This window comes from Pleuronectes platessa, chromosome 16 (assembly GCF_947347685.1).
Source record: "Pleuronectes platessa chromosome 16, fPlePla1.1, whole genome shotgun sequence".
Classification (NCBI taxonomy): domain Eukaryota; kingdom Metazoa; phylum Chordata; class Actinopteri; order Pleuronectiformes; family Pleuronectidae; genus Pleuronectes; species Pleuronectes platessa.
Window position 1 is genome coordinate 7,007,649 of NC_070641.1, and position 107,714 is coordinate 7,115,362.

General features: G+C 40.2%; 7 protein-coding genes across 11 annotated transcripts in view; 4 read left to right on the forward strand and 3 right to left on the reverse strand.

Annotated features, from left to right (window-relative positions):
• elac2 (elaC ribonuclease Z 2) overlaps positions 1–4,399 on the reverse strand; it is a 13,269-nt gene extending 8,870 nt beyond the window's left edge. The window contains exons 1-9 of the mRNA XM_053444256.1: positions 3,900–4,399; positions 2,917–2,967; positions 2,752–2,822; positions 1,664–1,728; positions 1,515–1,572; positions 1,363–1,431; positions 1,134–1,256; positions 127–182; positions 1–40 (exon numbers count right to left, since the gene is read on the reverse strand). The exon at positions 1–40 is cut by the window's left edge and continues 19 nt beyond it. Coding sequence (XP_053300231.1) covers positions 1–40; positions 127–182; positions 1,134–1,256; positions 1,363–1,431; positions 1,515–1,572; positions 1,664–1,728; positions 2,752–2,822; positions 2,917–2,967; positions 3,900–4,240 — 874 coding nt within the window. The 5' untranslated portion in view covers positions 4,241–4,399. The remainder of the gene's footprint in view (positions 41–126; positions 183–1,133; positions 1,257–1,362; positions 1,432–1,514; positions 1,573–1,663; positions 1,729–2,751; positions 2,823–2,916; positions 2,968–3,899) is intronic.
• A 1,955-nt stretch (positions 4,400–6,354) lies between these two features.
• On the reverse strand, positions 6,355–20,214 carry map2k4a (mitogen-activated protein kinase kinase 4a). 3 transcript variants are annotated; one of them, XM_053443802.1, is made up of 13 exons: positions 19,776–20,214; positions 18,474–18,509; positions 17,561–17,593; positions 14,954–15,056; positions 14,677–14,851; positions 14,156–14,275; positions 13,936–14,055; positions 13,789–13,840; positions 13,567–13,694; positions 7,921–7,998; positions 7,564–7,712; positions 7,304–7,349; positions 6,355–7,095 (listed from the first exon to the last, which is right to left on the reverse strand). In XM_053443802.1, the coding sequence occupies exons 1-13, from the start codon at positions 19,921–19,923 to the stop codon at positions 6,982–6,984; spliced, it is 1,302 nt and encodes a 433-aa protein (XP_053299777.1). In that variant the 5' UTR covers positions 19,924–20,214; the 3' UTR covers positions 6,355–6,981. The 3 variants fall into 3 exon arrangements, with proteins under 3 accessions (XP_053299777.1, XP_053299778.1, XP_053299779.1); XM_053443803.1 differs by lacking the exon at positions 17,561–17,593; XM_053443804.1 differs by lacking the exons at positions 18,474–18,509; positions 19,776–20,214 and adding an exon at positions 16,174–16,234 and having other exon boundaries at positions 16,367–18,465.
• Positions 20,215–21,877: 1,663 nt separating this feature from the next.
• On the forward strand, positions 21,878–23,757 carry tmem220 (transmembrane protein 220). The gene is made up of 6 exons (XM_053443460.1): positions 21,878–22,060; positions 22,164–22,193; positions 22,266–22,326; positions 22,596–22,719; positions 23,120–23,179; positions 23,272–23,757. Exons 1-6 carry the CDS (start codon positions 21,908–21,910, stop codon positions 23,402–23,404), a joined length of 561 nt encoding a protein of 186 aa, XP_053299435.1. The 5' UTR covers positions 21,878–21,907; the 3' UTR covers positions 23,405–23,757.
• Positions 23,758–25,480: 1,723 nt separating this feature from the next.
• Positions 25,481–28,921, forward strand: LOC128458433 (protein SCO1 homolog, mitochondrial). Of its 3 annotated transcripts, XM_053443259.1 has the most exons (8): positions 25,484–25,701; positions 26,447–26,569; positions 27,067–27,157; positions 27,432–27,629; positions 27,718–27,810; positions 28,149–28,264; positions 28,399–28,580; positions 28,662–28,921. In XM_053443259.1, the coding sequence occupies exons 1-7, from the start codon at positions 25,555–25,557 to the stop codon at positions 28,531–28,533; spliced, it is 903 nt and encodes a 300-aa protein (XP_053299234.1). In that variant the 5' UTR covers positions 25,484–25,554; the 3' UTR covers positions 28,534–28,580; positions 28,662–28,921. The 3 variants fall into 3 exon arrangements, with proteins under 3 accessions (XP_053299235.1, XP_053299234.1, XP_053299233.1); XM_053443260.1 differs by having other exon boundaries at positions 25,481–25,701; positions 26,450–26,569; positions 28,399–28,921; XM_053443258.1 differs by having other exon boundaries at positions 28,399–28,921.
• A 5,411-nt stretch (positions 28,922–34,332) lies between these two features.
• On the forward strand, positions 34,333–50,606 carry LOC128458382 (myosin-4). Its single transcript, XM_053443205.1, has 38 exons — positions 34,333–34,536; positions 34,614–34,757; positions 34,891–35,047; positions 35,556–35,583; positions 35,670–35,784; positions 35,895–35,987; positions 36,208–36,271; positions 36,370–36,468; positions 36,607–36,710; positions 37,652–37,790; positions 37,909–38,027; positions 38,151–38,300; positions 38,381–38,551; positions 39,324–39,630; positions 39,722–39,795; positions 40,271–40,358; positions 40,442–40,559; positions 40,649–40,772; positions 41,686–41,822; positions 42,275–42,530; positions 43,255–43,497; positions 43,579–43,755; positions 43,856–44,001; positions 45,163–45,253; positions 45,352–45,741; positions 45,826–45,952; positions 46,040–46,158; positions 46,555–46,751; positions 46,831–47,014; positions 47,102–47,267; positions 47,354–47,478; positions 47,563–47,871; positions 47,956–48,159; positions 49,578–49,703; positions 49,809–49,979; positions 50,057–50,161; positions 50,273–50,368; positions 50,451–50,606. The coding sequence occupies exons 1-38, from the start codon at positions 34,336–34,338 to the stop codon at positions 50,604–50,606; spliced, it is 5,820 nt and encodes a 1,939-aa protein (XP_053299180.1). The 5' UTR covers positions 34,333–34,335.
• A 2,845-nt stretch (positions 50,607–53,451) lies between these two features.
• LOC128458384 (myosin heavy chain, fast skeletal muscle-like) lies at positions 53,452–67,563 on the forward strand. The gene is made up of 38 exons (XM_053443206.1): positions 53,452–53,655; positions 54,552–54,695; positions 54,780–54,936; positions 55,376–55,403; positions 55,511–55,625; positions 55,716–55,808; positions 55,898–55,961; positions 56,051–56,149; positions 56,233–56,336; positions 56,426–56,564; positions 56,648–56,766; positions 57,161–57,310; positions 57,408–57,578; positions 57,662–57,968; positions 58,098–58,186; positions 58,425–58,512; positions 58,617–58,734; positions 58,824–58,947; positions 59,078–59,214; positions 59,297–59,552; positions 59,640–59,882; positions 60,472–60,648; positions 60,729–60,874; positions 60,956–61,046; positions 61,134–61,523; positions 61,630–61,756; positions 61,836–61,954; positions 62,040–62,236; positions 63,083–63,266; positions 63,349–63,514; positions 63,596–63,720; positions 63,990–64,298; positions 65,466–65,669; positions 65,754–65,879; positions 65,964–66,134; positions 66,971–67,075; positions 67,216–67,311; positions 67,402–67,563. Exons 1-38 carry the CDS (start codon positions 53,452–53,454, stop codon positions 67,561–67,563), a joined length of 5,844 nt encoding a protein of 1,947 aa, XP_053299181.1.
• Positions 67,564–68,529: 966 nt separating this feature from the next.
• Positions 68,530–90,215, reverse strand: LOC128458385 (myosin-4-like). The gene is made up of 39 exons (XM_053443207.1): positions 90,012–90,215; positions 89,505–89,648; positions 88,157–88,313; positions 88,045–88,072; positions 87,653–87,761; positions 87,480–87,572; positions 87,330–87,393; positions 87,154–87,252; positions 86,307–86,410; positions 86,084–86,222; positions 85,842–85,960; positions 84,654–84,803; positions 84,403–84,573; positions 84,019–84,325; positions 83,683–83,759; positions 83,264–83,351; positions 83,069–83,186; positions 82,861–82,984; positions 82,636–82,772; positions 81,379–81,634; positions 81,049–81,291; positions 80,793–80,969; positions 80,563–80,708; positions 80,391–80,481; positions 79,911–80,300; positions 79,700–79,826; positions 79,490–79,608; positions 79,207–79,403; positions 78,939–79,122; positions 77,891–78,056; positions 77,680–77,804; positions 77,303–77,611; positions 71,686–71,889; positions 70,741–70,866; positions 70,488–70,658; positions 70,288–70,392; positions 70,087–70,182; positions 69,858–69,989; positions 68,530–68,565 (listed from the first exon to the last, which is right to left on the reverse strand). Exons 1-39 carry the CDS (start codon positions 90,213–90,215, stop codon positions 68,530–68,532), a joined length of 5,832 nt encoding a protein of 1,943 aa, XP_053299182.1.
• Between the last annotated feature and the right edge of the window lie 17,499 nt (positions 90,216–107,714).

Here is a 107,714-nt window from a genome sequence, read left to right on the forward strand (position 1 = left end):
GGGCCTGAGGGACCAAGAAGCTTCCTCTCTTTGGGTGAAGCTGTAAAATGAAAAGAATGTTGTGACACAAAGTTCCTCGATCTGTACATCGCACTCACAATGAGGTTAATAATTATAGTTTCCCACCTTACATATAAAGGCAACCACCAAAGACGTGTCTCTATTCGTTGTACGTCTTTCACCTACAAGATATTAGAAACAAATAATGTTTTCACTGCATTTTTAATCAAACATCAGTTTGACGTTTTCTCTCAAGTGGCAATACCTTCAACACATGAAGTCAGTACGAGGGATGGCTCATTTATTTTTAGGAATTGTCGTTGTATATTTATCTGGAACAATCCACATGAATAAATGTAATGCACAAGAGTTCCCACAGTTTATGGTCTTTGTAGAATTAATGAAGTTAGATATCACATTGTATCTTTGCTTGAAATGTCCGTCCCTGGTCAGTACAAATTTTCAACACTGGTACAAAGAATCCGATTCGTTCCAGGAAAAAGAAACACAAACTACATCACACCTGTCTCTGACTGATGGACCACACAAAGGATCTCAGCACAAGTTGAGTGAAACACTGGCACCGTAAAGCTGACCTTTTGGTTATTTACCTGTCATCAAGTAACAACTTTTTCTTTTTTGGCATTTGTGTAAAATTAGGTCAAATGAAAGGTGAAATGGGAACACACCTGATAGTCAGAAATGTGATGTGTGCAGTCAGAGAGACATTGACCTTTGCCGTTCTTGAGATATCATGTTGATAAGAATGGGACGGACAACCTGAAAACATAATGCCTCCAGCCACCGGCTTGTTACTGGCGTGGAGATATAAAAACATGTATTGTGAGAACACAGCGATCTTTGACCATAAAAACATAATCAAATCATCTTTGAGACCATGAGAATGTTTCTATTAAAGTTGAAGAGGTTCCTGAAATATTGCTTCCAGGGCACACAGACTGAAAATGTATTCTGCGCAGGAGTAAAAACACAGTTGTCCAAAATGTTTTAAATTGCCGTGGAACATTCCTATAGTGGAAACACACCAAAGGATTACAACCTTCAGTTTGTCAAATGTCTAACTTCCTAGAGACCCTCAGGAGGCCTCCAGGTTTAACAGACAGCTGACTCACCTGGACTGCGTGGACCACCGCCACGGCTGTTAGAGTCCATGTCGTCTTTCTTTGGAGAGGCAGGACTCCGAGGGGGGCTGCTCGACCTGGGGGACAGCCTTCTGCCAGGCCCCCTCGACTGAGCTAAACAGTGAAGATCGAAAAAGAGTCAGGAACGCTTTCTGAAACCGAGGTTGAAAATCAAAAAGCAGAAAAGATTCTCAAGTACAAGAAGAACATGTAAACTCACCAAAAACTGGCACTTGATAAACGGTCATTGTATCGTCTGAGTGCGCCTCGTCAGTGTACGGTCGAACGGCTGCAAGAACCCGACACAGTCAATAATCAAAGTGATTTCAAAATTTTATATTAATCTCATTCAGTTCAGCAAAGTCAACGTACACAGCTTGATGTCCTCCAGTGGTCCTGAGAACGACTTGATGGCATTCACATAGTTCTCCTGTGATTAAAAACAAAAAGGAGAGACGGCAGATGTGTTACATTCCAAACTCCTGCAGGTTTTGTTCATAAAGTACAATTGCGTTTCTCACCAGCTGTGGAGGTCCAGAGAGGACACACTCAGGGACACCGGTGTCCTTCAGAGTCAAGATCATCCCTGCAGAAAAGACAGCCGACACCGAAAAGTGCTCAGTTTAACAAATACCTAGTTCTTAAATCTCTAGCTTCAGCCCTACTAGCAAAAGTAACCCATCCATTTTTTTTATTATAACTGTTTAAAACATTCTTTGTTAGACTTTTTGTTTGCTATAATGCAAATCTGCTTTTGTATGCGATAAAGTCTCAATTTTAATTTAAGTAATTTTCATTCGTTTGGAGGATTTGCTCGACATCTAAACTGATGTTTTTTATTTAATTTATTAAATATCTTCTAAGGTTGGACTTTTCATTTGTAGTAACTGTTTTTTTAGCCACCTGGGGGCAGCAGAAACAAGCTGTGAACACAATCCCCACATGAGTTGATGAATCTCCAGTGTTTACAAGTCACATGAGTCATGGTTGTGTCCAACATTTGTCCTCTTTCAGCATTTTTTTTGGTGGAATATCAGACTATTTAGCTGCTAAATGTTCCCCAGCTGCTCTGCACCTGTGTCTGTCTCAAGTTTGCCTAAATCTGTGAGAGCAGTTGTGGTGAACCCGACTGCGGCACCTCTCCTGTGTGGGGATTTTGCTACAGGCTCATTTAAATCGTAAACAAATGATGGTACAAATTGTGAGAGGACTTACGCTGGATATTAACTGAACCCCCAAAAACCTGCTATATATATATTTGATATACAATCGTTTTTGTCCCTTAATTATTGCAATGCAACATATAGCTTTATCCACTGATAGTATTCATAAACATTGGGCTCCTGAACAAGCGTGTCTATATTCTGTGTATTCCCATAATATCCTCTTGTTATAATTCAATGTGTGGACTCGATCACTAGTTCAATCTGGTGCTACACTGCTTTGACATGCAGCAGCTGGTGTTCAGGTTTGGTTTTAGTATAACATTTTCTAAATCTTTTGTCTTAATCCTACTCAAGACAGAGTGTGTACAAACACCATCATTGTCAATAATATGGATATTTTGTCATTTCAACTGCATTATTATCAGACGATAGATGTTACTGACCCGATAAACCTCCAACGTTCTTCCAGCTCAGTTTGGTCAGGAAGATGTTGTCGAGACGAGCAGCTCTCAGTCTGTCAGATGAAAACACATCCATGTTCAGCTTCAGTGTCTTTGTCAATATACACCTTTAACACCGATTATACTGTGACAGAAAAAGTGACTTACTTGTGTTCCTGCATGAGTCTCTGTGTTCCTTCCCCACAGTTGAACAGGTACCTGCAGCAGAGAAGGGGGGTAAGAAGAAAAGGTTCATATACAACTGTGGATAATATCTTTGCTGTGTTTTGTCTGGGCTTTAGAGGCTGCAGGACCTTTTCAGGTTTAGCAATATCATAATGTCCTTAATGTTATTCCTCATCATAAAGGTGAGATCTACTTCAGGTCAACATTTTGAGATCATCAGCAGATATTTAAGTAATAGTTTTTTTTACAGGCTAGTTTTTGAAACACATTAGTGTCAATTTGATGTTCATTTCAGACCAGTTGTGTTTTTATTAGATGCAAAAAGTACAAGCTCTTTTCCAGATCCACAATTATCAGTGAGTTCTCCTAAAAAAGCAGTATTATGAATGATTATAACAGTTAACGTTGCATTGCAACATAAGTTGGTTTATAATGTCATCAATTCAGAAAGTTTGGTAGTTTTGAGACGTTGAGATTTCATTACCTATGTATGTTTTATTGTAGAATAATTGTCTGTTATTTTTATTGTTGATATAGATTATTATTTGTGACAATTAATTGAACTATTGTAGTTGGTTGAGGTGAAGCTAGTTTATCATTATTTAAATATAACTGGAGCTAATGACTTTATTCCTATATTAACGGGTTAATCTACCGTTTATTTTCTTGAACAATACATTATGATCTTCTTGCGAGAAATTTATGAAAGCAAAGTTATGAGAAGACTTTTCTGGTAGTTTCTTTTCGTTTTCTTTTCTTTAAGTGTAGAATGTGTATATGTTTTGAAAATTTGAATTTTTAAATGAACTGAAGGGTGGGTAGTGGAGTGGAAAGCACAACTTTCTCCTAGAGTAATTAAGTACAGTGAAATATAAAGTGTCCTGAAATGCAAAACACGTTTAACTACATGTGGGTGGTGGTGATACTAATCTGGATTGTTATTGACATGCATCTGAAGCCAGTACCTGTTGTACTCGGAGAAGACATAAACGGACGCAGGGGTGTCTCTGCTCCCAGCACCGACCACCTGCACGTAGACGGTTGACGGTCCGTGAACGTCCCCTCGCTTGCTCCTGTTCTCCCGGGTTTTCAGTCTCCTCAGCGGCTCCTTCTGCTTCCCTTTCTTCGGACCCAGCTGCTGCCTCGTGTCCGGGTTATTATGGTCCCCATAATTGCTGCCGCTGTTAGTCGCCATTGCTCGGAGATACTGTGAAAGAGTTGGAGAATAACGACGAGCAGCTGGGAGAACTCTGCCTTTCACAAACTCAACCGTCAAACACCTCAGGCTCAAACGAACCGTATTCATAATAAGAAACAACCTCGGTATTTAAAATAACCTTCAGCGCCGACACGTTAAAGCCTCAGTTAAAGTCTGGAAGCGCATCTCTACTCGCTGCTTTAGGTGTTAGTGACATAAGAGACGTTCAATGGACCTTTCCTCGTTCACTGACACATGTGAGTCCATTTCCGGCATCTAAAGATGACGTCAAACGCGTCTTATCGCTGATTGGTGTAGGGGATTGTTTAGCAATATGTACAGACCAATCATAAAGGCTGTTGGGGGGAGGACTATGAAGGACAAAAAAATGACACAAGAATAAATAAATAATAGTTTGTGATGAAAGGGGCTATTTTTGTATGTCCACCTATTTCTGTATAAATAGTTAAATGTAAATACACTTAGAAACCATTTAATTACATACTGAATTATTTCTGCATTTGATTATTAATGTATTAGTTTATTTTATTCATTATTTATTTGTTGTCCTTCATAGGGCTTGGAACTCTTCAATATAAACAAACAACTACAATATAAGACACCTAAAAAGATAATTAGACAATTTCTGAAGCAGTTTTAAAATATTGATTATTGATCAAATTAACTCAAACATTACTCACATGGAATTATGACAGAGTATGATTATGTCATAGCATGAACAGCTAAGTTTAATGCTGTTACTTGCCCTTAAAATAAGCATATTATTATAAGTAATAGATATTTTATTATATTCTTTATGTTAAATAAATAATTTTATTATCATTATTATTCTTTAAATACACGATGTTACATAGGGTTATCATTGGCCCTCATCTACACAATTAACGGACCTATGTGAAGACAAAAAATAATCAAGTTAATGATCATATTTAATATCATAAATGATCTGAAATGTTTGCAGTGGAAACTTTAAAGCCTTGGTAGGTAAGCTACAATAAATCGTTGTACATAGTAGAAAGCACACCACAACCACATGAACAATCTGACTTGCATATAGGTCATTTACTGTTGTTTGTTTATGGATAGTAGAGCTGCAACGATTAATCGATTGCACGGTCAAAGAATTATAAATTCATCTGCGACTGGACATTTACTGTTTTAAAGATGATTCCATGTTTTGCTAAAGTTGTTTTCTTCTTGTGTAAAAGGGAAATATAACAGTTGACCATAATATAATCATGTTTATTTACCCTTTGATTGATCATGAATGTAACCTTGACCAGACTGTTTCCTGTACTACTAAATGAATCTTTGCCTGATTGCTTTAACAAGGCATTGTTGTATTCATGTGATCAGAAGATCCCAACCTTTGACTTTGTAACAAACCCCAACTAGAGTGGGAGGGGTTAGCCAAATGTGTAAAGAAAAAGAACTGTTTCCCATCTTGGGGGCATATTACAAACTAACCTTTGTGGTATGCACCCAGCTCGAGCATTAAAGGTAACAATACTATATGCGAATTGTGGCTCTCTCTCCTCCTTGTTAAGGTGGGAATGTAGAAATTGCCATGACAATTTTCATATAGGATATTTAAGAGAATCTCTTTGGATTTTGCACCGTCACTTTGGGTCTTTTGGAATTTATACAGGCATTTTTCCCAGTATGTTTGTACATTTTATAGACTAAGACATAGGTTAATCAAGAAAATAATCAACTGATCGTTATTAGAGTAGATAATTTCGATAGCAAAATTCGTTTTGTTGCAGCCCTATTTAACATGTTTCTGACTAAATAATACAAAGGTAGTTTTTTTTTAAATTATTTAAGAATGAAAGTCCCAGTTTGCAAGTTTTGTTCTAAATGTGTTCAAATGTTCACTTTTGAATCTACATATGGTAATTATGTTTGAGAAGCCATATAGATTTAAGTTTATTTATATTTCCTTTGTTTACTGTGTTTTGAATAAAATTTACCTGATTGAGAACTATTCCTGAAATTCTAAAGTTAACCATTTGAAACCAGGAGAGTGGAGGCTGTGGCCAAACCCTAGTCAAAGATTATAGATGTTAGCAAACTGGATACACACACACATCTGGTTCCAGGTGTTCAAAACTTGCACCTAGACTTCAAGTCAGAGTCACCATACAAAACATATTTTTGTAAACCTTATTCGGAGAAAAAGAAGAAGACTCAAACACACCTTTCCCTTCCCCTCTCTTTATTCCTATATCAGCATATCGTTTGTTGCACAGTGAGCACTGACTGTTATACAGGTCTAACATGATTCTGACCACCGACACGTTCACCTTTTTAAACTGCTTTACACCCAGAGAAGCAAAGTTCCATTAAGATACCAAACACGATGCTTTCATTCACGTACATGGAAGAAGTGGGACAATTCACAAAGAGCATGATTCCAGTATGTTGAAGAATCTCCACATCAGAAACTCCACATGATTTTGGTTTCCATAAATACAAGTTCCAGGCAGTTTTGTTTTTTTGTTACTACTAATCACCAAGATGCATCCATGATTGACTGATTGATTCAGCTGCTATTATACTTACACTGCGCGTCAGTGCTTGTGAACAAGAGAGAAACAGAGGTGTGTTAACGTTTATATATTATACAGACATGACTGAAATTTCCACCACTTTTGCTGCAAGTGGTGTTTATTTATCTTTTAGGCTTTACAATTCTCTTAACACTGCAATAAGGGACCAAGCAAATTTACATGAGGAATTGTTTTGTCTACTTTGTTATCTTTTCTTTTTTTCAATGTCTTTATTGTTGCAGACTGGTGCATGTTTATTCATATATTTGTGTGTTTTTAGTCCATATACATGGGGGAGCTGGGAGATGTTGGCATCTGATCCATGAGCCTGCAGACGTAACTGGCAACATCGACCGTGCGCTCCTCGTACATCTGAATGAACGCGTCTCTCTGGAAAGCAAAAATGTCAATTTATTTATTATATTAAAACAAGTTTCTGTGCAAATTTCAAAAATCATTATTATTCTTTGCTACTGTAACATAGAAGCAAGATCTAGCACAATCATTTATTTGGTGATTCTTAAAAGGTTGAACCATTCATTTGGTATTTTCTAAGAGAGAGGGTTGTAGACGTCATGAGGACTCGACATGAACTCACCAGTAGCTCTTTGTACTTTGGCCTTTTTGACTCATCCTTAGTAAGGCTTGAGAAAAATGATAAAAAATAAGAACGGTTTAAAACATTGGAGAATGCAGTTGACTCATGTGAGACCAGGCAAGAAATTTGTACAGAACAAAACATTGAAAGCAGAATCAATTCCCCGATACAGTATTAGAACATCACAGAAAATCTCAAACGGTGCATTTCCATTGGCACTATGGCATAATGCAGCAGGATAAATTCCAGTCTTTGCTCACCACAAGTTGACAAAGGCGATGAACGTGGGCGAGAAGCGCCTTTCCTCCGAGTTGCTGAGCTGTGGAGGGTCTCCTCTCACCACCTGGGTCAACTGGTCAAACACACTGTTCCACTTTGGGTAAGGAAACCGTCCTGTGGCCAGCTCGTACTGAAAACCATTTTATACAGAGAATATCAGTTCTGTTGAATTCTAAATCATCCAAAACTTGGATATTGTTAAATATTCAATATTTACACGTATAGTAAAAAAAAATCGTGCAGTGTGAAATTTAGTTATGGGTAAATAAATTGTAGACAATTAAAATAATTTTCCACACTTTTTTAGAGATCTATGGACATCAGAGCAATTTACTCACCAGTGTGATTCCCAAGCTCCAAACATCTGAGCGCACGTCGTAGCCTTGCCTGGAGGCGCTCGGGTCTATTCTCTCTGGCTGAAAAAGAAAATCCGGTTCAAAATGTGTTTCCAGAAACAGTATTAAACAGCCTAACCTGATTTGAAACAGAGGCACAATGAAAGCTGTTGTGCATTCTGACAACTTTGTGCTTTGTGGTGACTGGGATACAGTTTGTAATGGAGGAAATATGAAGTAATAGGAACACAGGTAAGTGATACCTGCATGTATGTAAAGTCCTTTATAAATAAAATTGCATTGCCATATGAATCCACATTTAAATTAAATAGATCCAGATTTTGCACCCAACTTATAAATAGTTATAAATATCAGCCCCTTAAACATGCCAGCATTCTTCATCAAGATCCAAATAAATGAAAAGGTTCCAACTCATGCTGTTAAAGAAAGCCACGGAAACATATTTAAGTCGGCCCCTGATCCAGATCTGCAACGAAATGAGTTCCTCCCGACTCATATCACATTCTTCCACCACGTTTTTGTTGTACTCGGTACAACATTTTTTGCATAATCCTGTTAACTAATAAATTAACGAACATGGGGGAAAACATAACCGCAGAGGCAACTATTAGACCATTTCGATCATTTGGGTGGATTCTTGTTAGTTTTGCAAACCACCAGATGTCACTGTGTCTCTTCAGTCTAACTCCCCTGAGCTTCAAATCTTGTTCAGGACACCCATCACAAAGGAACTCAGACATATGAGAAGGGAATGTAACTGTAACAAAAAAAAAAGAGGTATTTGTGTTAACCTGTTTTCCTACACTCTGAGATCATCAGAGGAAAACAGGTGTTCATGAATGCGACAAACTCTCCCACCCCTCCGGAAAATACCGAGGCAGCTCATCACCTCTGGGCATGTTTACACCTGCACGAAGAGATGCATCAGCTCCGGAGCTCACAAATCTCTCTGCACGCTTCCTTATTCCTGCCTCTCAGGACTCCAAGCGCTTTACACGTCTGCCAATTCTGTTCATGTACAACCTCCTCGTCAGTTGCTCTGAATTCAAAGAGCAGACTTGGTAATGAAGTGTCTCCAGGAGGCTGCAGAAATCTGCTGCCTCTCCTGCTGCTGTGCTCTGCAGAGGAGCGAGCACCTCTCTAGCCCATTCACAGGCCTGAAGTAGATGCTGACGTCACTAAGCAGCACAATGGGACAGTCTGTGCTGCAGCAACGATGAGATGTTTTTGGTAGAGCAGAGGACGAGACTGCAGAGAGTCTGTTCGCATCTGCCAAGACTGGAAGTGTTGGAAGACACTCAGCTTATAAACTGTCTCCAATGTAAACAGCATTAGTAGGGAAGTGATCAGACAACAATGTTAACGTTCATAGCTTCCACCTTTGGATCTTTTTAACCACTTTACAAAATATGTAACTAGAAAATCATCTCTGAGCTCTGGAAACTGTATATTAGTGTCTAACCTCATTTTTTCAGTTTTCATAGAGAAAATAATGAATAAAAAAAAAAAAGAGACCTATTTCCACCGAACTTGGTTGAGGGATGGGGCAAGAGCTAGGGTAGTATGCATTAAATATTTGTGAGGATCCAGTTAAAAGGGGCTGATTCAAAGAGCTGACACACTTTACTGTATGTTGCAAGATTTTCATCTGGAAATACAGTTTGGATCTTGATGTAAAAACAAGAAAATTATGACGCATTTATGTTTAGGCGATCTATGAGATTGGTGCAGTATTCGATACTGATCCCGATCTGGTGGAAGAAAATGTTGAATCCCCGACTGGTTGAACTTGGTGGAGGTAAGAGCTCCACTCAGTGTCATTACAGTTTCAGTGGCAACATGACAGAGGTCTGAGACTAATTACCAAATCTGTGAAATCTCATTTATAGTTTTGTTTATTCAAACCACAAAATTCTGTATTTGCAGGTTTACATGGGTTAAATTTGAATTAAAAAACTGTAAGTTAGACCACAATGTACTACATTATCTTTAATATATCCTATATAAAACTGTTGTTTATCTATATCTGTAGTTTTCGTATGGAAGGGTATTGCATTCACTTTAGTTTTTCAATAGGGTTTTAGGGAATTAATGAGATTCATATTCCAAAATAAGGTCATAAATAGCATAGAGAGCGTTGAAGCAAACATATCCCATCTGTGTAGTTTGAGGTTGAGACACTGGGAGATACTTGAGTCTTTAAGTAAAATTGAACTTGTAATCTAACGAAGCTCTGAATAACAGCAGCGACCGTATACTGTGGATGAGAACAACAAGGACTATATACTACAGTAGCTAATTCTATAAAGGTTCACAACCTAACAATATTTTCATTGTAATGTTAGAATCTTGGTTTATGTATATATAAATAAAAAGATTTGCAACAACATTGTCAGCGTTACTGCACAGTGCTTTGGAAATTAAACTTAGTGCAACTACATGTACAAGTACAAATGTAAATGCTCGACAAACCAGCCACAGACATGCAAGACTATCATCATCTAGAAAGTAACTAGAATGGCACTCAGTAGATAGTAGACCTTCACCAACTGTATCCATAAATGCAATCAATGTGCAACAAATTTCACAAACTCATAAAAATCTGTCCGATATCAAAATATGTCCCATCTCACAATGTTAAAGAAATAGATTAAAAAGTCCTGGATCTGCCTCTTTGTCTGCACCAAACTTTAATGGGTTCTCTCTTGGCCCATGGAAATAAGTTTCCAGCGGCGTGGTGATCAAACACCTGGCGAGCGTGCCGGCTGGAAACAAGAAACTGGAGCTGAGATTCCTGCAGCCTGAGTTCACGGCCACGGGAAGCTGCCGGGGGACTTCTTTTAAATGAGAGTCATGAATGAAGTGCCCTGCCTCGGCCTTTCAGACAGCGGGAGCATGCATGATGGTGGTGGTGGTGGTGGTGGTGTGCTGCCGGGTCCTGATAGTGACAGTCTAACCAAATTTAGCATGGAAACTGCTGTGGAGTCACTGGGGGAGGCAGCGAGGGAGGGAGGGAGGAGGTACCCCAACAGCTGACGTAACCCAGAGGCAGAAAATATCCTCAAGTAATGTCGTCACAATGAGATCATCTCTGTGCTTTGCCAAAGATCTGGAGCTCTTCAGTTATTTTGAGGTCGCAGTTATGTTGTAGAAATACCACACACGCGCACACACATAGTGGCTGTTCACTAAAAACATGGGTGTGGTCTAATCTATCTGATTGGTAACTGGTCAATTTTAATAAGCTTCTAGAGTGTCACTCAATAGAGCTCATACCTCCGCCAAGGTCCAACATTCCCCTCATGAAACCACATTTAAATCCATTATATCCATATCTTTATTTTGATCTGGACCAAACTGCACACACTCATCAATATCTGTCCCCTCAACGTGTCTGCTTTTTTATTAGGGTCCATTAATTATGCACTGGGAATTGTGTGAAAATGTCAAAAAAAAGTCCTATCCCACAATGTTAAAGAAAATCTTGATCAGTCCCAACATTTTACGACTTCTTGCTTGATCCATGTCCCTTCCTTGGACCAAGTATCAAGGAAATCTGTTCTGTGGTTTTACATGATCCTGCTGACCAACAAACCCACCGACCAACAGACAGGGGTGTAAACATGGAGGTAAAACTGCTTCACATGCAGCTTCTGAAATGTGAGTTTGCTGCTTTTCACTATATCACTAGCAGAATGTCTGTTTTAAACCTGCCTGTTTAGAACGAGACGTTTTTTCTTTATGAAAGCAAAAAACAAATTCAGGTGTTAGTTCTAAGTTCGGTGAAGCTCGACTCAGTACACAGAACCGCGAGCTGGAGATTCGTTGTTGCCGTTGTTGTGAGCAACAATGTCACTTATGCTGTAACGTCCCAGCGTCACTGCTACAAAGCACCGGTCGCCTTTTTATTAAAAATGTATCAATATTGACTGTATCCCGTGTCCGAATCGCATCAAATCAGACACTGCACTTTCTTAGGAAGTCTGAAGCAGACATACATCAAGAGTTGTCACCATCAGGTTCACATGTCCTGGGGAGCAAGACTCAGCCTGTGGTGTGACTGCAGCAGGATTTTCTTGCTTTGGGCTTGGACATGAAAAGTCTGTGTTGTATTCCGGGGCCTTTGAGAAAGAAACTGTGATTCATTAAGTACAAATAAAACGACTTGTTGAGTCAGTCATCGTGGTTTTGGAGCTTGACACACTTCAGGGACTAAAACTCAGCTCATCTTTAGCTACTTTCTGAACTTAAGTCTGAACAGTTTCTTGACATTTTACAGAGGGGCCGTTTGTGAGAACACAAATTTCAGTGTCAGTTGCCCGGAATGCCATCCCCCTAGTAAAATGTCTGAGGGAGTCCATGTGAGAATACAGCATGAAAAATGTCACAGCAGGCTAGTGGGCGTATTGATGACTATTGAAACACACGACAGACAGGAAATTGGAAGAATACAAATAGCTCAGGGTGAAAAAGAGGAGCCATACAGATAAAGATTTCAATTTCTGAATGTTCTTTAGTTATAATGAACACATCTGACCCGCACACATCTCCTACTGGGTTCATATGAATTCACATCTTAATAACCAACAACTCTGTTCTGTACTGCTCTTCATTTTTTAAATTTGTCTCTTGTCAATGCCACAACTTTAAAGAAGTGAAGTAGAAAATTCCCCCTTTAATCAATAATGAAAGTCTTTCACCTGTGCTTGGGGACATTGTCATAATTTCCCAGTTAGAAGTATTGTTTATTTTGTTCCTACACAAAACCGGTCAGTCTATGTAAAATAATGTTTAATGTTGATAAGAGTATAGCTGCTCCAAAGCACTAACAGCCCAAGATTTCTGGCTCTGAGATTTCAAGACCTCTGCACACTAATCACAAAAAAGAAACACTTCCTGTTGTACATTACAACTTTCTGCTGAACCCTTTAAGGTCCTACATGACTCGATACCAGGTCTTAGTCACAACCAGGCCATTCAGTTTTGTTTCAATATACTCAGCAACACCCACTGCAGCTGTCCTGATTCATCATGAATCATTTCTTCAGTACATCACAAAGATTTAACTGATTTCTTGTGTCAGCAGACCAGTCAGAAACCTGCACTGAATAACAAGAAACAAAAGGTAGAGATGTAATCTAAGACTCTGTGAAGCGCAATGGGGACATTTACAGTCTTCTATTTTGATACCGTGCAGGTTTGTGCTTGGTTGATAAAACCAAACAACAACCAAAATTACCGCCCTGTGGTTGTCTGCCACCACGAACCAGTGCAGCTTTAGTGTAAATCATTTTTTTAAGACTCATATGATATCACTGTGACCTTTGACAATGATATCTACTTAGTTCATCTTTGGGAGTCCAAGTGACAACTGGTCAAACTTTGAAGAAATTATGGTGGCCTTGAGATGTCATGTTCAAGAGGGCAACAACATGTTTAATGAGGCCTTTGTGACTTTTGCCTTTGACCAAAATCGAATCAGCTCACCCGTGACTCCAACTGAGCGTTTGTACCTAATTTGAGTAAATTGATTGAGCACAAAACAAAACATCTTCGGGATGCGACTGAGCTCCACCACTGAGTTTGAAAACAGTGCAAACCAATCACACCACACTCAGTGCTACTTACTGCCATGTATGGTCTGCACCCCGCGTCTCTGGTTTTGGCGATGGAGTCCACCAGCTGACCACTGATGCCGAAGTCACACAGCTTTATGTTGCCGTTCCTGTCCAGGAGGATGTTTGACGGCTTAATGTCTGGAGGAGAAGAAGAAATGCTTGGTTAACGGAAAAAAAAGAAGCCATCAGTCAAAAATATTCAAGATTGGAAAAGGCCCTGGTGTTATCTTACCTCTGTGTATTATTTTCAAGTTTTCTTTTAAGTGGTTAAGCGCTTTCACAGTCTACAAAAATACCAAAACATCTCTTTAGTATGGGCAGCAGATAATCAGGCTTCTTCATGTATAATAAGACAAATGTTCTATGAGGATTAACTTACAGCTAATGTTATTTTTCCTAATATTTCTTCCGGAATCACGTCGTCTAATGAGCAATATACAAACTTGTAAAATTTGTCTAACGAGGTAGCCATAAGTTCCATACAAATCCAACAGTCACCCTGAAACATAAGAAATGCAGTCATCAGGTTTATGAACCCGTGAAATAGTAAAACACTTTGGAATATAGCAACCCAATGTTGAATTGTGCTTTGACCTCACCTCTCTGAACAGAGCACCGTAAAACTGCACGATGTAAGGACAATCACTACTTCTCATGACCACGTCCAAGTCCATCAGCAGCTGCTTCTGCTCCTTCTCATCAACCGTTGAACGAATTCGCTGTGATTGAACAAACAACACAAAGTTATAATCACACTGTCAAACGGTCAAAAGGTGCAGGTACTGGAGCCCGACAGATTTTCAGAAAATATCGCCTGCCATGACTCTTTTCACACACACGTCAGTGTCTCCGTTTATGTTTGTTGATATGAAAACTTTCAGTTTAAGAGAATATACAGCGCAGAAAAGGTTTTACTCTTTACTCTCAATTTCTGTATTTTATTATGTAGTTTTAGGGCCATCTTGAAGGAAAACTATTCTGAGATTCTCAGACTAAAGTCTGAATTTAATGCAAATTAGAAAAACTCAGCAAGGAAAACCTCTGCCCGCAGATACCTCCATATCTGGGTCTCTGTTACCATGTCTTGCCCTCGTCTGAACAATCAGAGGTAAATGATCACCTTGACGGCCATAATCTGGTTACTCGGCTTGTGCACCATCTTGTTGACAGAGCCGTAAGCCCCTCGGCCAATCTCGCCCAAATCTTTCAGGTCCTCTGCAGTGAAATCCCAGTGCTGCTCCGGCGAAATCTTCAATTTTCCTGATGACTCGATGCTGTGTGTTCTCAGCCTTTCTCTAAGAAAACCATGGTGGATAATAGATAAAGGAGAAAAATGTATGTTATACAGATGGATGTCTTCTTTGGGGAAATGCACATAAGCGTTGAGGTTCACTCACATGTGCGGGTTTTGGAAAGGCGGCCCCGCTGTGTTCAGCGTGAACCTGGTCGTGGGTTTGATCGGCGGGTTGGCAAAGTTCAACTTCAGGGCTTTGCGTTTACCTGACCATTGGAATAAAAGTCACAGGGTCAGATTTTAAACCCAAGCAACAAAATGCTGAGAATTGAGCAAAGATCACAAGCAAACTCATCCCACATGAAATTTCTGAGCGAGCGGTGAGTGAGTACAACACAAACAATAAAATGAAGTAAAAGGAGGAACTAGGAGATGAGTACATTTATCCACATGTCCCCAAATCCGTGGACATCATGCTCTTCATAGAACAATTGGAGAGGAACTGACAACTTCTGCATCATTTTACAGAATGTAGTAAAACTCACAAGAGTCCTGAATACATACATCCAATGAGAAGACCCTAACTAACTATCAGTATATGCCAATAAATACTGTCTTTGTATCCTAATATATGTAACTGCTCTGGGCCCTAAAGCTTTATTATTTTGTTGATTTCCCATCATCACCATTAACAGTCACTGTTCTGCTGCTGCAAATACTCAAGAGCACCATATGTGGATTAATCCATAAATAGTCCCTAGCAAATGCACTATTTCTCTCAGTTTGAGGAATGCTAGCTTAAAACTACAGTGCCCAGCTTTTAAAAAAACACCAAACCTTATTTAATGAAACTACATGTTAGTGAGCTGTTATGAAAGATTTGCACCTCTAATGACAAATAATAGGTTTTCATCTGAAAACTGGCCTTTTTTTGATAGAATAGAATGTCCTGTCTCTGTAGGGCCACCCTCCTGATAAAGACCAGTCTGCTCTGATTGGCTAGCCAGCCTACTGTTGTGATTGGTCAACTGCTCCCATCATGTGGAGAAAACGTTGTTCCCTGCACTCGCTTTACCTGGCTTTGTAAGGGGGGGCCAAACTGGCCAATAGGAATGCATTATGCATGCGTCACGTTACAGATGATGCAGAAGTATGGTACGGACTACTAACAAGATCTTAATGCAGGACCTAACACTCCAGCCGGAACAGAGTGTAAATTGTGTGGTAAAATCTCTGAGAAACTTATCTCACTGCACACATCGCCCAGCACTAACCTGCACTGGTGTCGACTGTTCAGCTGCAGACAAATACATTCAACTCCAAAGCGCTGACTGTATAAACACCCACAACATTTTCTTAACACTTCCTTGCAGTACTACCTACATGTGAATCCTTCAATTGATGCAGAAACAGAAATGCAGCATGCTGCTAAAATCCCAGACACCTACATTCACAAACACAAACCACCACAGGTCAACAGAAAACAGGGGGGAGAATGAATACACTGATATGGATTATGTATACATATATAACTCAGTGAAGACATGCTTCTCAAGGCCAACTGCTTTGATTTCACCTTGAATTGTAGGACAGCGTTTTCCCCGCTCGCTCCACCCAAAATACCACAAGAATGCGTGTTTGAATTCCAGTCGGCTTCAGTGGAAAACATCAGTTGAAATGACAACTTTTGAGTGTGTGTACCTTGTCTCGACAAGCAAGTGCTATGCTCAAAGTGCACCCATGCCAAAAAGAAAAAGACACACCAGTTGAAAAAATGTATAAAACTGTTATGTGACCACACTACAGGCACTACTTCTGCTTGTTAGTGACACACTGGAAACCAGTGAGGTAGAGCTTCCATTTCAGTCTCTTCTTGTCTTTAGTAAGGAGAGATTTTTGATCACACCGATGAGTTAACATCAGTTGGGAGGATATTGAGCCAAAGTATCAATGGAAGCTCTGATTTTAGGCTTGTGCCGATGAGAACAAATACTCTTTACCTTAAGTTGCTAGAAAGACAAACAATTGCCTTTTATGCAGCAGAGTTTCTTAAGTGTGTATTTAAGTCAAACTTATATATATTAAACTGAGAGACAAGCTGCTGCTTTATTAGTCTTCATTACTTGGCACGTATATTAAATATTGACTAATTAGCAACCGGCACAAGCCTTCTTGAACCAATGGTAAGTCTTGACGTGGGCCCAGTTCAGGCCTGGTGGTAACATCCGTCCTGAGAGATTCAATCACCAGTGGTCAGCTCTAAGCTCGTCTGTTCACAAAAGACATTAAAATGTGTCCTGAATAAATGCCGTCCACCTTTATTTACAGTTTGTAGTATTTTCCCAGTGTGAGTATACAGATGTGTCTGTTTTCAACGTGTTGTGTGTGTGTGCCGGTACGAGAGAAACAGCTCTTCTATGATAGCGTGTGAGTGTTTGAATGGTGTGTGATAGCATATAACAGCACTGTATGAATGGCTGATTGTGGATTGCAGTGTACGACCTTTTGAGTGGTTGATAAGACTGGAAAAGCGCTATATGAAGACCATTTACTGTCTGACTGATCAGATCTCAAGGTGCATCGAGGACGCATTCAGGTGCATTTACACCTGAACTTGTGAACGGAACCCTCAGGACAGATGTTAATTCCGGGTCAGAGCAGGGTCTTGGATTAGTTGAGAACAGCAGGACAGGCTCCCCCATACCAGACTGTCAGTCGGAAACAAAGGGATGAGAACTGTTGATGCTGAAGCAAAAGAGGTTTGGCTTACTTGGGGGAGCTCCAGACAGGTTTATCTGAAAGCCTAGAGGTGAGAAGACAGCTTTTATTTTCTCACATTTCACCTTCAGCTTGTCTCCTCTTCCTCAAAAAACTGCTTTATTAGTAGATTTCCAAGATTAAATGTGGTTTCCCTTGGGTAAAAAAATAAAAGATTCAAAAAATAAACTTCCTTGAATTAAAAAAAAAGTCCATTGGTAAGACAGGAATCCTCCAGCATCAGACACGAGGGATAATCGCAGAAATTGGCCTTGCTTTGCTTAGTTGTGAAACATACTGGAGCATCATGTTGCAGGTTTAATGCATCATCTGGAGGGTAATGCATTAGCATGCAATGAAACAGCTACAAGCACTTCAGGATGGGGAATTATGTCATGTGCCAGTCAATGTGACGGCAAATGAAATACAATGACCTGTTGATATGATTTTTTTTATAAATTCGAATTATCATCGTGAAATGGTTTTGAAATGGAAGCAAATAACAGTTCAATTAACAGTTGAGTTTTTGAAATCATGGGACAGCTCACCGTTATTCAGCACCATGTCAGCAGTAAGGAATCATGAGTTAGCAGCATTATGGTAAAAGATTACATATGATCAGGAGAAGATGAATGAAAACAGGATTATAGAACAGGGATAAATGACAGAAGCCTGGTAAGTTACGCTTAAATAAATCACTTAAATAGTATTTAAGAGTCACTTTTTAATTAATGTCTATGGGGTCAATGAAAAATCAAGAAAATTGTACAATCTGATAAGAGAAATTTGAGTTGGTCTAGTATTAAATTCACTGACCGTCAAAATATGATGATTGCTTCATTCTTCACCATATAAATAAGCTTTAATTGGACTTAAAACGAAAGTGCTACTGCTACTCTACCAAGTCAAATGAAGTGTGTAGCTACCTGTTTCACTCTGACATCTCCAGCAGGTGTTGGACTCTGAAAGGTAAAATGAGACAGTGTTTGTACAAAAATATCAGCATCGCAATGAGCATTTGGTTTAGTGGCATAGTGAATGAAGGTTCCTGTTGACAAGGGGCTCGGCCTCAGGTTTCACTCCATATACGTCATGCTGCAACACTACATACACACACTACTTTAAAATAAGGGTTCAAGAATGTCTGGAGACCCACCAAACTTAAAAATAAAAAAACAATTGAATGTAGTTCAACACATTTCCAACCACATAACTAATTGTGGTGCAACACAAGGACAAATCAATGCACACAAGAAAAAGTGACGGCAGATGAGAAAAAATAACGGCAAGTATGAAAACATATGGTTCGTCCAAGCAGCAACAATTCTATCTGTTAGAAGTTAATATGGTTGTATTTGCCAAATTGCTGTAAGGTGTTTGGATTTTTTGTTGTGTTTTGCAGTTGAGTACTAGTATGTGCTATTGTTGTTGTTGTGTTTTCCTTGTTACCATTTTGTTTTTTGATTTGCTGTTATGTTTTGTATTTATTGTAGTTTTCTGTGAATTGTTGTTGATTTTCCCCATTTTCCTTAGTAATTTGCACCTCAGGTCCACCGTGTATAATGTGTCATGAGCTCTAATGATTTTTCAATTGTGAAGGTGTTTTGATGACTTACAAATTCTAACCTGATCATCGTTCTCGATCACATGAAATTCGCTGATTAATGTCGAGGACGAATAGATGCAGAAGGCGAATTGAGATCAAATTTGGGAATAAGAGACGTCATCAATGTCAAGGTAGCTGCAGCTCAAATGAATACTGACACACTGATTACATTTGTGCCGAATATAAATAATTGATGTAATTTATCATATTTAGGATTTAAAAAATATATTTTTACAATTCACTTATGTTACATTTTTAACTGAAGATGAGACTTAAAATGACCGGTTTTTAGAGCGAAGTTTGGTGAGATTCTCCCCCAGACACGACAGAACAGAATGTAAACGGGCTACAAATATCAAAATGGCAACGAGGACATTGGATTAATTTGACAGATTAATTTGTGGAGGAAAAATAATCATTTTTACATTTGGAAATTAACAGTCAGTATTTCGCCATTAGGGGAGAGACACTGGTCTGTTCCCCGGGGAGTGTTTCCAGTTCTGGGAGTAGCCTGAGCCTCCCACGGCTAACCGTGCTAACGGTAACCTTCACTGCAGCGGAGCGTGAGCTCCCTCCCTCCCGGCTCCAGGCTCCGGCTTCCCGCAGCGTCCCCTCCACTCACCCTGCATGCTGCTCATCGTGGTGATGTGCTGGGACTGCTGGTGCTGGTGCTGGGCCCCGGATCCTCCGTTGTTGCTGCCGTTGTGGCCGCTCGGTGTCGTTGAGTTGTTGGGACCGGGAGTCGCCATTGTTGTGTGTTTGAATTCCATCAGCAGCGCCGGGGCTGCAATGCAGAGAGACGGAGAGCAAGTTCACCCTCCCAGCCACAGCACGTACTGCCCCGCTCACGATCTGTTCACACCGCGGGACGAGCGGCCAGCGACCGTACGATGTTTCACACCGCGTTCACTTGCGGAGGGATTTATAAAAGCTGAGCTAACAGCTACCTGCGTGGTAACGTCAACAAAACAAACATCCAGATAGGCTAAGCTAACTAGAGGCTAGTCAAGAGGATTCACGAGCCGCAATCAGCTGACCCACTGACATGTCAACACCCACAGCTGCACTAAGCACACCGGATACTGTCAGAGTAAAACCGGAACATGCTCAATTCTATTAATTACTAAATCAATTAAACTCAACAAAAATAAATTTATCAAACTGAAAAATAAATTTAAAACGACATGATAAAATTGCATGATATATAACACTAGTTTCAATTGATTAAGTAATTTTTAAGCAAAAATGTGAAGAAAAGAAGCTAGCAAATTAGACATCTTTGTCATTTTGACAGCTACTGAGAAAACAAAATTAGTGTGAATATTTAACTTGAGCTTCAGGGAAAAACATTCTTCACAGTTTTACATATTGTCAGAACCAACCATCAAAGAAAACAGCTGTCAGACCAACTGACCATTAAGATAATTTATGGCTGCAGCCTGAGTGTAGTCGTGTGATGGAGTAAGACTAATGCTCAATAAGCAGACAATAAGACATTTGATATAATACAACTTTATAAATCAAACAATCTTATAAACCTAAACAACAAATGTCTTACAACTGTATGATATAATGTCTCTCTCTGAGACATGGTCCCAACATGAATGGAGCAACAGTTAGAATATCTGATCTCTATTGAATTTGCTTAATATCAGACACACGTTTAACCCACAGTTTTTTGGGGCAGTTGCCTACTTCCACCTTGTGATGGGCCATTTTTTTTTCTTTTTAACTTTATTGCCTTTATTTAGCGGCTTAGTAACAAGACAACAATCACACCAGCAGGCAACTTGGATCCTTAAGGCGTATTAACCCAAATGGAGACTTTGAGAGAAACTTGTTTTGAGGGACTCTATAAATCCTGTGACTGACCCCAAATAAAATCAATATTATAATTTGTCCTTAGCTCCATAAAGCTTTGCTCTTTCTCAGTATATCTTATAGTATTTTGAATTAAAGGTTTCTGAATATGTGTACCGTTAATAAACAGTAACAATTTTTTAAAAAAGGCACCAAACTACATCAGGGTCCTCCAGAAAACATTTAACGTTTGCACACAATATTTGCCATGCTCATTAATATATTTTAATTTTGATGATGCACATTCCAAAACAAATGTGGAATTAATCAAATCAATGCAAACTACTTCCACCACTTCCACCAGTGGTCCAAAGGCTCAGGAAGTGTGTAGGTTTTGTCTTTCACATCCTGCTCATCTTATTGAAAATAAAATAAAATCAAAGATACATTAGAGAGGCATTATACCAAGTATGATTAACAAAGCGAACAAAACACATCCAGTGGGTGTTTTGTTTTGTAAAGTGGAGTGGGAAGTAGTATTTTGTCATTATTGTTGGCCTGTTCCCCTCTCAGGGAATGTGTGCTCGTTTTGTTGTACGGGGTAGCTAGGAGGTTAACAGCCAATCTTTGAGTGTATTAAATTAAATCACCTGTATTTCGTATTCTAAACACATTACTAGATATTAAGGTCGAAGAATGCCTTTATTTTAAAAAGCGTTATAACCACATGACTGTATTGTGGAATGCAGTTATGCAACACAAATGTAATATATACAAATAAAAAAGAATCCACCACAGTGTGTGGGATTGAATCATATGCCGTGGCGTGTGTGTTTGTGTATGTATGTATGTGTTTGTGTGCACCCTGGCTTTAGTGTACTTCATATCAAACACAGTCTCTCTCGCTTTCTGCAAACTGTACAGGCTGCAGTGCGTCTGCTTTGCTACATCTGTATGTCCCGCATGCCCGGGCGGGGACATGCAATCTCGGAGGAAACCATGGGAGAAGTTTGTAAAGCCGAGTACACGGGGACATGGCGTTTTCTGATTTGGAAAATTTGCAATGTCTCCATGTCTGTATTCTTCGCTCTTGCCACATATGTTCAGGTGAGGGTGTTTATTTATTTCCCACCGCCTGTCCCCTGATCACTCACCACGCGTCTTTACAACTCGTGATCGATAACCAAACATTGACCCGTGTTGTCCTCAGATCAATGATCCGGACGCTGGTTTGTGGATGGTAAGATCAAACCCACCCCTCATGTTGTGATCTGTTCCATGTGAGGGGTCATTGACAGAGTTTGTGTTGCAGGTGGGGTATGGAGTTCCTGCAGCTCTCTGTGCATTGATTGGCTTCAAACCCCATTTGACAGGTACAGAGACAAGTTCACATCTGTACTAGTTTCTTTACTGTCCTTAAAGAGACGCATCATCTGCTGAGAAGGAAAATGAAACGCTACTTGAATGATCCACTCGCATTCTGACAGTGTCTCTGTTTTCCACGTTTCACAAACAGTTGAACTCTGATTGGGTGCAGCTTTCCAGTACTTAAAGCGCTATCTAGTGGCTGTGCAATGTCTGTACATACCTGCAGAGAAAAATCCATTGCACGTGTGTTTTTAAATGTTTGTTTTCCTCGCAGAGACTTTGCCCTGGAGGCGTGTTGCAGATCTCCACGTGATGATATCTAGTGCTGTGATTGCCACGTTAGGATGGAATCTTTATAAAGGGAGGATCACACACATCTTCCATCAGGAAGAGGGCAGGTATGACTTTGTTCCACTGATGCTCAGATAATATACACACATATACCTTACACCAATGCAAACGTTTTGTACAGGATACAAATGTACCTTCATTATATAGTTTATGCTGTTTTCTTAATGCACTGTTCATACGTAGGGATAATTTATATTAGAATACAAATCAATTGCTCGTACTTATTTTTGTCGTTCTACTTCTCTGTCATTATTACATTTTTATGTGGAGACTTCTCAGTGTAACACTTAAAACTGTAATATTTTATAAATTAAATGTTACAATGTTACAAATGTTACCAGCGCAGTCACTGTTAATGAATTATATGAATGGTAGTACAGATACCAGTTTGAAAGCAGAACTGATACAAGTTGCACACTATATAATTATTTTTTAAATCTCCTTTAGAGAAATTTCTGGTCTGTCATTGACGGTTGTTTGGCTTCTCCTGTGCCGCCACTCTGGAAGGTAACGTTATTGGAACAGAGGATTTATTTCAAATCTTTCGATAAATTCTATTGTGTCTGAGAGATTGATGCCTTTGCAATGTTCTCTGTCAGGGCTCCGGTCGGGATGCTCCGAGTCTCCACTGCCGTTGCCATCACAGTCTTCCCCTTCGTGGCCTGGACTTACTACTACGTCAATAAAGAGCTGAGATCCAACTGGCCGTCACATTGTAAAACTGCTATTTAAACATCAACTTCCTGCCAATGTCTTCATTGATTAAGGTTCATTTCCTGATGTTGTTTTGACTGAAAATGTGCAATCATGCTGCCAACATAGTAAAGTAAGTTTCTAGTTTCATTAATGACAAACAAATTTACTTTTTCATCTAATGTTTACCTTCAAGCTGTATTGCATCAATATTACAAACTCTGTGTTACAGATCAAGTTAATGTTTAATTTTGGTCTCATAAAGATTAGACTAAATGGATGTGATTGATTTTCACATTTACTCCGATATGTCTCTTTCAAATGAAGTGCACTGTGTAAATAATGGACAATGAAATAATAAAAAAGTTAATCAAGTTGACCTTGAACATAAATATTTGAAAGATATTTTTCTTTTTTTCTTTCTATATACACTCCTGATCAAAATCTTAAGACCAGTTAAAAAAATTGCATGAATTTGCATTTTGCACTGTTTAAGTAGAGTTTCAAAATGCAAAAAGGAGAAATGGGAACAAGAGCCCAAAAGTTGTGAGCAGGCAATTTACTGAAAACAACAATTTAACTGAAGTAGGCTGTTCATCAGCTGATCAAAAGTTTAAGACCACAGCTAAAAAAAAAAAAAACCCTCCTAAAACAGAAATTAAAGTGTCAAAAACTGACTCAGTAATGAGTAGCTCCACCATTATTGTTGATCACTTCAAAAATTCGTTTTGGCATGCTTGATGCAAGTGTTTCCAAAAGGCTAGTGCGAATGTTGCGCCAAGTGGTGAAGATGGCTTCACGAAGGGCATCCACTGTCTGGAACTGAAGTCCATTTTTGTAAACTTCCCTTGCCATCCATCCCCAAATGTTGTCATTTGGATTAAGATCAGGTGAACACGCAGGATGGTCCAAAAGAGTGATGTTATTCTCCTGGAAAAAAGTCTTGGTCAGACGGGCATTGTGAATTGGAGCGTTGTCCTGCTGAAAAACCCAGTCGTTACCACACAGACGAGGGCCCTCAGTCATGAGGGATGACCGCTGCAACATCTCCACATAGCCAGCTGCTGTTTTACGCCCCTGCACAACCTGGAGCTCCATTGTTCCATTGAAGGAAAAAGCACCCCAGATCATGATGGCGCCCCCTCCACTGTGCCGCGTAGAAAACATCTCAGGTGGCATCTCCTTGTCATGCCAGTAACGTTGGAAGCCATCAGGACCATCAAGGTTACATTTTTTCTCGTCAGAGAATAAAACTTTCTTCCACCTTTGAATGTCCCATGTTTGGTGCTCCCTTGCAAAGTCTAAACGGGCAATTTTGTGGCGTTGAAGGAGACGTGGCCTTTGAAGACGTTTCTTGTTTTTGAAGCCCTTCCTTCGCAGATGCCGTCTGATGGTTATTGGGCTGCAGTCAGCACCAGTAATGGCCTTCATTTGGGACGAGGATCGTCCCGTGTCTTGACGGACAGCCATTCGGATCCTCCGGCTCAGCGCCGGTGAGATTTTTTTGGGTCTACCACTTGATTTGTTCACCCTGAGGATCTTTTAAGAAATGCAAAATGACTGTCTTACTGCGTCCAACCTCAGCAGCGATGGCACGTTGTGAGAGGCCTTGTTTATGCAGTTCAACAATCCTACCACGTTCAAAGACGGTGAGCTTTTTTGCCTTTGCCATCAAGAGATCTTCACAGTGTGATTACTTGACAGGAAATGACATGGAATCCAAATTTTTGCACAGATTTTGGCTTTTAAAGCCTCTGGTCTTAAACTTTTGATCAGCTGATGAACAGCCTATTTGAGTTAAATTGTTGTTTTCAATAAATTGCCTGCTCACAACTTTTGGTCTCTTGTTCCCATTTCTTCTTTTTGCATTTTTAAGCTCTACTTAGAACCTTCCTAAGATCCAACAGTCTGGTCTTAAGATTTTGATCAGGAGTTTATCTATCTTTTATGAGTTTACATTCCAGCCTTAAGGGGCAGCAGAGCACAGCGCGGCTGACAGGATCATAGAAGAAGACTCGTTAATGCACACTGGTCTGAGATCAGACCTCTGAGTTTTTCATGGATCATATTCATCCATCAGGAGTGTGGATAACTGACCAGAGAACAGCGGTTGAATGGACCGTGTTTTCCCTCACTCATCACGTTGTGTAAACTAGTAGCCGCTTCCTTGTTTCAGTGAAGGTTCAAACATGGCGCAGTGTGTGTTATACCACAGGTTGTTTCACAGTAACACCAAAGTCCTGCAGACATGTTCCTTCAGACTCACCCACAGCGTTTCACGGAGAGAGAGCGGACTCGAACACTCGCTGTCACCGCGGAGAGAGCAGCGCTGCCCGGTAGGTCACAGCTAGCTCCCTCTACCACCTGCTACACCAAACTCCATTCACAAATCAGCTCATTTAACGTACTAGTGAGGCTGCAGCTACGCTTCTGGGCTCACGCGACACTTTAACCTTTCATAATAGAAGTTTAGTTTCATTGTTTTAAGCAAACTGAGTGTTGAAATGTTAGGAAATATGACTTAACAGTTCTCCTTGTACCAAAGCTAAACACCCTCTGAGAGTAGTATGGCTATAATAACATACCAAACTCCATATTGAAAATGGTCAATTTATCATGTCAGTGAATGTCACATTGTTAATTATTTTAAGTTCAAAGGTCCCAAGTGAACGTTTTGTTTTTTAAACTCTTCTTCATGAGCAAAGAAAAACAAACGCCAAAAACTCAGCACATTTTATACATTTCAGATAGATCCATAAAGTTTTATACCTCCACACTGCTCGCACAATGCAACAGTATTGAACCTCTGTTAAATTGCTGTTGCTGATCATTATATTGTTATAATCATTGATATAGTTTTACAGTTCCTTTTACAAGTACGAGCAACCACTAGTTTAAATTCTAAATAATTCAGTGGAGGTCTCAAGTTACCCATCAGTCTTTACATGAAACGACACCACCTTGAATTGGTGAATGTTTGGCCTGATGTCAAGCTCTTGTGGAGATATACAAGCTTTGATATTGTGATTCATGGCCTGACCTCTAACCACAGTTCTTTATTTTCTTGTATTTCCTCATCAGCAGGTGAACGTGAGTCACTGGCTCTCCTGCAGAACGACACAGCGGCTGAATGCACACTTCACAAGAGCATTTTCCTCTCTGCCTCCTCCACCCCCAGGAGCGGCTAAGCCAAAGTCGTCTGGAGTAAGTGACTCAAGTTTAGTTAAAGCTTATAAATTCATACAGATTTGACAGCTCTTTGTTTATTCTAGCCTAATTAACTATCAAGTAGTGAGTTTATTTAGAAGGTTCGGATTGTGAATAAGTTTGGAAACGTTCTTAAATTTAAACGCTGCAATTATACGGGGCGTTGGTGTCTTTGTGTGTTAGTGTTTGAATCATTTATTCATCAGCACATAGTCATAATTGAGTACCTTGATATATAGCAGTTATACAATTGCTCAAGCTCTCTGTCTGACTACAGTCATAATATTTATACTTAAGTCCCTCATGTTAAATAAACCGATCATGATTCCAATACAACTGGCATCAAAGTTTGTTTAGATGATTGAATCTGCGAGCTCATTATTTAAACATTTCAGGCTGTCTGGGAGAAAAATACGATATTGATTTAAAACTTGGAATTACGTACAAATAGACTCAAGGAGTGTGTTTTTTCTCTTTGTCTTATCTTTGTAAAGCCTGTGACATGGAAATCTTTAGCAATAACATTTGCTATCGGCGGCGCCCTGCTGGGAGGGATGAAATATTTCAAAAAGGAGAAGGAAGAATGTGAGTATCTTAATCTACCTTCAGACATGCACTGAAGTCTTGATATTTCCTGAAATTTTCCGGACCAGTTGTAAATTAGAACACAAATGTACAAATCAGTTATGCCGGACATTTTCTGAAACTTTTCCTGCCAGCTTCGTGGTAAATTGTGTGGTTATTGTCAGAGTGAGCCAATGTGAGAAAACAGCAGGAAAATGTCCAGAAGATTCACGATGAGCGGATGACTGTGTTGATGAAGTTTTTAACTTTTTTATTTAATTGTGTAACTCTGCAGTGATTGAAAAAGAGAGGCACAGATCGATAGGAAAAGCGGCACTGGGTGGTCCCTTCTCGCTCACTGACCACAACAATAAGCCCGCCAAGAGTGAGGACTTCCTGGGCCAGTGGGTCCTACTCTACTTTGGGTTTACTCACTGCCCGGACATCTGCCCGGATGAAATTGAGAAAATGATCGAAGTTGTGGATGAAATAGGTAATAGAAGCAGATTTCATCACGGACTGTTTAGAAACAGCAGGAACTTAATTTACCAAACATCCTGTTTGTGCTTGGCTTCCCACAGATAATATAAAGTCTCTTCCAAACCTTACACCTATCCTCATCACCATTGATCCCGAGAGAGACACAGTAGAGGCCATGGCTACGTATGTGAAAGGTAAAAAAAAAACTAAAACATGAAATCCTGCACCTTATTGATATAAACAGTGTTTCCTTTCCGGTTTAATATTAGCACTGGGAGCAGGCAGACCTTTTCTGAATTGATAACTGATTAAATTTCAGTGGTCAAAGGTAAAGGTCACTGTGATGTCATATGAAAAATAAAGCCTGATAAGGATTGTTGGACTTTAGGAAGATATCAGTTGCAAAAACATCAACTGTATTAAACATTTTAGGTCTGTAAACACCACTATTCCGTTATTTAGGAGTTTTCTGGATATTAAAATAAAATTTGTCCTCAATAATAAATAACTTTTGTGTATTCGTACGTTTCAGAGTTTTCTCCAAAGCTGATTGGCCTGACGGGGACAACAGATGAAGTTGAGCAGGTTTCCAGAGCTTACAGAGTGTATTACAGTCAGGGACCAAAGGACGAGGACAACGATTACATAGTGAGTTCAAAACTGTCTCTCCTGTGACTCTCGAGACATGTCTTAATAATGGAAGGATAACGTAGGATGATGCATTCAGGATTTTGTCCATTAAGATAAGTATCTGTCTAACATCCACCTCTTGTTCTCCTTAGGTTGATCACACCATCATCATGTACCTCGTGGGGCCAGACGGAGAGTTTGCAGAGTATTTTGGGCAGAACAAGAGAAGTGTGGAGATCTCCAGCTCGATAGCGGCGTACATGAGAAAGTACAAGAAGGAGAAGTGACCTGCAGCCTGTTAAAGCCAATCACAGACTGACAATACTGTCCTCAGGTGGTTCTGTGTAATCTGGTCAACCTAATTCATCGTTATTTATTTTGGATACGCTATTATATTAAGTTAATTTGTCCGCAGAAACATTCCTTGCAATGGATGAAGACAGACCTGAGGCCTGCTGCTGTCCTTATCTTCTACATTATTGTCAATAATGCACTTCACACTCCGGCTCATTCAAAAGACTGCACTTCCTTGTTGAAAAAAATTATATATGAACGCTTGAGCTCCAGCTTCTCAATATCTCTGATTTCTGATGCCAACAAGAAGGAAATACCTGGAGACAGATGTAAGAAATGAAACAGTTGTTGTGAAAAGTCAAAATACAATTTTTTTTTGAGGATTTGTTTTATTTGTTCTTTACAGGAATTAAGTGTTTGAATGTGAACTAAATACAAACATTTGTTCTCCCTAAGTCCAAATGATATGATAAATCCTGCATCAGTTTTTAGACCTTGTTCATTACTGGCATCAACAAGTGGATCAGGTGATCTGATCATAAGTGGACAGTTCGAAGAACAGGCTTTTCTAGTTTATTGTTGATATATTGATCTGTGTATGTGTTGAACCGGAAAGGACAAGAATAAGGACAGAAATACATAACTAGACAGGGGATATTTAGCAATAATGTTCAGCCGAGAGGACTGATAAGTTTATGTTTACACTTCTTACAGGGCACTTCATACCCACCTTGTTTGGCCAGGACCTTCAGACTTTTCAGTTTAGTCCAAACCAGAATGAAAGGTGTGAAATGTGCCTCAGAACATGGTCCAGACCAACGGACCAAAATTGAGTCTGACCCGAAGAGGTGGTCGGGTTCCAGTTCTAACTGGACTGGGGTTTTGGTTCCTTTGCAGTGTGAAAAAAATTTCTGGGGATAGTTATGATAGTTGGGACGGCATTAAACCCTGGAAGAAGAATAAGAAGCAGAAGTGTGGAGCCCTGAACCTGAAGTTGGTGATGCCGGTGGTAAAACCATAATTGCAGTGGCAACAAAATGAACCGGTTCATTCATTTTCTCAATTCAAATGGAAAGACGACCACCTGCTGAGCTAACACACTGACATCAAATGCCCCCCCAACTTCTACAAACCAATCAATGTTATGTATAAGTAGACGCTGCCCACATAGGTGATAAGGACATAACGTACATATGTCATACTCAATTATTTACTGCGCTCCCTGATTTACAATGGGAAACCAAAAGTAATTAGAACGAAGTTAAACACTGTCACAAAGACGTGAAGCTTGGTTTAGATTTTCAGTTAGAAAATGTCACAATTGTGACAAAAAATTATTTATGGAATTCATAGGAATCCAATAATTATGTCACAAATTACTAAATTTGCTATTATCTTGTCATTCATATTTTTTTTATGTATATCATTGATCTTAAACACTATCGGTCTTCACATCTTTCTCCATTTTAACAGTTGCTACATTCTTATCCCATAAATATGACTCCATCAAGTTTGTATGGACAGAGGTCAACATGATGAATAATTTCTTTCAGATAGAATTTCACTACAGATTGATTATGTCATTTAAAGCCTCACATTTGCTGAAAGATCCTAATGATTTCCAGTGATAGTCTCATTTGACAGCCCTCCCTTTGCTCATATATTTCATAAATTTCACGGGCAGGGAGGAGGTACAAAGTTCACATTCAGCATAAGAACATTCATTCAGACCTGAACTCAACCATCAGCCAGTGCTGCTTTATTAATATCGTCTGTGGCCGCACACCTGTCGTGTTCCTCCTTTAGAAATGGGATTAGAAAAGCAAACACAGCAGTTGTTTGGCTCTCCGCAGCCAGACACCACACTCATTCCTGGAGGAGACAGGCCTTCCACTTCACATGCAGTGCTCAGAATGGAACAAATTGATTTCTGGATTGAGAAGTTATTTAAAATCCTCTTCAGTGCCACCCTGAGCCTCAATTTCCCTAAAACCGACTGAAAGGATTTTTGAATTCCTGGCTTTTATTAGTGATTGTTTCTATGGTGGATAAAAAAAAACTCAACTGATATATTTTAAACATAGAAAAGCTTCCAAATTCAATTACTTCTTGACTTAGTTATCATATAAAGGTCAAATAACATCCATTTCACCACCTACACAGTTCCCAAATTAAATGCCATTTGATTTGGTCGGGCATTAATAATGATAATACATTTTATTTCTATTGCACCTTTCAAAACAGTTACAAGGTGCTTTACGGGTTATTAGAAATGGAAGGAAAACAATAGGAAATAGTTAACAGTTATATTGAAAGCAATTTAGCGAGTGTCAGATGGCCGATTTAATTTTGAATAGATAAAGTAGCTTTTTTAAGCGCATCAATCTACCCTTAATATCTCCTAATGACATTGAATTTACAAAAGTATTCACACTCCTAATGCAGCAGCACAAGTCAAACTGCTTGGCACACCTTCAGAGTTTCCACGGAGTCTTGAATAGTTCAAATTCTAATCTTCTGAATTTCAGGCCTTAAAGTCTTAAATATGTTAAAATATCCCAATCTAGGACTCAAAGATGTTTAGTTAGGAATTAATTGTATTAATGTTCATTTACCACTACTCTTGAAATGTTTTGGCAGCATTAATAGCTTTTAAGGACAGATATTAAGTCCCTTTTATTAAACTACAAACAAAACCATCATGGGAACTGATAACTGATCATTTACAAATGCTCAGAATTGATCTCCATACACTCATCTGTGGGAAAGACTGTACCTACTGTCTCTGTCTATAGAGAGAGATAACATTGTGTTTCCAGGGTCATTCTCTACTTCACCTTGCCTTCAATTATGGGGAAGTGTAAGACATTCTGATTCTCTGATATTCCTTCATATCTGCTGTTCTTGAAATAGGTTTTAAATTTCATTCATTATGGTCTTGATAAGTCTAATCCTGCAGAAGCCTTGACCCGGATGAGGGCAGTTTGTCTGCTTCCTCCCCTTTAAACTCTGGTGAACTAGATGGGAAGCAATTCAGCTGCCATCATCATCTCTCTCCACAAATGTATTAGTTATATTAACTTGTATACTTTTGCTTTTCGTCCATCCCTGGGTTCTGACCACTGTTAGAATGGTATCAGCCCGGTGAAGAGCAGAACCTGGTGTTGACCCCGACAGTGTTTGGATTTCTGCCCTAAGGGTTTTTCCTTTTCTCTCTCGTCAGATCAGAGTATAGTTTTCTTTGTCCTTTCTGAGTCCTTCAAGTCAGTTTGGGAGCCTCCGAGCGAGACGCCATGTGTCTTATCACCTGAAGCAGCCTCCATCTTCCATCACTCTACCACCTGATTGATGGAGAGCTGCTGAGATGGGGTCCCCAAGTTTATCCTGAAGAACTTGGATGTTTACTTGTAAACCTAAACTGCAACAACAAAGACAGCAAAGAACCAAACTGCATTTGAATTGACAGTGATTGATGTGTTCAGGCCCCTCGACTCTTTGGAGACCTCCTGCAAGCGGCTCACTCCTGCTCAGATCAGATCGATATAAATGCTCTTAACTTTCTTAGCTGCGGAGTCGTTTGGCCGTAGAAACGACAGATCAGTGAGGGAGCCGTGTCTGGGTGCTGATTCTCCAGAAAAGCTGCTGATGAGAGAAAATGACTCAAGGGTAGCATATATTTTTTTTTTTTTTTAGATTAATCATCTTTGTGAGTCGAACACAACATATCACCAGTTGTTTCTCTGACTTTTTGTAAATTTTTTACTGCGTGTGGTTTGCAGTAGCGTTGCTGTGAACCAGGTCCTTGTCTCTCCCGTTGACCCTCTAATCCTGTACAGATGCACCCGTCGTCAGATCTATTTTCCATCCGGGTGATGCGTGGGTCTCTCCCCGGCACACCCAGCTGATGGGGATTTTCTCCCTGCATTATCTCTTTCTTGTCCTGTGACCTCCTCCGTTCACATCCTCTGGCCTCCACATGCACATTTGCTTCTGTGTCGCGACGTGACAGAGGGGTCGGCGAACTTTTAGTCCCCCTCGCTGGTCAGCCTGCCCGGACCATGCTTGTCTACCCAGAGCCAATTATAATTGCAGCTGTTGCCAGACCTTCAAGTGACTTTAAGAGGCTATTAAATCAGCAATTAGTCTGTCTGTGATACACTGCCAGCCGGAACGCTCATTTCATACAGCTCTGTTTGCCCGTAGAACACCATATTGTTTCCCGTTGAGGGGAATGAATGGCAGAAGGGAAGATCCGAGCTTGATCTAGAAATGTGTGTGTTGAAAATAAGGTAATCTTTAGTGCACTAAAGTAAATGATGCTTACATTTGTTCAGTTGGTTGAGGCTGCTTTCAAATGTGCAACAACAAACCCTGAGGCTGTGCAACAAGAAAGTGTAACAAAGGGTAAATCTAAAACTAAAATATTTATTCTGGGATTTGAGTTTGAGTTTTATTTTAATACCCTATTGCACTGGAGTAATCTGAATTTAATTAATGTTGTTATGCACAGTATGTTGGGATGTTTAGGGGGCTGAGATTCATGAGTGTGTGCAATTGGTAAAACAAAAACAACAAAAAGGGATCTAGTGAATTTAAACGTGGTTTCATGAGGGGATTGTTGGGCCTTAGTGGAGACATGGGTATTGTATTACCTCATTGGACATTTGGCATTTATTCTATTCTATTTGATTGTTTCAGCAAGTCTCAAAATCAGTTTACATGTTTGGACATTCTATTGATGGGATTCTGTGACGTTATGTCTTCATCTAACTGGGACAACTGTTCCAGTAAATTTGTCACATATAATCAAAACATCTAAAATCAAAGTGATCAAAAGATCAAATGAAAGAACAAAAGGTGACACAAAATGCAGATAAGCCCAAAGAGCCAGGTACATTCGAATGTATGTCACATTTGATAAACAAACAGTAAACATCAAATAGAAAGATTTACGAGCAAATACAAAAAGCATCAAACAGATAAGGCTGCAACGAAGGCTCCATATGAAAGATATGTTAAAATCAAACGTCTGTTTCGTGGACACTTACAATGATATAGAATATAAATCAAAAACATAACTACAACATGTGTTTGATGACGAATGCCACATGAAACCTCTCGAATAAAAGTGGGCTAACAAAGGCCGGCCTCCATCTGGAATGTGCTAAATGTTGCCCGTCACCCTCCGGCTGCTCCCAACACAAACCCAAACAGTCGTGTGTGCTATCAGCTCGGCTATCCAGACAGCCAATGTCAGAATTTCAACGATGGCCTAACGATCGTAATCTTCCCTGATCCCAGAAAATGAGGCCCGCCGTGTCGGGACCGTAAGCCCCCTAAGCTGCCGTCCTTAGCATTCATTGCTTTTTAATGGACAGTCTGAAGGATAACAATTGAAACCGTTTAAAAGTGACACAATACATCTATACATAGAAGGTTTGAAATACAAAATGGACATACTTGACTTTTCCAAGGTGGTGTGGAAGCCATCTCCAAATATAGGAGGAGAAGCAGCGACGGGAAAGGGCCGACCAACGCTTATAAAAAGCTGTCAACGTCTTGTTAGGGTGAGGGATGTCTGTGGTATACTGTCGGAACAATTAGAGAGGGTAGAGTGGGGAGGCTAAATCAAAGGCTCTGAAATACTTGTTGAACCTTGTGGGATACAAGCATCGCAAGGTTTCTTCTTTGGTCTGAAGCACCCAGGTAAGTTTAGTGCGACCAATTCTTTTGGATCTTGACCAATTATCTGTTTATTAAGTTTTCACTACATTCCTTCAACGCAGCCGGACAAAATGAGTGATGCTGAGATGCAAATATTTGGGGTGGCGGCACCATACCTCCGAAAACCAGAACGGGAGAGGATCGCAGCTCAAAACATGCCGTTTGACGCCAAGACAGCCGTCTTTGTGCCTGACCCGAAAAAGGAGTACGTGAAGGGAAAGATCAGAAGTCAAGACGGCTCTGACATCACTGTGGAGACTCAATATGGAAAGGTGAGTGATTTTAGAAGAATTACAACATGTTATCGTGTATTTCTGCTCATCACTGCACCTTGGAATCCATAATGCAGATGGTCAAAGTGCACCTGGACGACATTCGGCCCATGAACCCTCCGAAATTTGACAAGATCGAGGACTTGGCCCTGTTGACTCATCTCCATGAACCGGCCGTGCTGTTTAACCTCAAGGAGCGCTACGCTGCCTGGATGATCTATGTAAGAACAAACAATCAATATGACTTCTTTTTCTAAAACCATTTAAAAACAAACCAAAGCGTCTTTCATCTTGACATCTTATAATTTTAAAGCAAATTTGTCAGTGTTTTTTCCTTGTCCTGTTTCTTCACAGACTTATTCTGGACTCTTCTGTGTGACGGTGAACCCCTACAAGTGGCTTCCAGTCTACAACCCCGAGGTGGTGGCCGGCTACCGTGGGAAGAAACGCCAGGAGGCCCCGCCACACATTTTCTCCATCTCTGACAACGCTTACCAGTACATGCTCACAGGTCAGTCTCATTATTATAAGACATAATATATCTGACTCACTTCAGCCGGGTCTGTATTCTGAACAAATTTGAATTATTGATTGTTATAAGGGAGTCATTTTGTACTACTGATGAACTTTGTTTGAATCCAACCTAAAAGGCCCTGAATCATCACAGTTCTCAGTTACCTTCTTAGAATCTGTAAATCTGTCTTACATGAACACACTATATCCTGCTTACTTTATATATATAGTATATACAAAACATACTAAATAATACAAATACAAATAATACATTCTATCATCTACATGCAATAATCTATTACATATTTATATATTTTATATTTTGTTATAAATTTTGGTTACTATTTGATTTGGATTTTTTTATAGAGTAAAATAAATGAAGAACTTATTGTCTTTATTTTTTGACAGTAGCCTAAAACAGTTAAAATAATTAAAGGTTTAATTGAAATGTTACATCCTTAAATACGGTTGAATCAATGTCAACCAAATGTCTTTCCTCTCCTCAGATCGAGACAACCAGTCCATCCTGATCACGTGAGTTCGACTTTATGTGATTTCTCACATGTATATTTCATGACTTGGATTTCCATTTTTCATTTTGAGTCCTGTTCTTTGTTCAGTGGAGAATCTGGTGCCGGGAAGACGGTCAACACAAAACGCGTCATACAGTATTTTGCAACAATTGCATCATATGGAGAATCAAGCAAGAAAGAGCAAGTTGCTGGCAAAATGAAGGTTCTGTATTTTTTATCTTATTATTTAATAACAGACAATCAGAAACAAAGGGAAGTAGTGTATATTTTGCAAATTAACTTTTTTAAGTTATTCTTGAATTTCTTTCTCAGGGGAATCTGGAAGATCAAATCATCCAGGCGAACCCTCTGCTAGAAGCTTTCGGGAATGCCAAGACTGTGAGAAATGACAACTCCTCAAGATTTGTGAGTTTAAATTGGTTTCGTACTGAAGCAGAAAGTGGCCATTTATGCTCATTATCATTCTTACTATTCATTTTGTTATCCTGTTTTAATTTGTCATCAGGAAAAAACAAGCTTTCTATACAGATTTTTGACTTTGAGATAACCATGTTCTTGGCTGTTGTAGCCATAAGACATACCATAATTTGTGTGTCAGAATTTAATAATAATTATATTTTTCCAGGGAAAATTCATTCGCATCCACTTTGGAACAAAGGGGAAACTGGCATCAGCCGACATTGAAACTTGTAAGTTTTCAAACATATTCCACACACTGTATACAGCAGTGCTGCTATTCTACATTCTGCAATATATTTTATCACCTGATATTTGTATTTATCTTTAGACCTTTTGGAAAAATCCAGGGTGACGTTTCAGCTTCTGGCAGAGAGAAGTTATCACATCTTCTATCAGATCATGTCAAACAAGAAACCTGAATTAATTGGTGAATATACTCGGAACTTGTTGAGAACTTGTTGATGATTATTAGAACAATAAAAGTGGAAATGATCCAGCACTCATACAGTTGCTGCAGCTGCTGACTTTGAACAGAAATATCGATGATGTCTGTGTGTGATTTCAGACATGCTACTGATAACCACCAATCCATACGACTTTCCATTCATCAGCCAGGGTGAAATCACTGTGCCGAGCATCAATGACCCTGAGGAGCTGATGGCCACAGATGTGAGTCAATGGGAATCACACTGTGGATAGAAATACTTAATCAGGACTAGGAATTAAGTATTATATATTAGGTTGAAAGCAGGAAATGATTATTATTCTGGTGTGATTTATATCATCTAATGAAAATGTATGTAGAATCATATAGAACAAAAAATTGATGCAGCACAAAGAAATATTTTGTTTAAATTATTTTAAATATTTATTATCATGATTTTTTAGGAATCATTTGACAAATTTAATTTTTCAAACTGAAATTCTTCTTGGTCTTCAAACAATCACAAAAAAACAACAATCTGCGGGAAAAAAATGTAATGGCCAAGATTAATTTAAATGTTAGGTTATAACATAAGAAAGAACGAAGAAGAAGGAAATGCACAAAATTATTTAAGATTCCAGACTCCTTCACTCCTACCTTCTTTGCAAATGGTTCCACAAACCATCAGACCAAAACTTTGTCCAATCAAAAGAGGTGATCTCAGTCCAGATTAAACTGGTTTGGTTTGTTTACTGTGTAAAAACACCTTCTTTTTTTTAGATAATTCAGACTTTCAGACCAATTACAGGAAATTGAGACATCATTCAAAAAAAAAGAAGAAGAAGACGTGGAAGCAGCGTGCAGGATTGCTTTCAGTCTTCACCTCAGATGATTTAATTTTTAGAACACTATGGTTTTCATTTTGATGGTAGCAGCATCACAATGATATTACAGTGGCACAACATAGGTGATGACAACAGGACGTATGTATGTCAAACGTGTAGCTTTATTCTGCTCCCTAGATTATAATGTAAAACAAACCAGATCAAATATAAACAATGTAACAAAGACATGAAGCTTGGTTCAGACTTTCAGCTGTGAAAAAGCATTAACTTGCATTGTGAGCACTAACCTCCAGACTCACGGTACTCATGACAATAGTTCAACATCTGCGTCTGTTCCACAGAGAGCCATTGACATCTTGGGCTTTAACATGGAGGAAAAGTTAGGAATCTATAAACTGACCGGTGCCGTGATGCACAACGGGAACATGAAGTTCAAGCAGAAGCAGCGAGAGGAGCAGGCTGAGCCCGATGGCACTGAGGGTGACCACACTGAGCTCTTACAGCAACCTGACATTTAACATAGCTGCATTCTCTATATCATTTTTTTCTATTCTAAAGCCCTGTAGTGACCTCTCCCTGTATGACATATGTCCCATAGTGGCAGATAAGGTTGCCTACCTCATGGGTCTGAACTCTGCTGATTTGCTGAAAGCGCTGTGTTACCCTCGAGTCAAGGTCGGGAATGAGTATGTGACCAAGGGGCAGACTCCTCAGCAGGTATTTTGTTTTATTTGTTTGGTTCTACATCTGAAAACGTGTGTAAACTGTATCTCATTGTCTGATGTCTGATATAAAAAAAGTTAATTCAGAGATTAACAGAGAGGATATTTTGGATTACAGGTGAACAATGCCATGGGAGCTCTGTCTAAGGCCGTGTATGAGAAACTCTTTCTGTGGATGGTCACAAGGATCAACCAGCAGCTGGACACCAAACTACCAAGACAGCATTTCATCGGCGTCCTGGACATCGCAGGGTTCGAGATATTCGAGGTACACTGGATTCACACCTCCATTGATCTTTCTGAAATCACCTGTTCATTTATTCAGTGATGTCCTGTTGTTTAATTCAGATGAACAGTCTGGAGCAGCTGTGCATCAACTTCACCAACGAGAAGCTGCAACAGTTTTTCAACCACCACATGTTTGTGCTGGAACAAGAGGAATACAAAAAGGAAGGGATCGCGTGGGAGTTCATCGACTTTGGAATGGACCTGGCAGCCTGTATTGAGCTCATTGAGAAGGTGCATCCCCCTAAATATGAATATAACTAGACTGGGACTCAGTAGAGCGTCCGGCAAGGTCCAAAAGGTCCCTGAAATTCAGTCAAGCTGCACAGAATGTCACATACTTAAAAGATATCAGATATCAGATGTCAGATTTGTTTTTCATCCATGAATTATTCTCTGAGAAATTAAGGAAAATGTTGAAAAACAACCTGCCTTTCAATGTTTGAGCAAAATCCTATCTGCTTCATGATTCTGACCCAGACCCCGTTCTTCTAACAATTTTTTTGGTAATTAGTACAACAAATTTTGAGGATTTTTTCCTACTATCAAACCAACCAACAAACGCCTTCTTGGCGGAGGTACATTTATATTAAAGGTCCAGTGTGTAAGAATACATCACAATATAAAATAATCCTAGTGATGTTTTCACAAGGCTGTTTCATCTAAATAGTACTAGTTGTCGTTTTCTTTATCCCAGAATGGGCCCTTTATATATATATATTTATTTATATATATATATTCTGTATATTAACATCTGGAGCGGGTCCTCTCTACAGAGGTAGCCATGTTTTTGACAGTCAACAAACTAGACAAACTAAACAGCTTTTAAGTTTTTAAGACAACTGAAGGCTCCCACAGGTTCTCTTTCATGTTTAAAAGGGGAGGGGGAGGTAAGGGGTATTCAGTTGCAACATGCAACTTCACCACTAGGCGTCACTAAATTCTACACACTGAACCTTTAAGTAGGTGCATTTGTACCAATACTAAACAGCTCTCTGTCCTGCAGCCGATGGGGATTTTCTCTATTCTTGAAGAGGAGTGCATGTTTCCAAAGGCGACAGACAGCTCCTTCCAGAACAAGCTGTACGACCAGCACCTGGGGAAGAACAGCATCCTTCAGAAGCCCAGGCCTTCCAAAGGAAAGGCAGAGGCCCATTTCTCACTGATGCACTACGCCGGCACTGTAGACTACAACATCAGCGGCTGGCTGGAGAAAAACAAAGACCCGCTCAATGACACAGTGGTGCAGCTTTACCAAAAGGCTTCCCTCAAACTGCTCTCACAGCTTTTTGCCACATATTCATCTGCTGACGGTCAGTTCATATTTAATGACAAACATCAGGTTTAACATCGATATTTAAACTTTATTATATAAGTTAAAGTCTTTCTGTAATGTTTCTGTAGGTGCTGCGGATGGAACTAAGAAAAGTTTCAAGAGAAAGGGCTCTTCTTTCCAGACAGTGTCTGCTGTGTTCAGGGTAATACTCAATAATCACTATAGAAGGAGTTACACTGATAATATGCATGTTTGGTGGGGGTGGCTCTGATGTATTGAAGACAAGGACTAAGCTAAAGATTTTGTAAAGTCAGAATTACCCCCAAAATTGATTCTTTCATTTATGTCATTTATGTGTAATTTATTTTTGTTAATGTTTTTTTTAATTTTTTATAAACAGTCAGCCCTGAGTTTTTTTCCTACTTTTCCAGAAACAATTGTAATAATCACATAAGAAGATTGTAATGTATATATTTTTTTGGTATAGATCTTTTCCAATTTATCCAAATCATGCCAAAGATATATTTGTATTCACCATGTGCAACTTTAAACTATTAAACGTAAACTACAGACAAGAGATTAGATCCATCTTCAGCAAAAAGTTTGTCAAGAAAGTGACTAAGCATGCTCCCCAAAAGTGTCCTGTGAGGATAACATGACCTGTCAATCTCCTGCAGGAAAATCTGAACAAACTGATGGCGAACCTCAGGTCGACTCATCCACACTTTGTGAGATGCATCATCCCAAATGAGACCAAGATACCAGGTAAAAGAGAAAAAGGGAAAGAAAATCTTCATAAAACTTCTCAGTGTGAAGTTACCCTGAGAGGAAATGCTTTCTTCATGCAGGGTCGATGGATCACCACTTGGTCCTGCACCAGCTGCGGTGTAACGGCGTGCTGGAAGGTATCCGCATCTGCAGGAAGGGGTTCCCCAGCAGGATCCTCTATGGAGATTTCAGGCAGAGGTAACACAGCTCACCGTGTGTCTGCAGAGAACAAACGGCAGACCGCTCTCAGGTGTGGAGCTGAACTTGTCGATCTGACTGTGTGACAGATACAGGATCCTGAACGCCAGCGCCATCCCTGAGGGTCAGTTCATGGACAGCAAGAAGGCGTCAGAGAAACTGCTCTCTTCCATTGACGTGGACCACGCCCAGTACAGATTTGGATACACAAAGGTTTTTTATCATTTTATCTTTGGCAATGCTTTATTTTACAGTTTCCTAGAAAGACTATCAAATGTTTTATCATGCCTCTTTCGTGACTTTGAGCTGCCATTCGTTATAGATTCGCTCAGTAATCTGTAAATATTCATCCAATTCATGTTTATTCTGCAAGATGGATCCAATGTTTTCAACTGCAAGGGGAAATCCTTAGTGTTTATGTATTAACCTGAAGATAAATGTATAAAACACCCTCACTCTATAAAACTTCAGCATCTTATCAGTTACACTTGCAAACATATTTCTCCTTAATCTTCACATACTTTTGTCTTTTTTCTACCTTCTTCACCAATTTTCTCTATAGACTGGAAATAAAAAATGGATGACCTGTCAGCAACTCAAAAGTGAAGCCAAAGCACCCCTGGTGGCTGGTTACAATATGTAAACTGCGCCTCCTCCATGTTAGCAGATGGGACGTGGCCCAAACTAAAAAAATCTGAGTAAAATATGATTTCTGTTATTTCATTCTATAAAATCCGACTTAAATGTCATGATTGACAGCTGAGGCTGAGCCTGGATTGACTGCTCAATCTGCTATGATATCATCAGAGCAAGATAGCAGCGTTCGTATCCAGGGTATTTTGGCTTCATTTCTGTACAGTAGGAGTAAGTGGAGTTGTGTCGTACATCCTTATTTACAGTCTATAGTTTTTTTCCTAAGAATTCTTATATAAGTACAATGGGCATTAAATCCCTCCAACAGCTGATAAACTGAATTGTATCAGTTTGACCTTTAGTGAAGCCTTTTTAGTTTCTCTAAAGTACTTTTAACCCAAATAATGGCAGAATTTCACTTCTGAGCACAGTCTCCAGTGTCTTTCTGCCCCAGGGAAGTCCAGATGCACTGAGATGTGATCCTTCTTCACAGGTGTTTTTCAAAGCCGGCCTTCTGGGTCTTCTGGAGGAGATGAGGGACGAACGCCTGGCCGTTCTGATGACTCGGATCCAGGCCGTGTCCAGAGGTTACGTCACTAGGCTGCGGCTCAAAGAGATGATGAAGAAAAGGTCTTTGACAATTTTTTTTCTTTTTAACTATAAAGAAATAAACTGGGTTTATTAATTATAAGAAAAATTATAGGTAAATAAATTTAGGGAGGTTACAGGAGAAATGTTGGTGGATTTGGAGAATGTGGTAAATGTATACTTGATCGATAGCAGAAGAAAATATGCTTCTTTTTTTATGTACCTGTCACATTATATTTTAAAATGTGGCCAATATTAGACTCCAATGTTTTTCTCTGCAGTAAATATTCTCAAGGAGACACATCTTGAAATCCTTTCAGATTTTTATCCACATCTAACTAATCCACAGAAAAGTGTTTTCTTTCTTTTCCTGATCTTACCTCTCTGAAAGTAAAAAATTAAACGGTGACATTGTCGGCAGTCAAAATATCCCGCCATGGCTGAAATCAACCTTAGAAAGTTCATGAAGTTATTCATATTTTTTATCTCTACAGAGAGTCCATTTTCATCATCCAGTACAACATCCGATCATTCATGAATGTGAAGAACTGGCCTTGGATGAGACTCTTCTTCAAGATTAAGCCGCTGCTTCGATGTGCAGAGGCGGAGAAGGAGATGCAGATCATGAAAGAGGAATTTGCACGACTCAAAGAGGAGCTTGTAAAGTCCGAGGCCAGGAGGAAGGAGCTGGAGGAGAAGATGGTCATGCTCCTCCAGGAGAAAAATGACCTTTATTTTCAAATCCAGGCCGTATGTAAACTACTGAGGAGAACATAACGTCCTGTTTGTGTCGATTTATTACTCTCAGATTAACAGATCAGCAGGAAAAAACTCCTTTTAAGAATTCAGAAGCTTGAACGTCATTGATAAGGTTAGAGATTAACAGATTTAACCAAAATATAAATGATGTTTTTAATAGTACAACATACTAGGAAAAAAAATTATGAATTAAGCTTATTGGTCTAATAATTTGTGTTTCTGCATTACTGTATCAAAGACAGTATATAAATATGGACGACATGACTACTACCTAAAAGTGAAGCTAAAGCATCTCCATCGCGCCCTGGTGGCTTACTGCAGTACATTTAAATGTATGAGTTAAAATAAGTCGATATTCGATGATATAAAACAAGACTTAAATGTCATGATGACAGCAGAGACTTCCTCATGACTGGTAAAGTGCATGTATCAGTGGGACTTTCAAACCCTGGCTCTATGTATTTGACATTATATATTGACATTGAAATTAATTCATCCCAAAAAAAGAGTATAAATATAAAATTAGCAAAGAAACAATTTGAAATAAATCCCAGATTTATACAATATATACAAAATAATAGAAAGTATGAAGAAAAGAATGTAGTGACTGCAAATCGAATAAACAACAATTATTTTACATGTCAGGTGTAAAAATGCATACGAATTGACACTGTCCTGCACTGTAATGATGAGCCATTGTGTCCCTGCACTTTAGGAGAGGGACAACCTGTGTGATGCTGAGGAGCGCTGTGAAGGCTTGATAAAGAGCAAGATCCACCTGGAGGCCAAAGCGAAGGAGTTCTCCGAGAGGATGGAGGAGGAGGAGGAGATCAACGCCGAAATCACTTCAAAGAAGAGGAAGCTGGAGGACGAGTGCTTGGAGCTCAAAAGAGACATAGACGACCTGGAACTCTCCATCGCCAAAGTGGAGAAGGAGAAGTACGCCACCGAAAACAAGGTGCGCAGTGTCAAGTCTATTTAAGGTGTTGATGTCGAGTGTGTTAACACGCTAACTCAAATAAAACAATTCTATCCACAGGTGAAGAATTTGGTGGAGGAGTTGATCACGCTGGAGGAAAATCTCTTGAAATCATCAAAAGAGATGAAAGCTCTGCAGGAGGTGCATCAGCAGACGCTGGATGACCTCCAGGCTGAGGAGGACAAAGCAAACACTCTGGTGAAGACAAAGATCAAGCTGGAGCAGCAGGTCGATGATGTGAGTGTTGAATGGATAAAGTGATCCTATAGTGACTGACTCCGCAGTTTGCACCATGTACCTGGTTTGATTTCCTGGTTGACGTGAGCGTCTCTTGCAGCTGGAGGGCTCTTTGGAGCAGGAGAAGAAGCTGCGTGCAGATTTGGAGAGATGCCGAAGAAAACTGGAGGGAGATCTGAAGCTGTCCCAGGAAACCATCATGGACCTGGAGAACGACCGACAGGAGATGGAAGAGAGGCTGAAAAAGTATTTTTGATTTTGTGAATTCAGGGACATGAAACACAAAGTGGATATGCTCACAAATGTTAATCAATAAGACTAATGATAATGAAGGAGGTTGTTTGTTTTCACTGTGCTTATTTATCTGACTTCTATGAGCTTTTTGATTGAATCCCTCAATTGTCCAATCAGAGCTTCGCAATCTTTACTATGTTTAAACAGTGTGCATGTGGATCTATTCCCTACACATCAGTATTTAGCTTTTTTAACAGTTTCAAGGACTGTACTCTTTTCCAATACATTTAAGCGTGTAACATGTAGGATGAAGTCATTCTTTCTTAACAAAGTTACAGTTTCAGTGATGAAAACAACAATAAATTAAGTGTTGAACGTTTTAAGAAAGAACTGAACAGCAGTGACAGATGTAATACATCTCGTGTCAGCAGGTTAAGTTATAGTCAGAATTCAAGAGCTTGGACTGCGAGAGCACGATAGCCTTGACCACCAATCACCAGAAAGGTTCAAAGTTTGGGCCTTTAAGTTCACTGAAGTTGCCCTGAGGTGGAAAAAACAACAGCTAAAACACAATGGCTGTAACTTCTCATGGTAAACCTACTATCGACAGGAATGCTGCTGATATTTTTTTAAATTATAGGAAAAAAAATCGAAATGGTGACAAAAGTGTGTTCATGATTTGCCCTTGTGATTTGCACTTTATGGTCACTGTAGTAAAAGCTTTAAAAGTCAACAATAACATTTTCAAATGAGGAGGAGAACAATACAGGCTTAAATATGTGTTATATGATCTCATATAGAAAAAAATGTAATGTGTAATTTCAAGGCTGAGCATCTTGTTGTTGTCTGACCATTTTAGCTGGAGGCGTAACAGGTTAGCTAAAAAAAAACTGTCCCATTCACACTGAGCACATCCACTGTGTGAAGATTGGTCAGTTATCAAACTCATAATAATTCAAAACATTTCCTGATCAAACTTCTTTTCAGGTAAAATAAATAAATCTGCTGTTTTCTCCTGCTGCTGAAAACCCCATGCTACTGTGAATTTTATGATAAATCTGACTCCATTATCACTGTTGAAAGCATATGTGTGAAAACAAAGCCTGACAAGCGGAACTAAAGGGGGCTGTGGAGTGTTATCTGTACTGATACAGGAAATCAAACTCTTTTCAGAAAAGACTTTGAAAACTGCAGCTTGCAGTGCAAAATTGAAGATGAGCAAGCCCTCAGCACTCAGCTACAAAAGAAGATCAAAGAGCTTCAGGTATGATTTATAACAGGGCCTCCATATTTTAACACAGTTTCTGTAACATCTGAAAAAATAAAATCCCTCCTCTTTTGAACATGGACATTTCCCTGCAGGCTCGCACTGAGGAACTTGAAGAGGGAATTGAGGCCGAGCGCTCGACTCGGGCCAAAGTGGAGAAGCAGAGGTCGGAACTGTCCCGAGAGCTGGAGGAGATCCTAGAGCGGCTGGAGGAGGCCGGGGGAGCCACCGCCAGCCAGGCCGAGCTGAACAAGAAGCGGGACGCCGAGTTCCACAGACTGCGTCGTGACCTGGAAGAGTCCACCCTGCAGCACGAGTCCATCGCTGCAACTTTGCGCAAGAAGCAGGCGGAAAGCGGGGCCGAGCTCAGCGACCAGATAGACAACCTGCAGAGAGTCAAGCAGAAACTGGAGAAGGAGAAAAGTGAGCTGAAGATGGAGATCGATGACATGGCGAGCAACGTGGAGACTGTTCTGAAAAACAAGGTAAAAGACTTCCTGCAGGGAGGCACTGTGCACATGTGTCCATGTTTTCATTGAGCTTCCGGAAACCTGTGCTCCATATTTCAGAATAACCTGGAGAAACTGTGCAGGAGCTTTGAAGACCAAATGAACGAACACAAGACCAGAGCAGATGAAGCCCAGAGATCTCTGAGTGACTTCACCACGCTCAGTGCTCGTCTACAAACTGAAAACGGTAGAAGTCTGATCATAGAAACACAAGGAAAAGACACAGAAGAAGACTGAAGATCAAAAACTGTTTGTTTTCTTGATTCTTGATCAGGTGATCTCACACGTCTGCTGGAAGAGAAAGAGACGACTCTGACGCAGCTGAGCAGAGTGAAAACTGTGGGGGGTCAACAAATCGAAGAGTTAAAGAGACTTTTGGACGAAGAAATTAAGGTGTGAAACAAACAGTAAAGCAGGTTATTTCAATCATAACGATGATTTAAATCCTAAATTGTACTTAATTAGTTTGTTGAACTTATGTCGAACTTGTAGTTTGGTCTATATCAGTAAGTAGGAACAAATGTCCACCAGGAGGCCAAGGTGACATACAGAAAAATTGGATTTCTTTGAATATTTTAAACTGTGCAGTTGTTTCATCCGTTTTTATGAACAAACAGTATCATCCTTGTCTGGCGCAATCCAACACTTCTTCGAACAAATTTATGGGGAAAACAATATAATCTATTGCATAGTTGTGCGGCTTTTCGCCAGTAAACAAACCCCATATTTGTAACATCTAAACTAATGCTGTTTACACTATGTATATTTAATTTGTTTTACTTTCATCAGGCAAAAAATGTCTACGCTCACAGCTTGCATTCCTCCCGTCACGACTGCGAGCTGCTGAGAGAGCAGTACGAGGAAGAACAGGAGGCGAAAGCTGAGCTGCAGCGCTTCCTGTCCAAGGCCAACAGCGACGTGGCCCAGTGGAGAACCAAATATGAGACAGACGCCATCCAACGCACGGAAGAGCTGGAGGAGGCAAAGTAGGAGCTGTGTGACATATCTTAAACTCTGTGCTAATTGGTTTCTTGTGCTTCAACGTCATTTGTCTCTGGTTGAAAGGAAGAAGTTGGCCCAGCGGCTGCAGGAGTCTGAGGAGATGACAGAGGTAGCAAATGTCAAATGCACATCACTGGACAAAACGAAGCTGCGTCTCCAGGCCGAGGTGGAGGATCTCATGGTCGAGCTCGAAAGGTCAAACGCAGCCAACATCGCTTTGGATAAGAAACAGAGGAGCTTTGACAAGGTGTGTCTTGGTTTTACCATTTCCCCCAGAAATATGTCCTAATTTGCATTGTGTTTGCATCAATGTTTTTTCACCCTCTTTCATCAGGTTCTGGCTGAATGGAAACAGAAATACGAGGAGAATCAGTCAGATCTGGAAGTTTCCCAGAGAGAGTCAAGAGTTCTGAGCACAGAACTCTTCAAGCTGAAAAACTCATATGACGAAGTTCTGGATCACCTGGAAACCATTAAAAGAGAGAATAAAAACCTTCAACGTAGGAAACTAATCATTTGTTTGGTTTTTGAGAAGCTGGAGACTGTGTTCTTTTCACAGCTAATATGTTGTTCTTTACATTTTTAGAGGAGATAACAGATATCACAGAGCAAGTTGGACAATCGGCGAAAACTATCCATGAGCTGGAGAAAGTTGCTAAACAAGCCGAACAGGACAAGAGAGACACCCAAGCAGCTCTGGAGGAAGTTGAGGTTTGTACAATGTCCACATGAGACAATACATCTCCAATATCAAACAATAACCACAGAATACAGTGTTTATGTCTCTCCATGTAGTCTTCCCTGGAGCACGAGGAGGCAAAAATCCTTCATCTTCAACTGGAGCTGAACCAGATCAAGTCAGAAGTGGCCAGAAAGGTGGTGGAGAAGGACGAAGAAATTGACCAGCTCAAGAGGAATAACCAGAGGACCGTGGACACTCTGCAGAGCACACTGGATGCCGAGACGCGCGGCAGGAACGATGCCATCCGCGTGAAGAAGAAGATAGAGGCCGATCTGAATGAGATGGAGATCCAGCTGGGTCACGCCAACCGACAGGCGGCTGAGGCCACCAAACAACTGAGGAACCTGCAGACTCAGCTGAAGGTGTGTGAATGTGCCGGGGGGGGGGGGGACAATATCCTATGCCAATGTTTTGAATCCTAACACTCTTCCGGTCTGTCATTTCAGGACACCCAGGTCCACCTGGACGAAGCCCTCCACTGTCAGGAGGACCTAAAGGAGCAACTTGCGATTTTAGAGCGACGCAACAATCTGGTGATGGCAGAGAACGAGGAGATCCGGGCGGCGCTGGAGCAATCTGAGAGATGTCGCAAGCTGGCGGAGCAGGAACTGATCGACACCAGTGAGAGGATTCAGCTGCTGAACTCACAGGTCAGGAGACATATACTGTAAATAAATCATTGTTATTCAAGACAACAGGGCCCCTGCGTCCCGGAGAATCAATCACACACACAAAGTGTCAAAAATAAGTCAGAAAGTACTTATAAATGAACGACGAAGTTCATTTTGCTGGTAGTTTACTATTAGCAAATACTATCCTATAGTGATATTACTATGGCAACAAAATGGACCAAATGAATTGGTTCTATTATTTGCAATATACAAACGGAACGAAAGAAAACATTTTCTAGGTACTTTTTTATTTAGCAAAGAATTTGAAGTATCAACACAACGATATGAGACGCACATCCATCTACGAACCAATGAATTTTAAGTAAAGGCACTACAGGTGATGACAAAAAGACGTATGTTATACAAAATTCTTTGAATCAGAATCTGAATCTGAATCAGAATTCTTTTTATTGCCAAGTATATTTGCATATATTGGAAATTGCCATGGTGTGGTTGGTGCACTGTACATAAAACATAAAACAACAATATATACAGTAAGAAACAAAAAGTTATGGAGATAAATTATGTGCGAGGGGGGGGGGGGGGGCAGAGTCAGTGTGATACAGGGGGCTTGTTTGTGAGCCCCACTGCCATGGGGAATAAACTGTTCAGGTGGCGCGAGGTTTTAGCACTGATAGCCCGGAACCTTTTTCCGGATGAGAGTCTCCGAAATAGGTGGTGACCGGAATGGGAAGGATCTCTATGAATTTTAATGTGAAACCAAAACTAACCAGATCAAATATAAATAATGAAGCAAACACATGCAGCTTGGTTCAGACTTACAGGTGTGAAACGGCCTCTTAGCTTACTGGAGAAACGTAGATACACTGCAGAATACACACTGTTGTGTTTATTAATGACATAGATGATCTGTTGGATGGACTGAGTCGTTAGAACATATCTCTTACACATCATGGATCAGACAGTTGCTGCTTTGGGCTGTTTTTGAGCATGTAAATAGTCAGTGTTTGTTTTCGTTTCTTTTTACCTGCAGCTGTTGTTCAGTGTCATCAAGTCAACACCTGTCCATCAAAACAATAGACATGATCTCATCCTGTCATCAGGACTTTCTCTTACAATCCAGGGTGCAGATTATTCTAAAAACTGCAGTTGAGAATGTACTTGTGAATTTGACTCGTAGAAAATCAGATTTCATTAACACCATTAACAGAAGAGCTTCTTTAAATTTTTGAAACTATGAAAAGACGTTTCCAGTTGTAAAAGCCGAAATGGTATTTTACATCATTAGTGAGTAATTAATATGCATGTAAATCTAATTGTGATCTTTCAGTATAATTAAACATGGATTATGAAATTTGAACTTTACATAAATATTTGATCTTTTGTTCTTATCTACTTCAAATTTAAATGAACATGTTATGTATTGACTTGATCAGAACACCAGCCTCCTAAATGTTAAAAAGAAGATGGAGTCTGATTTAGCTCAGCTGCAGTCAGAGATGGAGGACACTGTCCAGGAGGCGAGGAATGCAGATGAGAAGGCCAACAAAGCCATCACAGACGTGAGTCTCCCACACGATCCTGTTTATCTGCATTTAAATGAGTATCCACTGGACGTTGAGTTTGTGTAGATTCAATTTCACAGTGAGTTCCTGTTTTGCACGCAGGCTGCTATGATGTCCGAGGAGCTGAAGAAAGAGCAGGACACCGGCGCTCATCTGGAGAGGATGAAGAGGAACCTGGAGGTGACAGTGAAAGACCTGCAGCAGCGGCTGGATGAAGCCGAGCAGCTGGCTCTGAAGGGAGGGAAGAAGGAGCTCCAGAAACTTGAAAACAGGGTATGAATCCATGAGCACAACAATCTTTCAATAGAAAAAATGAACAAAAAGTGATTCATTCTAACTGTCTTTTTAAGCTCCGTGAGCTGGAAAATGAGCTGGAGGCTGAACAGAAACGCAGCAGCGAGGCCACGAAAGGTTTGCGAAAATACGAGAGAAAAATCAAAGAGCTCACTTATCAGGTAAGCTTTTTATCCCATTGTGAAACTGAGTGAGTCATAAGTTCTGATTTGACCGTTTGAAGGTGAAAAACAATAATGCAAAATGTGATGGGACTTAAACTTTTTACCAAGGGTGAAGAGGAAAAGAAAAACGTGACAAGACTCCAGGATTTGGTCAACAATCTGCAGCTGAAAGTGAAAGTTTATAAGAGGCAGTGTGAGGAGGGGGTGAGTAAACACACATGGATAGTGTGTGAAGTGTTGGCATGACGCGCACCTTCAAACACGATGTCTGTTTTCTGTGACCCAGGAGGAACAAACCAGCGTCCACTTGGCCAAATTTCGGAAGGTGCAACACGACCTGGAGGAGGCCGAGGAGCGAGCTGACACTGCCGAATCTCAGCTGAACAAGCTGCGTGTCAAGAGCCGTGACTTGGCTGCTAAAGGGGAGAAGAAATTATTTTAGACTTCTTTTCTAGAAATACTTTGGTTTTTCTGAACTTCTATTAGATCTCAACTTTTACAGGAACATTTAACTGAAACCTGAATTTATGAGGGAACAGACAAGAACAATCAACACCAAAACCAAAACACCAAAATCACACTAAACTATGTATGTATATATATATATATATATATATATACAAATATATAATGTTTCACAGAACATAAAATGAAGATGAATGCATTAAGCCATTAAACTTGTGTCTAACACACTCAAATTTAGATGAGAATCTGCTCATTAACACTGCAGCCACTCACCAATTATTCAACTGCAAAAATGACATTAGCATCAGTTCACATCTGCAGCTGAAAACCAAGGCATGAGATAAAATCCTTAAAACACAGCAGGACTATAACAGTAAAAGAGCTGCCCGCAGGTTTAAATGGACATTGTGAAAATCCGCCTTTAACCCCCTGTCAGCGGGGCAGTTATCAGCAGCAGCTGGTATGTTGATGACATTTTTAGAAATCCCTGTGAAGAAGGGTTTGAGTTACCGCGGTGAACATGTGACTTTCAGCGGGAGAGGATTACGTAGTGAAGGTAACCCCCGAGAAAGGAGGTCAGAACAAAGAGGAGGGAGGAGAGAACTCAAGGAGCTGACAAGCTGTTGTCTATCATGCTGGGACAACAACATTCACTCATTAATTTGTTCATAATAATAACAATAACTTTATTTATATAGCATCTTTCATAACAGCCATTATAAAGGGCTTCACGCTTTATGTCACTTAAACGGAAAATTCTAAAAATGCCTTCCAAATTACAGATTTTCCAGTGTATCCACGTGTACATGTAAAGCGGAACCAAAATGTAATCCTGGAAAACAGCATATCTATTTCCTCACATATGATACAAAAAAAAGGCCATTTCCTATCATCATTCATTTAATGTAAAATCTCCTTAAACCTATAAACACACACTCTGCCTCACTGCTGGAAATGAGAAGATGCTGTGATGAATTTTCCAGATGACAAGTTGCTGTTCACACTCGCTTCCCGCCCATTGCTCCGGCTAATATGATGAGAGCTCAGGTTACATGCGCTCTCTCTCTTATTCTAAAAGTGGTTATGTGTTTCCTATGGCTTTGATGTTTGACACTGCCTTAAGCATAGAGCAGACAGGACACTGTTATGTGTCCTGTCTGCTTATGATATGTATTCACTTGTAAAAAATCCAAAATAATCATTGTTTGAATAACACCATTTCAGTTCAAAACCAGCAAAGATAAAGTAAATCAACACAAAATCTTTATTTATTCAATTTGTTCTATAAAATCTACTCTCCAATGTCAACGTTAGTGTTTCTCTTCATTAATATTTCTTCACCTGCCTGTTTAATTGTAGGTGTGCCACAGGGCTTGATTCTCGGTCCATTTCTGCTCTGTTACAATACTAGTCTTTTTGATGTGTCTTGTTATGCTGGTAATACACCATCCATATCTCTGAGCAGTCTCCATGAGTATGACTTTTCATACATTTTGCTTTAAACCACAGCCACTGTGCTTCAACCATCACGTCTCTTTCCGGCAAAATGGTGATTAGTGGATGTGAAGAATGGATTAAATGATCAGTTGAAATGAATTGTGGGATAATTCTGAGTATATTTGTGTTTTCTGTATTATGTATTTCAGTTTTTCTGTTAGAAAATATATTCTGTTTTGTGTTATTTATTACATGTATGTTTCAGCACAGTGTATTCAGATGAAATTATAGCAGAGATTGTGATGTTTTGGTTTAAACAACATGACAACAACTCATTGTCACTCCGAGTGAACATGATTTGGTTTGTTCCTCCTGCGAGTGTCGTAGAGCCTGGGTAGTTATATGTGTGTCTTTACAATAATGTCATCCCTGTAAGCATGCATTGATTGTTAGGATTTGAGATTTAAATTGTTAATTGTAATTTTACCGACTGGATGGTTCTTTGTGGGTTGCAAAAATAAACACTTAAAGACCATTTCCTGTAAGAAGTGATCTGGTTTGTGAATTTGCAGAAGCAGAAAGTTTTTCATTTTCTCATAGCAAGTTCCAAACATCACTTTGACATTGTGCCAACATTTGTCCTGGGTTTAAACCAGTTAATCCAAGCAAAGGAGCCTTGGAGGTGAACAGGCAGGTGGTGTTCAAATCCAGGATAAACATGAAGGTCATGATACATTATGAAAACACTGACTTACATATGGTCTATACCCATAAATACACTTAACCACACTCTCTGTTGCTAAATCAACATTATACTTATTATGTCGACTAGACAATTCATCATAGATTAAACATGAAGTGTCGTCTTGCTGAACAGCAGCAAACACAACATTAACACAAGTAACTAATAACAGTTCTTGACAGTACAGAAGGTATATGTAAAAATAGTGCTGGAGGATCATCACCTGTCACTGTTGACACGTGCTTATTACCACTAAAGGATTCGTGGTCTTTTTCAGTGTTGAGCGGGGATTGATAATGCGACTTGATTGACATTTAAATAGCTTGACATTGCCAAGTTTGGAATGTCCGGTTTTCTTTAGCAGCTCGTTCGTCTTGATAAAAGGAGCCTCAGCCTCCTGCTGGCCTTCACTTAGTCTCCCTGTCGCTGGCCACTGGTGAGATCCATCATCCGCACTCCTGACACAGACATCCATCTTTGGAGGAGGCCGAGAACTGTTCATCATTTTTTGTGCCTTTTGATTCAATCCATCTGGGTTTTGCAGACCTGGTAAGTTAGACACAAAATAGAATCAATTTCAATTTGAAGTGATTGGACTAAAGTGGGGCTCATTTTTTTTGCTATTTTGTCTTCAGGTACCAACATGAGCAGTGATGCCGAGATGGCCCAGTACGGGCCGGCGTCCATCTTTCTTCGTAAGCCGGAGAAGGAGAGAGTGGAGGCTCAGAACCGTCCGTTCGATGCCAGAACAGCCTGCTTTGTGCCCGATGCCAAGGAGCTGTATATCAAAGGTGTCATACAGAGCAAAGAAGGGGGCAATGTCACCGTGAAGACTGAGGCTGGGGAGGTAAATATATTTATATTTGTACAATTACTGATAAAGCGGTGTAAACTTTTCAAATATATTTACACTCGAAACAGCGAAAATAATAAATCCTTCGAAGCTGTCATACATTTTTTCATTTTCATTCATTGGGTCCACATTCGACCTCTCAAGAAATCTGGTACATAACAATGAAGCAATAGGTAACATAAAATAACAATTATATAAAAATAAATGTTATAATACAAATAGTAAATACATAATAAATTAATAGAGCAAATCAAATCTGTCTCTACATAAATATATAGGTGTTGAAGGAATATTTTATCATGCCATACTACAACACAGTATTAGGGCTATACTGAAGAAGATAACAAAAACTTTCAAGAATAATAGGAAGTATTTTGTTAGTTGTGAAACTTATACTAAAGTATAACTTAACAAGATGCTCTATATTTCTCATTTTAACGCAGGTGACAGACTGATTTTCTGATATTCCCCCTCTAAACTGACAGGTGGCCTAAAATCTCAGGTGGCCTAAAATCTCATATTTCTTTCCTTCTAAGTGGCCGTAATACTCAGTCCATCCCTTTCATGCACGGAAAAAACGTAATTGGTTACCAAAAAGGTCTGAAGCCTCGGTTAGTCCGTTTAAAAACCGGGACAAAACAAATGCTTATAAAAGACAATATTTAAAAATTTTCCAGGCATAATATGAATAAAAATAATTACATCTCAGTTTTTTATTTATCAACTTTTCTCTAAGCACTTTTTAAACTTGCAAATCATATGATTGAATTGAATATTACATTCACATCTTACATTTAATCCTTTTAAATGTGCCTTTTTTTAAATATTACACTCTATTTGTTCATATTCTGCTTAAATTTCCATGTTGCTGTTCTCATTTTATTTCTTAGACTGTAACAGTCAAGGAGGAAGAATGTTATCCCATGAATCCCCCAAAGTATGACAAGATCGAGGATATGGTCATGATGACCCACCTCAACGAGGCCTCGGTGCTGTTCAACCTCAAAGAACGTTACGCAGCATGGATGATTTATGTGAGTAATGACAGGGATGTATCGATGTGTATAAGTGATCCTCTCTCCCTCACATCATCACATACTCTCTATTCTCCTCTGCAGACCTACTCCGGGCTCTTCTGTGTCACCGTGAACCCGTACAAGGGGCTTCCTGTGTACGAACCAAGGGTTGTGGCGGCCTACAGAGGCAAAAAGCGCATGGAGGCACCACCCCATATTTTCTCTGTCTCTGATAATGCATATCAAAATATGCTAACAGGTAATTAATAATAATGCACCCACTGAGCATTTAACAAAATTACAAAGCATTAAAATCCTCTGATTGTTTTTTAAAACATGACCAATGTTGATTTTCAATACATTTTGATCAGGTTTGTCAGATTTATAGATAAAGTTTCTGTCAGAAATACCACTGACATTTTAAACATACAATTACAATAAACAGTCATTTTTAAACAGTACAATAAATAGAAGCCAGTAAACTTGGATTTACAAATTATTGTAATTTCCACTTTAGACCACTGTGGGTGCTATTTTACAAAAGTTACCAAATCAAAAACACCTAAAAACATAGATTTACCTTTTGAAGATTTCCATAAATTATAATTTCATGAATCCAAAAGGAAGGTGGAGGTTTTGCAAAGCCCTATAAAAATACATATTATTAATATAAGTTCATATTTCTTCATCACTGACAGATCGTGAGAACCAGTCTGTCCTGATTACGTGAGTCTGTAACAATTACGTGAAAGATTTCCCTAAAATGTAATCATTTAAACGAAAAAGTATGTTTTTGAAAATGACCTCAGACTACCTTTGCTATTTGTTCACAGTGGAGAATCTGGTGCAGGAAAGACTGTCAACACCAAACGTGTCATCCAGTATTTTGCGACAATCGCAGTGGCTGGAGGTGTTGACAAGAAAGAGCAGTCATCTGGAAAAATTCAGGTGGAGAAAACAACACAAATCCAACTCATAACAAGATTAAATATAAGAAAAACATGTTATTCTGATTAATCTGTCTGTTGTGTTTTCCAGGGGACACTGGAAGATCAAATCATTTCGGCAAACCCTTTGCTGGAGGCTTTCGGGAATGCCAAGACTGTGAGGAACGACAATTCCTCAAGATTTGTACGTATGATCTCTAATACTAGAAAAAGATATTATATCATATACTGTTTGTTTTAATGTGTAATTTTTCAGATTTTTATATTTCATAGGGTAAATTCATCAGAATTCACTTTGGAACAACAGGGAAACTGGCTTCCGCTGATATTGAAACCTGTAAGTTTGTCTTTCAAAATGAATAATTCTCATTGTATGTAAACTTACAATTGTAAATTTATTGTTATTTGATTTGGAATTTCATTTAGACCTATTGGAGAAGTCAAGAGTGTCGTTCCAGTTGTCTGAGGAGAGGAGTTACCACATTTTCTATCAGATAATGACTGGACACAAACCAGAGCTCATAGGTACAGTGAATCCATTAGATCTTGTATTATAAGTTTGTTCTTTTTACTGTTTGCATGTCATTTTATCTGATTGTCTCTCACAGAAATGCTTCTCATAACAACAAACCCATACGACTTCCCCATGATAAGTCAGGGGCAGATCACCGTGGCCAGCATTGACGACAAAGAGGAGCTTTTGGCCACAGACGTGAGCGTTCTTCTGTCATTTGATTTGACTTGAGGGGATTTAGATGCATTTTATTCGTTTAAATCAATGCTGTTATTTTGATTGAGCAGACCGCCACCGATATATTGGGCTTCACCAATGAGGAGAAACTCTCCATCTACAAACTCACTGGCTCTGTGATACATTTTGGGAACATGAAGTTCAAGCAGAAGCAGAGGGAGGAGCAGGCGGAGCCCGATGGCACCGATGGTGAGACTTTATCCTCGTGTTATTTTGTCTCAGGTAAAGAGATGCAGACCGAATGAATGAAATTGTCTGTTTTTGTCTCTCAGTTGCAGACAAAGTCGCTTTCCTCATGGGCCTGAACTCTGCTGACTTACTGAAAGGCCTTTGCTACCCGAGAGTGAAAGTGGGAAATGAATATGTCACCAAAGGCCAGACAGTACCCCAGGTACACAAAGAGTTATTATGAATTATCCCTACATAGGAAATAATGAAAACATTGAAAACAGTTATCACTGTGATGCTATGTGGCGATGATGTGTTACTGCGGCTGCCTCCCCCAAAGGCTACTGCTTAGACTTTTTAGGGCAAGATGGCAAAATTTGTATCCAGGATATTTGGGCTTCATTTGTGGTCAGTGGGAGTGAGTGGAGACGTGTCGTCCATCTTTAGATACTGCCAACGATTGGTTGGGGCAAAACATAATAACCTTGGTTGACAGTTTGGACAAATATCAGACGAGGAGAACGTTTTTCTCTGTAAGCGTATTATATGTTTTGTTAAGCTTGTTTGCATATCGATCAATGTTTGTGTATCTTGTTTGTGTAACACCTCCGGATCAGGTCACCAATGCAGTTGGTGCTCTGGCAAAGTCTGTTTATGAGAAGATGTTCTTATGGATGGTCATACGAATCAATGAGATGCTGGACACAAAGCAGCCCAGACAGTTTTACATTGGAGTGTTGGACATTGCTGGATTTGAAATATTTGACGTGAGTTTGCAGTGTTAAGTTCAGGAGAGTCAGTTGACATTGATGGTTATCAAGTTTTTGTGGATGTGTCATAAGTTAATAGTAATCTTTGTCTCAGTACAACAGCATGGAGCAACTCTGCATTAATTTCACCAACGAGAAGCTGCAACAGTTTTTCAACCACCACATGTTCGTACTTGAGCAAGAAGAATACAAAAAGGAAGGGATTGATTGGGTGTTCATTGACTTCGGTATGGACCTGGCAGCCTGCATCGAGCTCATTGAAAAGGTAGGATTAATCTCACGCCCAATTTAATATTTGACATAATTTCAAACACAACATCTCACATGCACCTGTGATATATTCAACAGCCGATGGGCATCTTTTCAATCCTTGAAGAGGAGTGTATGTTCCCCAAGGCCTCAGACATGTCCTTTAAGAATAAACTCTATGACCAGCATCTTGGAAAGACGAATGCCTTCCAAAAGCCAAAGGTTGTCAAAGGCAAGCCCGAGGCTCACTTCTCTTTGTTGCACTACGCCGGCACCGTGGACTACAACATCACCGGATGGCTGGAGAAGAACAAAGACCCGCTGAACGAGTCTGTGGTGCAGCTTTACCAGAAGTCGCCAATGAAGCTTCTGGCTTTCTTGTATGCCTCCTTTTCTGGTGCTGAAGGTTAATGCTTTAATTATTAATATCAGTGACAGAAACTAAAATCCTTGAGATAGTCGAAGGATAGCTGTGAATTTTGTCAAGCCAGACTTCATTTGTAAAGGACGACTCATTTTTCTGTTTACTTTGTAGAATCAGGTGGTGATGCTGGAGGTGGAAAAGGAAAGAAAGCTGGAAAGAAGAAGGGAGGCTCCTTTCAAACAGTGTCTGCTGTTTTCAGGGTAGAAATTGCAATGAATATATGTATTTCAGATTTTTGGGCTCAAAATGATCATCCAAGGTGGTGCCTTCATGTAGTTTTCATCTACAGTAAATTCCATTTGTATAATATTAATGGTTGGTTGGATGGTTGAATATATGGGGCAACTAAGTAAGGAGAAAAAAAGAATAAATAAGCTTTGATAAGAAAAATCACTGATATCCTCAAATCAAGGTGCAATGGTAATTATGCATTTGCAGGAAAATCTAGGAAAACTCATGACAAACTTGAGGAGCACTCACCCTCACTTTGTGCGCTGCCTGATTCCAAATGAGGTGAAAACACCAGGTACAGGATCATGAACAACTACTTTATATCTCCAAATTCAAGTGTGATATTCACTTATGCTTCTGGAGTTAATTTCCAGTCAATTCATGTTGATATGTATTCAGGTATCATGGAGAATCACTTGGTCATCCACCAACTACGCTGCAACGGTGTTTTGGAGGGTATCAGGATTTGCAGAAAGGGATTTCCCAGCAGGATCCTTTATGCGGACTTCAAGCAGAGGTAAAGAAAGATAAAATAAATATATATTTATAACTAATACTCGCACTTTCCTCTACACCATTCCAGATTGTGATGATGTATCTGAACAGGTATAGAATCCTCAATGCGAATGCCATCCCAGATGGACAATTCATAGATGGAAAGAAAGCCTCTGAGAAGCTTCTTAGTTCGATTGACCTTGACCACACAGAGTACCGATTTGGTTCTACAAAGGTATGTGGTCATTACCCTCATTTGGGGGATGTTATAAAAGCCTTTGAACCACTGAAAATACTCTTAACGAGCAGCAAAATTATTAATTTTAATGAACTGAATGCAGCATTACAGAACCATGTTGTTGTAGGTCTTCTTCAAAGCTGGTTTACTTGGCACTCTAGAGGAGCTGCGAGATGAGAAACTAGTTTCTCTGGTGACCCAGACTCAGGCACTCTGTCGTGGTGGTCTGATGAGAAAAGAATACAACAATCTGGTTGTAAAAAGGTAATATTATCACCAAAAATACTCTGTATTTGTCAAGGACATTAATAAACCACTAATACCATTGTTGCTGTATATGTGACAGAGATTGCGTCTGGATTCTGCAATACAATTTGCGCTCATTCATGAACGTGAAACACTGGCCATGGATGAAGCTCTTTTTTAAAATAAAGCCACTTCTAAAGAGTGCGGAGTCCGAAAAGGAGATGGCGACCATGAAAGAAGACTTCATCAAGTGCAAGGAGGATCTGTCAAAGTCAGAGTCCAAAAGAAAGGAGATTGAAGAGAAAATGGTTTCTCTGCTACAGGAGAAAAATAACTTCCTCCTTCAAGTACAGGCTGTGAGTATCCAAGCAAATGAAATGAACTGATCTCAGGCAAATCAGTCTCTGAAGGACAGTAAATTAGTGTTGTTGTGTTTTTCTTAGGACTCAGAAAATCTCTGCGATGCAGAGGAGAGATGTGAAGGCTTGATCAAAAGCAAAATCCAGCTTGAGTCCAAACTCAAAGAGGTGACCGAGAGACTGGATGATGAGGAGGAAATAAATGCTGAGTTGACCGCTAAGAAGCGGAAGCTGGAGGACGAATGCTCTGAGCTTAAAAAAGATATTGATGACCTAGAAATGACCCTGGCTAAAGTGGAGAAGGAGAAACATGCCACAGAAAACAAGGTTTGTTATGTCACTTGGACGACTGGTTCTGTTAACCTCCTACTTAATGCTTTATTATAATGGTTGTGGATTTTGGATATATGGATATTTAATATAAATTGATGGAGGTAAGTGCTCGAATGCATGCCAGTCTTGTTTGTTGACTCATGCAAAAACTTCCAAACTGATTTCTATGAAACTTGTTGGAAAGCAGCTGTATAGCTCAGAGAGATAAACTGTTACATTTGTGATCCAGATCAAGGGCTGGATTATTTCACCTTCGTTAAGTTTGTGAGATAGGACATTTTCATTGATTACTCAGGAAATGATTTATGGAACTTGATGAAGAAATCAGGCATGTTTAGGTGAATAAACAAAGTGTGCAATTTGGTGCAAATCCAAATCTGGATCTAGTGAATGTTAATAGAGCGACTGCTGGGCTTTGGCATGAGATATGCACTCTTCTGAATGCCATCTAAGTGCCATTCTAGTTAAAATAATAAGTGGATAACTGTGTAGCCATAAAACATATAACTGTTTTCTGAATTCCTGATAGGATTTGTTTAATTTCAGGCTTATAATTGTATTGCATGGCTATTACCTGTTGCAGGTCAAAAATATAATGGAAGAGCTGGCAGGTCAGGATGAAAACATTGGCAAACTGACCAAGGAGAAGAAAGCTCTTCAAGAAGCTCATCAACAGGCACTGGATGATCTTCAAGTAGAGGAAGACAAAGTCAACTCTCTGACCAAAGCCAAGTCTAAGCTTGAACAACAAGTGGATGATGTGAGTTGCTCACACAGGCATGTACCGACACTGACACTATACTCAACATTTGACGTAACCTTGTACCACCTGTTCTCCAGCTTGAGGGGTCACTGGAGCAGGAAAAGAAGATCCGCATGGACCTTGAAAGAGCCAAGAGAAAGCTTGAGGGAGATCTGAAGCTCACACAGGAATCTCTGATGGATCTGGAAAATGATAAGCAGCAATCTGAGGAGAAAATGAAAAAGTAAAATTTGATAATTGGCAATGTTTGTGAGGGAAATAAGTTTGCTTTGAAACAACTTTTTAATGGTTTTCTTACCCACAGAAAAGAATTTGAGAACGACAAGCTGCTCAGCACAATTGCAGACGAGCAAACAAATAATAACCAGCTTCAAAAGAAGATGAAGGAACTCAATGTAATAAAGCTCTAATTCAATACATTGATCAGATTCATTATTAACAACTCACCCCTCATCATTGAATATTGCGTTTTTTGTTTTAAGGCTCGCATTGAAGAGCTTGAAGAGGAAGTGGAGGCTGAGCGAGCGGTTCGCGCTAAGATCGAGAAACAGAGGTCTGACCTCACCAGGGAGATTGAGGAGATCAGTGAGAGGCTGGAGGAGGCAGGAGGATCCACAACCGCACAGATTGAAATGAACAAGAAGCGTGAAGCCGAGTTCCTCAAGGTTCGTCGTGACCTGGAGGAGTCCACGCTCCACCACGAGGCCACAACCGTTGCACTGCGCAAGAAGCAGGCAGACAGCATGGCCGAGCTCGGAGAGCAGAACGACAACCTCCAGAGAATCAAACAGAAACTGGAGAAGGAAAAGAGCGAATTAAAGATGGAGATTGATGATTTGGCCAGCAATATGGAAACAGTTGCAAAAGCAAAGGTGGGATATATAAATGTGAAATATTTTTTTTGACCATGAGGGTCACTTAGGTCAATTGATTTAATTGCTTGAATGTCTAATTTGTGATGGTGGGATATTTTTACAGATCAACCTGGAGAAGATGTGTCGCTCACTTGAGGATCAGCTAATGGAGCTAAAGACCAAGAGTGATGAAAACACGAGACAAATTTCTGATCTCACCAATCAGAGGTCCCGTTTTCAAACTGAGAATGGTAGTTTTGTCCTTCCCTTTAGTTTATTCATTCAATCAAGACTTTTAATTAAGACGTGATTTCTTGTTTGTCGTCATAGGGGAATTTTCGCGACAAATGGAAGAGAGAGAGAGTCTCATTTCCCAACTGACAAGAGGAAAACAGGGATTCATGACACAGATTGATGAACTGAAACGCCGGATTGAGGAAGAAACAAAGGTAATTAAAGCTCTCACAAAATCGCATCTCTGGTTTCCTTGATCTTTCTTTCTCATGAGCTTCCGCGTCGATGTCCTCCTCCCAGGCTAAGAATGCCCTGGCTCACAGTCTGCAGTCTGCTCGTCATGACTCTGATCTGCTTCGGGAGCAGTATGAGGAAGAGCAGGAGGCCAAAGCTGAGCTGCAGCGGAGTTTGTCAAAGGCGAACACCGAGGTGGCTCTGTGGAGGAACAAGTATGAGACTGACGCCATCCAACGCACCGAGGAGCTTGAGGAGGCAAAGTAATTCAATATTTAGATTGAGATATTTGGCTGATATTTGCTTTAAAGCTGCATTTAGCAGATTGTTATCAAGATCGCATGTTGTTTTATTCTTCTCTCTTACCACTATCATTTGTAATGAAAAAGTCCTAATCATATCTTCCCAGTACCAAACACCAAACAGACAGTGTTAGGCCAGTCGGCCTGTGGACATTAGTTAACTCTTGTTGTTCCTTGTTTCCTGTTATCACTATCGTGTGTTAACTACATAAAATGACAAAATATAAAAAAAATAGGTCAGCTTAAGTGATGCATTAACTGCTTGCTCTTTTGCCACAATGTCGTCATAAGACAAGCAACAACACCAACATATTCTGCTGTCAAAGGGATAGTTCACTGAAAAATGAAAATGCAGTCATTATCTACTCAGTGAAGTGTTGATGGTGGCTCATTCGTCAGACGTAATAAAACAACAGAAAAATACAATTGATAATAATTGTAACCGAAGTAAGAGAAACCATCTTTGAGAACGGTTTATATGACTGCTAACATGGAGGAGTCGAGGTTTATGATTTATACTGCAGCCGGCCACCAGGAGGTGATCAAAGTTTTGGCTTCACTTGTGAGCAGCTGTCATGTCGTCCAATTTCATGTTGTCAATGGTTAATTCAGACACTCTTACGAATCATCTTTATTTGAGCTGTAATGCAGATAATTTATATTTACACGTAATTCTGTTACATGATGTTAGTTTTTTAAAAGCACCATTTTGAAGAGGGGTGTATCCAAAGCTTTAAGGGCTGTTTTTTCTCGCCTTCCTACTAAATTCTCGTTTGTTGTATTCTCACCGACTGTATTTCTTTAAAGGAAAAGGCTTGCCCAGCGTCTCCAAGAGGCAGAAGAGCAAATCGAAGCAGTGAATTCTAAGTGTGCCTCACTGGAGAAAACCAAACAGAGACTTCAGAGTGAAATGGAGGATACCATGGTGGATGTTGAAAAATCCAACAGCTTAGCTGCTACCCTTGACAAGAAGCAGAGAAACTTTGACAAGGTATTTTCTTTGACAATTAAATTCAATACCAAAACGTTTGTTTCTGTTACATCATTAATGATAAAAAACGTTATTAATTAAGATTCTAGCTGAGTGGAAGCAGAAGTTTGAGGAGACTCAGGCAGAGCTTGAAGGTACTCAGAAAGAATCTCGATCTCTGAGCACCGAGCTTTTCAAACTGAAGAACTCATATGAAGAAGCTCTAGATCATCTGGAGACAATGAAGAGGGAGAATAAAAACCTACAACGTGAGTGAAATCTTACTCTGAGGTGAAAAGGTGTTATGTATATTTCAAAACCTCTATAATGTGCCTTCTTTGGAAATGCAGAGGAGATCTCGGACCTGACAGAACAACTTGGAGAGAGTGGGAAGACGGTTCATGAGCTGGAGAAATTCAAGAAGCAAGTGGAAACGGAGAAATATGACATGCACACTGCCCTGGAGGAAGCTGAGGTATCCAATACTGAAAACATAGGCACCCAGTCATATTAAATTGAACACCAGTGCTGGCAGATTTGTTGTCAATTAATAGTAATACAGTTGCATGGTACAAATACGGCAAACAGCCTTACCTTTTTTGTTACTTTTCTGTCAAGACCTCAAAACACTTCTTAACACCACTTTACTTGCGAGCATCATCCATTAACACAGCAAAACAATGTTATTGCTTTACTCAACTGGTCATGAGAAAAAGTACATGTGCAAACTCATTTGTTTTTAAGGCCTCACTGGAACAGGAGGAGTCAAAGATCCTGCGCGTACAAATGGATCTAAACCAGGTGAAGGCTGAAGTGGACAGAAAAGTGGCGGAGAAAGACGAGGAGATCGACCAGATGAAGAGGAACAACCAGAGAGTGATGGAGTCCATGACGGCCACTCTGGACGCTGAGGTGCGGAGCAGGAACGACGCCCTGAGAGTCAAGAAGAAGATGGAGGGAGACCTGAACGAGATGGAGATCCAGCTGAGCCATGCTAACAGGCAGGCGTCTGAGGCCCAGAAACAGCTGAGGACCATTCAAGGGCAACTAAAGGTACAACCACACCATTGTTTCATTCACCGTTGTTCACATCTCTAACCCGTAATATATTCTTGTTAAAAATTTAAAATGAATAGTTTTTCAAATGTATTGTTGCTAAACATTTTGCGGTTTCGGGCAAACGTTATTATCAAGAGGTAGTTCATTTTGGTCATTAGCAGCAAATAGATATTGTAGTCTAATGTAAATCACTCCTCTCATTGCAGCTCCATTATCCATGCTCCACTGCGTTATCTTTTCATTAGCAATACCAATGACAAATAATTATTATTGCCTTGTTGAAATTTTTCTGTTTTATCAATAAACGCTGATGAAAGAGCAAAGAAACAATCGCAGGCAGCAATTTTTTCTAGAACAGTAACAGATTTTTCGCTGATTCTTTAACCTCAGTAGAGCTAACTAGTAAGTCTACCAAAATCTATCTTAACGATGCAATCCAATCAGTCTCTTGTGAGTTTCCTCTCTGAAGCCCCTCAAAGGTTTCATCGACTTACTTTAGAAACAGTGAATGTCTACAAAATTCTATTGCAATGCATCCTTTGCAGAGAAGTTTCAGTCACACCGAGGCAACTTTGGGTTCATTCTCTGGGGTCCATGAAGTTGCTGTGAAAAAATGTCAGTCTGGACCAAACTGGTCAATATGTTGATGATCACCATCACTTAAGATTCATAAACGTAGCAGGCTGTAGAAGCTGCAATGTTAATAGATTGATTAAAACCTAAATTGCTAAAAAGCGAATTAGCAGAAGTCTGTCTGTGTGTGTCAGACCTGCGGTACGCTAGCCGCGACCTGCCTCTCCCCCGATTACAGCCGTGATTATTGGATACAGTCTCCCTCAACGATAAGCGGTTTAGATAATGGAGGTTCAGCGAAAGATTGGGACACTTCCGATTAAGTGGTGATAAAGAAAAGATTGGCTGGTCACCATCAACTTTAGGAACCACCCTCTGGAGATGATAACATTTTTATGTTTTCGTCAAAGTTTGACCTGATGGTCATAAAAGACCTGTGATAGCTGTGATATTATGCTCTGGGCTAATGTGGACAAATTAACTAACCAACCAAACATCAGGCATCGACCTCCTTGGTCTCCTGCCGCAAGCGAGACAGAAAGCACAGCAAAGCAGTCTCAGCATAACCAAGATGCGATGCATTTTCAGGATGCCCAAATCCACTTGGATGACTCCGTCAGAGGGGAGGAGGATATGAAGGAGCAGGTGGCCATGATGGAGCGCAGAACGGCCTTGATGCAGGCAGAGATCGAAGAGCTTCGAGTGGTCGTGGAACAGACGGAGAGGAGCCGCAAAATAGTTGAACAGGAACTGGTTGATGCCAGCGAGAGAGCAGGACTTCTGCACTCTCAGGTAGGTTTCCCTACAAACATTGACATACTGAACAAATCCCTCTGATTTGCATTACCTCTACAACATTTGCGTCATCTTTTGCAGAACATCAGCCTTCTGAACACCAAAAAGAAAATTGAAACGGATGTAACTCGTCTGCACGGTGAGATAGAGGAAGCCGTTCAAGAGGCCAGGAATGCAGAGGAGAAGGCCAAGAAAGCCATTACTGATGTAAGGGGATTTTACAGGCTTCTTCATTTATTCCTTTTTATGAGATTAAAAAATAAATCAGTACTACGGTTGTGGCGCCTTTAGGCTGCCATGATGGCTGAGGAGCTGAGGAAGGAGCAGGACACCAGTGCTCACCTGGAGAGGATGAAGAAGAACGTGGAGGTCACAGTGAAAGACCTACAGCATCGATTAGATGAGGCTGAAAACTTGGCCCTGAAGGGAGGGAAGAAACAGCTTCAGAAGTTGGAGGCAAGAGTATGTATGCTGCCTGTGTCTTCTTACAACTCACAATTATAAACCATGACATAACCCTTCACACATTGAGAGGTGGATAAAAAGAAAAATGCAACAAATGTAAAATCCTATGATCATCTCATGAGTTGGTTGGCCATTTATGTATTTATCATGCGTGAAGTTCAATCAGCTTCTTTGGGATGATAACAGGACTTCAATTACCTGTGGTCGTCAGTGTCAAACGGAATCAGAATCCTATTAATTTAGGTAGGTTGTCCCATTCAAGGAGTTTGCTTTGGTGTTTAAGTGGAAAAATAAGGATAAATGTAAAGCAAATAAATAAAGAGGTGCTGAAAGTACAGAGAGAAAAATAAATAAAAGGAACTTAAAGTACAAGAGTAACATCTGACAAACTATACAATAAAATTTAAAAAAAAAAGAAAAAGGAAAATATATATAACATGTTGATAAGAACTATGTGACATCTGGAAAAAATATCTCCATCAATGATGCTGGTTATTTTCATCATTATTGGATTATTTTATTTTTTCCATAAAATACCTGTTGGAATTTTAAAGAAGCTTAATCTAACATATATAATTGTCCTGCTGTTTTAGAGAAAGAACCAGACCCTAAATGATTAAAGCAGTTACTTGATCATCAAGGCAGTTGCCAGTTAGTTAATGAATTGACTAATTTAGTTTTCATCCTCATCGTGTTTCATGTTGCAGACGTAGAATCAGTTATAAGAAGGCTGCAGCCAAAGTCATGTTTCAGTCTTTCGGAGTTTGTGACTCTTTTGACTCATAAATACAAGTCTCTTATAGTGACATCATCTTTTCTGCTCTCGTTCTCAGGTCCGTGAGCTGGAAAGTGAGCTTGAAGCCGAGCAAAAGCGTTCCTCTGAGTCCATCAAAGGAGTCCGCAAATATGAGAGGAAGGTCAAAGAGGTGACCTATCAGGTAAATCCAAGTTTCTTTATCTTTGTAATCAATGCAGCCTCCTGCCACATGATTATGTTGCTGTCCAAACAAAAGAGTCCTGAAAACAGAATCCTTGAGTGTCCAGTAACCTGAGGGAAATGTGTCTTTGCTCCTTTAAGTCTGAGGAGGACAAGAAAAACATCGCTCGACTGCAAGATTTGGTCGACAAGCTCCAGATCAAAATGAAGGCCTACAAACGAAACGCTGAGGAAGCTGTCAGTGAATTTCAAACCAGTTAAAATAGAAAAATGACTTCAGAGATTTGTTGTGCGATCACCAATACATTAAACATGGTTGATTTCCAGGAGGAGCAGGCTAACGTGCACATGGCAAGATTTAGGAAGGCCCAGCACGAGCTGGAGGAGGCAGAGGAGAGAGCTGACTTGGCCGAATCTCTGGCCAACAAGATGCGAGCCAAGAGCCGAGAAATCGGGACAAAGGTACTGAGCTGCTTATATTTCAAATAAACCTTAAGTACAAGTCTATATAGAGCGAAATATTGTTATTGAGACAGTTCTTACAGTGACAGTTGAGAAGTTAAGGAGTTTTTTTTTTCAGTTTTACTTTCCCCTTTATGCGTTATATATGTTTTTTGGTGAATGTAAACGTTCTGCAAATTTAAAAAGCCCAAAGTCCGCCAAAAATATTCTGCATCATCTTGACGTCACATGATCACCCCACATTTGCATAACACATGACCAGCGGCTAGTCTGTCACGCCACCCTAACCAAGCCAGGTAAAGCAAAAGTAGAGGCTCACATTTCTTACACACGCTGGAGGTGGTTGACCAATGAGAGCAGACTGTGCTTTATTGTGGTGGGGGTCTTAAAGAGACAGGTGCTAAAACCGAATGGGGTGTTTTGGTCAGAGGCTAAAAGGAGGAGCTGCAGCAATGGACAGTATGGGGAACGTGATGTGTTTTCTCAACGTTAGAACATGTAAACCTTTTCAGGTAATAACACAAATTAAAATGATCCACCTGAACATGAGCAGAATATGTGTCCTTTGAACACAAATGAGCGAATACGATTAACAATCTGAGTTTTTGTTCAAGAGTCGTAGAAATGTATACTGCATGAAAAACATGCTTTTTCATAAAATAATATCTATGTGTTTTGATTTTATGATTCACATTGATATAAGTAACATACTGTTATTTTAAGATGATGTATTAATTAACACAGTTTTTATATTCATGTGTTTGCTTCCAGCCTCAAGAGGGACAGGGCGAGTGACGGAATGTGGAACAAGACTTTACCTGCAGCTCTAAACACCATAGATATATGAGTACATGAAAGTCATGTAAACAAATCATATATAGCGTATGTAGTCGTTTACTGTTTACCATATGAATATCACAGCAAGTCAACATATATCAGTTAATTTTACCAAAAATTAACTAAAATAATAATCTGTCATATTAGAGAACACTGTCATTCATACAACATCAGAACCTCAGAGACATCGCTCTCCCAGGACACACAGAAGTGCAAACGATGCAATAGATATTTACAACATTGGTTCTGAGAAATAGTTTTTAACATAATGGAAAGTGTGTCAAGTGTTTATAAATAAGAAAAGGTCTGATAGAGATGAATGGAGCAGCAAATGACACCTGAAGGCATGTTCTATATCAAGCTGTCTTGTTATCATAGTCCATGATCACAGGCCACCACGATCATGATCCATCACCACGATCGACAATCCAGCATCAAGATCCATGATCAGCTGCCTTACATCTAAATCAGCGTGTTCCATCAATAGTAACTTTTCAGCAGCTTTGAAGCATCTGTTATCATTTGATTTGTGCTTTATTATGACTCTTGATAATTTTATGATTTGAATATATAGAAATATGCACAACTGTGTCACACAAGATCAGAAAGGTTAGTGTCTATTGGACAATAATGAAAAAGTAGCCGATGTGGCTAGGTTGTGAAACTCCTCTATTCATTAAAATGATTAATTAACAAATTTCAGTGTGTTTATTTATGTTCAGAGTTCCTTTTCTTTGAGCTACATGGGATTCAGCAATGACTTATTTTATTTGTGCCTCATCTCTCCGTTTCTGGGTTTAAGGTTGGTATAATAAGGAATAATTCATGGATCTTGCTTTTTATCCCAAACCAAGTCACATTTTCCTCTTTTCTGTTGGTGCTTCTCTTGTTATAGTTTAGCTATTGGCTTTTATGATTTTAGTTGTACAAGTGTAATACATTATAAATATTGTAGTTTAGCTGTTATTATTGATAATAATAATACATTCCAAGAATAATGAATGAAACCACACAAAGACATTGTCATAATATTTTAATAAGGCAACATACATCAACTACCAAAAAATTAAACAATGCAGTCAACTCCAGATGCTAATCATCATTGTACACTACTTCATATTTAAAGCTACACTGTGTACAATTTGAAAGTTTCCTGCTTTGGCATCCTCTAGTGGTTCAAAGCAACACAACAGTGCTTAGTAACAGGCAGGCAGCGGAGACGAATGAAAACCTTAACAAGACTGTTGGATCACAATAAATTATTCACATTGTGGCTTTAAATACAAAAATAAACACATATTGGGGTTAAGAGTATGTTGCATACTAGCTTCAGAGACACAGCAGACGTTGTCTTCCCTACAGCAGCGTATCACGACTACTGTCCACTGTCTTTTGCCTGATAAAGGAGAAAGTGAGAAAGACATAAAGAAGTTGATACCTCTATCAACATTTCGTATGATGATACTAGAAGCTGACTGACTTACTTTTCCCATTTCACGATTCTTGACCTTCATTTTATTGATCTGGGACTCTGCGATGTCGGCGCGCTCTTCAGCCTCTTCCAGCTCGTGCTGAACCTTCCTCAGCTTAGTCAGGTGAGTGTTGGCCTGCGCCTCCTGTCAGACGCCAATAAAGCCACTCTTAAACATCTCCACATGTCACAGTAAACGTTTCTTCAGAGCGAGGCTTTGACTGAATTCAAAAGACACTCACAGCTTCATCAGCCTGCCTCTTGTACACTTTGACCTTCAGCTGGAGTTTGTCCACCAGCTCCTGGAGTCTCAGCAGGTTTTTCTTGTCTTCATCAGACTGGTATTTGATGAGATAAAACACATTGGTTACATCTGATGAACAACTGAGACTTCACACACCTTTTTTTACGAAAAGGAAAAACAGACTTTTCCATTAGTTTACCTGATAGGTGACCTCCTTCATCTTACGCTCCAGTTTGCGAACACCCTTCACAGCATCTGATCCGTGCCGTTGCTCTGCTTCAAGCTCATTCTCGAGTTCTCGCACCTGCAACAGAGGTGACAATATTTCCTTCATGGATTTTATTGATAAAACAAGAACCAGTCATTCTGGGTTAGTTTTTTGTGATTTGAATCCATTACCCTTGCTTCCAGTTTTTGGAGCTGCTTCTTTCCACCTTTCAGGGCCAGGCTCTCGGCCTCATCAAGTCGCTGCTGCAAGTCCTTCACCGTCGCCTCCATGTTCTTCTTCATCCTCTCTAGATGAGCGCTGGTGTCCTGCTCCTTCTTCAGCTCCTCAGCCATCATGGCGGCCTGGAACATGGACTCCAATGGTGAGCAGATTTCGGCTTTTTGACAAGTTGAAATAAACAGAAAACCTACACAGAGCTCTTACGTCAGTGATGGCCTTCTTGGCTTTCTCCTCAGCATTCCTGGCAGCTTGGACGCTATCATCCATCTCGCCCTGAATCTGAGACAGATCAGACTCCAACTTCTTGCGACTGTTGAGGAGGCCGGTGTTCTGTAATAGATTCGATTTATTTGACTTCAGAGTACTGAAATATAAAGATATATAATCTAAGGCCTTGAAACTGTGAGAAAGGCCTTAAAAGTGGCTCTGTGACTTGCTGTTTAAATGCACCACCTGCTGAGCTTTGGTGAAGTAGACATTTAAACAACACGGACATATGGTCACATTAGGTACTTTTTCACCAAACATACATGAAACTTTAGTTTCCGGAGAATTTATTTGCCGCAACTTTCCCAAAGATAAATGTTCTGGGGCCATAATACCAGAAAATAAAATGTCATCTGACATATTAAAACATTGTCATTTGAAAAAAGAAATACAACAAAGCCTGGAATTCATTGCTGTTTCAGCTATAAAATATTTTTCTCTTCAAGCTGCTCCATCCTTATTAGTGTCAGCCACAAGCAATGGCCAGCAATTGGTTTTAAAGGTTCCTTGTGTAGAATTTAGCGACATCTAGTGGTAACGTTGCATGTTGCAGCTAAATACCCCTCACCTCACCCTCCCCTTCCAAACATGAAAGAGAACCTGTGATAGCCTCTCGTTGTCATAAAAACTCAAGAAATGTTTAGTTTGTCCGGTCTGGGCTACTGTAAAAAACATGGTGACCTCCGTAGGGAGGGCCCACTCCCAATGTAATTATAAAGTATTTACATCATTCTACTCATTCTACAATAAAGAAAACAACAATTTAGATCGTTAAAACGTGTGGCCATTAAAAAATATGTATTATAACAAATCCTCACCGCCCAAAAGGCATTAGATGTGAAAACTAAAGAAAACTTGTTAAAAGTAAGAGTAGATTTGAACCTGTGAGTGAAGGAGCTGGACTCTCTCGCTGGCATCCAGCAGCTCCTGCTCTGCTAACTTGCGGCTCCTCTCTGTTTGCTCCAGAGCAGCTCGGATTTCCTCGATTTCAGCCTGCATCAGGTTGCTCCTGCGCTCAGACATGGCAACCTGCTCCTTCATGTCATCGTTGTTTCTCTGGACGTCATCAAGGTGAATCTGAACTTCCTGCACAGTCAAAGTAAAACAGTGTCTTTCTGGTGTATGTGTCTGTGACAGTTTAGACCACTGTCCCTGTTTGGCTGCCTGTCGGCGGCGCGCATTGATGGATGGTGTGAGCGGCAAGGCCCTCAAGCATACATTCTCTTTGTTCAAACACTCACAAACAATCTTACCCGCTCACCACGGCTCTGTACTGCAGACTAAAAGAGTCAGGGTGGGGCTGAGGGCTTTAAATATGGTGTCAGGAAATACCTGCTGCAACTGATTGGACTGATTGGCCATGTTTGGACCAAACCATTTTCCCTTGTGTCAAAGGGGGACACTGGACATTGACATTGGACATTAATGAGTGACAATTTTAAATGTACTAGTGAAAATCACTAATCTGCTAAATGAAAGTAACATTAACATGCATGCTGTATTTTTTGATGAGTGTATTCATGGTTGGTTGGCAAAATGCTCAGTATTATAATCCCCCTGTTGATTGGGCCTGTCTAGTGGGAGGGGCCATGGGGTATATAAGGGGTGAGCTGCTGTCCTTCTGACAGTCTGCTGCATGCTGTTGCTGGAGGAGGTTGTCGGTGTTGTGCAGCGCGCTCAGCGCGCTCAGCGCGCTCAGCGCGCTCAGCGCGCTCAGCGCTAATGGATTATTTGATTTATTGACATTGATTATTTGAAGTACCGGTATTTGATTTTGAATATGCTTTGATTTATTATAGAGAATATTTGATTATTGATTATTTGAATTGATTGAATTATTTGATTGTGGAATTGGTTTTGAATATGTTTTTATTTGACTATTTGCAGATGTTTGGGTTTTGGCCTCCTATGTATGTTGTGCACTTATTTTGACACTTTGGGAGAATAAATGTTGTTATAAACCAATTTGCAACTGTGTGCCTTGCCATCTTTGGGTTTGAAAGTCCAGTCTTTTTAAGGTTACATTACCTTCACCCGAGGCGGGGTGTGACAATTGGTGGCGGTGGTGGGATGGCAGGCCGCAGAGGTTTTAACAAGCCTGGCAGAGGCAGAGCGAGAAGTGGGTTACGATCCCAAGTGTCAGTGCTAGCAACTACAGAGGAGGCTGAAGAGGTGGCCAAACCGAGGGCCATGGCTATGGAGCTGGAAGGGGCGGCGGCCATGGCTGAGGATCGTGAAGGAGTTGGATGGAACACCGAGGAGTCTGATGAAGATGTTCAAGGATATGAGAACTTGGGGGCTAGGCCTAAGCGGGACAAAGAGGGGTCTAGAAAGGCTAGGTGGTCTGCTGAGCCACCGAGGCCTACAACAATGCCAGGTGAACCTACACTGGTTGACATGTTCAAAGACTTTTTGATTGGCCAGCAACGTAGGGAGGGTGTATTGGTCCGTGAAATTCAGCAGTTAAAAACTGCCATTACAGTGCCCAACATAACCGCCTCACCTGTTAGCCAAAATGCTTACCCTCCTCTTAACCTACCTTCTGATGGTAGTCTTCGTGTGCAGATGCCTACAGACACACACACACACAGCCACTCCCAGATCTCAAGCTTCAACACCAAATCCCCCTCCATCTCCGTCCAGAGATTCTTCCAACACACCGCTGCGTCCAGGTCCAAAGATGCTTCCTTTCCAAGAGGGAGAGGACATTGAGAACTTTCTTGTGCGCTTTGAGCGGATCGCTCGCACCTGGGGCTGGCCTCCGTCTGAATGGGCTTGTCGGCTCATTCCCCTCTTGACGGGTAGAGCCCTGGATGCCTACTCCGCGATGGAGGAAGACGACTCCAACGTCTACGCTAGCCTTAAAGAAGCACTCCTTGCAAAATTCGACATCTCTCCTGAGACATACAGACTTCAGTTCCGGTCGACCTACATACCTCCTGGTGAATCTCCCAAGGAGACTTATAGCAGACTCAAAGGACTTTACAGAAGATGGATCAAGCCAGAGCAGCGGTCCAAAGAGGACATCGCCGAGCTTCTCATTCTTGAGCAAATGCTTCGCATGCTTCCCGACGAAATGAAGACCTGGGTCAAGGAACATGAGCCAGAAGATGGACTTACTGTGGCTAAGCTTGCAGGCCAGTACTTGAATGCTCGCAAAGGTCTCAGAATGCCAAGGCAACAGAATACCCGAGTAGCAGCCCAAGGGGCAGCTGACGTGTCTCACAAAGGAGGTGAGCACAGAGCCATTGGTCCCGTGAGTGTTCCAGGCACCTTTGGGGAGAAGCAAGGATTCTGGAGACCGGGTCCAGTGAAGGATCTCATCTGCTACCACTGTCAACAGCCAGGGCAGTGGGCCTCAGTCTGTCCTCTGAAAGGGCCCAAACTGTCCAGCTTCTGTTATGTGCCACATCCATCTCTCCCAGCTTCAGTTGTGGCACCGTTCCTAGCACCAGATCCTGAACCTGAGCTTGAACCTGACACTGAGCCTATTATGATCCCAGCTCGGGTTAACGGTCGTCAAGTGCAAGCACTACTTGACACAGGTAGCTCTATGACACTGCTTAACCATTCCTTTGTCTTGCTTGGCAATCTTGACTATCGGCATGCCACCGCCATACAGTGTGTCCATGGTGATCAAAGAAGATATCCAGTGACTGATGTGACTGTCGTCATTGAAGACCAGGCTTTCTTGCTTTGTGTGGGGGTTCTTGAAAACATGCCCCATGACATGATCTTGGGCAGGGACTTACCCATTCTCCCTGACCTTGTGCATCAGGCACGCCAGAAGCGGGTGAAGTCCAATTCAACCCCAGCCATTCAAGAGGCTTATCCAGTACTTACCCGTTCCCAGGTATACCACATCAACCTTCTAAAGGAATGGAAGGAGAGGAAAGGATCTGTGGAAGGAACTGACGTCCAGGACATTCCAGAACTGTCGGAAAAGGGGATGCTGGCACGGGAAGTGGGAATGGAGGATGCCGAAGAGGATACAGATCTAGCCATGCTTACTACATCACAGCAACCTGACGTGAGTCACTTGCCTGCACAACCAGCCCTTGAACTCTTGCAGGTGTGTGAGGAGTTCCCAGACCTTTTCAGTGGAAAGCCCGGGAAAACTCCATTAATCGAGCATGTCATTCGGTTAAAGAACCCTACCCCTATCCGTCAACGCCCATACAGGGTGCCTGAGCGAATGACGGAACCCCTCAACAATGAGATACAAACCATGCTGGATCTAGGAGTGATCGAACCCTCAGACAGTGAGTGGTGTAATCCCATTGTTCTTGTTCCAAAGAAAGACAACACTATACGACTCTGTAATGACCTACGAAAAGTGAATGCGGTTTCTAAATTCGATGCTTATCCTATGCCACGAATTGATGAACTCCTTGAGAAACTTGGCAAAGCTGTGTTCATTACCACCCTTGACCTGTGTAAAGGATATTGGCAAGTGCCTTTGGAGAAGGAATCAAGGGAGTACACTGCCTTCCGTGGCCCAGAGGGTCTCTATCATTACACAGTCATGCCGTTCGGACTCCATGGAGCCCCTGCCACTTTTCAGCGGCTTATGGATCGAGTTCTGCAGGGATGTGCCCAGTTTTCTGCGGCGTATCTTGATGACGTGGTGGTCTTTAGTACTTCCTGGGAAGACCATCTTATTCACCTGCATCAGATCCTGTTCCGGATCCATTCCGCTGGCCTCACACTTAACACCCAGAAATGTGAGTGGGCCAAAACGGAGGTTTGCTATCTGGGCTACCATCTCGGCAATGGCCAAATACGTCCTCAGGTGGACAAGGTGAAGGCAATCCGAGACAGTCCTAGACCACGGACAAAGAAGCAAGTCCGGTCATTCTTGGGGCTTTCTGGGTGGTACAGGAGATTTGTGCCACATTTCTCTACCATCACGGCTCCTCTTATAGATCTGACTACCAAAGCAGCCCCTAATCCAGTGAAATGGTCAGAAAGATGTGAAACGGCCTTCTCCAATGTCAAAGCCATCATGTGCTCTTCCCCGGTCTTGCAAAGTCCTGACTTTAACCAAAGATTCCTTGTTCAAGTCGATGCTTCTGGTGTGGGCCTTGGAGCCGTCCTAGCACAAGGAAAGGAGGGTGAGGAATGCCCTATTCTCTATTTGAGCCGTAAACTGCATCCCAGAGAAACTAGGTACTCTGCCATTGAAAAGGAATGTCTTGCAATCAAGTGGGCATTGGACAGCCTTCGGTATTATCTTCTTGGAAGGACCTTTGATTTGGAAACGGACCACCGGGCATTGAGCTGGATCAACTCCATGAGGGATAAGAACTCCCGTGTCACCAGATGGTACTTGGCATTACAGCCATATTGCTTCAATATTACTCACAGAGCTGGAAAAACGAACTTGCTTGCTGATTACCTGTCCCGCCTGCCTGAACTTGCAGTTCCTGGAGAGGAGGGAGGTGATGTGACAGTTTAGACCACTGTCCCTGTTTGGCTGCCTGTCGGCGGCGCGCATTGATGGATGGTGTGAGCGGCAAGGCCCTCAAGCATACATTCTCTTTGTTCAAACACTCACAAACAATCTTACCCGCTCACCACGGCTCTGTACTGCAGACTAAAAGAGTCAGGGTGGGGCTGAGGGCTTTAAATATGGTGTCAGGAAATACCTGCTGCAACTGATTGGACTGATTGGCCATGTTTGGGCCAAACCATTTTCCCTTGTGTGTCAAAGGGGGACACTGGACATTGACATTGGACATTAATGAGTGACAATTTTAAATGTACTAGTGAAAATCACTAATCTGCTAAATGAAAGTAACATTAACATGCATGCTGTATTTTTTGATGAGTGTATTCATGGTTGGTTGGCAAAATGCTCAGTATTATAATCCCCCTGTTGATTGGGCCTGTCTAGTGGGAGGGGCCATGGGGTATATAAGGGGTGAGCTGCTGTCCTTCTGACAGTCTGCTGCATGCTGTTGCCGGAGGAGGTTGTCGGTGTTGTGCAGGGTGCTCAGCAGGGTGCTCAGCAGGGTGCTCAGCAGGGTGCTCAGCAGGGTGCTCAGCTCTCCACGGAATATCTACTGAGGTGATTATTCTATTATGTTGTAATTGAGTTTAATTTGCATTTATTTTGCTAATGGATTATTTGATTTATTGACATTGATTATTTGAAGTACCGGTATTTGATTTTGAATATGCTTTGATTTATCATAGAGAATATTTGATTATTGATTATTTGAATTGATTGAATTATTTGATTGTGGAATTGGTTTTGAATATGTTTTTATTTGCAGATGTTTGGGTTTTGGCCTCCTATGTATGTTGTGCACTTATTTTGACACTTTGGGAGAATAAATGTTGTTATAAACCAATTTGCAACTGTGTGCCTTGCCATCTTTGGGTTTGAAAGTCCAGTCTTTTTAAGGTTACATTACCTTCACCCGAGGCGGGGTGTGACAGTGTCAAACATGGAAACATGTTGCTCACTTCGTACAGGTTCTTATGTTCAACTCACTTTGAGCTGAACTTGAATGTTCCTCAGTTGTTTCTGGGCCTCGGCCGCCTGCCTGTTGGCATGGCTCAGCTGGATCTCCATCTCATTCAGGTCTCCCTCCATCTTCTTCTTCACTCTCAGGGCGTCGTTCCTGCTCCGCACCTCAGCATCCAGATTACTTTGCATCGAGTCAATAATTCGTTGGCTGTTTCTCTTCAGCTGATCCATCTCTTCATCCTTCTCTGCGATCTTCTTGTCCACCTCAGACTTTACCTGGTTCAGCTCCAGCTGGATTCGCAGGATCTTGGATTCCTCGTGCTCCATAGAGGCCTTAGTTTGAAAGGAACATGCAGTTTAAATGTTTAAATATATATGAATTCTGTACTTCTTCTACCTACCTCTGCCTCCTCCAGAGCAGTCTGAGCCTCTGACTTCTCCTGCTCAGTCTGTTTCTTGGATTTCTCCAGCTCATGCATGATTTTCCCTGTTTCTCCCAACTGTTCTGTGAGATCCATGATTTCCTCTGCAACAGAAGAAAAATATGACGATTCCACAGAAAGACGATTGCAACAAAATTACTGTAGATAAAAAAAGAGTGTTTATATATACGTTGCAGGTTTTTATTTTCCCGTTTGAGGCTCTCCAGTTGTTCGATGCACTCTTCAAAGGCATTTTTCATCTTGAAGTTCTCTGTACCCAAAGAGCGCAGCTCTTTTAGAGATGAATCTAGCTCAGCTTGGCCTTCCTCGTATTTCTGCTTCCACTCAGCCACAACCTATGAGAAGATATTTGACAGTTGAGTATTTAACACTTTTTGTTTTGAATGCTTGACAGCCTGGTCTGGTGTATACTTGTGCAAAAGGAATGACTATCAGTGTTATCCAGAGTTTAAAAAATATGTCACATTGTCATGAATAGCCTCACTTGATAATTTAAAGTAGGCAATTTCTATTGAAGTTGAAAACCTTCTTTCCGAGAGAAATCTGGCCGAGACTCAATAGCAGGAGTAACAATATTACACTGATAATCCTGAGTCGCTAGATGCCTGAACATTGATATGCAGGCAATAAGTTAATGCAGCTTCTGGTCCCTGTTATGATACAGATCATCTAGGTTATGATGGCTTTGTTACCTCCGCCATGGAAGTTATGTTTCTTCCTTTCTTCCAGAATTTTTTTTTTATGGCTCTTGATAAAAAAACAAGCATATTTAGGGGATTAATATTCATGAGTGTATGCAAATTGGTGCAGCTTCATCGAATTTAAAGGGACTGTTGGTTCTTGTCAGAGATATGCGTTCTTATGTTTACTATTCTTGCAATTACACAATGGTATTATATTTTTGAGGACTTAACAATGTACAGGATTTATAGCAATAAATATATCTTGCATGGCTGCTTTAGCCAACCAATGATTGTGGATTGTTAATTTGCACAAATGTAATTTGTGTATCTTATTCAACTGTGTAAAGCACTAAATGCTGCCTCTAGTGGCCCATAGGAGTAAACACCCTTAACATGGTTCTTCTCGACTGCATTATGTCATATTTACCTCACAAAGCTTACCTAGCAAAGAATAAGGGAGGTACAATGCCTGACTCAGATGGTTTGTTTAGGTTTTACAAGGACTACAAAAATGAGTGGTTGGTAATTTCAAACCTTGTCAAAATTTCTCTGCCTCTTGTCCAAGGCAGCAGCAGCAGCGTTGGACCTCTCAGCGTCCACCATCAAGTCCTCCACCTCTCCCTGCAGTCGCTGCTTGGTCTTCTCCAGAGAGGAACATTTGGCGTTCACCTCCTCCACAGCTTCCTCTGCATCCTGTAGACGCAGAGCCAACTTCTTCCTGAGGAGAAAAAATACATGGTTTATCGCATCATGAGGTCAGATGAGATTATGTTCCTTTTTAGACCAACGTGGTTGAACTTACTTTGCCTCCTCAAGCTCCTCAGTGCGTTGGATGGCGTCGGTCTCGTACTTAGCTCTCCACTGAGCCACCTCGGAGTTTGCCTTGGAGAGGCAGCGGTGCAGCTCCGCTTTGGCCTCCTGCTCCTCCTCGTACTGCTCTCTCAGCAGCTCACAGTCGTGTCGAGCTGATTGCAAACTATGAGCCAGTGCGTTTTTAGCCTTAACAGAAGTTACGGAACCAAACATTAACTCTGAGCTCCATCTTCAAACGGCAACCACCTGTGACTCTTTTTGCCGAACCGTACCTTCACCTCCTCCTCATTAAATCTTTTCAGCTCCTCGATCTGCTGAATGGAAGCTTGCTTTCCTCGAGTTAGCTGCGACATTAAGGAGTCCTTTTCTTCAAGCTGGCGAGATATTTCACCTGGATGATAAGTCAGTTAAATTAGAGCCAGTTTATCTGTAAATATATGTGACTACTGACTTTATTAATCCGATCAGATCAAATTCAGTACCATTTTCCGTCTGCAGCCGAGCATTTTGACTTGAAAGGTCATTTATGAGTCTCTGACGCTCCTCCTCTTTGGTTTTAACCTCATTCAGATGATCTTCAAGTGAACGGCACATTTTCTCCAAATTTATCTTTGAATTTGAAAAAGAAAACATTAATTTGTTATGTCTCAAATGAAAATAAATATTTAAAAAATGATGAATATAATAACCAACCTTTGCTTTAGCCATGGTTTCCATGTTGCTTGATAGGTCATCAATCTCCAGCCTTAACTCGCTCTTGTCCTTGTCCAGTTTCTGCCTGACCCTCTGGACGTTATCTAGCTGCTCTCCCAGCTCAGCCAGGCTGTCTGAATGTTTCTTACGCAGGGCAGCCGAGGTTGCATCGTGTCGCAGCGAACACTCCTCCAGCTCCCTGCGTAGTTTGAGAAACTCAGCTTCCCGCTTCTTGTTCATCTCAGACTGAGCAGTGGTGGCTCCCCCGGCCTCCTCCAGGCGCTCGGTGATCTCCTCCAGCTCCCTGGACAGATCCGACCTCTGCTTCTCAACTTTGGCTCGAGCTGAACGTTCGGCTTCAATTTCTTCTTCCAGCTCCTCAATCCGGGCCTGAAGACACAATGTTATAACAACGTATTCCTAGAAGTAATTTAGCTTTGTAATATCATCTCGAACCCAAGTCAATAATTGATACTTGACCTGGAGCTCTTTGGTTTTCTTCTGCAGCTGTGTGCCGAGAGCTTGTTCATCTTCTATCTTCGTCTGTAGCTGTGAAAACTCAAAGTCTTTCCTGTGAAGTGAAGCTCATTGCTCATTTGGGGTACCCCACCCAACTTTTATTATATCAACCAACTAAACCATGGTAACTTACTTTTTTAGCTTCTCATCCAGCTGCTGTTTCTCATTTTCCAAATCCATAATTGACTCCTGAGCAAGTTTCAGGTCGCCCTCCAGCTTCCTCTTGGCCCTCTCCAGATCTGCTCGAACCTTCTTCTCTTGTTCCAGTGAACCCTCCAGCTTAAAATACAAATCTTTTCAACACATGCATCTTTACTGAAGCAAATACACTTTACATTTTAGGGCTTTTACCGTGTAACTCACCTCATCTACCTGCTGTTCTAGTTTGGTTTTTGCTTTTGTCAGAGCATTGATTTTCTCCTCCTCTGACTGCAGGTCTTCCAGTGTTTGCTGATGAGCCTCCTGCAGGGCTCGCTTCTCTTTGGACAGTTTGGTGATGTTCTCATCCTGGCTCATGATTTCCTCACAAAGGTTTTTCACCTACAACCATGAATTAAAACTGATGTGACGGTTGTCCTCCAGTATGTTGACATAGCAGCATTAACCAACACAACCTCACCTTGTTTTCCACAGCATGTTTCTCCTTCTCCACTTTGGCTAAGGTGAGCTCCAAGTCATCAATGTCTCTCTTCAGCTCTGATGACTCATCCTCCAGTTTTCTCTTCTTTGCCGTCAGCTCGGAGTTTATCTCCTCCTCATCCTCCAATCTCTCCGTCACTTCCTTCAGTTTGGCTTCAAACTGGATCTTGCTTTTGATGAGTCCTTCACATCTCTCCTCTGCATCCTGCAGGTTGTCTGCCTCCTGATGTCAAAATTGTGCGAAAATCTTACAGCTGAACACCCCCCTCGCCCCCAACAGTGTTAACTATTGCTCTGTGGTATAACTTACCGCTTGGACTTGCAGTAGGAGATCATTCCTCTCTTGTACAATGGAGACCATTTTCTCTTCAAGCTCCCTCCTCCGGTTATCTGACTTGGCCAGATCCTCTTTGAGTTTTACGAAATCAACCTTCATTTGGGCCATTTCCTTCTCAGCCTCAGCACTCTTCAGAAGAGGTTTGAGTTTAAAATACAGCTTCATCCATGGCCAGTGTTTTACGTTCATGAAGGAACGGAAGTTATACTGTATGGTGTAGATCGCCTCCCTGTCAAAATAAGACTTGAATAAGTTCGATCTGCAAGTTGCAGTTCGTACGGTTTCATTGTTGTTATTGCACATTTTGGATGTCGCCTTATTGGAATAATTTGACCTCATCTAAAATTAATTCTCGTATTTTGCTTGAACACGGCACATTTATAGTATTTACATGCTAGCTAGCAGCTTTTTGAGGTATGTTCTTATGGCAGAGTGGTGCTATTCAATGCTGACATTAATATGAGTAGTAGAATTTTCACAAAGACAGTGCGACCTGAAAGATGTTTATAAAGTTTAGCGTGGTCACATCTTGGTTTAGCATGTAGACATGCTAACGAGTTCAGCAGGTGGCTTATAATATCAACGGGAAATTCAATTCAGATTTTGAAGTGGTGATGCTACAACATATTGGTGGACATGATAGATATTACAGGCTACCTACTAAACTTGAATATATTAACATTGCTGTAATGAGCCTGTAAGTATGATATTATGGCTCAAAGCAGAATCTGGCTGAGGGTATAGACTGTATTTAAACATGGACGACATTGTAGCAAACAAAAGTGAAGCCAAACCTGGCTGCTAGTGATGGGCCAGACCTAAAAAACATTTTTTTTCCCAAAGATGCTCTATTTGATGTATGATCAAGAAGTGCAAGATGGTGACTAATTTGGCTTCATTTTTTGGCCTGTTGGATAAAGTGGTGAAATGTCGGCCATCTTTTTCACAGTCTATGTATGGCTGAGGGTTACATAAACATTTCTGGTGGGAGCTGTTCCTCCAGGGAATTTTGCAGGTATCTGAATTTCAGTTTCAGTTTCGGATATTCCCTCAAACGATAATTACAAAATGTCATTAATGGAGCTAATAAGGAGCTATAGCTTATCTTATCTATTATTATATTTCGAATAAGCTATTTTACATTATCAACCATTGTAGCAGTTACATTGGACTTTTTATTTCTAAATGTCAACAAGTAAAGTAGCATTTTAAATCAGTGAGACTGTTTACCTTCTGGCAATCATCTTCTGGTACTCCAGCCTGACCAGGTAACCACGACACAGAGCCTGCGTGGACATCACAACTTGGGCCAAGCGCTCATCTCTCATCTCCTCTAAAGCTCCCAGCAGACCGGCTTTAAAAAACACCTGAAATTAGAGGTAATTATTTGTCTGTACAGCTCATTCACTCATGACAGCTCTGCCATTTAACCAGCATTCTGTAACAAGAGAAAACCTTAGTGTGTCCAAACTTGTATTGGGTGTGATCCACATCGATTGAGCCCAACAGTTTCTCTGCAGCTTTTTTGTTATCCATAAACTGTCCCTCAGGAACAGCACTGGCATTCAGAATCCTGTATCTGTACGAGGAATAATAGGCCTGACTGAGCATGAGACCGAGCATTGTGAAATATTTCAATATGAATGATTATGATAACATTTACCTCTGTTTAAAGTCACCATAGTGAATCCTGCTTGGAAATCCTTTCCTGCAGATGCGGATGCCCTCCAGCACGCCGTTACAGCGGAGCTGGTGGATAACCAGTTGGTTTTCCATAGAACCTGTGATGATGGTTATTTTGATTTATGCAGTTCTTTTGAGGATGTATATCTAGAAATGAAAAGATGTTCAAAACTACCTGGAGTTTTTGTCTCATTTGGGATCAAACATCGCACAAAGTGAGGATGAGTTGTTCTCAGATTGGTCATAAGCTTCCCAAGATTCTCCTGTAAGAATAACAAGACATAAACTGCTGTTTCTCATTTATTGTGAATTTCTACTGTTCAGACATGTCTTTTTGTCACTAAAGGAATCGTACAGCACTTAGGGAATCAGGTATTCACTTTGGGATTAAGAGTTAGATGAGAAGGTTAATGTCACTTCAGTAATGCAAGATATCCAATACACACATTTCCTTATGCTTATATATAATGTGTGGAAAGTAACAAAAGTACCACAGACCTTCAAAATGTTTTGTTTTGTTTTAAATTTGTTCAGTTTTCGGTTTCGAAGAATATGTGAGGACATGTTACTGTAGTAACTCTATGTTTGTCTCACCCTGAACAAAGCCGACACCGTTTGGAAAGAGGCTCCCTTCTTCTTGGTTCCTTTCTTGGTTCCTCCTGCAGCTGCATCTGCTGAACATTACGATGCGTTTAAAAATAAAACACTCAGCAGTGTTTGGCTTTGTTGGATTATTTAGATTTTGTATGTTTCTCTGTATGCAGTGAAAAGCAGAAATCACCACTTTACTTGCTCTCCTTCTGTAAACTAACGTTGTCCCTTTTTCTACATAAGCATAATAATGCAAGAATTCATAAAAGTTAGTAATAAAATCTCACCAGAATAGTATGAGGGGAGAATCGTACACAGTCAGTAAAACAACAATGTTACCGTCTGATCCGGAGAAGCTTGCATAGAACAAGACCATTATTTTGACTGATGACTTCTGGTAAAGCTGCACCACAGACTCGTTCAGCGGGTCTTTGTTCTTGTCCAGCCACCCTGTGATGTTGTAGTCCACCGTGCCGGCATAGTGCATCAGGGTGAAGTGAGCCTCCGGCTTCCCTTTCACTGCTTTTGGCTTCAGGAAGCAGCTGTTCTTACCAAGATGTTGGTCATAGAGTTTGTTCTTGAAGGACATGTCTGAAGATTTTGGGAACATGCACTCCTCCTCGAGAATGGAAAAGATCCCCATCGGCTGGGAAACGGATCCATTTTTATTTCAACAGATGCAGGATTTAATTCCAATATTTTAGGAGTTTAAATATGCAATACCTTTTCAATGAGCTCGATGCAGGCTGCCAGGTCCATACCGAAGTCAATGAACTCCCAATCAATCCCTTCCTTTTTGTATTCTTCTTGCTCCAGCACAAACATGTGGTGGTTGAAATACTGTTGCAGCTTCTCGTTGGTGAAATTAATGCAGAGTTGCTCCAAGCTGTTGTACTAAAGGAAAACCATGAAGAACCCATTTACATTCATTATTCAGTGAGAGGAAAAATAAAAAAAACATTTTAAACACTCACGTCAAAGATCTCGAAGCCGGCGATGTCGAGAACGCCGATGAAATGTTGTCTGGGTTGTTTTGTGTCCAGCTGCTGGTTGATGCGTATCACCATCCACAGAAACATCTTCTCGTACACAGATTTTGCGAGAGCGCCAACGGAGTTGTGCACCTGAAAGGTAGGAAAGTTCAAAAGTACTCGGACAGTGACGCATTTGTCTCTGCACATTGGATTTAGAAAAAAACGGTGACCCTTCCATTTGAGTGTTGACCCTATGTTCATCTGCATCCACATAAAGTGTAGTAATTGTAGTGTCTCTTTTTTTAATGTTTGAAGAATTGTTCGCCATTTACTTCAATTGTTTTGGATTCGGCTGCTACACTGTTTACCCCTGAAACTCCAAAAGTGTTGTGTGGACTCAAACACCCTACCCTCCATCCGCATAGTGGTGAGTATATCATGAAAGAATTTTTATTTTTCTGTGAACTTAACCATTAATTATGTTGCTTTTTGATTGGATTTTCACTTAAAATGTTCACATATTTGTCACATCTTTTTCTATAACTACCTCCACCAAGGAGGGAATGTTTTCATCAAAGAAATATTATTTTAAGATATTTAACTGTGTAGGACCTTGTCAGTAAGTGGAAAAATTACCATTAAACTTTAATACAGTGTTTGGATATCTAGTATTAGGGGATAAATGTTTGCAATCAGTGACTCTCTGTTGTCTCAGGCCTTGGTAGACATCCGGTTGTACTTTGCCAGGATTGGACGGTAGCCATGTTTCCATATATCAGTGTATTCTTTAATATATCAAACAGATCATCAGTTGTATTGATTCCTTGGGACTTAACATTGCCATTAAAAAGTCTAAAAATCAACCTAAAGAGTCAAACTTCCATTTGTCATTAAATGCTCTTAAAAACAGGGTGAAATCACTATTGACTTGTGATTGGTCAAACGGTTGTATCTGTAGGACCTCAGTACTGTATTTAAGTTCGATTATACAAAAAAAAAATATCACTCTCCTTATGTGTGCCATTAATTATTAGAGATAACACAGTCACCATGCAGTTACAGAAGAACAAGGACATGGTTATTAAGAGCAAACAGCATGTTTGATAACCAGAGGCTCTAATGCATCAGATCACGATGGTTAAGTGAGAAACATGAACACGACTTAAAGGTTTTCGGTGTCAGTCTCACCTGCTGCACATTTTGACTTTTGGTAACATATTCATTTCCGACCTTAACTCTGGGATAACAGAGGTTTTTGAGCAGATCAGCAGAGTTCAGGCCCATCAGATACGCTGCCTTATCAGCTTCTGCAGTGAAAGAAAAAAGAAAATGGACAAAAAGCCATAGTTTAGTATTTATCTCTTCATTTGTGCCTTTTTTCCCTTGATTTGCATGACAGTGCTGTAGAAGCTTTGATGGATAATCCTCACCCTCTGTGCCGTCGGGCTCCGCCTGCTCCTCCCGCGGCTTCTGCTTAAACTTCATGTTCCCGTAATGCATCACAGCGCCAGTCAGCTTATAAATGGACATTTTCTCCTCAGCAGTGAAACCCAGAATATCAATGGCTTCCTACATAAGAAAATGAAAAGTCTTATTTCTAAATGGACTGAAAAGGCAGGGGAAGTTCGGTGTGCTTTCACTGAGTCAACTCACGTCTGTAGCTATTAACTCATCTGCGTCGTTGATGCTCTTCACACTGATTTCCCCCTGACTGATGAAGGCGAAGTCGTAGGGGTTGGTGGTGATGAGGAGCAGATCTTCAGGGAAAGAAATGTAATTAAAATCTCTTCGCATCACAACTTCAGATTTAGAGAATTAGGGCCAACTAAAGGAAAAAAAATAATTTAGCAATGTCCGATCCTTCCCAATCCATATTGAAAACATTTGTGTTCGCGTGTGCCCTTAAAACTTTTTTAAGCTCATATCATCATTTTATTTCATTCTATTTTACTATTTTACATTTTTAAATCAATTTGACTTATGATTATACTCCTTTATCTTGTTTTTACAAATTGTATGCAGATTTTTCCTTTGTATTTCTTTTACCTTATCAATGCTTCCACCCTTTACTGTTGCTATTTATAATCTTTTTTTTGTTGCTCTTGTTATCTAATTGTGCTTTTTCAGTTCAATTTATAAAGTCTCTATAGAGCACTTTAAAACTACCTCTTGGAATGAAATATGCTAAGAAATACAACTGCCTAGCTTTTGTTGTTGTCACATCAGCACATACGTGTAAAATTAGAAAAGAGAGTGCAATAAACTGTCTATTGCTGGTTATTTACTAATAAATATATACATATATATGTTTTTATTATTATTATTATTATTATTATTATTATCAATAACATTGTAATCCTTGTAATATTAAGATTTTATTATCAAACTCAATTTTTCCTCTTCAATATGGCTCTAATACTACATCATAGGAGTATTTATTTCTGCATCTGTCTAAATATGAGAAAAAGAATTTAACAAAGCAAGAAAATCATCAGAGTACCGATAAGTTCCGGCTTCTTGTTGCAAGTGAGCTGATAGAAGATGTGATAACTCCTCTCGGCCACCAGCTGAAATGTCACTCTCGATTTCTCCAGCAGATCTTTAAGAAAGACACTGAAAAATGTAACTTTATCTTGTGACAGCATTTTCAATGAATTTCAATATATATAAACTTACACGTCTCAATATCTGCAGATGCCAGTTTTCCAGTCGTGCCAAAGTGTATTCGAATGAATTTACCCTATCAAAACGAGTGATTTGTTACTGTCTGCTGTGAATAAACTGCTGGTAAATCAAATCTTAATGAAGTCCTTCAGAGTCACTCACAAAGCGAGACGAGTTGTCATTCCTCACAGTCTTGGCGTTCCCAAAAGCCTCCAGCAGAGGGTTGGCACTGATGATTTGATCCTCCAGAGTTCCCTGTTGAAGAGGAAACCTTTCAATCTGAGGCTTGTGTGCCCTCCGAGAAACCAACAACTTAAAACCCTCCGTGAGCTCACCTTCAGCTTACTGCTCATCTCCTTCTTCTTGTCTGCAGACACTGCGATTGTCGCAAAGTACTGAATGACACGTTTGGTGTTGACCGTCTTGCCTGCACCGGATTCTCCACTGAGCAAAAGCACAGAGAGGTTATGTCTTCACTCCTGTCTGTTGGTTGGTTTGTCATAGGATAACAACTTAAACTACTGAACAGATTTTGAAACTTGGTGGAAGAGTGAGAAAAAGAAAGACCCTGTTAAATGCTTTCGTGAATCCGAACAAAGGGGCGTATCCAGGATTTATTTAACCACTTGCTTTAACATCGCGACAATAGGGCATTAGCCTTGGCGGAGACTCCCATGACAACGTTCTAGATTGAGCTGTCAATTTTCACAACCTGTGTTCTACTTACGTGATGAGTATAGACTGATTCTCACGATCTGTGGGACACAAAATGAGATACAGTTACCTGCCGATGAAAACTCTCTCGTTCCGTTCTTTGTACTTTTGTGCTGTAAACGTACCGGTCAGCATGGCCTGGTAGGCGTTATCAGACAAGGCGAAGATGTGAGGGGGAACCTCCATCCTCTTCTTCCCTCTGTAGGCCTTCACCACCTCTGGGTTGTAGACCGGCAGCCATTTGTAAGGGTTGACGGTCACACAGAAGAGTCCAGAGTAGGTCTGCATGGAAAACGCAAGGCTGACATTAATGAAATCTCAGAAAAGTCTATGATTTTTCTTCAATAAGACACGATGGGTCCACGTTGTGATCATCAAATAATTTTGTTGGGCCGTGTTTTCATGACCAAATTTTGTAATTCATGTCGCCATCTTGTGTGGGGTTAAATGAATGCACAAACAAAACAATATGTACCAACATCTCTGTCATCACCTTACACCATAGAAAAAAACAAAGTTAGTACCCTTCTATGTAAAAACAGGATTAAGCATAGAAGGGTACTAACCCCTCTAGAGCCCCCTCTGTGGCCACTAGACGGGGCTCAAGAGCACTCAAAATATCCTGCTTTTGTATCCGGCTAGTTAATGATAACTCCCTCTGCCACTGTCGGAGGAACATAGCTGCACTAATAAGAGTGATACTAGGTGTGCAAATGATTAAGCATTGATAAATGTTAATAGTATTTGGTGTACTGAGTCCCCCAAAATAAAATAATTCTCTGGGCTCCATAAAGGCTTCAGGCCAGCCATGCATCTGCTCCTGCATCCCTACATTAACACCAATACACGATAAATCATCCATTTTTTGTTTTGGTTTGTTGTAGGCCGAGGATTATTGAAAGAAGAGATGTCCGAGTTACCATGGCTGAAAACTGAGATGTCGAAAAGTGGAAAATGCAGACACGGATGGGATCAGCCAAGTAAGTCACCATTTGATAAATTTTTTCATTAAGATAATGTTACAAGCTTTTAAACCTGTGTCTTAAAAGTACATATATAAAAATCACAACCACTTATTTTTCTCACGTCACTGGATTACCTACTGCTATAGTTCAGCAAAGTACAAAACGTTCTAGTATCCTCGACTGATTAATTGTTTTTTGTAAACAGGAGGATTTGGAACGTTTAACTTCCAGATAATGCTGTAACTGAAAACAGCAGTTAAAAATATCCAATCTGAGCAGTATAGTTATGTACCTTACAATGATTTAAGTTTTCATTAAAAAAAAATTGTTATTCACGTTTCAAAAATTCTAAGCAAATCCTTAAAAATTTATTATATAATGGACTTCTATGTGTTTTGTGCATTTTTCCACATGATCTAAACAAATTTTGACAGCTGGCTTTTATTTTTAATTGTGGTTAAACTGTGTCCATCGGACTGGCTTCATCTATGTTCCTTGTGTGACTCACATAGATCATCCAGGCTGCGTAGCGCTCCTTCAGGTTGAACAGCACCGCGGGCTCGTTGAGGTGAGTCATCATCACCATGTCCTCGATCTTATCAAACTTCGGGGGGTTCATTGGAAACACCTGGTCCTCCCTGACCGTTAAAGTCTGGAAAACAGAGAAGGTAAAACAGAGAGTGAAGGTCAGAGCGCCATTAGCCTGCAGACAGCGAAAAAAGGTCACACACATTTTTATCTTCACAAACTAATAAATATAAAAGTAAACTCAGATTTTCTTATAAAATATTTGAAGAGTGAAGCAGCAGTTCAAGCTTCAAGGAGAACTTATGTCTCTGTTCAAAGCCAAGTAATGCAATTCTGCAGGTTTTTTGTTTTTATTGCAGCTTCTACAGACAAGCTTTGTAAAACCATTCTCCATCACACTGGGATCAAGTCCTGCTCAGACAGAGGAGCCATTTTCAAGTTCAGTGTCTATTAAAAGGTGAATTTATCATCATTTCAGTCCACCCACTCTGTTGTCCTCAGTCTTGACAGTGAATTTGCCGTCCACCCTGTCCTGGATCTTAGCCTTGACATACAGCTCCTTGTCATCGCAGGCGTAGCACATCGTCTTGCCATCAAACGGACGATTCTGTACCTCTATCCTCTCCTTCTCAGACTTGCGAAGGAACTGGGCAGCGGGCCCGAAGATTGCCATTTCCCCGTCTGCAATCATGTTCTCCTCCTGAGTCAAAGACAGAAAAACACACCCTCAGCATCACTTTCATGCTTCTGTGTCTAGATAGTGCTCGGTATTTAATCCAGGAGGAAGTGATACTCACCAACAAAGCTCAGGAGTAAAGTTTGAAAGAAGAGTTTTCTTTCAGAGAGAATAATCCTGCACAGTAGCTCAGATGCGCTGAAGAATTGTGCACTAACCGACCTGGTTATGCAGCAGTAACAATAGCCAGCTGCACTGTCCCTTTTTATGTGTCACCACTGTCCTTGGTGTGAACTCTGCTTCCTTTACATGGGCATGCACTGGAAGAGTTACACAGACCTGCTGCTCCTCACGGGTGAGGATGGAGCCTGGATTAAGCACAAGATGCAACTCAGTTATAAATAGTTCTTTCTTGATACAGCAATATGTCACATGTGAAGAATGCTAAATAACACTGACACATTTTCAATACGTTTGGGAAATTCGTAATCAGGGTAAAACATTGATATTGTCAAACAACAGATGATAATAATAGAAATATAGGCAGTGCTGTAATATCAGGACCAACAATAATAAAGTGTTGTACGGGACGAGAGATGAAGAAAAAATGCAACATGTGTATTTTATATAAACGTCAAACTACCTGTAAACACACATAAATGCACACGTGTAATATGTGAAACAAGGGAATTCAAAGATCTGCATATACGAGAAGATATAAAAAAGAAAACAAGAAAATAAAAATAAACATATTTAGGATTAAAAAGGTAAATGAACACAGATAATAACAACAGCAGCCAAACTGCAGTCATAGAATATCTCAAATTTGATGCAAATTATTTAATCTGAATGGGGTTAATCCATAAGATTAAAAACGATAAATGTATATGTTTGTTGAAGACCAATGAATTTAATTGTCACTTGGACTACCTTGGAATACCTGATTAGATTTCAGTGTCCAAAGTTCAAAGATAGTAAGTTGACCTGATGTGGATTGAAACAGCAGTGGTTGGTGGAAGGACATAACCACAGACAGAATTTTAGTCTGTGCAGCTAGAGAGAAAAAATATAAACATGTTGAGATAACGGATGAAGTTACTGTTGTTCAGGATTTAGTAAAAATAATAAACAAGACAAGTATAATAAATTACAAATTAATAATTAATAATAATAATAATAACAGTATTATTATTATTATTATTATAAACATAATAATATTATTAACTTTATTATTCACTAATATTTTATAAATATTTTGCTAGGATTTAAGAGAATATCTTTTAAAATATTTATTTGTAGTTTCTTCATTTTCTCTCTTTTCCTTTCTTAGAATGAATAACATTGTTTCTATCAAACCTCTGCAAACTGCATCAAGTAGCTCTGTTATAATCTTGACAAATCTTATTGCTGATGTCCTCCAAAATCCTCTAAATTACTAAAGATCAACCTGACGCTTAACATGATGCTGCAAATTATTCATCTATAAAATAGAATAAACTGTGATCGTCTACAGTACACAGATATAAGCTGAATATTTAGCCAACTTTGTTGTCATGCTGTTACAGCTGCTGTTTTGGTGGATAAAGCGGACTGAGGTGATTAGTTCCCGGACACGAACAGACACAACCTTTAGCAGTGGATTTGAAGAGGATTGATATTACTCCTTTTAGAGGATTATTGCAGGCAGCTGGTGTGGAAACAAAGGCCCTCAAAGCCGGAGCGGGATACAGTTGTTTTAACAATGAGACTGAGGCAGCGCTCCAAAGTCAACAGGCCAGTGTGAGAAATCCATTGTTGCTCATGTGTGGCCGTCTCTGTCGTCGGCCAATCACTGCTCCGAGTGACTAATTGTCAGTTGTTTCTGGCTAGCTGTATGTTATCGAGTCCTGGAGCTGTAATGTCACAGGAGGTGAGGGAAGGGTTCAGGGTTTTAGCGTCGCTTCGGAGCGGCTTTGTCGGCAGGTTTAGGTTTCAAAGTCGATATCAGCTGCTCGGTAAACATGTCCCCCGTCTCCTCGTTTGTCTTTCCAAAGTGCTGTTAAATCAGAGTTGAGAGGAGGACAAACCTTTTAAATTGCTTCAGTTCGAACATAACAATTTTATCATGGGTTTTAAGTCGGTTTGAATGTTACAGGACATAAGAGATCTGAGGCAGTGAGTGATGAATACTAAGTGGTGAATTAAGAGGATTAACTAAGATCACAAAATTTACAATGGTAAACTGCACTGAATTTAGAGAGACCAAGAGAACAGTCATGCTACTGCAGCAATGGCATCTAGGGCTCAACAGTCCCCTAAATTCAATGAAGTTGCACAAGAACTTTGCAGAATGTCAGTAAAATGGTTGCAGACTTTCTCCAGAGCTTCTCCAGCCAGTGCCCGGCCGATGAGATGACTTCAAGATTTTAAAGAGGAATGTGTTTTACTTGCTCATTCATAAAGAATAATTATTGTAGTTTTAGTAGGAATTTCTTTCTTTGTCAGGTGGTGTCTGCCAGGGGGGGATTTAGACTGATGACCTCATTTTTTCTAAAATCCTACGTGCAGTTATTCCTGTATACAATAATTGAATCATCATAAGCTGTCTATGGTACAAACCAGATATAGTGTTTGCACATTTTCCAGAGGAACGACCTTCGTCCTTTCTCAGTTACTGGTAATGCTAATGACAATTCATAGAAAATGAATGGAGGTGATAAGATTGCTAATGACAGTGCTGTTATTTTCGAGGAAGACATTAGAGAGGTTGAAAACTGAGGCATGTCAGATAAACATCTGAATCCTGGCAGTCACATGGCAGTCACACTGTTTTATTTTAGATCTAAGAAAGAAGAGAGATCGGTCAGAGTGAGATAAACTCAACCCTGTGCGTATCTGTTTCCTTCGTCTTAAAAAAGCCCATTTGTGTCAAGTAGATGAAGAAGTCATTAATATTACATCTCTTCGACTCTGCTTTCCAGTGGGACATCCAAGTGCTTTTGATCAACCATAAAAAAACAAGGACAATGTAACAAAAATAACCCAGTTTTACTCTTTTCATTGTCACTTGTCACAGACAAAGCTTCTTGTAACTGTGGTGACAGAATGAGCAGGAGGCATGTTAGAGAAACATGGAAATCGATTGTTTCGTTACGTTATTAAACCAAACTCGGTTCGGTTATAACCGAAAACTATATTTATATTCAGTTAATTTAATGTGCTTTAGCAGTTTGTAAAACCTGTAACAAAATTCATAACAGATGAAAATAGAATTTGGGAATTTATCAAAAAATATGTTTAAGAAGACATGCAATGTTATCTCAGTGTCTCTTCCTTAGTTTGTTGTATAGCTTTTTTGCTGATGTTAAATTTCTGTAAAGTTAAAAAGCCCAAAGTCTGTGTTAAAGGGAGCTCCTCTCTGTTTCAGGAGAGGAGCTCCAGTAGTCCGACGATACGTCCATATCCTCATGATGTCATTTTCATGAATCTGCCCGGTTTGGGTGGCCGCATCATCTCAAAGAAGCGCATTGAAAGAAAACATGAATGGAAAAGCTACTACTCAGCTGCAAAAGTGAAAACAAAACTACAAGATCCATAACATATATTTAAAAGCCACACAACATAAACACAACGGAAGTGAGTGAAAACCGATGTCGACAATGTAAAGGAGCAGAGTTACTGCTGTCGAGTCATGGGTGGATGGTTCAAGGGGATCACTTAAAATGAGATGATTGTCTATTAAAGGTGTTACGGTACAGGTACTTGGAGCAGGCAAACAGGAAAGACGCACCTGTACCGTTATATCTCAAATAGAAAAGCATCAAAGTTTAAGTAACAACTGTTTATTTTTTAATAATCCGACATTTTCACAAATTAAAGAGTAAGTAACTCTGCTCATTTCCTGGTTTAACATCCGTAGTCATACACTACCATTGTTGTTGTGTTTTTGTTCTGTGGCTTTTGTAGTTCTGTTGTGGCTTTTGTATTTGTGTTTTCCATGCGCTCGTGTGAGATGTCTTGCCCGCTTTTTTTTTGGTTAAGCTTTGTGAATCTTTATGTTGTTTGGACTTTTTATGTTATGGTCTTTATATTTGTTTGACCTATGAGTTCGTTGTTTTGTTCATTATCTTTACTTTGAAACTTATTACCTTGTGTGTCTCTCTTTCTTTACTTCCTGTCTTTGTGTGTTTTTCCTGCTCATGTGATTGTGCTGTAATGTGTAACACCTGAATTAAATTATCCCCGGCATCTTTTTGTGTCTCAGTTCAGGGGCTGCATCTGAAGACCGATTGCAGTGTAGCGGTGCGACTGAGATGTCCCATTTCGAAGGCGCTTTCTTTACAACAGAATCTAGACACAGAGGCTTCAATGCGTGGACCCTTCCTGGCCCAACATATCCCATATGTATCATATGTGTGTCATACCCCCACTCGAATGCCTGAATTGCTAAAGGTACGCATGTTATAAAAACCAAGGGGCATCAAATATTTCTCATTGTGTCCAACATCAGCTCTGTTATGGGGCAACAGCGATAAAAGCGCAACGAATAGGTGACACTTTAAAAAGCCTCCATAGACCAGACTGTCTCCATTTTGTCTGGCCTTGTTAGTCTAGAAGACCCAGGAGAATGCCTCCTTCGTGTGCTGGGTAGACCGCATCTTCAAAAGACTGCAGCCCTTGAATTGAGAATAAGTGTTTTAGTCAGAGGCTGAAATGAGGATAAGCAGCAATCCACAGTATGAGGCCAGTAATGTGTCTGAACCTCAAAACACATAAAAGATAATTAAGTAAACGGTAATTAAAATGATCAACTAAAATAAAACACTTTTTCAAAGTGAACTATAACTCCGGGGTCCAAGAGGCTCTGGCAAAAAGCTGCAGTGGCCTCAAGTGTCTTCATTCTCCTGGGAGAGAAGGACAGACCTCATCTGTTTGGATGGAATACGACCAGACTGACGCTCAGTATGTCCAGAGTCTGTTCCACTGAAGTTTACAAGTTTGTGAGACAGAAATATCCTTGTTGTGTCCCAGCACATCACAGCTCTGTCTCACAGTGTCCTCTTTTGTGTCTCCAGACAGTGCAAACTTCTGCATGTTTCCTCTCAACAAAGACTCATAGATAACGTCTTTCACTCATCAAAACCAGAGTGGGGGGAAAAAGGGAGACTGGGCTTCAATGAAATTCAGTGTTTTTCCATTACCCTCTGTTCTGCTCACTGTGACTCTGCAGGCTGTGCATCAATTTGGACAGTAATGAGATCCAGTAATCGCCTCTGTCTCCTCATTCATGTTTCCAGTGTCTGCTTGACTGTAACTGTTCCTCAGCACGACACTTCAGCAGCAGCATGGTAAGACCTTCATTTTAAAAGCCTCCTGTGTTTTAAGCAGTAAAGTACTTCTATCATGCAGCGCTCTTATTTATATTTGAGAACCTTAAATCTCACCGCGGGCCACTCTGGTCGTTATTGTCAAACCATTTATTTTGATGCCTGCCTCTTTACGTTCATTGCTGAGTAAACCTTTGAGACATCAAAATTGGAAATATATAGTTTTTTCTGACAAAAGCTCTTATCTGATGCTGAAACAAATGAAAACTTGTAGAGATCATGTGTGCTGTGACATTTCCACCTCTAAAACAGTGATAATGATTTATAACCTAACTTTACCCCTTGATTACATACTGATCACTTACATCCAGTTTATTGGATAGGTCTCTTCACATATGACTTTAAAAGTATTTCTAACACTTAGTCTAAATATGCCAAACATTCATATTCTAATACATTAACTACTTCACTGTACTTATGTAAATTTTTCATGTGATTGTACCTTACTTAAATGTATCTATTTTCAGTTGCTTTTCACTTTTACTCCACTACATATAGTAGCAGATAGACACTTGGCAAGTACTTTTACTTTTAATACTTTAAGTATATTACAAAGCAAGAACTTACTTTTACTTAAGGGCATTTTTGTCTATATATTTGTAGTTTTACATAAAGTAAAATATTTTGAAGAACTTCCTCAACCACCTGACACACACACATATTGTCATCAGAATCATCTATAAACTCAGACCCGGTAGAAAAAAACTAATTTGAACTTTGTGATATTCATGTTTGTTTGCATATAGAGCGTGGAAGTGAGATCCAATCAAGTCACAATCTGATTTTGGGTGTAAACATACAAAAAGTCAACTTGTGATTGGATCAGGACTGAACAGGACCCTGGATCCTGCCTCTCCTGCAGAAACAAGCCCAAACCAGAAGGCTGACTAATGCACGTCTGCATGCTTATTTAAGAATAAAGGACTCGTTGCTTTTTCCTTTGCCCTCTGCTTCTTTTATCTTTTTTCTTAGCATCCTGACTGTACCTTCGTCTCTAAAGCTTTATCTTGTTATATTTATAATTGCTGCTGTTTCAAGCTCTCTGCAGCTGCCTCGGGGAACAGAAACAAATCATGTAAGAAATTGAGCTTTAAACTTTTGCCAGAACCATTGGAAATTACCCATAGACGTTTTTTCCTTTTGATAATTTAACTTTGCTTATGCAGTGCATTGAGATTAGCATGTCTGAGTAGATTTAAGGTATGCCCTGTTTTTATCTTGTATATCCAATTATTGTCTGGCTGCAGTTTCTCCACAGTATCGACTCCTGCCATGTTTTTTTCTTCTTTTCTTTTAGTTGTGTTAAGTGTGTGAGAGATGCAATAAGATGTTGAAATGAGAGACAAAAGATGTAAATATCTCTTATAGCACTTAGAACGTTGGGGTTCATTCCTCTGGATTCCAGGTAGAAAGGCATCCGGATGTTTTTACTTTCCCTGTCAGTCATCATGAACCAACAGACACTCTGGAAAGCAACGAGAGGTGTCCTCCCTTCACCAAGAGCCACACACAGCCGCTCTTGTTATTTTCTTCCTATTCAGAGAAAAGTGAGAGGATGCTGGGTTATATTAAGAGTAGCACCCCAGAGGATTGTGGGATCTGGCATGGATATCTCAAAGATCTGTGTTTTCTTTTTCTTTAGAGCTTTTATAAAGGCTCACATACACTGGGCTGCGCTTCTCCTCGCCAGCCAGAGGATGTGTGAAATCATTATGAGAAGATCAGTGACTGATGATAAAACTCTCATGATAAGAGTTTATCTTAGACCTTCTGATCAGTCAGTGGCGATGCTCCAATTCTCTGATTCTGCTCACTGTCATGATCATGAGGAGATGTGTGCACGGTTTTTAGTGCATTTAAACTTTCCTCCTATAAATCACTTAAAAATTCTTCACATTTTGCCCAACAGGAACTTGTGTTGGAACATGACAGTAGTTTATTGTTGTAGTGTGACATGTCTACTTGTCTTATTGGCACTGACCATGATGACATATTTTTGTTGTTTAATATTTTGGATTATTCTTCCAGAAATGTCTTTAAAGGCATCAAAGTATTAAATCTATAAACATGTTTAAATATCCATCACAATAGCTCAGAACAAAAAGTTAAAGATATTTGATCTAAACGTATGGCCGCAGCAGTAAAATCAACCACACTAGTTGCAAAAAGCAGATACCTAGGATCAACATTTATATTTTTGGCCACTTGGGGGAGCACAGAAAGCTGAAAAATACAAAACTATGATATATCACCTCCTTTGTTAAAGCAGAGGGTTAACTCAAAATTATTTACATATCCAACTGACATGTAGCAACATCAGCAGTGATTTTGAGTAGTGTGTGCTTGATTACCTAACCACTCCAAGTCCAACTCCACTTTGTGTTCAATGCATCGAAACACATTTCTATATGTATTTATATGGACACCACTGCAACCATGAGATCATTTCTTTCCATCTGCACTGGTTTTTGCAGCAATACCGGGACAAAAAACATAACTTAAGATTGGTGGTTTAAGCACATTGTCTATTTTGATTCTGGTACCTATCAATATATATTTTGGCATGTACAAATAAATTTAAGTAATACTGAATGCTTTTGTGTATTTGCTAAATAAAATTATTTAAATTCCATAGCTTAATCTGCTCAACAATTTTATATTTAATTATAACGTCAATTAGCTGTATTGAATGAAATAGACTCTTAGATAATTAATTTGTATGCTAACTTCCTGTGACATAAAATGCAAGTTTTGTTAATAGTTGCAAATTCCTGACTTAAATATACCAGACTGGTGGTGTTTAGAGATCACAAAGGTTACTATTGTGAAATCCCTTTAGATTTATTTGCACAATGACAGAGGGCCATTTGGAAACAGGGTGTTAACTCTCTGGACATTAAACGTCTCATCATTTTGAATTCAGCAGCTCAGAATCCTGCAGCAAACCACAGCTGGGGCTGTAAACGAATAACACAGTCGGAGCAGATCCACTGAGTCTCTTTAACGCTACACATCAGTCAGCTTCATCCACCCACTCTGCCCTGCTGCCCGTGAACATGATGCGACTTCTTTATCATTCTGCTAATAATCTGCCCATTTATATATCTGTCCGATTGCATTCCACCCTCCTCCCCTCAGGTGTCTGATTGGAGAGCGGTGTTGTGAAGTTCGGCAGCACATCTGTCAGATGCCGCGGACAGATCCGAACGGGCCACGCACCGCTGCATCTGAAAATGAACAGCCAGCTGGCGAATCCCTGCAGATTAAAAACGACTTCTCCCTTGTAAAGCACACTGCAGTCGTTTCTGGCCCAGTGTAACTCAGAGCGCAGCCTGAATACAATGGCATCATGGTGGCAGAGGCTCCTGGGGACTGCTGATAAGACGGAGCGAGTCCTTATCATTATTTATCCATTTGGAGGATCATATTTCACCATTTGAATAGCAGCATTATTTAGAAAGTGAGAGGTGCTGAACAGCAATATGGGAATTTGATGGAAATTAACATGAGTTATTGCACAGGCTGTCACGACTCCTGCATTTCCCTGTTCTGTATATGCAAGCTTGTAGGAATGTGGATCTACATAATTGTTATTAAAGCAGCAGCAGCCTCATATTATACACTATTTCATCCAATGTTCCATTACTCTGAATAAATCACCTGATCCATATCACTGCCAACTCCATTTAGTGAATGGAGGCATTATGTCGATCACATCAAACCAGAAGTTACTTCTTGTTCATTTAAAGATCCAGCTGCATATTTAACCTGAATGAATCCACTAAGAAAAGTTTTGTACAACACCTTAATGTAGCCTCCAGGAAATCAATAGCACTGAGTCACTATAGAAGGAGACAAACATTAATTTAAAATATTATTAAATTTTAGTCAATGGTGGTACAATATATCTTAAATCAAACAAACTATCATCACAACGGTTGTTTCGTTGGTGCTGTTGTGTTATTCTCTACCTCCCATGCAGGTTCTAAGCTGCAGTTTCATAATAAACACACGAGTAGTTTTTGTGCAGGTAAATGATGGTTTGTTTCTGACAGAAGTCGTCGGTTGTGAGCTCCACTGCGCCTGGAGAGGAGACTGGCAGTCGGCGTCTTCCCACAGGATGGAGGAGCTACACGTCTCCTGAGGGACAGAGGTATTACGTCAACAGCTGCAGTAAAGGTGAGAGCAGCTGTATTCACAGAGGGTATAGTTTAGTTTAGAAGATTTGTCTGGGGTGGCTAATTTGAATCAGTTCAACTATACATACATATGTGACCAGTGATGAAACTTGTAGCTGTTTTCAATAAAAATCTAAATATGATCTTACTGTGAAACAGACAGAGACAAAATGTCCCTGTTCTTCAGCCCTTTTGATTATAAACATTACATGATCCCCATTGCAGTTTACAACCAAAAGAGAAAAAAAAAGAAACTGAACCAAAAATATTAACAGACTTCGAGCTTTCAGCCAAAATGTGATTTGTCAAAATTGTGTGATGACTGAGTCCATTACAGAAGCAAACAAAGTTTGACGACTTACAGGTGGGACAGTTTATTTAAAAAAAGTAAAAAGGGGTAGAAAAAAGTGTTTGTGTTGCAGATGTTACTGAGATTTGAGTCGTTTAAGCAGTTTTTCAATAAATGTTAATTTTTAAATAATAATTCAAAGAAAGAGCCTCCATCAGATAAGAAACGAAATGGCCGATAACTGTGTTTTCTGACCAAATGCAGGTAAAAAACTAATCCCACCATCCTTTGCTGCAACAGCTGACATGCCAACACACATGGGTAATACCTGCTTAACATCAGTATGTCGTTATGTAATCCAGAGAACAATTTATTTTCTAAACATTTAAATCTTTATTAAAATAGAAATGAGCACAGATTGGATGTCGAGTCCTTTGTTTTAAACAGAGTTGAGAAAGATTTCTCTTTAAAAGATGCACAGGAGTGATAATCAATAGCCAATACTCAGCTGTTCTCTCGGTCTGTAATGAGATTTCAATAGGACATAACAGAGACAAACGACGACAGATCAGGGACCAGCTCAGTGCAGCAAAGCCAATCAGCCACTCTTATACAACGCTGTATTGATATTCGATTTTATAAAGATGAAGCTGCTTCTTGCTGAGGATCGACTAATCACATTGTGCTTCCATTGCACCCGGCCTTGGAGTCCTTCTATTGGAATCTCCAACATGCTCACCTGCCCCTGTAGTTGCAGTTTGAAACATTCAGCTCCCACTGCTTAAACGCTGTGAACCGTGAGGACTCATTATCATTCGTCCCCACCGTCAAGTCTCAGCGCTCCATTCATGTGGTGACGGGCGAGCAGATTCGATCCACGTTAATCTGATTATCTCAAATGTGCGGCACTGCAGGCCGAGCAGCACGGCCGGTATCTCAGCTGTGAGATCTGTGGACTCAGAGGTGGAGCGATGTTGCCGCTGTTTGTCTTCTGCTCTGATTCTCTGCTTCACAGCAAGAGGCTGCAGCGTTACATTAACACAGAGGCTCGGAGGCAGGCGACCTTTGGCAAACATCTGCCTCGGTGTGTTTGTTTGTGTGTGTGTGTGTGTGTGTGGGAAGGAAGGAATCCAGAGGGACAGAACTGGCTCCCATGGGACAGACTAAGGCTGCATCAACAACAATCCTGGCCCTGGTTGCACTATGGCTTACACAATCACACTCACACGCATTACACACAATCGTGTCTCCATGACTTCAGAGGACATTATATTGACTGAAATTCATTTCTTTGAGACTTACTCTAACCTTAATCATAGTAACTACTTGCCTAGCCTTAACCTTTACCTAAACCTAACCTTAAAACTTGTCATAAACATGATTTTTGTCCCCATAAGAGAGAGAAGTACTTAAAATGAGTGTGTAAACAGATTTAGGTCCCCACAATGTGAGTAATACCTGATCAACACACACATTGACCTGGAGCCAAATACTGCAGCAGTGATTTTTATTGGTCTGTTATATTTCGCTTTTGTTTCATCTCTGGATGTGGCGATTCAGAGAGCCGTGTGTGGGTGTGTCATAAAGATGCCTCAGTGTTTCACTGTGTTTATTAGAAAGCTGCTGCTTATTGTTTACAGTCGGTGTCATTTATTGGAGGAGGTGCATGAATGAGGATCAGCTGAAATCTTTCTGCTTAATCTCTGTGGAGTCTCACATACGACAGTGGGATTAAAAATGATGAGAAAGAGCTACTGAGGAACCGAGGCCTGGAAAAATGTTTCAATAATAAAAATAACAGGCAGCTGATGAGACAAATCGGGTTGAATAAAGTTTACGCTGAATAATGGAGGATCAGGGGTTTTCTATACAAATCCCTTCATTATAAATTCAGAATTTGTTTAGTATTATATCTATTACGTTTTTTACAGGACTCTAGTTGCCAAAAGGTTACAATTATTTAGATTCTGCTACCACACTGTCATCTTTAGGCTACAAAAGCACCCTGGGTAAGTTTAGTACATGGTTTTAGGTTATATGCGAAAGTAAATAAAGGTTGTGTCGGATGCCACTATGAACTTGTTTCTGGGTTAAACCAGACCATGCTCTTTCCCAGACCCTTACCAGGTGATTTGAAATTCTGAACCAATGACGTTGAATATGGACTTCTTCTCTTCATGCTACTGTACACAAATTCAACTAAAATGACCAGTATATGGGTGTTGCCATCTGCAGTTTTAATTTCCTCTGAAGTCTGAGTGATCAGGGAAAGGAACCACAATATTGAGGTCCCGTCGATCCACGTTTTCGACCAATCATGATTTGGTCTCAGCAGTCAATCATGATATTTCACTCTATATAATCAAATAACATAATCAAAAATTATTTAAAACCAAAATATTAATTTATAATTTATGACTTATACTGCAGCCAGCCACCAGGGGGCGATATAGGTGATTTGGCCTCACTTTCGGGAGTTGTCATGTCATCCATTTCTACATGCTGTCTAAACAGTCACTTCAAGTGGATTTTGTGCTGCAAGATATCGGATATTTTGCCGTAAAGGGTATTTTACTGAATTGTTCAGTATCAACATATTTGCATTAATTATGAATGTTCCCATTATGTTTAAAGAACAATGTAATTGATGCAATTACATTTAGTACAAAATATATGTGCTTTAGTCTCACAGAAACTTTATTTTTAGGAGACAGGGTGTAATCAATTGTAAATACGACAGAAATCATGTGGACAACTGTCAGTGGAGCTCATGTAGATCCATGTGTATTCTCTCAGAGACAGGGTTACAGTAATACCACATCATAGAGTTTCTATGTGTGTTGTCCGTGTTTATTTAAATCCTCACATTGATATATCATGATTCTGGGATTTCTGCTTTCTGTCCTCAGACATTTGCATTTGAGTTCTTGCCACTTCAGCAACATCACTGCCAAAATCGTTTCTGCTGACACACTCCGATATTTCAGCTTGATTTTTTTCACTTATGGAGCCTCGGCGTCATGGAAGAACACCGATTCAGCTGCAGCTATTACTGCGTAGAGGACTTCTTGCTCCACAGAGTGGAATGATTCCTGACTACTGGTGTGTGATGGACAGATAAAACACAGGAGGCAAGCTGGAAATGATCCATAAGTGCGTCCCCCCTCAAACAAAACGAGAGGCCTGTTTTGTATTTTGGAAAATAACTTCATAGATCCGACATTGCTCTTAACTGAAGTCCCTTTTCTGTTTCAGTATGAAGGTTGCACTGTTTTTCCTTACTTTCACTGAATGATCTTTAAGTAGTCTTAGAAAAGGGTCATGATTTCCAAAAAGAACATGAAAACAAAAATCATGCTGGATGGAAACCAGGGAGGGTACGTGCATCAATTATAATTCATGTGTGGTTATGTTGTACATTAAAAGATGTCACTTTAAGGGTCTATTGCCGAATTTAATTTGTAGTTCACTTACAATAAGTTGTGGAAAAAGAGTCATAAAAAAAACTGTAAATTAGTCACTATATTCATTATTTACTTTGAAAGCGACTGGTCTTTGTCTGCATCCACACAAATGCGTTTTCATTTGACGACGCACCAACTCTGGCATCCGCACTATTCCAGAGTTGTAGAGCCACTAAAACTAAGAAGCTAATGAAAGTTGATGGCTTATTATTTGTTTGCAAAATTCTGGACAGGCAGAAATGTAGATGTTTCGAAACCATGACATAGACACACAACTACTTGCAGATTGGGTAATTTTAGTCACAACGTATAGCCTTTGCTGATTTGCCACATGACCCCCTATCGGATGAAAAAACAACCGTAATCAGTGTTACAGACCCTGCTCTCTTTGCTAACAGTTATATGTTGAATATACGATGATACAACTGTGGAGGAGACAAGCTATTATTTGAGGAAACTGCAACTAGCAACCAAATACTTCCTGTTTATACCAGCACACGTTTGTGCTGGTGTTAGCGGTGGTCATGTGATATTTGTTTTCAGGTGTGTTAGTATGTAGTAAAAAGCTGATATGGATCCAAAATGCTCGTATGGACACAAATCATTATATACACAATACGGTTTTAGTTTGAAAACACCTAGTTTCCCTCTATTGATTTCCATGTTCAGTTTGTATTATATAAATCAGATTAAGAGACAAATTGACTCTGTGTTGTTGTGAATTATATTAATTGCAGTCTTCATTTTGATGTCACAACAGCAAGTAAACGTTTACAGGGATAACACAACTTTCAAACAATATTTCACCCATCAATTCATTTTTTTATTTGGATTTTGCAGTTGGTGTTTTGGTTATGTTAGTGCTAGTGTTCCAGAAATGGGTGGACATTAAAAGGTGTATCCACTGTGGAGCATGAATATGCAATTCAATGAAACATCAGAGATTTTGCTGTGAAGGAGCTGGTGTTCTGTAAAAACATTGACACACTTAGTTTTGTTTCCTTTTGCTCAGCTGTCGTTCTTCCTTTTGCTCACATCGTTCCAGAGACAACATGGCGACGTCCCTCCTCGTCGGATGAGGCCCTGCAGAGACTGCTGGCACGGCAGAACTCCTCACCATATGGTAAAAACTGAGCCTTCATCTCCGTGGCATTTCTTTTTTTTTAACACAGACCCTAAAGGCAGCAACATGTAGGAAACAAAACCACCACTGAAGAAGCCACATGAGAGATTCATAGAGGGTTTAAAGGTTAGGAAGAGTATTAGGAAAATAGGCTGTGAGATAATAATAAGTATAATTTCTGTTTTCATCAGGTGAATAATTTCCATTTATGACGATTGTTTCCGTTTCAAGCACCAGGCCAAGACATAATGTCCCAGCAGTTTTCCAGTCCGACAGATATTACCTTCTTGAAATCATTCACCAGCAGCAGGGATTTGCTTTTTACAAGACCTGATTCCTTCATCTGAAACAAACATAGTACAAGTGATCACACTGTATTTCCAGGAGACTCACTAACAAGTTCCCAAAACCTCAGACATGGTCCTTGTTATACATTATACGTCTCCTGAACCTCAGGTAGCACTGCTGGAGGAAATCCTACATTTTCTTAATGAGCAGCTTATTATGTTTCCCACCACTGCCAGCATCCTCCCTGACAACATCTTAGCAGATAACAGATGGTTTTCTTTTCCTGCTGGCACGCGGCCTAAATACACCGACTTTCTTGTAGAGGAGGAAGGAGCGCGGAGGCAGGCGGCCGTGGGGGGGGGGGAGTTGTCAGCATTCGACCAGACAAGTGTGATACTCCTTGGAGAGAGCGAGAAGTTTAATGAAGGCCAGGTTCAGATCTGAACCGGCTCGACGTCTGTGCCAGCCTCTGGACAGGAAGGAGAGGGAGAAATACGCAGAGAGAGAGAATTAACTCAGCATCCTAAGGGAAGGAGATGAGATAACAGTGAACAGGGCATCACAGACGCACACACATACACACTAGAATTTCTTGTCATTTCATTGTTTGCACAAATAAGTGCAGTTTTTACTCTGTCATTATAACAATCATTTTTCACAAGATACTAGCTTACTTATAGCAACATAATTATAACTATATTATAATTAATAATATAATTAGAGCCTTATAATTATAACTATTTTATAACAGTTATTACGACACAAACGAGTCAGACGTGTGTGAAGCCTGAAATCTTCATTTCCATCATAAAGCACTTTTAATATTCCAGTAAAACCTCATATTTCTATTAAAAAATCTGTGTCTGATGGATCTCTGTGCCTCACTATTACTCACAACCATCACATCTGTGCATGTTAAATTTTACTGGTCACTGAAAGAGGTCACTGAAGGTCGTCCACCTCTTGATGCCTCATTAAGCAAAGCGACTGCCTCTATGTTTTGAGTCACCTCAGTTTCCCTGCAGGCGGACCTGGTCCAGCTCTGACCATCGTCCATGGCTGTGACGCGTGTCCTGGGGCGCCGCACTCTGCCAGGCTCACGTGTCTACCTTCAGCTGGAGATGGGCCGAATTGATATGCATCGAGCTGACAGCTCATGAATCACAGGCGATGAGGAACCATTAAGGGCATGTAGGATGAAACCAGGGGTGTTACTACAGAACTGCTCGCAGATCTGTGAACTCCCCAAGGGTCATTCTGACTAATGACATCCAGTGTGCTTATAAATAGAAAGCACCTACATATTACTCTACAGCAAGTGCTATAGACATTATCTTTAAATTAACGGAAAATAAATGAAATGCTAATTTTTCAACTGCCTGGTACATTATGTATGAAAGTCAAATATCAAACTCTCTGTTAATATCCTCTCTTCTTTTTTTTGGTCTAATTGTCAATTGCTGACTTCCCATCTGCTCATTATCAATGAGTCACTATACAATAGTACGACTCCAGCCATCAATAATAGTCAATAACATGTGGATTACGATCTGTTTGTCTTCAGCCAGTGGAAGCCACAGCAGTGCAAAGGCCAGTCAGCCCCCAGAGACCACAGATGTTCCTTTGAGGAGGTCGACCATTAACAAACAGGTACGTTGTATTAGCCAGAAAAGGCTATTTTACAGAACAAATTGTTGATGTATAAGACAGTTTCAAAGATTCAGGAATATGAGGCATCATGTGATGCATTAGATTTAGTTCTCACACGAAAAGCTCAATAATTTATCTGTTGACAAATCCTCAAGAGTAGATGACGTAATATGTTGTTTACCCTCTGGAACATATCTTTTATCAATGCCCTCTAAACCTTGTCACATATAATGTTAAAAGTTTAATTGGCTTTAACATGCCCCAATGCAACAGTTAAAGCGAACACAATATGAAAACCTCTTGCTTCCTCTGGCTTAATGGAGCTTTTAAGTCTCTTTGACCTCATTGTTTTTCTGTCCGACCCACAACTTTATTGTTCTGGTTCACTCTCACCAGTGGTCAACGTTTTTTGACCACAGGAGGCCGCATTCCCAGAGTGGAAGCTGAGCTGGTATTCATAGTGAAATGCTTAGCAGCTTAAGAACCAGATATTTCCCTCAGGAGGTGGTGGAGGTCAAACACGGAGATAAAAGAACAGGTGATTGAGATTTTTGGGCCACTTAAACCCATTTGTTTAAAACCGGTTGGATGTATATAGAGGAGGAGTGCTGGTGATGTATTTAACAACCAAGATGGCTGCTGCTCTTGTGGACCGATATATTCAAACAATGGAGATTGTTTGTTGATAGACTACATGTTTCATTTCTCTGATTGGTAGCCCTATCCAGTAGCATCCAAAAGTAAAATGGTCTGTGCCCGTTGACAGTTAACGGAGTGATCATCATCTTGGATGAAACCAATGTTGACTCATGGTTGAAATCATCAAACAAATACTGATCTTTAAAAAAAAAAAGCTGATGTTTAGTTATTCTGATTGGCTGACTGCACTTTGTGTGACAAGTGACCAGGCCTATCACCGGTCTCATTCTGGTGCATTCACTCGAGTAAACACAGCTTCAAGACACGTTTTTATCTTTGGATACTGCTAAAGAAGACCAGCCACATATGTACAGTCGGTTACAACAGGATGTGTCTGAATGGTAAATTACACCGTTTCACAATGGAGTTTCAGTCCCGACAGACAAGTAACGTCTACGTAGAAATAAAGCGTAACCGCTGGTCTCGAAACAGCAACGTTCTTAGGAGGAATGTTCAC

Bases quoted from the DNA above. Each gene is read 5' to 3' on its own strand.
- LOC128458433 (XM_053443258.1), top strand. From the start codon at position 25,555: ATGGCGCAGTGTGTGTTATACCACAGGTTGTTTCACAGTAACACCAAA. The intron at 26,570-27,066 runs GTAAGTGACTCA...ATCTTTGTAAAG, and splicing joins CTAAGCCAAAGTCGTCTGGA to CCTGTGACATGGAAATCTTT. The intron at 28,265-28,398 runs GTGAGTTCAAAA...TGTTCTCCTTAG, and splicing joins ACGAGGACAACGATTACATA to GTTGATCACACCATCATCAT.
- tmem220 (XM_053443460.1), top strand. From the start codon at position 21,908: ATGTCCCGCATGCCCGGGCGGGGACATGCAATCTCGGAGGAAACCATG. The intron at 22,061-22,163 runs GTGAGGGTGTTT...TGTTGTCCTCAG, and splicing joins CTCTTGCCACATATGTTCAG to ATCAATGATCCGGACGCTGG. The intron at 22,194-22,265 runs GTAAGATCAAAC...TTTGTGTTGCAG, and splicing joins CGGACGCTGGTTTGTGGATG to GTGGGGTATGGAGTTCCTGC.
- LOC128458382 (XM_053443205.1), top strand. From the start codon at position 34,336: ATGAGTGATGCTGAGATGCAAATATTTGGGGTGGCGGCACCATACCTC. The intron at 37,791-37,908 runs GTGACCACACTG...TATGTCCCATAG, and splicing joins TGAGCCCGATGGCACTGAGG to TGGCAGATAAGGTTGCCTAC. The intron at 46,752-46,830 runs GTAGGAGCTGTG...TCTGGTTGAAAG, and splicing joins GAAGAGCTGGAGGAGGCAAA to GAAGAAGTTGGCCCAGCGGC.
- map2k4a (XM_053443802.1), bottom strand. From the start codon at position 19,923: ATGGAATTCAAACACACAACAATGGCGACTCCCGGTCCCAACAACTCA. The intron at 7,999-13,566 runs GTAAGTAGCACT...TTTCTTTTTCAG, and splicing joins GGTGCAGACCATACATGGCA to CCAGAGAGAATAGACCCGAG. The intron at 7,713-7,920 runs GTGAGTAAATTG...AATGGTTTTCAG, and splicing joins GGAGCTTGGGAATCACACTG to TACGAGCTGGCCACAGGACG.
- LOC128458384 (XM_053443206.1), top strand. From the start codon at position 53,452: ATGAGCAGTGATGCCGAGATGGCCCAGTACGGGCCGGCGTCCATCTTT. The intron at 54,696-54,779 runs GTGAGTAATGAC...TCTCCTCTGCAG, and splicing joins ACGCAGCATGGATGATTTAT to ACCTACTCCGGGCTCTTCTG. The intron at 55,962-56,050 runs GTAAGTTTGTCT...AATTTCATTTAG, and splicing joins TTCCGCTGATATTGAAACCT to ACCTATTGGAGAAGTCAAGA.
- LOC128458385 (XM_053443207.1), bottom strand. From the start codon at position 90,215: ATGATTGCAGACGGGGAAATGGCAATCTTCGGGCCCGCTGCCCAGTTC. The intron at 84,326-84,402 runs GTATTGCATATT...TCCGTTTCCCAG, and splicing joins GCATCGAGCTCATTGAAAAG to CCGATGGGGATCTTTTCCAT. The intron at 69,990-70,086 runs GTGAGTGTCTTT...GGCGTCTGACAG, and splicing joins AGAGGCAGGCTGATGAAGCT to GAGGCGCAGGCCAACACTCA.